General features: G+C 42.4%; 2 protein-coding genes across 10 annotated transcripts; both read left to right on the plus strand.

Annotated features, from left to right (window-relative positions):
- Positions 1 to 7,244: 7,244 nt before the first annotated feature.
- On the plus strand, positions 7,245 to 61,464 carry TFAP2D (transcription factor AP-2 delta). The gene is made up of 8 exons (XM_008157493.3): positions 7,245 to 7,283; positions 8,280 to 8,777; positions 12,259 to 12,319; positions 22,218 to 22,383; positions 22,552 to 22,670; positions 35,474 to 35,615; positions 40,270 to 40,383; positions 61,245 to 61,464. Exons 1-8 carry the CDS (start codon positions 7,245 to 7,247, stop codon positions 61,462 to 61,464), a joined length of 1,359 nt encoding a protein of 452 aa, XP_008155715.1.
- Positions 61,465 to 106,369: 44,905 nt separating this feature from the next.
- TFAP2B (transcription factor AP-2 beta) lies at positions 106,370 to 134,569 on the plus strand. Of its 9 annotated transcripts, none has more exons than XM_054722167.1 (11): positions 106,370 to 106,403; positions 106,614 to 106,750; positions 109,893 to 109,919; positions 111,166 to 111,624; positions 116,366 to 116,426; positions 123,919 to 124,138; positions 125,951 to 126,069; positions 128,253 to 128,394; positions 131,348 to 131,607; positions 132,666 to 132,728; positions 133,876 to 134,569. In XM_054722167.1, the coding sequence occupies exons 2-10, from the start codon at positions 106,670 to 106,672 to the stop codon at positions 132,725 to 132,727; spliced, it is 1,431 nt and encodes a 476-aa protein (XP_054578142.1). In that variant the 5' UTR covers positions 106,370 to 106,403; positions 106,614 to 106,669; the 3' UTR covers position 132,728; positions 133,876 to 134,569. The 9 variants fall into 9 exon arrangements, with proteins under 9 accessions (XP_054578142.1, XP_054578143.1, XP_054578144.1 ...); XM_054722168.1 differs by having other exon boundaries at positions 106,375 to 106,425; XM_054722169.1 differs by having other exon boundaries at positions 106,389 to 106,403; positions 106,628 to 106,750.
- The last annotated feature ends 9,610 nt before the right edge of the window (positions 134,570 to 144,179 follow it).

Genomic DNA, 144,179 nt, shown 5'->3' on the forward strand with positions numbered 1-144,179 from the left:
AGAAGCGCAGGACCTATGGTGCTAGATTCAGGGTTTCTATTACCTAACAATTAACAACCTCAGTTTCTATGGGGTCCCGGAGGCCAGCACTGAATATACAAAGCGACAGCCGCCCAAGCCAGAAAAAAAAAAAATTAATGGAATGTCTGGTGGCCCCTCTGGTCCCGCTGCAGCCTCCAATGATCCCTGCGATTGTGCGGGGCGGCTGAAGCACTGACTGCAGGGGTGGGGGTGGGGGATAGAGTCAGAGATGGACCAACCAGCCAGGGGAGTGGGGACAAGCTCGGAAGGCCCCCCTCCCTCCCCGCTCCCCGCACGCAGTATCAGTCACCAGAAAAGAGAGGGATAAGATCAGGGAAGCCGCGGGAGTCGGAAAAGTTCCGCTCAAGGCAAATCCCTTACTGCAAAAGAAACCTATTGGGCCTCCATGTGTGTGTTTCCTGTGAGGCTTCTGGACAGGAATGGAGACGTGGGATAAAAGGAGGACAAGTTACCAGTATATGTAGCAGCAGAGGCAAGGAGCTGTCTTAGGAAAAAAAAAAAAACTTTTTAATTTGAAGCCCAAATCACCTATTTCAAAGCCCTGCGTGACCTTGGCAATCACTCATATTTTTTGCACCTCACTTTCACAAGCATTTCTGTGACCCCGTTTGCACTAATACCTACCTCGTGCCAATATTAATACGCACTACACCTACCACATAATGCATCCCTCGTAGGCTTGTTGGAAGGGTGAATTGCTTTGTAAAGAGGCCGGAACAGGGCCTGATGCGTGTAAGTGCTCCATACATGTTAGCTGTTGCTGGCTTTGCTGTTACCAGTATTTTGGCCCCATAATTACACAGTCCTCCCTACTTGAGTCATGGGGAGGAGTGTTGTCCGGAGCAAATGAGCCAATACTTGAAAAAGTGCCTAGCAACCCAAGGCTCCATATACTTTCAAAAGCCTCTATTTGCTTCAAGGTCAAACAACTGAAGGACGGGAGAGAGGACAGAGCGCGGCCCTTCTGGATCGCACGCCTTTCTTAGCGAAAGGAAGCAAGTATCCCTTGGGAGAGCAAGACCTTAGCCAAAGGGATGGCTTCCTGCCACAGAAAGCACAGCCAGCCGAGAGAACACCCGGGCGCCCCGCCTTCCTGGTCTCCGGGGTGAGCCCCCTTCGAAGCCGGAGGCTGGCGAGGCTGCAGTGCTGGCGCCCCGGGCGGCGGGGAGAGGGTGGGCGAGCGCGCGCCCTGCCAGCGTCCAACTCCACAGCTGTTTCAGACGGGCGAGGAGTCTGTCCGCTCAGATGAGGGCCTCAGCTCCAAGTTCTACTGTTATCAAAGAGAAATCTCAAGACAAGAGAGTTCTTCCATTTAATTTTTGACTAATATGTTCTCAAGACTTCTTAATTGCTTGCAAATGCATTTTCTCTGTACCGTTATGGAATCCGTGTTGCCTGTCGGGCCCGCAAGGCTAAGAGGGAATATAGACCCTGTATTAGGCTTTGGACAAACAGCCCAGAGGGCGAGGTAGTCATGCAAGAGGTTTTTTTTAAAAAAAAAAAAAAAAAAAGGATTGGGGGGGGGCGGGGGGGGAGGTGGAGAAAGGAATTTTAAAAAATCAATGGCAACACTTAAACTGAAATGACTGGAGTGTCTGTCAGAAATGTTAATTTGCTCTAAATATCCCAAAGCTCTTTTAAAAAGTGGTCTTCCAGCCCTAAGCGGTTTGGCTCAGTGGATAGAGCCTCGACCTTCGGACTGAAGGGTCCCAGGTTTGATTCCAGTCAAGGGCATGTACCTTGGTTGGAGGCACATCCCCAGTAGGGGGTGTGCAAGAGGCAGCTGATCGATGTTTTTAACTCTCTATCCCTCTCCCTTCCTCTCTGTAAAAAATCAATAAAATATATATATATATATTTTTTTAAAGTTGTCTTCCATTTTTCCTTTTGCAATTTAGTAATGTTTTACCCCAAGTGGCCCTTCTGTTGCTGAAGGTGGAATGGGAGTTGGGAGTGGATTACCCAGAAGAAGGCAGATAGAAAAATGACCCAAATCATAACTGGAAAGGAGAGGGGATGGGCCTTCAGAAAGACAGAGTCAGCATCAGCTAGGGCCAATAGGAGTAAGAAAGGCAAACAATTCATTTGGGGCGGGAAGGGGATCTGACCCGAGTACTTGCGCATGAACACCTAGGCTGCCATGCCTTTTCTCTTCAACTATCACACTCCTTTAGCTGGGTCAAGTTTTAGATTCCTGACTCCAGCCCAGAATTTTCCTGGTATTTGAAGAGCTCTTCTCCCTCCACCTTGTCTAATGAGTAAAAAAAAATTGAAGGAAGCCCTAGCCAGTTTGGCTCAGTAAATAGAGCATTGGCCTGTGGACTGAAGGGTCCCCAGTTGGATTCTGGTCAGGGGCACATGCCCAGGTTGCAGGCTCTATCCCCAGTAGGGGGGGGGGGGCATGCAGGAGGCAGCGGATCAACTCTCATCATTAATGTTTCTATCTCTCCCTCTCCCTTCCTGTCTGAAATCAATTAAAAAAAAATATTTTTACAAAATGAATGAACCAGGGATTGGGATACTGTGTAATGGACCCAACTTATTTGCCTTTCCACTGCCTGAAGGATCGCCCCCACTCACCCACCCACAGCAGCAAGAGCAGGAAGAGATGAGGAGAAGCACACCAGAGTGGGTCCTTGGATAAGAAGACCTTTCCAGGTCATTAAAATCCTGAGTGACTGTGGGACTCTGGCCCCTTGGGAGAGGGCCCGCAGAGCTCCCTGTGTGGTTAGCTCTTGGAGACTCCAGGCTGAGCTTGTCTTAGAAACCCATCCAGGGCGGAGGCCTCAGAGGCCAGGAGAGTCACAGAGTGGGGTAAGGGTGCCTGTGGGCAATAGAACTAGGGCACCACTAAGAGAGGAAATAGCATCCATTGTCTTTCTTTGATTTCTCTACAGGTATCTCTGCTATCTCTGTGCATTCCAAATAAGCCGTGGGAAGACCGGCTTGGGAGCTTTCGGATAGGTACTGATGTTTATATCTACGCCCCCTGTTTTGCTTTGTGGAAAAAACATCTTCCGAATATAGTGGATCTCCAGTGCTCCGCTCTTCTCCCATACAAAGCCAGGGTCTTCGCAGTCATGCAAATTGTCTCCTATTGTGCAAACTCAGGTCTGGTTAGGGAACTGCATGCCCCACTGGAGCAGAGCACACTACAATTCACTCTTAGACAATATACACACGTGCTCTCTTGAGCCATAAGCTTAATGGATTCAGCCTCATCTCTAGCTTCCTCTAAAGAGGAAGGAAGATAGAAAGGAAGCAAGGGAGGGAGAGGGAGAGGGAAGAGAGGAAGGAAAGAAGGAAGGTAAAAAGGGAGAAAGGAAGACACTCTGGTTGATTAATGTATGTGAATATGTCTTAAGGAAATATATTTGTTTGAAAATGCCCAAGTAAGTACAATCCTTAACTACTCCACTTTACTTAGTATTAGGCAATTTTGTGGGAAACATCTATTCAGGCTACCTAAAAACAAATAAATCCATTTGGAGAAGAAAATGATATTCCAAGTAGGAATAAGGAGGAGGGGGAGAAATATATGTTTACCAAAACTAGGGACCAGCACTTGTTTGCTGGTAATTGTCCATCAGCCTCAAACATGGAATGGGCAACAGACCCTTTCAGTGCAGACGTTTAAGATTGGATAAAAACTTTAAGATCAGGTATCAGCCTAGAAGCTCAAGAAGGGACTAGAGCTTCCCACACCAGCGTCTGAACTGTAGGAAACAATTCAGAAACTCTCTTCTTTAGCTCCGGATCATAACCTAAGAATGAGAGATACAAAGATTTCTCTGCAGATTCCTAAGCCAAGCTGGTAGAACAATCCCTCCTGGAGCGTGGAGCCTGGAACCAAAAGGAGAAACAGACGCTCTGGGTGTTAAGGAAGACCCTCTCCCGGGTGCGGGGCGGGCAGGGTCACTCCCTTTTATGAGCTATCTCGAGTGGGCGGGAGCCTTTCTGGCCTGGGGCTTAGGCTGGGAAGCTCACTACGGGTTTCCCCGAGGGAGGGAGCCCCAGGCGATTGTCACCAGTCTCCAACCCGCCTAGGCCAGTTAATTCAATTACTCACCACCCCACCCCCACCCCCCGCTGGAGAATGTGTGGCCAATCGCTCTCCGAAAGGGGCAAAGCAGAGAAAGAGAAATTAGCCTTTGGGCCAAGCAGGATGGCTTATTAATTGCTCTGGACTATTAATTGGGTGGGAAGGGGAGACGGTGGGGGGGGGGGACTGTCTGTCAGAAACAAATCCCGCGCGAGCGCGCACCCAGACACCAAGCACACCACACACCTGCCTCCCTGAGATTCTTTAGAGAAGGGGCGCGCTGAGCAACCCTAGAGCAGATGGAAGGGAGTGCTGACCAGTATGTGCATATGGCGCGGATGCTTTCCCCAACTTTTCTTTCAGGGACAAACAGATTTTTTTGTTGCTGTTGTTGGGATGAGGCGAGAGGGAGCAGTTGGCCAAATGGAGTTTCCTTGCAGTTCAGCCTCTGGTGTGGGAAGCCGGGACACCAGGGTGGGAGCAGAAGAGCTTCCCAAAAGGAGACGTGGTGCCCTGGCAAAGTAGATCCCTACATTTAAAAAGACGCACTTGACCCTCCCTGCTTCGCCTCCTCCAAACACAAGTTTTTCTCGTTATGCATTATCTTTAGTTTCCAATTCCTGGGGGGAGGGGGGAGAAGCACAGTTAAAGGCAGCCCTGGACGCCTCTTATCTTGGTACCTAGAAGTGACTCGGGAAAACAGGGTTGGACTAGGGAGCGGAAGGGAGAGATACGGTTGCCAGTTCTTTGGTGATGTCCTGAAGTATTCGGAGGAGACAACCAGAGGTCATTCGGTGGCTGTACTCGGCGCCAGGCCTGAGCTCATTACCGAGAGTATCAGAAGCTCAGGGACTGCGTGTGCCTGTCCTCCTGGACACGGAGAAATACCGGGCCAAATGCGCGGGGACTGCAGACAGAGCAGGCGGTCACGACGTCCTGAGCCTCCCGGTTCTTCCCAGGGGAGAGGATTTTGCGTCTGCCTCCTGGACCTTAGCCGAGGAAAAAAAGGTCCCTTTGCCTTCAATGAAGATGTATCTGACAGCAGGGGAGTTGGGGGAGGGGTCATCATTTTCCATTTGAGTTGGACTAACTGGGAAACCAACATCATCCACCAAAAAAAAGCGCGTCTGGCAATTCCCAAGATAACCTGCGGGCCCCACACATTCTCCTGCGGGAGGTTTGTTTCTTCAAGGGGGGAGGGGGTTCTGGGTAAAGTCATTGGGGAAGTGGGGGAACCCCAGCTCCCACAGACGATATTTACTTGGTCTGTGGGTAGAATATAGAGGCCTCACCCAATCCTGGCAAACAAAAGATTTCGCTGCAAGCATTTTGGGATTCAGCCCCTCAGTGCCAACTGCACTCATCCTACCCCTCCCACTTAAAGATCAAGTTAGGCATTCTTCCTTTTCATCTTCATCGAACTCTCTGTCTCCTGACTTCATTAGACCAAAATATGGAATTTCAAGAAGTTGGGGGTGGGAGCGCGTGCGCACCTTGGAAAAAGAGAGCAAGTGTTGGCTGCTGACCCTTGTGCAGGGCAGAAGCATCGCGGATCTCCATTTCAGACAGTGCATTTCAATTCTTGTCGTGTGCCTTTGTCCATTTATATAAAGCAGAGAGTGCTGAGTGACAGCCCCACTTAGCCTGCATGAGCAGATCCTAATAAACCCTCCCAAACCCCCGACCTAAAAAAAAAAAAAAAGAAAGAAAGAAAGAAAACCACATGCCTGTTTGCCTGCGGCTTATGATTAAGACACCTTCTCAGCTTAAACACTTAAAAGCTAACCAAATGAAATGGCAATTAAGACTAAATTACCCCTTCTATCTCTGAGATGACTCTGCGGGGCCAGCCAGTTCTTATGAGGCAGATGAGTCTGGAGAGAGGACCTTTCACAGCCTCAGTATTGCCGGCATGTAGCCACCGATACCCCCTCCAGGCGCTAGACAACTTGGAGCAAGAAGCCACATTTTGAAAGCTCAAGTACTCCTTGAAAGTCGAGAAACCCACTCAAGAGCTAGAGGCGGTTGTGTGCTCCCTCCTTTCTGACCCCTCTTTGTAAAATATAACTTTCAAACACGTCAGGGTTATTTTGGGGTAATGGTGTTCAAATACCTGGTGCCCCTGCTGCATGGCCCAGCCCCACTCCTCATCCAGCACTGTTTCCGAAGGGGAAGGGACACACAACAGAGGGGGAAAGTGGGTAGAGTTGGGGTTTGAAAGACAACATTTTACCTAAATGTGGAATCTTGTCACAAGTCTGTATTCTCTTGTATTTTTTTCCTGAATATATTGCCAATTACAGTGTTTCTTTATGATGGGAATGTGGGATTGTCCATCACGGTTATTTATTTTAAAAGCCGCAGAAAGTGTAAGCCACCGCCGGGTGTTGCCTTCCAAAAGAGGGGAAAGAACCCAAATTCCATATAAATATGGGAAGAGCAGTATTGTTCCCACTTGTGTAAAAGCAGAAACCCCAACCTGGATGAAATTGATTTGGGTGCTTGTTGCAAAAACCAGCTTTTTCAGCATCCAGGGAGTGGAACCAATAGGAATGAACACTTACTCGTGTAAAAGGAAGCTTTAATTAATATATGTTTCTATCTCTAATATACACGTATGGGGGGGGGAGGCTAGATCTTTATCTTCACAATAAAATGTGTGCAAATTCTCTCTGCCGAGATGAGTCCCCACCTCAGTCGGTATAGAAAAGCATGATAAAGGTTGGAAAAAATGGATAAAAATGTTGAAAGAACCTCCAGTTCCTTATTAGGCGAAGATACAATATTTATTCCTTGTCTCCTGGGATAAATCTCTTCTGCCTATTGTCCTCCCAGTTCTCAGTGCTGATGCTTAATTTTCAAAACTTCTATATTACCAAGGGACCTACGACATCAGCCAAAGAAATACTCAGCAAGTACAAAATCTGTTCCAGGGAGCTGCTTTTGTGCAGAGGGAAAAATTTGTTCCTACAGGTTTTTAAGTGGGTACGAGGCAAGGAGCTATCTGATCCGGGCAAAGCCATTACAATTTAGATCTCTATCTATAGAACATTTTTTTTTCCTTTAAAAAAATTGGAAAATACAAGAAGTTTGGATTTTTTTTTCCCGATTCTTTTTTTGGAGGGGGAAATTGCATCGTAAGCTTTCGGAGAAACCCAACATGTCAACTACCTTTCCGGGACTAGTCCACGATGCCGAGGTATTATTACTTTTTTTTTTTTTTTTTTGAGCGCGCGCGTATGTGTGTGTGTGTGGCGGCAGTGGCGGCGCGGCGGTGGCAGCTTCCCCTGTCTCTAATCTATGTTGGACCGTTACGTTTAATTATAATCTGGCTTTCGGGAGAAGTTAAGGAAGGAAAGGGGAGAAAGTTCGTTATGACATCTGTCGCCAGGAAGGGCAACTGTGCCACGCTAAGAAATAGTTGCCGTAATGAGGGGGAAAACATAATCCTAATAATAAAGAAAGGGAGGAGGTGGTGAGGAGAAAGAGATAGATATGGAAAAATGATACTCGGGAAGGCAAAGTAAAGAGATTGATGGGGGGAAACGGTAGGTGGACAAGGGGAGGGGGACAGCGCGCCCCTTTTGGAATGGGCTTATTCTAAGAAAGTGAAGCAGAAAGGGGGTTCTGATGCCTTGCCCCAACTGGGTAAGGAAATGAGCAAGTGGAACGATGTGCACAGACTAGATGTTTTTAAATACGTGGACCATGATTTTGAACAGCTCTGGCCAAACATTCCGGCCTGGACCGCGGCGGGATCTCGGGGTTGGGGTCCGGCTGGAGGGGAGAGGCGCTCTGAGCCGGTGGACTCTCTCGTTCTGCTCCCCTGGCCCCCAAGCCAGTGGCAAACCTGGCTCCCGAAGCCCAGCTCCCCGCGCGAGTGGGGCAGGGGCTGTGTGTGTGTGTGTGTGTGTGTGTGTGGTGTCACCGCACCTATATAGGGTGGGGGATTTTTTTCCCCCTCTCTTGACTGTGAGGACGGGGCCGCCCACCCCCAGTCCGCCAGCTCGAGAAGGCTTCCTGGCAAAGGCGCTGAACCCGGGCTGCTGCGGCTGGGGCCGAGCCGTGCGCGCTCGCTCGCTCGCTCTCCTTGGAGAGCCCGAGAACACTCCTGGCTCCGGGAGAGCGGCGCCTCGGTTGCACAATGACAAACCTCAAGTTTTTCTGCTCTCCCTTTTCCCCCTCTTCCTTCCAGATACGTCACGACGGATCAAACAGCTACCGTTTGATGCAGCTTGGCTGTCTGGAGTCCGTAGCCAATTCCACTGTCGCCTATTCCTCCTCCTCTCCTTTAACTTACTCCACCACCGGCACCGAGTTCGCGTCCCCCTACTTCTCCACTAACCACCAGTACACCCCGCTCCACCACCAGTCCTTCCATTACGAATTTCAGCACAGCCACCCGGCCGTCACCCCCGACGCCTATTCTCTGAACTCGCTCCACCATTCGCAACAGTACTACCAGCAGATCCACCACGGGGAGCCCACCGACTTTATTAACCTGCACAATGCGCGGGCGCTCAAGTCGTCCTGCCTGGACGAGCAGAGGCGGGAGCTGGGCTGCCTCGATGCCTACCGCCGCCACGACCTGTCCCTCATGAGTCATGGCTCCCAGTATGGAATGCACCCAGATCAAAGACTCCTGCCAGGGCCCAGCCTCGGGCTGGCCGCCGCGGGAGCGGACGACTTGCAGGTAAATAAGCATGCAGTGAATTTGTCTGGCCCTCCCCTCTTCGCCCTCCCCCGCCCGCTCTGTCGATGCTCTGACTGTAAGCCGGCTCTCCGACTCTCCCTCTCTCTCTCTCTCTCTCTCTCTCTCTCTCTCTCTCTCTCTCTCACACACACACACACACACACACACACACACACACAGAGCACTTATGGAAAGTTATCAAAACAATTAGAGGAGGCGTGTGCCATTCGTTTCCTCTCTTTGGATCAAGGCATTTCACCTGCACGCTCCGGAGTCCGGGCTAGCGGCGGCCCCCACTTTCCGTAGGTCTGCATGGAAGTCTTTTGTGAATCCACATTTCTGCCCCTGAGGGGATCGGGCAGGGGAGATCTAGGAGGCTGGGGTTGAGACTCCCGGACTTAGAGTAAGACCCGATAAGTTGATGACCAATCCTAACCTCAGTCTGGCGCTTTTCTGGGTCTCAGGTGTTTGTCCCGGACTGAGCTGTGGGGAGCTTACTACGAACTGGGGGAGCTGGTTTGTTCTGGAGACATGGAGCTCTAGCAGAAGTTTCACCAAAGATACTAGTTTGATGTGGAGAGCAAAGAATCACAAATGAAAAACTCAAAAATGTACCCCAATGAAAGAATCTGCACAACGCAGTTCGCCAGGGTGGGGGGTTGAGCCTAATTTCTTTGCCTGAGGCCCACCCAATCCTGCCAACCCCATTCAATTGCAACTTTATTTTTCTTCTCCAACCCATTAACTTATGTAAGATGCAACTCCTTAAGAAGAAGGGAATGAGGAAATAAAGAGAGAGAGAAAGAGAGAAAAGACATAGGGAGAAAGAAGGGAGAAAAGGAAGGCAAAGAGGAAAAACAAAAAGGAGAAAGAGAGGGAGGGAGGGAGGGAGGGAGGTTAGGAGGGAGGAAGGAAAGAAATCAGATACTGTGGAGGCCATCACTCAACTAGATATCTCCTACTTTCTTAATGCATTTTTTGCATATTCTTTCCAACAATAGAATTTATAATTATATAAACATATTGTCACAGCCTCATTTCAAACAAATAAGCCCACAGATGTCCAAAAAAGAACCCAGAAAACATGAATTTGTAACTTCTTTTGCCTGAAAGTGCAGCTAGTTCTATCTGTGAGTCCCTACTTTTTCAGTCTGCACAAAGCTGGCCACCTTTTCCACAGTCGCCACAATGCAAGGCAAGATACTTGAAGAGCCCAAGTTGGAGACGTCAGGGAACCCTTGTTGCGCACAAAAAATCTTTCCCCCTCATTTACCTCCAAGCAAGGGATCATTTTTAAATTAAAGTGAAAGCCCTTACAATCCCAACAAAGAGCCATAGCCACAAGATCAGCACACAAGAAAAAAGATTTGGCTTCATAAACCTTGACTTTCTACATTTGTATTCACAAAATAATTTTATACGCTCAGGGCATTTTTACATTTTTCACAAGGATCCCCTTATGTCTCAAGGGGGAAAGAAATCTGCCATTCAATGCTTTGCTCAACTAAAACCTATTTACTCTTTTTAATAGCCACGTCTGCTGCTGATTTTTTTGTATCTGTACAAATTTTTTTTCTGTGCTAGGCACAAAGCCGGGCATTTTTCAAAAGAGAGGATTAGAACATTTGCAAGCACCAGACAAAGAGAGAGTCCCGTGCAAAAGAACACCGTAGTTTATCCAATTTTCGACTTAGTGCCATTCAACTGGTCATTTATGCAATGTCATCTGACCAAACAACGTTTTACTTATGAGGGGGGAAAGTTTGTTAAGTGAAGAGACCAAGATTCGTTTCTTCTAAGAAAATAAACATCTTAGCGGTATGCCAGAGAATGGGAGATAAGGCTTCACTCCCATGGAGAGCTTTGTGGCCTTTTACCTTCCTCACTTCAGATATTTTGAACCTTTTTTTCCCCCAGCCTGTATGCTTTTTGTAATCATTTTTAATCTTCTTTTTTTCCATTTGTTACTCACACTGAGGGAATATTCATACTGAGAGAAACGCTCCAAGATACTAGAAGAAATTGAGGAGCACGGTATACGATCTATTTATATATCTATGTCTATAGATATATAATTTTATATATGAGTACATATGAAGCAAGTTGTAAATCTGGCAAGCTATTTTTTTTCCCACTCCTCCTGGACTTAGCAGAATGAAAAAGAAAGAAAAAAGTCATAGCTACTTTTAAAACGAGAACTGGGGAGGAGACATGTGGGAGAAACCCGTCTCTCTCCTTTTATTTCTTTCTTTTTTAAAACATTCATCAGCATATGCCTCATTTCAAATGCAACAAATGTAAATATACTTTTCCCTGCACAGAATTTTAAGTGAAAGTCCAATGGTTTGGAGGGCAGTCTAAGTCTGCCTAACAGATGCAATCAGTCTTGTGGCTTCAGTTCCATCTTTGAGTCCCCTAAAAAGATTTGCTATGGCCAACAAAGGAAACTGTCACACCTTTTCCCATCACCGCTTTAATTTATGCCCAGTTTCCAAGGTTTTTTTTTTTTCATATTGATTTGATAATCACTTTAAGGCAGAACAGTTCAAATAAGAAAGAGCTCGTGAACTGGTTGAAAAGGGGGCTCTTACAGGCCTGCCTCAATATGGTGAAAATGGGGAAGCGAAAGGGAGCCAGGGCTGTAAAGGTTGTTTTGTAAAGTGGGTTTTTATTATGCACCGACTCTCTCCGCATGTACTTAACTCTTCACGGGCTGTTGGGTAGGTTAACACCCTTCAAGGCCTCTTTCATGTCCAATACCTCGTTTGTTTGTAAAGGAAAATGAGCCTTTAACACATTTGGACTCAGGGAGGGGGGGAAAGACACACAGAGAGAAATTTTTATTTTTCTTAATCAAAAATCAGCAAACCCTTACCTCCTTCCCAGTTCAAATGACCCCCAAATCCATTAGGCTCCTGAAGATCTACCGTGAGTGAACCTGAAGGTGTTTCCTCTATAAGACCCCATTTTGGGTAGCATTATAGGATGCTCCTCCAACTGGGGTAAAGCAGAACCTTCATTTAGATAACTTAAATCTCCCACTTGAAATGACTCCTCTGAGCTCCCAAGAAACCCACAGTGCCAAACTTGACACATTTGGTGTAATTTGCTTCATGCAGAAACTGCCATGGAGACTGTATATGCGCTATGTGCCTTGATGGGGACTCAAAGGGTTTCTCATTCTCTTATGCCAAGATGAAAGGCACTCAGGCCCTTTGAAGTGTAATATTTCATGGTGCTGTAAAATGCATACCTTAAGATTTATACAACTTTTAGATTGTGGTTTTCTGGCAAATTCCCCCCCCCCCCCCTTATTATGCATGCTGCCAAACTTGCTCTAGCTCAGTGGTTGCGTTAAATGTCTACCATGAGGTTATGTGGATATGAGGTTCAGGGACAGAACTGATTGAAAGACTTAACTCATAGGGTCATACTTATTAATACCTATTTGAGTGATTTTATGTATTTCCCTTTTATTAAGGGCTCCGTGGAAGCCCAGTGTGGGCTTGTTCTCAATGGCCAAGGTGGAGTGATAAGAAGAGGTAAGGACATGTTGAAACATTCTTTTCTTATCTATTATGTTGTTTTGAAGATCTGGTGGTGCTTTTAAACATCAGATCCCTTGTCTGGAGATTGAGAAAACAATTTCTCTTAGTCAGTTACTCTTGTCCCACACAGACATACCATATTAAAAAGCCTCCCTTCCTCCACTGAGGCCTGAACTTAGCCTGTGCCCCAAAGACCTCTGATAGAAGAGATTGACTGTTTCTCACAGAACAGTGACAGAATCAAAGTTCAAGACAAAAAATAAAAAAATCCTTCTCACACCTCCTTCCCCCATCACCACATCCTGGAGCAGAATTTCTGGTCTTTTTTAGTCCTAAATGTGCCAGCCACAGCCTGGGTATTTGAGGTGATGGTGTTAGCTTGAGGCTTTGAAGGATTCTGTGAAAGGCTGGATTCGTTGAAGCTGCAGGGAAGGCTAATGAAACACCAACATTGTAGCTGCCCTTATTTTTCTAAGTGTCCTGAACATTTCTTTCTTTAAGGGAGGGTGGGAGGAGGAGGTGGTGTTAACTGCATTGGATAAAGCTTTCTTGTTCCCATCTGTTGAAGAAAACATCTGAATCCAGAGTTACCCATGGAATTGGAAGGGGGGACAAGAGTAGAAAGCTGTTGATTTCGGCTCAGACACTGAAGGGGGCTGCATCTCAGATGTTCCATTTTGACAAAAGGTTTTGAACTATGACATTTTAAGGGCCTCGAGGCAGTGCAGATTTTGCTGGCTTCCCACTTAACTGTATCCAGTGCCTCTGAAGCTTATTTTCCTAGCAAGCTGAGTAACCCTAGGAGCATACAAGGCAAGGGGGACCAGCTGTTATCCCAACTTCATACGAATTAATAAGATGTGGCCTATTCACCAGGACTAATTCCAGCTCCAGGGCTGCAGTTTTCTTTAGTAGCTGAACCACTAAACACTGAGTCACTTCTGATGGCACCAAATAAATGTTCTTCAGTCACTCTCCCTCTCTTTCAAAGCTCATTTAAAGATTCCAGGGAGAGAGAGAAATGTATTGATAGACAGCAGTAGGTTCTTTCATGTTTAAACTGCAGGTTTTGCAACCCAATGTCCAGTGTGAAGCTCCATTTAAACTGAAGGGGTGGGGGGGGGGACGACAAAGAGTGCTTTCCTTTGGGAACTTGACTATTGTCATAGTGGAAGCTTGAAACTTCCATTAAATGTAAAATAGCTCTTTAATTATGTTGTTTCACCAGATGGGTATTTGAGAACTTTTGTTTTTTAATTACTAGTGATGCTCCATAAATATATTTTTTAAATGAGCAATATTAAACCTGTCAGCCAGGGCAATACTGTCATATTGACATGCCATGAAATAGGCCCAAGACTAGTGAAAATTGAGGAAAAATATACAGCCTGTTGGGAAGAAGGGTTAAAAATGCAGAGTGGAAGAGGGGCCAGGTGAAAGGAGCTTGTCCCAGTCTGTTGGGGCGGTCGCACCAAAGGTGAGGCCAAGCACTCCGGACGCACGAAGATGTCGGTGGTGCTGAAGGACAGCGCCACTAATTAGCGCCCGGAGCCGGCTCCTCCCAGAGCCCAGCTCGCGCTACTGCGGATTTTGAGTTCAGCTTGATCACCCTCTCAATTGATTGGAAATTGCGTCAGGTCGTACAATACCTGACAGAGGGTGGGAGTTATTCGAGTTCGAATGTGGGAGCTGGATAGGAGGTGGCTGTGTAATCAGTTGAATTTTCGGAGAGAGCCGTAGGGGACACCTCCACGCCAGCCTCCCCCAAAAGACCAACGCTCTTGGGTAACTACAAGGTCAGACGGAGCTGCGGTCCTGTCCTATCAGAGCCACAGAAATGGTCTTCCTTGGGTGATGTTTTCGTATTCTTCTAGGATCCGGTGCCAACTCACTTCACCTAACACATCAGCTCCGAATCTGCTATTTTAAGCCAAATATTGCTCTTTTAGGAGCACAGCCTGGCTCCAAAGAAAATGGGGAGGTAACTTGGGGGTTTTGTTTGTATTGTTTGACTAACTCCCTCTGTCTTCCCCGGCCCTGCAAAAGGAGTTCAGAATTTAACTGCTGAGTTTATTCATTTTCTATGTGTCTTAAAGATAAGCCAATTAACTTGGGATAGCCCTGGAGACCAGGGTGTGCTGTCTGTTTACTCTGAACAGATCAATGTGCATGACAATTTACAAACCGATAGCAAGGGTATCAAGGAAGTCTTGCATTAAAAGGTGGTATAGATCCTTCCAGAGCACACCCAGCACCTCATCTCAGTACCCCCAGTTTTTGAAGAAAAGCTAAGGAAGCCTCTTGTCTCTATTGTCACAGTAGTGCACAGGATTCCTAATATCAACAGCTCTAGTCACCTTTGTTCTTCATGAACGCAAGCTCTCTGCCATGTCGCCTTATTGTGTAATAGCTTAGATGGGAATATTTGTTTCTCTTCTAATCCATGCCTTACAGGTAACTCTCCACATGAAACATAATTTCTTGAAAAGCACAACTTTTCACCATTTTCCTTCTCCTGCTAAGCTCTCGGATAAACTTACATTTCTAATGATTTCTAGAATTTACTGTGGGAGAAAAAAAAATTGGATTTTACTTCCAAAGACCCCTGAAGAAAGGCAGATCCCTAAATGCCCTACATGAGTTCTCCAAGGAGAGGTTATCTGGTTTGCAGTGGTGTGTGTGTGTGTGTGTGTGTGTGTGTGTGTGTGTGTGTGTGTGTTGGTGGGGGGAGGGAGTTCCAGTTAAAATTTGGCCACGTCTATAGGTAAAGATCCAAATACCATTTTCCTGACTCACTTTGGTAAATGGCCGTTACGTTGTGTTTGCCTATAATGAAGGCCCCATCGCCAAAGAAAGTGCAGAAGAGGGGGCAGCAGCAAGGTAATTACCACCTAGATAAAATATTTGCCACCGCCTCGAAGGTGCAGCTCCCCGCGCGCTCACTCTCGGTTAATGGTGTGCGCGATTTTGCCCGCAGCTCCGCCACTCGAACCATCAGAACCAATAATCTTTACTTTACCCAGTCCTCGGGTATCGATAGCTTCTCTCGCCTCCGGGCGTCGGCTTTGATATGTTAATATTTCTGAGTAGCAAATTCTGCAGAGATCATATTAATGTTGTACGTACAGAGTGGAGCTTTGCCTTCGTTGAATATTCAGATACTGGATTTCAAAAGGCGTCTCTTGAAGAAATGAGGCTTCTATTTACAGGAGTCGTCTGTGTTTTTAATCATTAAAAAAAAAAGAAAGGAAAACCCACTCTTCCTTTCCCCAGGAATCTTCTGAGACTCCCTCATGGCCCCCTCCCCTTTGGCAGGCGCTGGCCCCTTTCATTTCTCTCCCTGAGAATTTAATAATAAGAGAACAATGTTGATGACAATGAGGACAACGACGATGATGATGATGAAGCTAATACTGAGGGGACCCAGATTGGAATCGCAGGGATAGGGGCTCAATTGGGCTGGGCGCTGTGGCCTTCAGAACAGGATGGAGGTGAAATGAGGAAACCCAGTTTTTCCATATTTGGGTGGGAAGTGACATTTTGGCCCTGGTCTCTTTTTGTGTGAAATCGGGATGGCAAACTCAAAAAAGGAAAAGGGGGGGGGGGGGAGGAAGAAAGGAAAAAAAATGAAAAAAGTGAAGAGGGGAAGCGCCCTTGTTTCGCTTTGTGATCACTCTGCCTTGCTGCCCCAGGCTAATTTCAGAAGCTTAAATACCGCCATAGCCTCTGGGCCACGCGGAGAGGGAGCGGCCGGGCCGTGGGCAGGCTGGAGCGCTTTCCGGATTGCCTGTGGCTACACAAAATACAAACTACTTTGAATCAAAACATTTTTGGGGAATTAATATGATCTGAACTCTGCACGTTTTAAGAGCGCCGGAGTTTGTCAGATCGCTTAGAGGTGACTGGCACGCCAGGCGGAGGCATTTAGGCTGCGGCACAAACATTGTCAGATCCGATTTAATTATATTTTTTAAAAAAATGCTTCGGTGAAACGGAGCTTAGCATCAATCGCCCAGTCTGCCAATAGCAGGGTGGATGGATCTGACCGCTTTCCCCCACGGCTGCCCACGGGCTGCTAGGCCGGGAGGACCCGCTTTCCCCGATTTCTCCAGGCCCCCCAACTCTGAGTCAGCCTTTGGGTCTTTCAGCATTTCCTGGAAGGAGTAAGGTTAGAGGAGGGTGGGGACACTTGTGCCTCTTCTTTTGTCAGACCTTATGGACTCTCTCTTTACCTCAAATCTCAAAACTCATTTCTATGGCTTATTTATTGTGACAATAAGGCCAGGAATACACCTGGAGCCTCGCCTGCCTCGTTAGTCCCCAGATACAGATTCCGAATCCAATCACCTTTCTATGAAGTCTAAAATCCATATACCAAAAGACCTGGACGCATGGTTTGTTGGAAATCTATTTTGCGGGAATGGGGGAGCAGCTTTTCCATAGCCTAATGCCTTCTTCCCAATTTCCTTATTGCTTTGAAAATCACCAAAAGCCAAAGCACTCTATCTTTGGGAAATGGGGATTAACACACACACACACACACACACACACACACACACGATTACACACCCACCGCCACATTAAACTAGTAGGTCTCCCCTTGCAGACCTCCCTTTCTTTTGTTCTGTCTGGAACCTGCACCGGGAGGAGAGCTTTTCAAACCTGGTAATCCAGTTATACCTGGCATACCCTCCCCCAAACAGCGCACTTTGCTGCCCAAATATCATCTGAGGCCTATTTGATTACAATTAAGCCCCTATCCCTTTGTTATTTGATTACAATTAGTATCTGCTTCCAAGGACTGTGTGTGTGTGGGGGGGGGGGGGGCGGGTATCTGGAGGGGCTGCGATTGAGAAGGTCAAGAGGCTAGAGGGGAAGACCCCGGGAATGATCCTGCCCCACCCAGTTTAAACGTGTACCTCGAAGAAATGCACCAGCAGAACAAACTGGGACAGGAAACTCTCGTAATCGCTTACACATTTTTAATGTGTCAGAAAAAAAAGAAAAAAAAACCACGAGCGATCACTGGAGATGAAGAAGGGGAGGAAAAAAAATCCCTGCCGTTTGTATTTCTTTCATTTGAATTGTAAACATCTGTTTGGCTGTAAGGCGAACAGAACATTTATTTTGCTCTCAAGATTTGGTCTAATTATGTCAACACCGAACGGCAGCGAGCGGGCGGCGCGGCGGCTTTGGAGAGGCTGCGCGCACAGCCGCGCCCGGAAGCCCGGCAGGAAGTATTGATCGCACCTGGAGAACGCGCGGGGCCTCTGGCCATCACCCGCTCTGTTCTTGAGGCGGGTGGGGGGCACTCAGAGGGCACCCGTGGCTTAGAGGCAGCTTTGGGGGCGCCAGGGGAGCCGCGGTTCCTTGGAGACGACCGTGGCTGTTTCCTCTGCCCTAATTGCCTGGGATGAGAAGAGTAAAAGCGCGTTGGCGCGTGGCTTTCTAATCCCGAAGCAGCGCAAAAGGTGGGTGGGATGTTTTCACGCTGCACAGCTCGCACCCAGTAACGTGGTAGTTGCTCAGCATCATGGTGGGATTGGGTGGCTTTTGCTCAGGGCGCTGAGCATGCGTGTATCCATTTCCCATTGCACCTCCTCACAATCTGGGAAAATGAGGAGAGCCGCTGTGAGCATGCCCATTTTTCAGATGGCCAGACTGAGTTCCGGAGTTACTCGCCTAAAATCGAACGGATCGCTAGTAGTAGGCCAGCCTGTTAATTGCAGCCCAGTCCTTTTCCCACTCCCCCACACCATGCCTGCGGACACAGGGCCAGACTTTTCCAGCCAGGCCACAGAGGGCGCAGCCCCAGCCCCCTGCTTCTACAGGCCTGGGATCTAACAAGGTCTGCTGGCTGAAGGATCTGCATCTATTCTTTTGTGCACGACTTTGTCATACACACTCTAAGCCCTTGGCTGACGTCTTCCTATAGTGATGGCAAAGTGAGTCCCTTTTACTATGGTAGCCAAGTCCCAGACAAGTGACCTTGAGTAGATAGTCCCTGATTTCTGAGGCTGTTACTATAGCTACACATTTAAGTTTACAGCAGCACTGGAAATAGGACACCCTGTCTCCAGGTTTCAATTTAAAAAGTAATGACCTTCGTGGGAGTATTGCTTCTGTGCACTGTGAATGGAAAAGAGATGTACTCTAAGAGTTATGCAAGAGGACCCTGGCTGTGGCACCAGAGACGCCCCTTACCGGAGTGCTGGATCTAGAATGAATATTACATAATTTCAATAAGAGCTGACAGACAACACAGGCACATGAGGAATTTCAACTAGTAACATTGGGGATGGATGCTGAAAATGGCTGGGCATGGTTGACTCTTGCAAGACTTTCCTTCTTTGAAATCTCACCATTGCCATCAGTTGTCTGGATCCCCTTAAAGAATCCCCACCTCCTTGGAACCTTCATTCCAAATGCAGAACTCTGGTTATGTTGACCTATTGCTTTTTAATTCCGCCCTACAAAATAAACTGGGAAGAATAATATGAGGTTCCCCATGCTGCTGTAAACTTTACAAGTTGCCAAATCTTTAGCCAGGACAAGAGAGTTCCCCAAGGCTGTAGCAATGCCAAGTATCAAAGCAACAGAAATTCCCTTTAAAGATGCTATGACACAAAAAATAAAAGACTCTAGAGTTGATGGCTAATCTGAATACAAAATAAATCCTCCAGGCAATTTGTGTGTGCATCAAGCATACTCTTAATATGCAGCCTGTATGACTTACCTAATAAATGCTTATCTGAGCATAAGCCAGAAATCCAACCTGGATGCAGGAGGGAAAGACCAAGGGTCCAGAGAGCTAGCACTTAGCGAGGTAGCTGACCAATGGCTTCCCTGGGAGCAGCTGGTTTTCAGCACATGGGGTTTTCCTTTCCCAAAGAGTGCTGCTTCCAATTGGAGAAAGCCTAATTTGGCTCCTTTTCCAAAAATTATAATATTTTGAATCTCTCTAAATAAGGCTTTAAACCGACTGTGCATTAGTGAAGATAGGAAAGGTCTAAAAGTGTGTCCTTTTCCTTAGCAACCAGGAAAATAACACGGACCCTTTTCTCTCACTCATAATAAACTTGAGACGCATTGGGTGAGCGGTCTTGTGCCCTCAATTGTGTACTGGCTAGTGAACAAGAGGGGGCTTTATGTAAGAATATGCATTTGCTTATGATTCATAGTGGCTGTGGGTGGAGGCCCATTTTCAGTAGAGGGCTGTGCGAATTTTGATTATAGACATCATTATGGCTTTTAAAAACATATTTTTGCTTCAGATGACCTCACAGTGACCTAAATTCTAAAGTTCTCAGGTTCTCAATTCTCATGATATGTCACTAAAACCCAGATTCACTGATACCTAGCTTACTTTCCTGTTCACCTCAATGTTTGAGAAGTCACATGTTTATTTTTAAAATGTGTTTTGCATCTATAGGTATAAAGTGAGAGCGTAACCAAAAGTATAGTCGTGTTTTTGAGCCCAGAAATCTAGGAAAACTGTATTATTATTATCATTATAGTAGTCTCCTCTTATCCTCGATTTTACTTTCCACAGTATCAGTTACCTGAGGTCTACTGCAGTCTGAAAATATTAAATAGAAAATTCCAGAAGTAAACAATTCATAAATTTTAAATTGCGCATCGTTCTGAGTAGTGTGATGAAATCCTGTGCCATCCACTTATTCCTGCCCTGGACATGAATCACCCTTGGTCCAGTATATCCATATTACATAGTCTGTCTGCCCGTTAGTCACTTGGTGGCCGTCTAGGTTATCAGACCAACGACTAATCACAGTGCTGGTTTTCAAGTATCCCTTATTTTACTTAATAATGACTCCAAAGTGCAATTCGGATATGCCAAAGAGAAGCAGCAAAGTGTAAGAAAAAATATAAGAAAAAATATAGTATATTTAGGGTTCAGTACTATCTGTGGTTTCAGACTTCTACTCAGGGTCTTGAAACATACCCCCTGTGCATAAGTGGGGACTACTGTACTATTATTTTAAAATTGTTTCTGAGAACGACAGGTGGAGAAGCACAGGTAAATCTGTGTTTCCAGCTCCTGCGGAAGGCATTTGCATGGTTTCCCATGGTGTTGGCCACAAGTTTAATAATAATAAAAAAAATTTTTCAGTTTGACAATTAAGATGATGGCCTCTCAGGTTTTAACTGAGGGCAGATATCCAGACACTAGCACAGGTAATTTAGCCTAGTGTATAGGATCCACCTTCTGGCCTGGAGAGGGCTAGCTCCTCTGATGTTCTCACTATCCCCTCTTCTGTCTTTGAGGGACATGCAGGGTGATCACCAGCCACAGAATGCTCAGGGAGAAAGATGTTAGTCCCAGCACTTTCGAGGGAAATTCAGATGACTATAAGATGGCTAGTAGGAATTCCAGAAAGTACAGGGGTAGAAACACTTTAAGAGCAGGACAAGGTTAGCCTGTTCTCTCCACCCAGGTCCAGGACCCCTTTGCCTTTTTAAACATCCTCCCAGGTTCCTTAGTAACTGTGCCCAGAATCTGAATACCAGAGACTCCACTGACATGCATTCCTTCTGAGCTGCTTAGTAGGAGGGCAGGAGTATGTGGGAGGCCAGTGGTGAGTCCTAGACCAGTGCTTCTCAAACTTTAATGCACACACGAAACACCTGGGGGTCTTTTAAAGTGCAGATTCTGACCCAGAAGGTCTGGGGTTGGGCCTGAGATTCTGCATTTCTAATGAGCTCCTAGGAGATGCCAGTTGAGGACCACCCATTGAGTAAAAGGATTTCGGATAACACTCTCCTGAGCATTTTTCTTCCTCTACCTACATTTTTTTTCTTTTTTGCCTTCTTTTTTGTCATAGGACTTTAGCCTTTTCTGGAGATGAATCTAAGATAGCCCATAACCGAAGAAATCAAATGTATGCTCACAGAAGCAAACTTTGAATTTGACTTTGCCAATGAAGATCTTCCCTCAGCTTGCTCAGTGAATTGGGGTGGGGTGGGGGGGTGGGAGGCTGAGAAGAGACTTGGATCCTGGGGCTTTGTAGCCACCTTGCTAGCAGTGTGGACATTGGCTCAGGAATTATGCAGTAAGGGAGGACTGAGCAGCAGGAAACTCTCCCCAACAAGGATCATCGTGGGTCCTCAGCTCTACTTCAGCTGCCTGAGGTTAGGAAATGTGCTCTTGTTCGTGGAGGAGAGCAGAGCTCCAGGGGCTTTCTGGAGATTATTGGCCACTAACATTTACTGTGTTACTGTTACTGTATGCTAGGTCATGTGCTGTGTTTGACTGTGTGTGCTGATCCCAAGGGTTGACCTATGGTAGAAGGATTTGACCTATTATCCATCCACATGTGTTGGAAGTTTCTGGAAGTGGACAAATGAATTTTAGTGGTGTCTGTAGTTGGTAGATGTATGCGGGAAAAGAGATGGCAGCTCTCAAACATTTTGGAAAAGAGCTTTCAAAAATTTTGTCTATATATTAAGTCATGGATTAAAAAATCCATCTATGTGCATACATATACACACAGGTATGGATAAATAATACCTACCTTTTGCATGGTTCATTGGTAGAGTTTGGGGTTTTTAATTAATTGAAGTGTTTCTTGGCATGGATGATATCAAAATTAACACTGATGGGTCAGCCTACACTCCACAGTAATGCTACTTTTTACTTAAGTTAAGACAATCTCTCATAAACACCTCCAGTAGATATTTGAAAGACAAAAGGTTGAGTGTCATTTGAAAGGACATCTTCAGAGCAGCTCTTGGAGATGATTCAGCTGCTGTGCGTGTAAGGAAGGTGTGCCATGCATCCCTGAATCCTGAGGAGAAACTTGGTGTTCACTGTCTTTCATGCCGTTATCATCCCTCACTGTCATTAACATACAATATGCTTTTTCCTCCAAAGGCGGTACCTGTGTGGTCAACCCCACAGACTTGTTCTGCTCTGTCCCTGGCCGTCTGTCCCTTCTCAGTTCTACTTCCAAATACAAGGTGACCATTGCAGAGGTGAAGAGGCGCCTCTCGCCCCCCGAATGCCTCAATGCTTCACTCCTGGGAGGCATCTTGAGAAGGTATGTTGAAGTTGTTTTCCAGCACTGTGGGTCTCCGATACCACACTCCCCAACCCTCAGCGCCTACATCTTCTGTCCCATGTTGAATTCCCCAGGTGGTCAAGAGTTCTCATATTTTCCCTCAGAATGTGAATTGTCAAAACCTCGTTTTTGCTTGTTTTTGGACAGAGCAAAGTCCAAGAATGGGGGCCGCTGCCTGAGAGAGAAGCTGGATAGGCTTGGCCTGAACTTACCCGCAGGAAGACGGAAAGCAGCCAATGTTACCCTCCTCACTTCCTTAGTTGAAGGTATGGCTTTTCAGCTCTGCAAAGTAACGATGGAAGGTTAGCAATTCTTTGAAGCTCAGGATTATTACATTATGCTGTCTAATTTTTGTCTATGCCAGTGATTTTCAACCTTTTTTATCTCATGGCACACAGAAATTAATTACTGAAATTCTGCAGCACACCAAAAAATATGTTTTTGCTGATCTGATAAAAAAAATTAGGCATAATTTTGGTTCATTCACAAACGGACGACTATTATTGTGTTGGCTGTTGTCATTTTATTAATTTGACAATCTAAGGGAAAAGAGGTCAGTGCCCTTGACTGAATAGTCAGGTATTGCGTGTTTTAAAAATTCTTGTGGCACACCGGTTGAAAATCGCTGGTCTACACTGTTAAGCAGAATAGTTAACAGTTACAAGTGAAGTTTCCAATTCATCTTAATAATTACTAAATTACACTTAATTTAAAGATCAGATAATTCATAACATTATTTAATTTACTGATCTCAGCAATAATAGGGAAGAATACAACAATCGAAGATTTAGGTACTTTAACAAGTATGCCCTAAATATCAGCATCAAAAATTGGCTGTACTATTGTCATTGTTTGTTTTGGAGTTCAGATCAATTTGACTTAAATCATTGTAACTCAGTGCAACATGACCTACAGGCTAAATAATAATTCTTTATAAAGAGTTCATGGGAGTCTGGCATGATACTGAGCCCGAGAAGACATCATTTGAATCCTAGCAGACATCTATCTCCTTAAGTACTGTGCAGTTCCATGGTTTATGGGTAGAGAAACTGAGTTACAGAAAAGTTAAGGTTAACCAGTGGGGTGGAGACAGAGGTGGAAATATGTTCCCAGAAGTTATTTTTCCCCGTTTTTCTTTTGTTTCTTCTATGAGGACTAAACTTTGCATATTCTCATTCCATCTTCTTCTAAGAAGAGGTATTATTGAAGATTCGTTTTAACTTTGTGGGGGAGCTTTTGAATGTTAAAGGAGAATTCTGTAACCCAGAATGCTATTGTTTTCAATATGAACGAAGAGGCTTTTTTCCAAGAGTCACTTGAATACTCCTGTGACACTTTTCTTGCATTGGTTGCTCACTTGTGTAGAAGGCGCTGTAGGAGGTGAAAAGTAAGTGACACACAAAAACAAGCATCTTGTATTTTTCTGGATTACCAATATATACCACTTATTGTACAACTTTGTGAAGTAGCGTGTTCTTGACATTTGTCTTGGCAAAATTGCTTTGGTGACTTTGCTGTTAACCGTTATATTTGCATTGTTCTCTAATTGTAATAATAACAACTACAACAATAATGTTATTGGCCACTAACATTCACTAAGTATTACTGTTACTATATTCTCTAGCTGTGCTGTGTTTGCTTGAGTGAGTTGATACTGAAAGATGACATATGGTACAAGGAGTTGACTAGTCATCCACTCATATGGGTTGGGGGGGGCTTGGGAGAAGGGCAAAGTAGAAAAAATGACTAATGTGTTGATTCTAAAAGGAGACATTTCTGCTCAATTTAAAAGTGACACCATCATTAAAATTACAGCCATTTAACACAACAATTGTTCGAGATGTAATAGGAATCAAATCAAATAGGATAGTGGGACTTGATTGGTTCTTACACCCAACTCTGCAGTAGAATGGGCTGAGAGGTTTATTTAAAATGCTTGGACCGAACCCCTTAATCAATTGAAATCATTCTCTGACTGCACGGCCCAGGCATCTATATTTTTAAAAAACACCCCCAGTGATTCTGATTTATAATGAGGTTTAAGGGTCATTGCTCTGTTTCCCGGGATCCTTTCCACCAAGTAGGATGGATTGGCTATGAATTCCCATGAAATTTGTAACTGATGTGAAAAGTAAAAGCCTTAAGAAAGACTTTTCTCCACGGTGTCTGTGAATATACTGGGCAGTACAAACTGAAGAGCCATAAAAGGGTATATTCGCAATTCTTCTTATTGATTTTTATAGTAGCCAAAAGCACTGGAGTATCCTGCGTGGGAATCGTCGATCAATGATAACAGAGAGGATGCAGGTTAAATATGTGAGATCCTAGGATGATCTCGAGGTCTTGCCATCTACTCTTTCAGCTGCCTCTCCTATCACAAAAGTGCCTAACATGTGTTCTACTCATTTGGTCTCTGCTTACAGAGGAGTCACATCAACCTTTGCTGATGAAACTTAAGATTTTATTCTCCCCAGATATAACTCAATTTATTTAGATACATTTGAAGTCCCCAAAATATTAATGGTGTAGAGAAATATATCTTTTTTGTTGTTGTTGAATTCCAGGCACTTTGATGGAACCGAGGAAAAGAGAGTTAGTGGCAAAGGGACCTTTTCCATTCCTCAACTACCCACATATTACATTATGATCCTCAAATGCACACTACACACACACACACACACACACACACACACACACACTAAGTGGTATATTTTATTTTTTTAATTTTTGTGAGCTTATTTGAGCCAAACTGTTGACAATTGCCGGGAAGCAGAATTTTTTTTGCATCTTTTTTTTCTTTATTAATTAAGGTATTACATGTGTGTCCTTATCGCCCCATTGCCCCCCTCCACCCCCCCAACTCATGCCATCACCCCCCTGGTGTCTGTGTCCATTGGTTAGGCATGCATACAAGTCCTTTGGTTGATCTCACCTCACCCCCTTACCTCCACCCTCCCTACCCTCCCTCTGAGGTTTAAGTTCTATATTTTCTGATATTTTTATTCTATTCCATATATTTGCTTTCTTTTTAAATGCTGATTGTAATCCCACTAAATTTATTTAAAGACTGTTGAATCTTGGGTCATGACCCACCGTTTTTTTAAAAAAAAACACACAAATTTTAGAACATGAAGAGAGCTTTACATTTGAAGAACAAGGACATTCCACCTAAATTAAAATAGGGTTAATTGGGCTAGTGGTGAAAATTGATGGCTCTTTTCCAGCCAGCAAGATGCCATGTGCTGTGTTAGGCTCAGAGTCCTTGGAATCCTCTGGGTGATGCCAGAATAATGGTGACCCAACTCCCATTTATCAATCTCTTGGGATATTGAAATAGTTGGTGCTTCTCTTCAGTACTTTTGTGGCCTTTATTCTTTCTGTGCTAGCATGGGTCTGATTCTATTATCTCAGGTTTGTTTTGCTTGTGCAGTGTTAGGTGGTAAATTAAAACCTCACCATGTTTACCAGTTGGTATGAATATAAAGCTTTGAATTAATCATGTCTCTGGGTAGTATTTTTCCTCTTCAAGCAAACATTTTTGTAAAAGCCAGCAACATTTTAGATTTTTTCCCCAAAAAAATTTAAAAATCTAGATTTCTATTCACCGAAAATGGTCCATCAGCTTTCTTATAAATCTACTAAAGGCCCGGTGCACAGATTCATGCACTGGTGGGGTCCCTTGGCCTGGTCTGTGTCCTCTCGAAATCTGGGACCCCTTGGGGGATGTCGGAGAGGCGGTTTCAGCCTGATCCCTGCAGGCCATCACTTGAACCCTCTGACACTACTTAGTCGCCCGAATTTAGGATGGCATTACATCTTGGTTTGTTCCTCTTTTCTGATTATCAACAGTGTCTCTTGTAGTTTCAATAGGGTGTCCATTTAGTCATTCATTCATTCAGTTATAAGATTACCCTACAAACCCTTTTTTTTTCTAGTCCAAACAAACCAACTAAGGGTAAGAGAAAGGAATGCTATCACTTGGTGCTATTTCCCTGTTTTCTTTAATACCGAGCCTATGCAATTGCATTGCCAGGAAACAAAGGAAAAGAACAACCAACTTGACAATGAATTCTTTCCCATAGAAGAGGTAATAGCAAGTGGAGGTACATCACATTTGCTTGATATGTGATTAGTTCATGGCTTTTTACTTCAAGAAGAGATATTGTTCACTGCTTGAGGCTTCTAGGTTTCAAACATTAACATTCTTTTGCCAAGAATTTTGATGGGCATGCTTACCATCAGTTACTCTTCTCATGGATTGAGAACAAAGCTGATAGTCTCATTGCCTTTATATAGGTACCACAATGGGTGTTTAATGGACTGTGGAGCTTAAGGCTAGTTTCCAGGGACTCACGGCAATTATAGGTATGAAAGGACTATCATCCCCAAACAACTCCTCCACTACCCATTCCAGAATCACATTCCCACATTGTCCTTCCTTTGGGATAAAAATTTTCAGCTTCCTTCTAAAACTGTACATGATATAAAAAGGATAATAAATTGACTCTTTGTCATAATAACTCTAATTGGTGCTTGTTTAGTCAGACAATCCCCTGGAACACCTCAATCATGAGGGTCACTAGTGTCCCATTAGCACACAAACGCTCTAGCATTGGGCTGTGCATTTCACGGCTGTCAATGGAATTGGGCTCAATAAAGTAATGCTAGTAAAGCCTGTGTTACACATTTATTTCAAGGTTTCAGAAAGTGCCCCCACCCCAGGCCAATAGGTATTGTTTCATCTGTAAATTTCTTTTTTCTTATTTTTAATATATTTTTGTTGATTTCAGAGAGGAAGGGAGAGGGAGGGAGAGATAGAAACATCAATGATAAGAGAGAATCATTAATCGGCTGCCTCCTGCATGGCCCCCACTGAGGATCGAGCTCACAACCTGGGCATGTGCCCTGACCAGGAATCGTACCGTGACCTCCTGGTTCATAGGTCAACACTCAACCACTTACCCACACCAGCCAGGCTGTAAATTTCTTATTCTAAGTTATAGAATAGTTTCTATCTGAGAGACTCTGCTTTGATAAATGGTATTAGTAAGAACTAGTATTTATCAGAATTTTCAATAATTGATCACAGTGAAACAGATTGTATCATACAATATTATGAACAAATAGACACCTTCTTAGATTATCTTAAATCATTTACTTACTTCCTAATATTACTCACATCTATGATTTCATTCATTTTTAGGGGGAAGAGGTTGAGGCAGAGGAAATAGGCTACTACACATATGACTTTGTGTTTGACTATGTGCTCAGAGTATCCTTACATTCCTGCTTCTACTCATGGTGACTGTGGCAGAAAAGGCAAATGTGTTGAAGCCCATTTGGCTCAGGCCTGCCCTTGCCCCCTTTGGTCCAGCTTATTACACATTATTGTAAACTGTAATGCTCACTAAAGGCATGTCTCTGCATTATTTTCCTTGTGATTTCATTTTCTTTTTTCTATTACTGTCTTTCAAACTTTATGCCTCAACTAATATGCTTTTCAAGCACTCCATTCTGCTTTTCTCCCAATATTCACATTTATCAATGTTCCTACATGTTCTAATAAAATTGCCATTATTATTATTGCTGTTTAACTCCTACTGAGCAGCAGTGGATGTATTGGAATTGCTCATGTTTTAATTTACAACAGATGTTTGAGTTTAGAATTAAATGTAAGAACAGGGCCAGAGAGTAAGTTTGCTTTGAATTCATATAATTTTAAATAGGTAAGTTATACAAATGGTAAAAAATACAAAAGTTGCAAAAGAATATATAGTGAGTTACCTCCTTTTTTCTTTGTTCCTCAATCATTCAGTTCCCCTCCTGGAAGAAAAGAAATGTCTTCGGTTTCTCTATTCCTTTCCAATGACATATGTATATATGCAAGGGTATTTTACGATATACACTTTCTGCTTGTTGAGTTTTTTTCTCATCTTATCTTAGTGTTCTTTTTTTTTTCCCAGTGATTACAAGTTGTCCATTCTTTAAAACACTCATGGTATCCCATTGTTCGAGTGCATTGTAATTTATTTAACCAGTGCCCTACTGAATTTCATATAGGTGTTTTTAGTCTTCAGCTATTACCAATAGTGCTGTACAATGAGTAACCTCAAACTTAAATGTAAATAATTCTGCAGGTGTGCAAGCATATCTATTCAATAAATTTTTAGGAATGTGTTACAGGGCTAAAAGATACTTACATTTGTAATTTCAGAAGCTTATGGAAGATTGTTCTCCATAGTGGTTTTAAATTTAGAATCCCATCTGCAATGGGGGTAAGAAGTATTGATATGATAGTACTTCCCTCTACTATAATCCAAGCAGGGTACTGTCAATTTTTTAATATTTGCTAATTTGATTGATTATATATAAAAAAGGCTACCTATACTATGAAGGAAGATGAGTTGAGTATATTCTTAGGAAAATTTTATGAGCTTTTCTATATGTTCATTTACTTTATCCTTATGGGCTGATTTTGTATATTTTCCTCATTGATGCATAAATACTCATTATATATCAGAAAAATTGGCTGTATGTCTCTGATATGAGTTGTAAAGTTTCTCCACTCCTGGCTTTAGTTTATCTGTTTGCTGTTTGTCTGTTTGGTTTGTTTGATTTGTTTATGTCTATGTACTGCAGAACTTTTTGATGTTAATATAATCATATTTCTCATCTATTTCATTCCATGGCTTTTAATTTTTATTATCATGCTTTAAAAGGCCTTTTTTGATCCCATGTTATCTTCTAATTACTTTGTGGTTCTTTTTTTACTTTTCATACTAGTGAGGAAAAAAATGGATTATCAACACCCAGTGTTGAGACAACTGGGTGGCCATATGGGGAAAAGTAAAATAAAATTGTATCTATACCATACATCCAACAACAAAACAAAGTCTAGATAGATCAAAGATTTAGTATGTCTCAACACTGGGTGCTGATAATCCATTTTTACTCACTTGTATGAAAAGCCAACTTCATCTTACATAAAATCTCCCTACACAAATACTTTTTCAATAGATTGATGGCTTTGTTTTCCTAGTATTGCTATCTCCACTTTTACCATCACATGTTCTTTTTTGTTTCTAGAGTTTATACTATATCAGCCAAATAATAAGACAGAACTTCTCATGCAAGAGACCAGATATAGGCATGGACAGTTTAATATTAGCTCTGTAATGACTGCCTTCCCATTGAATAAGCCACGGATTTCTTGTATTTGGGGGAGACGTATAGTCAATTCCTACATAATACTTGCCCTTAGGGCAGTGGTTCTCAACACTGGCTTTCGATTACTGCAGGAGCTTTCAAAAAATGCAGATGCCCTGACTCCAGAGATTAACAGATATGGGGTAGAACCCCCACTTAAAAAAAAAAAAAAAAGACACATAGCCCAGCTGGAGTGGCTCAGTGGCTCAATGGTTGGATGTTGACCTATGAACTACTAGGTCATGGTTCAATTCCTGCTCAGGGCATATGCCTGGGTTGTGGGCTCAATCCCCAGTGTGGGGCATGCAGGAGGCTGCCAATCAATGATTCTCTCTTATCATTGATGTTTCTATCTCTCTCTCCCTCTCCCTTCCTTAATAAAAATATATTTTTTCAAAGACACATAAACCATAAACTCTTAGGGTATGGAAGTAGCAAGGGTTGAAAAACACTGCCTTCAACTATAGTCTATTAAGTGGCTCTACTAATAAAACGATTTTACTCTATTTCCATGGATTTGCTATATATTTTGCTCTTTGTAGCAATTCTATTTTGCTCTACCGATTTTCACTATATGCTTTGGAAAGGAAGGGGCCTCACAAGACTATTATTTCAATTAACCAAAAAATATTTCAAAGCTTTTTCATTGAACAAATGTTTACTGAGTACTTATTATTAATTAGATGCTGTGCCAAGTATGGAATGGTGAACAAAATTATCTCTTTGAAAAATTAAGTGTTGGCATTTAAACAAAATCATCATTAAGCTAGGGAAACTACTACATAATAAGGCACCTGTCTATATTTTACACTGTATGATATATAGTGTTGTAGAGTACATTGCTTTCAGAATACTTTGGGGAAACCTATAACAGATATATTAACTTTGTCCTGCAGCTCTAGGGTTCACTGTAGCTGGATATCATAATTTATTTTTTTTTTTGCTTTTAATCCTCACCTGAGGATATTTCCTCCATTGATTTTTAGAGAGAGTGGAAGGGCAGGAGGAGGGGGAGAAAGAGAGAAACATTGATATGAGAGAAACACAGCAACTGGTTGCCTCCCACACACACCTTAGCTGGGGCTGGGGATTGAACCTGCAACTGAAGTATGTTCCCTTGACCTGGAATCAAACCTGTGACCCTTAGGTCCAAGGTCAATGCTCTAACCACTTAGCTAACCAGACAGGGCTTAAGATAATTTATTTAATGTAATATCCAGGTTTAAACATATTCTCAGATTTGCTTTCTAATAGATACTTTCTTGAATAATCCCAAAGGTAGACTTAATTGTGCTCTTTCCCAGTACATGTAAATAAGACTGAAATCATAAATATGTGACTGGGATTGAATACATATGAATTTTTTCCTTTTAGTTAATAACATTGGGTAGTGCAATACTAAGTTAAACCTAAATTGCTTTTAAGGCAATATTTATAGTGATGGTTGGTAAGAATTATCTAGTGAATAACAATGTAGAAATGTCCTTTAGTACAAATTAGTTTTAGATATTGATATTTAGTTGCCTTCAGTACACTTTCCCCTAAAATACAATAATTTTAAAAGAAGGAATAAGCCTGAAAGACCATATAAAAAGTTGAAAATCAGGTGTATTTCCTTTTTGTTAAAAATGCATTTAGACCTGCTTCTGGTAAAATACTGTGGGAACCAAGAATCTCAACAAAATGAGCAATCAGCTTTCCTTAGAAAACATTTTCTCATTAACTTTCTATTTCCAGGAGGTATCAATTATTTCCATTTAATTTTTTTCTTTCGTTTTTCACTTTTTGTTTGTGAGTGGGAAATATGAGTGCCCTGAAACCAGGGAGCAAACCCTCTTCTTATGTTCTTCCGTATTCTGTAATTTTACTTGTGCCGGCTTTTTGAGAGAGTTACTCAGTATGTGCCATCAAGTGGTACTATTATTACTGAAACGTTGAATACTCCTTCGTGGTTTCCACTTTTTTAGAAGTGGTGGTGTAGCCACATAGAGCCTAAAGCCTTGCACTTAGAATACTCCTGTCTAAGCATTAACACCAGTCCCCAAACCATCCTCCTAAAATGTATCCTCCTTCTCAAATGTTCTTGGAATGACATGAAATGCAATGGGTGTACTTGCTAAAGTTAGTGTAGTGTTCGGTTGTGTAAGTAAAGAGGGAGTGGGGGACTGGTTGTCAAGTGGCACAGTGCACTGAAATAAAGGAATAGCTTAAATCTGTTCTGGAAAAAAAAAATAGAAGAACCAGGGCATTCCTCCTTGTCTCACACAGAAATAAGGTGGGGGCATTTGTACTTGTGAATGCCTATGTGGGTAAACAGGAAAATGTTTTGGGCCCTTTATGGACCACACTTTTCACCATAAGTTACTGTACTTGCTTGTTGTCCATGTGGGTGTTTTTTGTTTTGTTTTCTTTTTAATTGATTTCAGAGAGAGAAAGGGAAAGGGAGAGAGTGATAGAAACATCAATGATGAGAGAGAATCATCTATCAGCTGCCTCCTGCACTCCCCCTACTGGGGATTGAGCCCACAACCCGGGCATGTGCCCTAACCGTGACCTCCTAGTTCATAGGTTGAGGCTCATCCACTGAGCCATGCCAACTGGGCCCATGTGGGCGTTTTGATCCACCACAGAGACAGAGATGCTTGTAGATCTTTATTTTCACAAGCCAGTCAAATAACCTAGCCATTTATTCATATGCTTTTGTGATCCTGACATTTCTATTTTTTTTAAACCTGTTGACTCTAATATATCTGCTGTATAGCATTTAACTATAGATTTGCCATCCTTACTGAATATCATGTGTATTTTAATTCACAGATCCACTTCCTCATTCATTCTTGGGTCCTCAACACACAAAGCTTTGGTGGCATGATGTACACATTTTAACTACATAGCAGAGTGTCTTCACTTGCCACCTCTTTTGATGTAGCATCACTGTACATCCAGTAACAATGTTACATCACAAGCAGGAGGAAGCAGTAAACAGAACTAAGGAAGGAAGGATCTGGCTGTCAGGGTAAATGTAAATAGCAGCTGTTCCAGTCAAACTGTTTTTAAAGCGACCACACGGTGAGAGCTTTGCATAAAATGGGCCAGAACTGCAAAAGTGACTATACTATATGCTATTATAACATCCTTTTAAGAAAATATATTTGTGCCATTTTTGCCAAATATGGACACATTTCCTCCCCTAATTGTTTAGGGTGATAAACTGCTGGTATTAAGCACTTTAAAAATATGGCTTGTACATTGCAGTGTTATTCAAAACTGCGGTCCTTCAATAACTAGCACTACCCAGACTAATCGGTATAGAGACCCTTCCCATTTAGTTATGTCACCTTTCTATTTAAAATGGAGGAAAGAGAATGATGTTTTCTAGCACATGAATATAAAAATCTTAACTAAGATTTATATGTTGCAGCTGCGTTGAAACAGAATACAGAAGGTAGGGAGGGATCATGATGGGATAGTTCACCAAACATTGTCTGATCTAACATGTTTACCTCATGGTAATATTTATACTATGTATTGAACTAGACTCTTGCAAGACCTAGAACAGGACTTCTCATATTGCAGAAATAATAATTTTTTAAAGTTGTTCAACACTCATTGAATGGATAAAAAGAATGAATGACATTAGTGTCTATTGGTAACATAAATAAAAATTAAACACACTTGCATACATATGAGTCTAATTTTAATGCTTCTTTAATATTTGTACACATTGAAACTTCATATCAAGATATTAACTAATCTGCATATAAATGTACTTTTCTGTCAAATAAACAGGACAGAACCCCCACCAGTTTCTCTTTACTCAATAGGTATAAATCATAGAAATAAACCAACATTCAATAGTTTTTAGCCTTGTTCCTCATTAATATACATCAGGGAAAACTTTTGAGATAAAAGCTTTTAGGAAAAGACTATAAACAAATATTGAACCGATTTAATTACATAATACTGAAGTCTTTAGGGAGATGTATACTGAGGTTTATAATTTACTCTGAAATGCATCAAAAATAATATGGATTGATGAATGAGTAGAGGTAAAGAAAGGTGAGTGGATATTGATAAAGCAAGTAAAATATTAAGGGTGGACATATGGCAATTCACTGTCAAAGTCTTTCAACTTTGCAGTATGTTTGAAATTTTTTATAATTAAAATGTTTGAAAAAAATTCTTATGAATTTATTTACCTTTTTCCCCTGTAGCATTTTTAGTTGTAATAAAGGCAAGGTGTCCAAAAATAATTTAAGATAAAATTACTCTTAGGATTATATTTTCTCAGTTCTATATTATCCTAAAATGTTTTCCTGTTTTCTATTATTGGTAATTTTCTTTGTCCTTAATTATAAATGAGTTTCCCAACCTAAAAAATTATTATTTCTCATTTCCAGAGAAAATGAATATATTTATTGAGCAAAATATATGAAGTTTCATTAATATTAACTAGCCTATTTTGTATATTTACTTTGTATAACTATACATTATTCCTACTTTATAATAATATTAACCATTTTTACTTCTTTCTGGTATTAAATTATCCACTACTGTGTTATTCTATGAATATAAAGCAGGATTAAATCTATTACATCTTAGACGGTTACTTTGGCTAATCACCATACAAACATCATATGATTTGGACATCAAGCCTGACTTTAAAATTTTTCATGGCAACATTTGATTGACCTGGTGGCTATTAGATCACCTTCACCTCCTTTGAACTTATGTGAAACATTTTATCTCTAACACTCATTTGATACTTGTAAGACAATAGCTTGTATTATATATAATGTCAACTATGTCAACAAACATGTACAGATTATAGATATTACTTCTATAGGTGCAATATAAATTATAAAGTGCTAATAAGGAGTTTTTGTGTTGTTATTGCTGCAACTAGTATTTGGTATGATTGTCACCTTCCTATAAACAGGGATGATCTTTGATATCTTTTTTTATCCCCCATTACTCTTATCTAGCACTGTACCTTGAACAAAGTAGGTAGTGAAAGCTTGCTTTTTAAATGTTTTTAATGGTTGAGTAAGAGTTGGCTTGATTGAGCTTTAAGAATACTGTTGTTTTCCAGACCGAAGTCCATCAGCAAATCTTTACCAATAAACCATTTTTGCCCCATTTCTTAAAAACATACTTGGGTTTAAGATTTTATGAAAGAACAAAGTTATTTATGATTTTATCATACTGATGAAGCATCAAATATTTTGTAATGTACTTAAGAAGCATTGTACATAGTGCTGTAAGGTATTGAAGCTAACCATAAAGCCTGATAATGCTACTACTATAATGATGCAGTATACTCTCGTTAGCAACATACTTATATAAAACCAATAGAATTCATTTATCTCACGTTCCAAAGTGTTCCAGCTTCTTTGAAAAATCATTTAGAACCTTTGCCAATATTTTGATAGGTCCGCTGGAAAAAATAGCTGAATATTTGGGATATACTGAGAATGGGCTGTAGGTTGAGCAGCAACAAGATGACATACCCACGAAGCTTGTTCCCAAGGGCATTAACTAATGCCCCTGAATCTCAGATGTCAGTCTGTCCGAATGGCCAGAAACTCAAGGGGAATCAAAACTCCTAGACTGCGGTTCTGGGTTTTTCCCTTGATTTTCCACATACCCCTACCTGGTAAGTAGCTTTTGTTCCTCAGTTTCTCCTCATCATACCCATCCTACCGCAGCCCTCCAAAGGTCCTTGCCCTTGGATTGTTTAGAATGAACAGGAAAAATGATCCGTCTGACCACAGCCAGGAATGAGGCTTGAGGAAAATATAAGGCATTTCTCTTCCTGAGTTTGGTCAATCCTGAGAAACTGACTTTTATTGTCTGCCAACAGGGGAGGCTTTACACTTGGCTCGGGATTTTGGCTACACTTGTGAGACAGAGTTTCCAGCCAAAGCTGTAGGAGAGCATCTTGCCAGACAACATATGGAACAGAAAGAACAGACAGCAAGAAAAAAGATGATCCTAGCGACCAAGTAAGCCAATGGGGAAGCCTCTATGTCGCTTTATCCTCGGTGTTTCCATTTTCAATGAAGGGGGGAGGCACTCAGAAAGAGAAAACACCTTCATATTTTCTTGTGGTTTCATTGTGCATATTCTAAAGCAGAGAAATCCTTCTCCCTGTCCTCCTTCCGCAGGAATGGTTTTATAACTGTTCACCACTACCACCACAGCCGCCATTAACATTCCAAACACAAGTCCATTTTCTTGGGAGCTTCCGTCACTCTGTTGAAGTGTCTGGGAGTCAGTGTATTCAAATTGATGCTGAGGTTTTGTTTTCACAGCAATAAATGTTAAAAGAACTCGAGAGAAGAGAAGTACTTGCATATTTGTCAAAGTTATGCTGAGACATCTGCTGTAGAGTAGTAGATTCAACTAGGGAGTTGTATTTTCTTTCCACCTGGGATCTAAATCATGTATATTATTTTAGGTGACATTTTGACCTTTGACTTCATAAAATATTGTGAAAACGTGTATTTTTCTTTGATTCTTCTGCCCATAGCTGAACATTTGCAGACCGTTAAATATCAAGCAAAAATTTAATCCTCTAGTTTCAATGATCTTATTTTACATGAAGTATACAGGCCATAAACGTCTAGAAATTAGAACAGAGCCTTTATAATTTTTTTTCCTTTTTTGGTTATTTATATCCATTTATCTTCTTATTAGGTAGATGTGAAATGAGAATTAAGAATCTGAGACAATCCGGTTGGTATGGCTCTGTGGTTGAGCATCGACCTCTGAACCAGGAGGTAACAGTTTGATTCCCAGTCAGGGCACCTGACATGCAGAAGGCAGGCAGCTGATCAATGATTCTTTCTCATCATTCATGTTTTTATCTCTCTCTCCCTCTCCCTGCCTCTCTGAAATCAATAAAAATATATTTAAAAAAAGAAGAATCAGAGACAATGCAGCTATAGCAAATATACAAAGTACTAGTAGTCATCAAATTAGGTAGATTAAGGATGTGTAGGAATAACACACTTTTTCTGCAACTTACCAATAGATCCAACATGTGTTCTGAGTTGTTTCTACTTCACTGATAGTAAAGCATTGGCTGTTTTTAATTAAAATACTTAGAGTTGAAATTAAGCAGCCTACATAGACATTCTCACAAACCCCTTAATTCCCAATAGTGTGACAATTGTGTCAAAAATATGTACAAAATTCAAAATTCTTTTTATGAGAGATTCAATTGCTGACCTGCATTGGCTTACATATTCATTTTTTATCTCTATGAATAACAGATTCACTTGTATTTTATTATATTACCAAATATATAATTGTATGAAGGCCCATTGATTAAGTGTCATTAGCCTCCTGATTCCTTTTTATTTCTAGTGCTTAGTTGATTAACCAAAATACTTTGGTGTAATTAGATAGTTATTTATGAGGAGAGATAGAAACAATTAGAAAATTTTTAAAATCTAAAAAGTAATAGAAAAAACATGTATTTGATTTAAGGAAACACATTTAAACATCTTCCTTAAATTTAGAACTAAATATGATTAACATTTGATCTACATAAAGGTAAAGCAAAATAGTTAACAAGTTTTAATTGAGCGTTACCATACCATTAATCATCAAGAAATATAGAACTTTCAATTTAGTCATCAGCTAAAAATTGTGTCCTTAAGGACAATGACGTAAGTGACAAAGTTAGAATTTATGATTCACCGAAGATCATCTTTTGTTACATAATTCATAATGTGACATTTTGTTTGAAGAAATAAGAATATTTCTTATTGTAGCTTCATAAATAAAATTTTAAATAAGAATGAAACTCGGCATAAAAATAATAACTTTGTGTCATAATGAGATGATGATGATAATTGCCTACAGGATATCTACAAAATTATCATCTTTTTTTAAGTCTAGAAGCTGTCCTAAGTCAGTGAACTAAGCAGCAGATTCAAATATCTAATGCTGAGAATTCTGAAACTCCTCCTGATATAGCTTAATGTGTGGTGTCATTGAATTGCTTAGCAAAAGTTAAATTTTTCCACATTTTGCCATTTCCTCATTTCTTTATGTACTTAAAAGTTAATCATAATTTGTTGTATTGTTAATATAGTTAGAAAATTAATTTGCTACCTTATAAATTAGTTTACTCAATTATCCAAATAATTCCCTTATCATAACACAAGAACTAAAGCAATGTTTCAATCTTCATTTTAATTTTTAATATATTTAAATCTAATAGAAAAAATTTAAAAACATATCTTTAAACAACTCCAATATGTTTTTATAATAATGGATCATCTTGATGGCCTGCCAGATAGCAATTCATTTTGCTAATCTGAAAAATGGTAGCATCAATCTGTATTTAAAACTTTAGTTAGAAATTTCCTTAAAACAAAGATAATATAGCTAACTATTAAGTAACACAAAGCACAACAGATAATGATGCCCACAGATATCATCATTTGATGCCATTAAACACTTACCTTGAGTGGCTATTTATTAAAAATAGTTTACATACCTGAATGTCAGCCAACTGAGTCTAACTCAGAACAGAAAAAGTGAGAAGTTCAGATCAACTAGTCTCAATGGAAGTACAAACTCGCCGTTGCAAAAACATGCATTTAGATGTTGTAGTTCAGAGACTCAGCGAAATATCCTGTTTTCTTTAGGGCAAATAAAGACTTACCTCTGTTCATTGGTTTTTCCTCTCCCCATGATCCTCTTTACTTTCCCCTGTGTTCAAAATGAACGAGGCAAATTCTGTGAAATGAAGCAATATTTGAATACTGGCTATAAACATGAAGCTCATTGTTTATTAAAAAAATCTTTGTAAGAATTCAGTACATTTCAGGCACCTAACAATAAATAAGGCTCCACTGGTTTTAACTCAGTGATAAATTATGTGTGCTTCAAGATATTTTGTCATTTTTCTCTCTAGCGGGTTTGGCTCAGTGGATAGAGAGTAGGCCTGTGGACCAAAGGGTCCTGGGTTCAATTCCATTGAAGGGCATGTACCTTGGTTGTAGGCTCCTTCCTGACCCAAACCCTGGTTGAGACTCATGCAAGAGGCAACCAATCAATGTGTTTCTCTCACATTGATGTTTCTCTCTGTCTTTCCCTCTCTCTTCCACTCTCACGAAAAATCAATGGAAAAATATTCTTGGGTGAGGATTAACAACAACAACAAAAAATACATTTTGTCATTTTCTAGTAGTTATTTGTTAATGATACAAATGCTTTTGGGCAGGAATTAGTGGCTGGGACCAGGAATAACCATCACTTCAATATATTGGCTCTTTCATACTTGTCTTTGGCTACATGGATAATTATTGTCAGGGCTACATGATTACATTTTATGACTCCCCACTGTTAATCCAGACAAGTAAATCTATTCACGATCATATTATCCCTTGAATGTGGAGTGGCTTCACTTTAGAAGACACATTCTTTTCAGCAACTTCTGGGGAGTCCTTTCCTTCACTTTTTAGCTACTGTGTTGATAGTGTTTTGTTGCCATTATTTTAAAAAATGTTTCGCTTCTTTAGACTATATTGTTTGGAATATGTATCACACAGCCTTTACTTTTATACACCATACATGGTAATGTGGCAATTAAAACTGAAACCAATGATCAGAAATCATAATCATTTAAAGTAAGAAAAACAGCAAGCAAATGCCCTTACATGGAGCATGACAATCATTTTTGTAAGGCTAGTGGATGACATTGTGCATAAATAACCACATCAAATATTAAACTATGAATTTAGTCTATAAGAGTCTGAATTATAATGAAACTAGAGGCCCAGTGCATGATTGAATCATGCACGTGTAGGGTCCCCTACACGCTTTCGTTTTTCGCGATAGAGCTGGGTGCCTGTCCGCTGGTTCACCAGGCCTTTCAGAAGCCTCCGGCCTCTCAATGGCCGCTGAGGGGGGCTGCCGCGGACACCTGGCTACCCTGCCGTTGAGAGGCGCAGCTGGGTGTCCGCGGCAGGCCCCTTCAACGGCCGTGGATCTGGCCGTTGAGAGGCACAGGGGGCGGGAGTCCTGCCCCCTGCGCCTCTCAACAGCAGGGTAGCCCCCCTCAGTGGCAGCGGATCCATGCCTCTCAATGGCCGGATAGGCCACCCCGAGTCCCGCCCCCCAGCCTCCCGCTGCCCAATCGTGGGCGTAGCGGAGTGATGGTAATTTACATGTTACTCTATTATTAGATAGGATATTGGGCAAGGGGGGATTTTCCAAAGTTTACTTGAATCATGGCTCTGGAATAAGCCTATAACTTGATTTAAACTTCTTTACAGATATGATATCCACCTCAACATCATATTTTAATTTAAAAAGTAATGATTGCTCATAATCCTTTCACATAGGTTTTCCCTTGTCCTTAGGTTAACCTATGAAGATTCACGGTAACATTAACCTTGGTTTTATCAATACCCCTGGACTGTTGCTCACTGGAAAAGTCTATGATCATACTATGTTGAAAGCAACACTGCCACTGTGAACCTCATCTGCATGTTGCGGATGGAACTTCGCAGTTTGCTTTATGAAATTGTATCTAGTCCTCTAGCAAAAGAGAAAACAAACCTTTAATAAAATACCATGGGATGAAGTTAAAGCCCCCATTTCAAGAGTTCAACTTCAACTTTGAACCTTTTATTTTAGACAAATTTGTAAAGAATTCCAAGACCTCTTGAGCCAAGATAGATCACCCCTGGGATCTTCCAGACCCACTCCAATTCTAGACCTGGACATCCAGAGGCACTTAACACATTTCAGGTAAGACTGGGTTTCTAATTTGCTCAGACTCTCTTTTTAAATTGTTCAAACTGTCTTTCCTAATTGTTCAAACTGTCTGTACTAGACATTTTGTGTTCCTATCACAATTCCATTTAGAGATATGACATATATGCATATGGTGACTGACTGAAGTTTTTGAAATTCCAAGCATCTAAGATAAAATTGTAAAAATAACTAATGCATGAAGCACTTTAGATAAGAAGATTTAATATATTTGGTGATTATTGTATCAAGAACTTACGGCTTTAAAAGTAGCCACTATTATTTTAAACAATCACACTTTGGATTAGGAGCCTGCAGTCCATTAAACAGTTCTTTCCCTTAATTAAGTAAATTGTTGAATGAACAGATGATATGACAAATTAATGGGATATTACAGACTGATTTTCCAGGAGTATAATTTCTACACAACTAGAAATGCAAATGGTTCTTAAGTTAGTCCACACCAACATATTTAAAGGGCCTAGAATGTATTATTAAAAGCATATTTTGAATTTCATATTTGAGAGGCTTTTGGAGAAGAATAGAATATTTTTCCTGGTTAACTATGCCCTGGATGCAATGTGGAAAAGAATATATAACTATTTAGGTGCCTTCCAATTTAAAATTTTAGGATTCTGTGTCTACATGAGAGTTCTCATCAATATAAAAATATTTATTCTCTTTTAATTAGTATCATTTAGCTTAAATACAATGCTAAGGAAAGAGTAATATACATTAAATTTTTAAAAGTTTTAAATACCTCTCAATGATTATAATGCTGTTGAGGAGAATAACCTGTTATAATAAAAAATGGGTACTTAAATAAGTTAGAATTTTATCTGCAGCATCAGAAACACTTAAATAGAATATTTTTTTCATAATATCACAAGGCTCCCCAAGATATAATAGACACATCTCTGAAGACTAAATTTAGGATTTATCTTCCAAAAATGCAGAAAATATAAGTCATAGTTCACAGGACTTTTCTCCTATGACTCAGCTGGATTAGTGAAGATGGGTGTTCTAAAACTGGAAGAAAATACAATGCCTAGACATGTAGAACAAAATACTTTGGAGTCAATAGATCCATCTTCAAATGTAGACCCTTACACATTGGAGCTGGGTCGTTTGGGGTAACTTTTACACTCTTTCCAAGCCTCTCTTTCTCTAGCTGCAAGTGAATTAAGAACCCCTCCATTGTATCGTGGTAGTGAGCTAAAATGAGAAAAATGAATATAAAGTAAGCATTCCTATAAATAATGTATTGTTTACTCTACCACTGACCCAAGTTTAAAAGGTACAGATTGCTCCACTATTGTATCTGTACAGATATTTTCCATATTTTTATTTGTGCACATACTAAAAATATCTATAGTTTTTACAGAAGTTTAAGTCAAAACTTAATACTTTTCATACTAATTCAATTATGGATTTAAGGATGTTTAAGGTACAAATTTACTCTAAGGAGGAACTTACTGTTCAAATACAGAGAACTGGATCTCTATGTCATGTCTACTAGGTTATTTCCCACTATAGATGCTGCAGCCTTCATCAGACAGTGAGCTCAAAATAAAATAGAGCATCAATGTGTAAATCTAATATCAGCTACAGTGTGAAATAAATAGCCAAGTCATTTGGTTTGCTCAGTATAGGCACAAACTGCTAATGTGTTGATACTTTAGTCATTTGACAACTTAATGCCACAGAACTCTTTAGAGAAAACTTTTGCTTCTAACTTAAGCTAAATGTTACCCAAATGGGTTTTAAATACTCTTATTTACACCCCCATGCAGAATATGGTAACAAGCTAGTCTGGTATCTCCCAGAGAAGAGCAAAAGATATGGTAAATTGCTTCCCCAATTCTCAGTTTTTTTTAAAAAAAGGGAAAGAGAGATTAAATTTGAGGTGTAAAACTCAAGATCATCTGTGGCTGCAGATTCTCAATCACAGCCATTTGAAACGCATAACCATACCTTAAAACGTTTAACACTAAATAATGTATCTACTTATAAAAGTGTGACCTATAAAATTTTGGTGTTACTTGTATGTTGAGAATTTTGTTACCAGAAAGTTATGAATTCCACTTAGTATACTCTTTTTAATGTTTGCTGGATATTTAATTTATTTTTCTTTAATTATACTCCAGATTAATTATGTAGATGAAATCTTTTGATTTTATAATGGGAAACAGTATGATGCTAGAAGTCTCTTAAAGCAAAGTTCACTTTATAGCAAATTTCCTAAATTATATCTTTTTAAAATTGTGGTGAAAAACACATGACATAAAATTTACCATCTTAACCATTTCTAAGTGAGCAGTTAAGTAGTGTTAAATATATTCACATTGTTCTGCAACCAATCTTCAGGACTTTTTCATCTTACCAATGAAACCATGACTATTAAATACCAATTCCCCATTTCCTGCTTCCCCCAGCCCCTGGCAATGACCATTTTACTTTCTGTCCCTATGAATTTGGCCACTTTAGATGCCTCATACAAATAGAATCAGGCAGTATTTGTTTTTCTGTCACTGGCTTATTTCACCTAGCATGATGTCCTCAAGGTTTGTCTATGTTGTAACATGTGTTAAATTTTCTTCCAAGACGGAATAACATTCCATTGTTTGTATATGTGACATTTCACTTCTAACTTGAACTAAATGTTACCTAAATATTCTTATTTACACCCCCATGCATCCATCAATGGGCACTTGGGTTGCTTCCACCTCTTGGCTATTGTGAATACTGCTGCTGTGAACATGGGTGTGCAAATGTTTCTACAAGGTTCTGCTTTCAATTCTTTTGTATCTATACCCAGAAGTAGAGCCACTATGTCATATTATAACTCTCTTTGAGAAACTGCCTTACTGTTTTCCATAGTGGCTACACTGTTTTATATTCCCACCAACAGTGCCCAGAATTTTATTTCATTTCTCCACATCCTGGCCATCACTTGCTATTTACTTTTTTTTTTTTTTGGTAGTATTTATCCTAATAAGTGGGAGGGGATATTTTATTATGGTTTTGATTTGCATTTCCCTTATGATTAGAGATTTTTTCATATGCTTGTTGGCCATTCTGTGTCTTCTTTGGAGAAATGTCTATTCATGTCCTTTGCCTGCTTTTTAATCTGCCAATTTGTTTTTTGGTTGTTGATTTTTATGAGTTCTTTATATATTCTGAACACTAACCCCATATTAGACATATGATTTGTAAATATTTCCTATTGGGTAGGTTGCCTTTTTATTCTGTTGATTGTGTCCTTTTTATATAGATGTACAGATGTTTTTGATGTAGTTAATTTTGCCTATTTTTACTTTTATTGCCTGTTCTTTCTGTGTCACAGCCAGGAAATCATTGCTAAATCCAATGTCACAAAGCTTTTGGCCTACTATGTTTTCCTGTAAGAGTGTTATAGTTTTAGGTCTTGTGTTTAGGTCTTTGCTCCATTTTGAGTTAATTTTTGCATATGGTATAAGATAAGTGTCTGACTTCATTCTTTTCCATGTCTTAAATTACACTAGGTCTCACTTAAAGTCCTCCATAGGTTCTGCAACTTTAAGCAAAATGATGGATAATGAAACCAATTTTACTCTAGGCTAATTGATACAAACAAGAGTTAAGTTCCTATGGCATCTCATCAACATTATATTGAAACTATGTTATTGCAGGACCTGCTGTATATCCTTTTAACAAAAGACTTAAACATAGTTTAAACATTTCCAGTTAAAACCCAGATTGAATTCTCCTAATGTAGACTGGATTTAAGTGGGTGTATTTGTTTTTACTGTGCATTTATTAAAAGTAGCCTGGATAGATTATCTTTTTTTTAAAATATATATTTTATTGATTTTTTACAGAGGGGAAGGTAGAGGGAGAGAGAGTCAGAAACATTGATGAGAGAGAAACATCAATCAGCTGCCTCTTGCACACCCCTACTGGGGATGTGCCCGCAACCAAGGTACATGCCCTTGACCGGAATCGAACCTGGGACCCTTGAGTCTGCAGGCCGACGCTCTATCCACTGAGCCAAACTGGCTAGGGCTGGATAGATGATCTTAATAGGACTGTAAAAGTCTGCGTGTTGTCTGACCTTGAAAGAGACTCCACACGTTACAAGTGCAGCCCTTAAACCTGGCTTCACAGCGGACTCTCTCTTGGAGCTTTTTAAAACTCTTAAGAACTGGAGTACCCCTTTAAAGGTCTGATTCAACAAGTCTAGGATTGCACTCAGGCATCTGTTATTTGCAGATCTGAAGTTGATTCTGATAGTTAGGCAGCATTAAGAACCACGGTCCTAGGATATTTCTGGACTATTAGAAAAACAATTCTTATTCATGTTTAAAGTGACGCTGAGAGTTCTGTCCTATACTAACATATTAAAGAGATTCTACATTTATTATTCTGCTAATAATCTGGGTAGCAATGTTAGCACAGAGTATATTTCTTTCATAATTTCCTACTGACGGTGGTAACTTTAATTTTGATGGAAGCATAAACTCAAGAGGAAAATGCATTAGACAGGAAGCAGAGCCCATCTAACGTTGAAAACAGTCCATTGGCAGAGTCTTATTTTCCGGTTTTTGCTGAGCGCTGGCTGGGAAAAAAGAAGAGAGCATGATTGAATGGGCATAGAGAATAGCTAGTAACATCACCTTGTACTACTATTTTATTTAGTCAAAATCTCCTTCCCAGTGAAGACCACTTGAATTACACCTGATAGGGTGCTTGATTTGGTTCCTTAGGAACTGTGGCTTACTTTCAGCAGGTTGAATATTTCCCAGGAAAGCGAGGATGTGATCAGAGCCCTGTAAAGCACGGGTAACTACCTCCCATTTTCTGTGGTAATTGACATATCAGGGTGCTCTGGAACCCCGTGCGTGCAGGGACCCTCCTCGCTTTTCACGACTGTTTCCATCAAAATAACAGGAGGCATATTTATTCATTATTTATAATTTACTGAGTATGAAAAAAAAAAGTGTCTTGCTCTAGAGAACACAGCAGACACCATAGCTCCTACTGGAAGTGGGAAGAAAATGAAATGAAATCTGTAGGAGACCCTGTAGACAATTCCCAGGAATGGCAATTGCTGTGAGATCAGGTGACATCGGGTTCCACGGACAGAACAGGTTCTGCTAAGATAGAAACCCAGAGCCCTAATTTTTCAAAATGTTAGGAATTCTCCTCTGAGATCTCAGGAGATGTTAACAACTTTTCCCTTCTTTTGCCTCTTACATTCTCATAATCGCATTGAATCTGTAATCAAGCGTCTGGCAACATTAATAGGGATGGAGGTTAAACTATCTTTAACACTCAGTTTAGAAAGAACAGTCTATCAGAAAAAGGAAATTTTCTTTCTCAGCACTCAGTTAGCAGCCTGAAATGTTATTGTTTCTAATATTTTACTGTGCTAATGGCAGGCAGTACAAGATAACTAAAGGACTGTCCCATTGTTTAGGGACTTTTAATGTGGAAGACAACTATAGTCAAAGACTTATATGAGAGGGATTTTATAATAGAGAATTAAGCAGCATGCAGGCTATCATTTTTCCATCCACAGTACTTAGCACATAGTATGTGCCCAGAAAATATACATTAATAAATGAAGATAATGATGCTATGTTAGGTCTTAAATGAATCCTCCATTGATTCATTCCCCGGGGCCATGGGCTGAAGAAGTGGAATGATCAACATGCTTAAGTCTCCTATTTGAGTCAGAAAGTGTGCTGACATCACACCTTAGAATTAGATGCTCCTACTACTCCCATAATGCTTTGAAAGTAAGAAATGTACAGCATTCCCAGATACCTGTGTGCCTGCTGGTGATTAAATTTTTCCATTGATTCTCACTGTTGAAAGCTCCCTTATATTCCCCACTCTTCTTCAATATTTGGATCTTCTGTTCAGCATCCCTGTCAAGTTGTCACCCGTTCCAGGCTTGAAAACTTGCAATGATAGACTGCTCTTTGCTCGAGTAAGCATCCTCCTATCTCTGACAGCTCTATTAGAAATGCCTTTTTTTCCCCAATCAGGCAACATCTGTCTCCCTAAAGTCCTACAGAGTCAGTTACCCTCCCAGTCTCTAAAGACAGCTCTCATGCCTCTCTGAGTTTTTTGTTCCTGGGCTATTCATCCCCATTTTCGTTAGTGTTCCACATATGTCATGCATCCCAGTCAACTCAACTAGCATCTTCTGAGTGCTATGTGCTTGGCAACATGCTGAAGAGAGGATGTTTCTCTTTACTTAAGCGTGAGCATGTTTGGTCTTCTCCGAGGAGCCTACAATGTGTATAGTCCCCCTCCCTTGGGATGGGAAAGTGGCAGGGAAGGTAATCTGCCGTGGGTGAATTTCTTAATCTTGCACAAGTATTTTTAGTGCCAGAAGAGAAATGAAGAAATTTAAATTAAGTCTCTAATCCCAAAAGAAAGCATCATGAAATAAATTATACAACTAAGCTTAGCATTTAAGAAATAAAAATAGTAAGCTTGCCTTTACTGTTCTAGGATGTTCTGCCTAGTCCAAGGGGACATCTAAGCCCATTTTATTTAAGAATATTGGAAATAGCCCTGCCTGGTTTGGCTCAGTGGATAGAGCGTCGGCCTGCGGACTGAAGGGTCCCAGGTTCGTTTCTGGTCAAGGGCATGTACCTTGGTTGCGGGCACATCCCCAGTAGGGGGTGTGTAGGAGGCAGCTGATCGATGTTTCTCTCTCATCGATGTTTCTAACTCTCTATCCCTCTCCCTTCCTCTCTGCAAAAATCAATAAAATATATATATATTTTTAAAAAGAATATTGGAAATAGTGAGCCTGAATTGTGAAGGAAAAAAAAATCCTGTTTCCCAAACTTAAGCTCCTTTATATAAGGTTGAAATTAAACTTTAAAACGTAAACTCCGAAAGTGAGTGCCCTTCCCAGGTGCAAAAAAATATATACTCATCGGGTCTTATTCACCAGTTAAGTGGGCAAGGGTAATCTGTATTTATACAAAAGAAAAAAAGACTCCCTTGAGGTAAACCTTGCACTAACAGCAATGTCGACTAGACTAAAACAGTTTTCACTTCATCAGCAGACAAATGGAATCACGATGTACTTCTCACATGAATCAACATTAAATCATTTACATTAATTTACTACTAAATGGGAAATTAAAGAATTCAATCAGTTGCCAATATTTATTGTACTTCACACGTTGTGTGGCATTTGTTTTAAATGCTACAAAAGATACCTATGTAAAAGCGGGTCATTTGATGACATTCTCATGGATTTTTAGGTTCAGCAGGTAGGAGGTTAGTAATTAAAATAATAGAAACCAGAGGCAATTGTTTCTAATAATAAGTGGCAAAAATGGCCCACAATAGTTATGTGTGAATAATTGATTTGTGGGAATGCATACATTGGGGAAGAAATTTGGTGAATTTTTATTTAAATAATTTCTGGTTTTTTGAGCTATGGACTGGGGAGCAGACATAGGGAGACAGCACGGGATCATGGGAGACACTCAGGGGGATGTCTGGGGGCCTAGCTCAGTCTTGTCTTGATTACCAGCTAGGCGTGTGGATTGAAGGCAGGCACTTCACCAGTCCAGCCTCTGGGTGTTTCTCTGTAAATCGATGCAGTTAAGCTGGATGATCTCTAAAGCTCCTTCTAGACCAATGGTGTTTTACTCCATTGCTGGTTTACTGCTCTATTTTAAATCATTGTTTATGCTATATTTCCATATGATCGCATTTCTTCTCTTTATGCTTTAGCCACTCGTTTATTTTTAAGTCAACAATTGAATAGGGTTTAGCTAAAAAAGCACAACAGTCCTAAGATTAGTGTCTTCATTCCTTTATACTATAGAAAATATCAATGGTCTAATAGGGAGAAATATAAGGAAATGGTTATGGTTCACTTATCCACAAAAGCTCTATTACCATATGTAAAAAAATAAATAAAAAATAGGATAAAGGTAAAAAATAAAAAAGTCTTTATCTTCAAAAAGTTGACTTGTCTGTGATTGACTTTGGTCTCTCCTAATGGGTATGCAATGATTGTACCCTTAGTCTTCTTTTCTATTGAGCTGGACTGAAATAAAATGGAATCCCAAGGACCCATCCATTCTCCTTTGGGACCTCAGAATAAGTGGCTGAGAAGAGCAGGAGGAATGTGGCCTTAGCTGGGGACGGGGTGAGGAGGCAGCATTTCTCCCAATCTGACAGAGATTCAGGGCAGTCATAAACACATTTCTCCAAAGTGAGTTTCATAGAGCATTAGTCCCATGAGATGCGCCTTGAAATTGTCTCATGATCAAGTGTTTCTCGGATCAAGAAACCCTGACTGACTACTATACCTCTCTTGAAGTGTGCCAGTGCACATTAGCATGTCAAAGGCTCCCAGAACCTTTTGAATGGAACCATTTTTGAATGAAAGGAAAACTTAGTCCCCTGTTTTCAAAACTTGATCACAGAAACTATGTGTGTGTGTGTGTGTGTGTGTGTGTGTGTGTGTGTGTGTGTGTTTTCTCAAAATACTTACTGACTTTCCATAGAACTCAGGTTCTGCCTAAGTTCTTGGGGGAAATGCTGAAGAAATTCATCATCTTCATTTTCCCAGAAAGGATAGCAGTCATGGTAGTTAGGTATTATTTCTTGGCCCTAAGAATACACATCCAACTTCCTAGCTGCATTTAAACTGTTTTAAAAATACTAATGTTTTGGACCCCTCTCAAACCAATAAAATCAGGATCTTTGGGGTGGGACCAACGCATTGGTATTTAAAAAAAAAAAAAAAAAGCTCCCTGGGTGATTCTCATATGTTTAGGTTTGAGAACCACACCAGCTGAAGGAACCACAGACCATTGTGAGTGCTGTGAAGGCCTTGCTAATGAGTACATTTCAATGATGTCTAGCCACCAAAGCAAAATGTACCAGAAATATGCACCTTGATTAAACTCAATTTTAAATCACTTGGGGCCATGGAATAATATAATCTATGTAGAAAATAAATACAATCAGACAGTTTCCATTTCCTCTATTTCTTCAACCTGTTAGGCTAGATGCCATCAAATTCTGGAAGAATAGGACACAGCTACTTTCCTCAAGGTGAAGTCTCTCTCCCTGGCCTATATTCAAGGTTGTGCTGCTTCAGAGAGATGAAGGGCCTTACCCTCACAGCTCTGAACAGAAGGAGGGTTTTTCAGAGAAGGCCCACAATCCTTTGCTGACGTTTTCCGGGGTCTGTTTCCCAGCCCCCTGCCCTCACAGCTGTTCTCATGAGTGCAAGAAGGCACTTTTCTGGCCGCCACCAAAAACTAGACTGGGAGTACAGGCTGAGCCTGGGGCTGTATTTGCAACTCACCCTGCAGTAGCTGAATAATCCAGGAAGGAAGGAAAAGGAGATTTGTCTTCCCTTTAAATCTTGCTACCTGCATGCTTCCCAGAGGCTAAAAAATAGAACTGAAGTTGATGACAGTGGCATCCGCATGCAATTCAGAAAAGCAAAAATACACATTAGCAAACATCCATTGGAATAATGCAACATAACAAAATAGTAGGAATAATAGCCCAAACTATTTCAACCTTTACAAATACCAAAAGAAATGGAGGAAGAGAAGTCGGCTTGTCAAACATTGTCCAAGTAGAAAATTGAAATTTGACAAAATGAAATGAGAAAATGGCAGTTGGCTATTTTCTCTCGACTTTCAGTCTTCTAGTTTGTAGCATAATAGTATCTATTACTTCCAGCTTTTGGTATATCAAAAGAAAGCTAGAAAAATCCATCCATGGTTGGCAGACACAACTGAGTGACCCAGTCTTCAGTGGCAAATACTAATGAGGCTTTTGTTTTCTTTTCAGTACATATTAACCTTTTGCACTCGGATGTCGAGTGTGACTCGACACGGTTAGCATTAGAATAAAGGAATAGAGAAAAAAAGCAAGCGAGTGCAAAGGGTTAAATCAGTGTTTGCTTAGTAGGTGGAAAGAATGTGCTGGAATCCAGGCCCATCTCTTGCCAACAGAGGAAGAATCCAGGGGAAGATTCCACAAGAGTTTGCTTTAGGCTACGTTTTAGAAAATTGCTTTAGTGATTTAATTTAAATTAGTTTAGACAGATCAATTAAAGTAATGATAAAGCACTTCTGAAGGACAATTCGAGCAATATGGAAACAGTTTTGTCTGGAATACAACAAAGCTAGTGAAATGTAAACCATATTTACTCAGATTAAGGAAAGTAAAACAGCTCTTGTCCCTCTGGTAGATTGTCCATTCACAATCTTATATTAACTTGCATTTCAAATTAACACTGAAGTTTTGGAGATTTTAAAGATAAACACATAAGGCCTTGGCCCCAAGAAAAAAATGCCCTTAATCAAGGGTCACAACGTGTGAAGAGAAGTTTTTGAAATTTCTATTCTATGGAAGTTTCTTGATAGTCATCATCATTAATGTCAAGTACAGTCATGTGGCACCTTAATTATGGGGGTAATTTCTTTTGCTTGTTTGTTTCTTTGTTAATCCTCACCTGAGAATATTTTTTCCTTTGATTTTTAGAGAGAGTGAAAGGGATGGAGGGAAGAAGAGAGAGAGAGAGAGAGAGAGAGAGAGAGAGAGTCAGAGCAAAGGAGAAGGAGAGGGAGAGGGAGAAAGAGGGAGAGAGAAACATTGATGTTTCTCTGAGAAATACATCCTTAGGCTATTTCCTTTCTGTGCAAACATTATAGAGTACTAGAGGCCCAGTGCACGAAATTTGTGCATGGCGGGTGTGGGGGTCCCCTCAGCCCAGGCTGCACCCCCTCCAATCTGGGATCCCTCGGGGGATGTCCAACTCCCGGTTTAGGCCTGATCCCAGGCCTAAACTGGCAGTTGGACATCCCTCTCACAATCTTGGACCGCTGGCTCCTAATCACTCACCTGACTGCCTGTCTGATTGCCCCTAACTGTTCCCCCCCATGCCGGCCTAATCGCCCCTCACTGCCTCTGTGTGCCAGCCTGATCGCCCTTAACTGCCCCCCGCTCCTGCCCGCCGCGCTGGTCACCCCACACAGCCTGCTATTCAATCGTTTAGTCGCCCCTCACTAAACCCCCTGCCAGCCTGGTCACCCCACGCAGTCTGCTGTTCAGTCGTTTGGTCGTCCATCCCTAACCCCCTGCTGGCCTGGTCGCCCCATGCAGCCTGCTATTCAGTCATTTGGTCGTCCCCCACTAAACCCCTTGCAGGCCTGGTCATAGGCAGCCATCTTGTGAGGTCATGAGGGTTAATTTGCATGTTACCTCTTTATTATATAGGACTAGTGGCCCGGTGCATGAAATTCGTGCACGGAGGGGAGGTTCCCTCAGCCCAGCCTGCACCCTCTCCAATCGGGGACCCCTTGGGGAGGTGCCAGCAGTTGGACATCCCTCTCCCAATCTGGGACTGCTGGCTCTTAACTGCTCACCTGCCTGCCTGCCTGACTGTCCCTAACTGCCTCTGCCTGCCTGCCTGATTGCCCCTAACCCCTCTGCCTGTCTGTCTGCCTGCCTGATTGCCCCTAACCCCTCTGCCTGTCTGCCTGCCTGATTGCCCTTAACTGCCCTCCCCTGCCGGCCTGATCTCATCCCCAACTGCCCTCCCCTGCTGGCCTGATCTTGCTCCCAACTGCCCACCCCTGCCAGCCTGGTTGCCCCCAACTGCCCTCCCCTGCTGGCCTGATCTCACCCTCAACTGCTCTCCCCTGTGGGCTGATCATTCCTAACTGCCTCTGCCTGCCTGATCACCCCCAACTGCCCTCCCCTGCAGGTCTGATCTTGCCCCCAACTGCCCTCCCCTGCAGGCCTTATCTTGCCCCCAGCTGCCCTCCCCTGCTGGCCAATTTGGTTCTGATTGGTCAGTTTCTATGCCAGTGAGCGTCAAAAGCTCTGCCTCCTAGGCAGCCATTGGTTCCTCACAGTTCACCCAGATTTGGTTCTGATTGGTCGGTTTCTATGCCAGTCAGCATCTCTGGGCCTATCTCCAGGCCTGATCAGAGAGGTGGGCTGATCAGTAGCCCCCGTGGAGGCCTGGAGAGAAACAGAGGCACAGCTGCTGGAGAAGCCCAGAGAGAAAGAGAGAGGCAACAGCTGATCAACGGCTGCCACAGAGGCTGCGGATCAGACTTCGCCCCTCTCTTCAGGCCTCTCTCCAGGCCTGACCCGTAGCCCCCTGGGCAGTCAGTGCTGGGTTGCCATGGGAACACTGCAGGACTGACTTCCGGTGTTCGGTGGAGCCTTCGGTCTGTCGTTATGGACCCTGGGTTTTTATATATTAGGATACTTACACAGCCTAGATGGTGTAGCACCATCGTATATGCCATCAGTCACTGACTAAAACATTGGTATGTGGCACATGACTGTAGTTTATATGTATAAACACTGTTTGTAACTCATCTGATTAGCAAAACTGCAGAAGGTAAAAGAAAAATGATTGTAATTTATTTCCTTTCAATTAGAAATCTCTTTCATCCTCTATTACCTTTTTTATTTCTGACTCACAATTACTTCATTTAAAAAATATTTTTTCATTGACTTCAGAGAAGAAGGGAGAAGGAATAGAAATACCAATGATGAGAATCATTGATCAACTGCTTCCTGCACACCTCCTACTGGGGATTGAGCCAGCAACCCGGCATATACCCTGACTGGGAATCAAACCATGACCTCCTGGTTCATAGATAGACTGGTTCATGGCTCAAGCACTAAGCCACACCAGTTGAGCTCAATTTCTTTGTAATGCCACCGTTAGAGAATAAAGTTAAAACTTTTGCTATATATTTTCCTTTAAAAAGTTAAAGTATGCATCAGAACTTATTCAGGTCAAGTCATTGGTCAAGAAGAGATTAGGAAGTCACCTTATAAGAAGGCAAAAGCTGTAAGTCCACAGGTGTGCACATGTGTGTGTGCACACGCACGCACACACACACACACACACTCACTCACACACACACACACACACACACACACACACACACACACACACACAATTTCTCCAGAAAAGGTTGCTGTACCTAGTGGTGTCCCTTCAATTGCTGAAATGTGAATATGCCCTAACACTTAGGGGAAAAGTCAAAAAGTAGAGTTTCACCACTGGATCTGTTATCAGTGGGGAGTCCTCCATGCCCCCACCTGTTGCTGGTGGAAGTGGGCTTCCTGGGGTGCTGTTGGAATAATGTCTGGAGGTCCCCACAGGAGGATAAGGCATTGTGGAAAGTTTTATTTCTGTGGAATTAAACCCCTGAGTTTCCAAGGTCCCATCTACCTCCATTCCACCAAGGAAAAAGTCCCATTTTGTCTCCAGCAGAGCTAGGATTGAAGCCACTCCCCTGAGCCTCTGTTCTGTATTTGCACAGTTTAATCCAGGATCTGGCTAGCTTACCTTGTGTTCCCAACTGCTGTCCATTGCATGTGGGGTCCACATGGCTATGGGCCATGTGGCTTCTAGGGCCACATGTCTATTGTGGAGGGCAAGTGCAAGGAAGTAGGAGGGAAGCAAAAGGAATAAGAGAGAGAGAATTCCTTTGTTTTGGGATTATGTATTGCCAAATTTTCACAGGCTTGCAGTGGCTCCACGCCTCTGGCCAATTATCTTCTTTTCCAGGTTAGACTGGCATACAAGTACCTTCCCTATGTCACGCAGACTTTATTGTGCATGCATCTATCTTCCCCTTTGTTGGACCTTTTCCCCCAGTGACCTGTAAAGTTGCAGCTTTCTGGTGAAGCTGCCCAGATGACCATGCTTATAGTGTCTGGCCTCCCCTTTGCCTTCTTCCTATTATTAATATTAACAACTAGCTAATTACAGTGGTAACAGATCCAGCAAACAGTTACTCCCTTCCTGCACTCAGCCAATTTAAAGAGATGGTTTATGTTGCAGAAAGATGCTCTAGAGAATGTTAATTGGGAGGTCTAGCAAAATAGGAGTTTTTTAAACCATGAATAAAATTAAGAAGATGACTGTTAAATATAAGTTACATTTTCTCTAACATCAGGTGCTATAAACTGTCAGTCTAGATTTTCTCAGCAGGTGATTATATTGCTCCCAGTCAGTTGTCAGAACCTTCCTGCTCCTCAGTGTGAAATTAGTAATAGGAAAATGAAATCAATGGGCTGGAATCTAGTTAGAGACAGAAAGAATAGTTCAAGATAAATATAGCTACTAAGCCTGACAAGCTATGATTCAAACCTCAAATTTTGACCCTTGCTTTTTTTAGTTTAGACTTACTGATTTGGTAAGACATTTTCCTAACAATTACTCTTGAGTCAGATCTCTCAGTGTACTGCAAGTGGATATGTTTTCCTTAATCTCCCCTAAATTTCACATCATTGATTTTGGCCACCAACTAAGCTTTTTACCACATTAAGGTATTTCTGCACGTTGGTTTTTGCTATCCAATGCAGGAATTTTCCTCTCTATTTTAATTCCAGCCATTAAGTTACAAATCCATGATGCCTTCAACCACATTGTCAATTGACATGTCGAGCAGCGTGGAATTAATGAGAGAGCCTTGTGGAGCTCCACCAGAGATGTCCTTCAAGGTTGACAACTGCCCTTAAGTCCACACTTTGGGTTTCATTGTCCAACAGGCTGTGACTCTTCCTCACTCTGCTGTCATCTAGCTCACTTCCCTCTACCCCACCCCCGCCCGCCACTTATCACCTGGTATTTTGGGAGAATTTGGCAGATACATTGCTAAAATCCTACAGTAAATTGCGTTGCTACTGCTCTGTAAGACTTTTATAGAGGGAAATAGTAGTTACTTTATTGGGTTCAGAAACCCAGACAGCACTTCAGTGATCACCTCTATGTTTTTTAAGTGTTAACATTTCAGATTTGTAATAATCCATTACATGAACAAAGTGTGATAAATCCCTTCACTGGAACACTTACAGCAATAAAAAGAATCTATTGATAAACACAACAAAGTGGATGAATCTCAAAATTATTATGTTAAGTGAAAAGAGGCAGTCACAAGGAGTCTATAGACTTTATGATTCAGTTTAGATGGTATTTAAATAAGGTGACCAGATTTTAACATTGGTAAAGCAGGACACCATTGACCGGAAGGGGGGGGGGTGTTCTTGATTAAAAATTTGGTCCATATGGAGCAACAAAAATTTTCATAGAACACAAAAATAGTATTGTAATATATTTTTTTAAATTTCAACATAAGTACAATTTACAAATATAATAAATAAAAAATTATGTATAGTATTATTTTATTCTTTGGCATATTTCTCATTTGAGTGAATTTTTTTTAGTAGATTGCTGTCGTTGTTTAAAAGGTCATGAATTTGCCATAACGTAAGTCGTAAGTGTCACTTTCAAGGCCTGCGCTAGACTTTTTGCCACCACTATAAAATATAAATAATACGAGTACTGTCTGCTAAAATCAAGAAAATTTATATATTTATGAAATAAATAAATAAATTACTTACCTAAATTATCTGAATAGCTGATTTGTAATGACATCACTTGTTTAACTAGCTTACTAGCACGCAGTACGATGTGTATCGTCTGAGAGACAGTTACAAAATGTTTTCGTCGTTGCCAATCCCAAAAAATGCCATTGTTCATTAAGTCCAAACAATGGTGGTCGAATTCTAACAACTGATCAACAATGCGAACTTTGTTAAGCAGTTCTCGATAATCAGTTCTCAACAATTATTTGTTATTATTAAAGTTTAACATTATAAAATTAACAAAAATAATATAAAACTCATATCCTGGCTAAATAGCCACATGGCCGCCGAAAACCGTATATTCCCTTCCCGTTCTCCTGCCGTTCCCTAGCTTGTCGTGCATTCTTTCCAAAAATCTGGACTTTTTTAAAACGCTGCAGGACGCGGGACAAATTGTTAAAAATCGGGACTGTCCCGCCAAAAGCGGGACGTCTGGTCACCTTATATTTAAAGGAAAAAGCAAAAACTCTGGGGATAAAAATTGGAGCACTGATTCTCAGTAGCTGGGGGTGAGGAGAGTGAATGTATTAAGAAGAAACACAACCACACTTTTGGATAATGGTTGTGATTATATGACCCTATGAGTTTGTCAAAATTCAATAAACTTTATACCTAAAAAGACTGTTACCCTATGTAAATTCAAACTCAATAAATCTGATTTTAAAAATATCTAATTATAAAAAATTTGTTAAGGGACTAATTAAATGTAATTTAAAAACCTAGAGTTTCTCAAATATGTCCCCTTTCTCCCGCTTTGATTATAAAGGCATGTTTCTCTGTTCCATCTCACTGCATCCTTTCTCATCTCCCATAATTTTTCAAAGATTACCTAACAAGCTAGTGTCTCAGAAACACATTCCTGTGTTTTCTTTATCCTGAAATAGGAGTTTGCTATATTTAAAAAGTCTCAACTCTATTTGACAGTTTGAAAAGAGCAAAGCATCTTAATTACCATTCAGTCTTTTATATGCAAACATAGCACTATCTCCCACCAGCCTCAGGCCTATCCCTGCATTATTTCTCTTGCTCATTCTTGAACTTCAAGGTCTACCAGCATCAGAGACTACCAAATGGAACCAAGGAAATTTTAGCCTTTGTTAACTCAATGATTCCATACATTGAAGTCCCCACTCATTCTCCCCGAGGCTGCTGCCCCCTGGAGGTGACTATTACCCAAATGCTAGCAGCAGAGTATAGGCTAATGACAGTGGTACCCCACCTCAGCCTTGTTTGTTTTATTATTTTTGCTTTTGGTTGTGGGGTTTTTTCACTTTGTTTTAGCACTCTATATTTTTTAATATTAGAATATGATTATGATAACAAATTTATAGTAAGAGCCCAAACCACACATTTTTAGAGATACATAGCATCCTTTTTGCCACTTATATTAAACTTTTGTAGACTTTGATGATCACTTTTGCTCTAAGTGATCATCATTCTTCCTCACTTTGATGACTGAGATCTTACTCTTATGGGTCTATTTTCTTACCATTGTCTTCTCTCTGCTATATTTTACATTTTTGGATGGAATGTTACTCCTTTCTCCTCAGGATTCTATTAAAGTCTTCTCATCACTTTGGCAGGAACACCTCTTTTTCAATATCTTAATCAAGGGAATCAGGAAACCAATTCCCTTTTTTCAGTAACATCCAAAGATTTTGAAGGGTGAGTAGACTTTGATTGGCTAAAAAGAAGAAAGGGCAAACAAAGGTACACAACAGAATAACCATCATAGGTTTGGGGATGGAGAGGACATATGCCTGAGATAAGCCTTTTTAAAATAAAATAATAGAACACACTATTACAAAGGATAAGGGAAGGAGACCTAGGAAATGCAAATGTGTTAAGAAATCCATATAACATTTGTATCCTCTGCCATTCTTCAGCAAAATTTTTTTAAATGTGACATGAAGATGATACATTGCTAGTTGTCTCTTTCACTTGTCTCATGAGGATCAACTTTTAGATTAATTTGAATTTAGAACTTCTAGATTTTGACTACCTACTTCAAACCATCATGGCTACTATTTACCCAGGTAATATTTGCTATCTACTTAGGAAATGTTCTCTGATGTTAATCTTATGAAAATACATGCAAATTCCAAGTATAACCTAATATTAAGTCTGTGTTTAAAAACTAATATTTTCAAAAGAAAAAAAAACAATCTCTAGTATCAAGGATTTTTAAGATTAGACTGTAGTGTATTACATTACAGATGACCTTAGTTTATTTTCTATCTAGGACTGAAAGTCAGCATTACCAGTTCTGTTTTTCTTCTATTTTTCTATATGTTCTACATTATTTATTTTCTCCTTTTTGTATGTCACTAAGAGTGAGATATACACTTGTTTTTCTGGAGTGGTTGGGGCCAAGAGACTTTCATGATATTCCCAGAAGTTTTTTGTTGTTGTTGTTTTTAACCATCCTGTGATTTTACACTTTTTTCTGTGCTATTCTAAAACAGTGTTAGATTAATTATTTAGATTCATAAACCTCACTGAAAGCTGTTAGAATAGAGGTTATGCTTTGCATTTAGTATCACCTAGGGAGGGGGTGGGCAGGTACATGCTTTTTCAATGTGAAGGTATTGTTAAATTAAGGAAACCAACAAAATTTACATGATGTTTTTCATGTGGAAAGATAACAGTTCAAGTAATTACTTTTCTTATGTTGAATATTCCACAATCAATTTTTGACTTCTCTGTTGAGCTCAGTGTTCTTTCAACTTCCATAACCTTCTGTTCATGCCCTGCATTTAAAGAAGAGCACCATAAGCATTCATAATAATGAATTGAAGCTTAGAGTTGGAAAGAACCATGCAGATGTTCTAGTTAGACCATTGTCATCTTACAAGGCTAAGTAACTTCCCCCAAATCACAAATTGCCTAAGGTCAGAGCAATGTGAAGACTTGGACACCTGGTTCTCAGTGCAGGGCAGAGATGACAATGCAACCTGCTAATGAGCAGGTACATATTTCAGAAGCAGGAAAGGCCATCAGCCAAGAAGGATACCAGCTTAAGAGTCTTTCATTATGGTGACAACTCTTCTGGACATGGAGAATTAAAGCATTTTATATACACCTATCCATTTTGTACTGGATTTTTAAAAACCCTGTCTTATACAGGAAAGTGAGCTCAAAGAATTAACATCTTCTGGGCCTACAAGTCTGCCCACAGAACCAAGTTAGAGAAACTAAGCTAAAACTGCCAACATAATGTGATTTGGCAAAGAAAAGGACTAAAACACACCCTTAACCCGAAAAGAACATAAACAGAGGCAATACAGAATATTAGATTTCTCAGGCAAATTATTACTTCTCTGGCATTAATTTCTTCATCTATAAAACAGAGATAATAATACCTACTTAGGGTTGATGCCAGGATTATGTGAGATGATACAGGATAAAGTACTCAGAATAGGGCCTGCCATATGATCAGAACTCAAATATTGGCTAGTAACGTTAATGTTTAACCTAGTAAAATTAATTCTGCCTATTCATTTATAGATGAAGAAGGTAGTCATAACCAAAGAGGACATGGCAGTATAGAGGAAATAACACTCATCTAATGATGTAAGGATCCTTGAAACAGGATTAAAGCATGAGAAAATAGGTAGTTTGTTCCAGGGCCAAGAATCTAGATATCAATGGAGGCTTCCCTCAGTTCTTTGTATGGGTGCCACCATGCTTAATTCCTCCACCGCTCCCATCAATTCCACTTTTTGTCCAGACTCCCTGATAGTTCCTAAAGCATATGGATTCTTCTCATTGTAGAAATGGAGCAGAAGTCAGTTTTTCTCCTCAGTAGTGCAAGACACTGCAGCAAAGATATGCATATGCTTGAACTATGATGATGTCTTATATTACAAATTTGGTGCACATGGTTGGCCAAGCACTGACCATTCTTGTTTCTTATTAATTGGAGACTGAGGTTGTTTTCCTTTATTGAGTGTGTTAATTATGTCCTAGACATAAGGCAAGCTTTGCAAAATATTCAGATGAAGGATGCTAGCAACTTGTGCAGTGTAATGAGGGACATGCAGAAAATCTTACCCTCACCATTAAAACCCCAAAGCCACTATTCTGCGTCCTTTAAATGGATTAATATAAACACAATTCCATGTGATAGATCTTATTATTGTCACCACTGAGGTGATATGGGTGGGCTGCATTAGACCCTAAGTCCCTCATTTTCATTGTTTTATATTTTTGTTCCTAAAGATTACATACCCTAAGAGAGGTAACTAGCTAACATGTTATGAAGGATAGTTAAAAACTTCTTAAGTTATAACAGTTAAAAACTTCTAAAGTTTTAACAACCTAGGGCTTGTAATAAGTTGATAGTTTGGTTTTTTAATACACAATATATATCATGTTGTATACATAGTATAACATGCATAATATATGTCAAGCATATTTTTCAATATTATTTCAAGTATGAATAATGGAGAGCAACCTGGCAGTATTACTTCAGAGACAGTTGACCAAGTGGACAATCTGGATGGCTTCTATTCACAAGAAGAGTGAACTGCACTTACTTGTTCAACTAGAAATATCTGTTATGGTTGTAAGGGCTACCTATACTGAGGTTGCAATGGCACCCTACATTTGCTTATTAGTTATGATTATTATTTAATTAGTTAGCTGCTAAAACCCAAATACAGAGTGGTGTACATAAGGTGGAATTTTGCTTTTCTCTCACTAAAGAGACTAGAGGTGAGGGGGTCCTTTCTATGCTGTTCCATCTTCATCACCAAGGTGACTATCCTCATCTGCTTAGCTGCATAACTATTTTGAGAGGACACAAAGGGCACTCAGTTTCCTTTTAAGCAGGTGGGAGTCTCATACAGCCCCTCATAATTTATTGTGGGAGGACTAGTCCCTTGTTCAAATCTAGCTGCAAGGGAAGCTTGGAAATATAGTCCCCAGCTGGATGGCCACCTGCCCAGATATAACTCTATTACTATGAAGAAGAAAAGAATGAAGTCAAAGAAACAGCCATCAAGCATACTCCACCAATTTTGATTTCTTCTTATATGATCTATGCCCAATCAAGCATGGATATCATTCTTTAAAATGAGATGATTCCCACACATAGAAAGTTGTATTTTCTGACTTTCTTGATGAGATAGTCAGAGTCAAGTCATGTGTTAAATACTCAGACTTGCTAATAATTCATGCATGTCAACTCTATTAATGACAAACCTTCTTCCAAATACATTCCAAATTTCTAATGGTCAGAAGGAATACACTGACTTGTGTTCTATCTTCCACAATGCTTGGCACCACTTAGGAATATAAAAAATGCCTGTTGAATGGAATGTTCTGGATCAAATGGGGGATTTATTGTCCTATTTCATACTGTATCTTGCTCATCTCTTTCTCCTATCACTTCTCATTTCCAGTTTGATCACTCATGGCTTTGGGACTCCAGCAATATGTGCAGCCCTAAGCACTTTCCAAACAGTCCTCAGTGAAATGCTGAACTACTTGGAAAAACACACTACCCACAAAAACGGCGGAGCGGCGGATTCTGGCCCAGGACATGCCAACTCGGAGAAAACCCCCCTGCGGAAAACCTCAGAGGCCGCCGTGAAAGAGGGCAAAACAGAAAAGACAGACTAGCTACATCAAACAACCTACTTCCAGAGTCTTGCTGCTGATATTTTTTCTAATATATAATATATCATGGAGGGTGATTACACTTCCATGGATCAAATCTGGACTCTCCCCTGAACCTCCATAAAAAACAAAAATGGAAATGAAAAATGAAACAAAAAAGGACAAAACCACAAAAAAAGTGAAAAAAAGGAAAACAGCAGTGTAACCGTGTGATGAAATTGTCACTTTTAAAATTTCATGTTATGATAAACTCCTTTCGTGCACGTAATTTCTTGTTCTGAATGATAGACATCACAGTGTTAAGCACTCCTGGACTTTGGAGAGGCAGCACATGCTTTTCACATCTGACTGATGCACTTTCTTACCCTGCTCTGTAGGGAGGGATCAGAAAGTGTGACCAAACTGGACTCCACCACCAGTGCTGACATAACTCCCTGTAACAAGAGTGCCTCTTTCCAATAAGTAGACCAATCTGGCAATTAATCCATCAATAAATACTTTGGGAACTGAAAAGGGCAGTCACGAATCTTTGTCCTGTGAATTGACAGAAATTCTAAAATTTTGGTCACCCCCAGCCCACTTAACTACCAGTGCCTTGGTGGTATTTAAAAATTCCAGAAAACGCTGTCCCCCCCTAGTATGACTATTCCCTCCTCACCCTAGGTCCTTCTGTATTTTTGCCCAATAGCTAAGAAGAGAGTCAACATAATATTGAAGAAATAAGAAATGTGAACTCCTCTATCCATTCTCCTCACACGCCCAACCTAACCGTTCAAGGAAAACAGACTGCACTTAATGGGTCAGGGCAAGATGGATACAGTAGCTTTGCCATTCTTGGGCTCCCGATGGAAAGCAGTAGAATTGTGATGCCTAGAAAAGCTTTGGAATAGGAGCAGCGATCTCTCCAGGAAACCCTGCCCCTCAGAGATAGTAGAGGACCCCAGGGGGCCCCTGGAGGTCCATTGAAGTACTGGTGGCCAGTGATTGTATGATTAGAATGAGGGCCCTCCTTTTTCTACCTTTGTGCTTCTTCTACCTGCTCGATAGCTGTGTCCTAACCCTTTAGAAGCACAGAAGCATTCAGGTCTGTGTTCAATAAAAACAAAAACAGAATGATTAGAGGTGACTTTTGCTTTTAAGATGCTTCCTTTTCTTAGAGCTGGTTGCTACAGTTCATGTCCTTTAGTTAAGACATTGAAGATAAGAGGTTCCAGCTGCAAAGGCCAGAAACTAACTGAATGAAAGTTAGGACCATTTAAACCTGAAAGTGTCAAGAAACCTGACTGGTACCACATTGTTCTAAGCTTTCTACTGTTAACGTTTTCCAACTTCTAAGCAAATAAATATATAGGTCATCATCTATGAGAAAAAATAGTTTAATAATGTATGGACACACCTGACACCAAGTGTAGCATGAAGATATTAGCCTCTTGTTAACATATTTCAATTACTTTCACTAAGTGTCTGCCATAATATGACCCCATGGGAAATATTAGTATTATTTTTAATTGGAAAGAAATTAATTGCTCAAGATTTTTTATGTAGAGATCAAAAAATATTTTTACCTAATAATTCTTAAAATTATTTGACCTTTATCTTCAGTCATGGACAGAAAAGGAGTACCATAACCAATAAAAATCTAAATTATTCAGACTAAATTCAATTAACAGGAGACACTACTAAGGAATTCTATAATAAAGGGGTTTTATAGTTATGTAGAAAAGCTTAAAATAAAATGAATTGTGGGTTCATGTTTATCTAGATCCATTTTTAAAATTTTACCATTATTCAAGGCTTTAAAATTTTTTAAATAAAGCTAAGATTCTGCTGCGGTTCCAAATTTCATCAAAAAAATAAATTATTCCATTTTACATGAAGTTTTCCATATTGTAATATATACACAAAAATGATGAATATTTCAGTTTCATAAGTAGTAGGAGGCTATATACAGGTAATGTGGACCACTAATATTTCCTTAATAAAATTTCCACATTAATTTTCTTTTATTCCTTTTATTATTAACAATACATATGTATTTAATATGGCATTTTGATATGCTTATCTGCTAGGTACTTAATGTAGTTATATACCATGTAAAATGTTCACCAATAATCAGATGAAAAGTTAGATCTGGCTTATAGTACCAGCTTATTTCTCCACCCATAGTTGTTACTAGTTGGGGTTCTTAACACCTCAATGGGGTGTTTTTTATTAACCTTGGAAACAAAAGTATAACTATAAATAATTACAGTGCATATTATTTACCAGGATTTTGGGTGTCTTCAGAGCCTTAAATGGACAGCACCCATCATTTAACTTAACCAGCCATTGGGACATAAATGAATTGGTGGACTGGTCATATTTAGAGTCATTATTTATTATCATATCCTAATAGACATTGTTAACATACCAACTTTTGCCTTGTATATAATAGGTACTTAACACTTTTTAAATAAATGAATAAATGAATGTGTGTGTGTTCTTTGTCCAAAATGGGCCAAAGGACATTTTACTTTTGATTCTTTTTAATACTCAGTGCTTCAATCTGGCTTGCTTCTTCCATGGTAATTTATAGATAATTCTTTTTTTATTTGAATAAGGAAATATTTCCATTATCTCATATTAGTGGCAAGTAGATATAGTTAATATAGAACAATGAAGAAAATTAGATACATATCAGAATTTCAGCAAAAGTAAAGTTATAATCATTATTAGTATCATAGTTTATAGTAATGGTAAGTAGTTCATAGAAATCTACCTTATTTTTAGTGTTATAATAGGTAATAAAACAATGAAAAAGCTTTTCAGATTAACTATTACTTGCCCAGAAAACTGTGCAAACATCTCATAATTACACAAAATTAATGTATAATTTTCATATTTAAACTTGTGAACGATTAGGTCAAATTCCTATGAAAAGAAATTTTTGTGTTAAAGCTGTTTCAATAATCAATTTCAGGGCCACCTCTAAGGCTATTTTATCAGCATTACCATTTGACTTAAGGTTGGTGGTTCTAGAAAAATCAATGAAAACTCTGTGCCACTCTGCTCTTCTCTAGAAAGACAAGAGCACTGGAAAGATGCCTCATCTATTCTCCTGCTCACTTTTTTTGAGATGGTATGAAAATAGAAATAATTCTTTTCTGGCTTTAAGTTCTTTTATTCCTTTCTTCCACCCCCCACTCCACCCCACTCCACCCCCCCCCCCTTTTTTTTTTTTTTGAGGGTATGTTCTCTTCAATGTCCAGGTCATAACATGACCCTTTAGCACTTATGAGCATCCTGACCCTAGTGTGACAATGATAAGAATTTGACCTTTTGTTACCTGGTGCTTTTAAGGTAAATGTGTCAATAAATTATTCTTGTTAATAATGAGTAAAACAATATAATTTCATTTCCCTGTATTTTTTTTGCCTTTTCTGCTTCTTTGGAGGCATTTTAGACCAGTACAATTTTTAACATGTATCAGAATGCTCTACACAATGGGCATGCCATCTCCTTACAAAAGCCAAGTCAACATAGGACGGGTGCCATGGTCTAGTGACTAAGAACATAGACTCTGAAACCAAATTGCCTGGGTTCAAATCATGGCTCTTTCACTTCCTACTGTGTGACTGTGGGCAAGTTGTTGAAACTCTCTGTGCTTCCATTTCTCCTTCTGTAAAATGAGAGTAATAATAGGTACCTGCTCACAAAATTACTGTCAGAATCAAAGCATTAATGTATCTAAACTGCTAAGAGCAGAACTAGTGCCATGTGTTAGTTATTATCTTTAATACTTGGACAAAATACACTTTTTATCTAGATATCGATTTCTCCTCAGTTTATTGAACCCTTTCTGTATGGCAGGCTCTGTCCTAGAGACTGAAGATACAGAGTGGAATAGAACATTTTTCTTGCAAGTTTCTCACAGTCTCCCAGGAAGATCCCAGACATTAGCATCCGGTAAGTGCCGCAATAAAAATGTGCACAAGCTGCCCCAACACAAACCAGACCAGGTCCAGGGAATTGCGGGGGAGCGGGGAGGGCATGAAGGGTAGAGGGGAGGATAGAAAATCAAGGAAGTGGGTTGTGATCAGGGAATGGGAAGGTGAACATCAGGAAAAAAGGGATTTTATAGTTCCGGGTGAATAAAAACATTTGGAGCAGGATGCTATTTTGAAAACTAACAGATGTACCTTGCATTTCTGGTCATTCCTACCTTCCTCCCTCATGTTTTGGGCAGCTAACATTTCATCGTGCCTGCCTCAGGGCAGGAATGGGGCCCAGTGGAATGCAGACAACAAGAGTTGAACTTTTGTACAAGTTTTCAGTTTCAGAACCCCAGGCCTTAAGGAGGATTTGAGGTTTAAAAGTTTTTCTGTCAGGACCTTTTTCTTTCACACACACACACACACACACACACACACACACACACACACAGTGACCATAGTTCCCAGATAGGGAAAAGAAGGAGAAAATGAAAGATTGATTAAAGAAAGCTTAGCTATTATGTCATCTCTCTGAGAAGGGGCCATGTCCTGGAAGTGAGGTTGGAGACAGAGGAAACTATGTTTCCATCTCAGGTAAAAAGCCCAGGGAGGAAGAACAACCAGCATAGTGATGGAGCAGAAGCGATGTCTATGGGGTGTGTCCATCAGATGGTTCTCAGACAGCCTCAGGGGGTTTCTCCCAAGAATCCACATGGCATGGAGAGGCCAGGATGAGGTGAGTTCAAGCACAAAACAAAGAAGCAGCACCATAGCCGGTTTGGCTCACTTGCTAGAGTGCCGGCCTGCAGACTGAAAGGTCCCGGGTTCGAGTCTGGTCAAGGGCACATGCCCTAGTTGTGGGCTTGAACCCCAGTAAGGGGCATGCAGGATGCAGGTGATCAATGATTCTCTCTCACCATTGATGTCTCTCTCTCTCTCTCTTCCTCTCTTAAATAAAATACAGATATTTAAAACACAAAGAAGCAGCAATTCCTGCAACCCAGAGGAATGCAGCAGCAAAAGCTTATTTCAGGCCCACCCAGGAGCAGCCCAGGTAGCTGACAAACATGCAGAGTGCTCGCAGGTTGGACACAAGTACATATAGGAGAAACCTGAGACATGCCAATCAAACACCAGATGGGAATTCGGGTGTATCAGGCTCCAGTCAGAAGAACAGAAGCCTCTCTAGGGATTTCCAAGAGAAAGGATTTAATAAAAAGAACCGGTTAAACAGGTGTTAGAGACTGAAAGAGGAGACACTGAATCACCCAAATACTCGTAATTTGAAAAAATAGTGACCATCCCTAGAAATGGAAAAACAAAAGGAAGGAGGTGAGGGTACTGCATCTGGAAGCTGGGAGGAGAGCTCCTTCTTCCATTGTTGTTGCTCCAACTTTTGAGACTGGAGCTAGTGGTACCTCTGAGAGGGTAGAGCATGGCTAATGCTAGGAACGTAAAAGGAGCTAGAGGCTGGAAGCATGACCTTCCTCTTTTGCTTGAGGAATACTCACAAGAACTGGAAATATGTGGAGCATCCTTTGCCTTTCCTTCTTCCTTGGAATTCCCACCAGTGTCTTCCGTTGTGAGAACCCGATTAGAAGCCAGGGGACGAAGGGTTATGAGAAAGGTAGTTTGCAGACTTCCAGCCCCAGCATCTCTGCAAATGCCAGCATTAGTAGATGAAGATTCAGGCCACATGTTCTTCCCCTCCTCCCCCCAATTTGGTGCTAAATAAATCCTTCCCCACCCAACTCTGGGACATAGATGCAACTCAAGAAGACCCTAAATGGACTGAGATAAAATATCTGCCACATCCTATATAATAAAACCCTAATATGCAAATTGACTGAACGGCAGACCGATTGTCTCTATGATGCGCACTGACCACCAGGGGGCAGATGCTTAACGCAGGAGCTGCCCCCTGGTGGTCAGTGTGCTCACACAGGGGGAGTGCTGCTGAGCCAGAAGCTGGGCTCATGGCTGGTGAGCACAGCAGCGGTGACGGGAGCCTCTCCTGCCTCCACGGCAGCGCTAAGGACCTCTCAGGAGATGTCTGACTGCCAGCTTAGGCCCGCTCCCCAAGGACATCCCTTGAGGGGACATCCCCTGAGGGGTCCCAGACTATGAGAGGGTGCAGGCCAGGCTGAGGGATCCCACCCCCCTCCCAGTGCACGAAATTTTGTGCACCGGGCCTCTAGTTTAAAATAAGGTTCAAATATAGAAATAATATCAGGTTATAAAAGATACAGTTGACCTTAACATAAAGTCAAACTCTTCTAGAAGATTTTTAATATCCTTATGACCTGGCCTTTGTTCTCTCCTCCAGCCTCCCCCAGCATTATCTTGAATCCCTGCTTCCCCCATCACATTCTATCCCCCGCCCCCACAACTACCTACACACTCTAATAATCTTCTTTGAATTTCTGAAACTCTCCATAATCTAAGACTTTGCCTATATAGTTCTTTTAGCTAGGAACGTTATGTTCTATCTAACCTCCTTCACCAAGCCAGCTCCTACTCATCTTAAAAGTCACTGATGAGCAACTGTATGAATTTTCTATTACTGCATCACATATTACCACAAACTTAGTGGCTTAAATAAACATCCATTTATTAGTGCATATTTCTATAGGCCACAAGTCCAGCCAGGCTCAACTGGGTTTCTGCTTAGACTCTCATGAGACTGAGCTCAATATAAGAACCAGGCTGAGTGCTTATCGGAACCCTAGGGAAGAATCCCCTTCCAAGCTCATTCAGGCCTTGGCAAGGTTAATTTCCTTGTGATTGAAAAGGTTCCCATTTCCTTGCTGGCAGTCAGCCAGGGGTCACTCAGAGCTCTCAGGTCATTATCACTTGGCCCCCTTCATGTTCAAAATCAGCAACCGTGGTAAAGCCAGTAAGCATCTCTCTGACTTTTCCTCTGCTACCAAGTGGAGAAAAAGCTCTGCTTTCAAAGGGTTCATATGACTAGATTGTGTCCACCAAGATGATCTCCCTTTTGATTAACTAACTCAAAGTCAACAGATTAGTAGCAGTAATTACATCTGCAAATTTTATTTGTTACCTAAGGTAACATCATTATAAATGTGATACCACATTATATTCAGAATCCCAGGGATTAAGGTCAGAAATCTTAGGAGTTCATCTTCAGAATTCTACCTACCACAGAGGCCTTCTCTAATTCTCTAGACTGGGGTGCTTTTTTCTCCTTTATGCTCCCCTACCATCATTTATTCCAGTTGTGTCGCTTGTTACAGACTTTTGAATAATCATTTGCTTAATACCCAGTTTCCACAACAGTAAAATGAGGATAATTATGGCATTTACATCAATAAGATATTATAAGGATTAAATTAATTTTTCCATGTAAAACAATAATAACATGGCCTGAGACATACTTGGGGCTCAAATGATGTTAGCTGCTAATATTATTGTAATATTGAAATTGCTAGTATTAAAAATTATTAGGTTTTAAAGAGGGAATCCATGTATCTTGCCTATCATTGCATTCCCAACAGCTAGCCCAGTGCCTACCTGGCATAGCCTATCTGGCAGGAATGGGCAAATGAATATGGAATTCAAGGGCTAACCAAAAGTCTATAGAGTAATATTCTCTGAAGGAAATGGAGACAGTCATAAATTACTAGAAGCCCAAGAAGTGTTTTTAGATGCACAATGCCAAGTGAAAAGTGATAGGCACAAAATATCTCATGCATTAACACAGAAAGTCATTATCACACAGTTTCCAATGCATAAATCTTATAAGTACATTGTTAAAACAAGATTTTAAATAAAGGAGTAATGGAAAATAAAACTGACAACTTATTGTCTCATCTATAGCAACATGTTCTTTGTACAAATTATTATATCCTCAAACAGCACTGAAATGGGTATAAATGCTTATTGTTCCAAATTATCCTAATTATCTATTTGAAGCCTATTTACTAACACAGTCGAGATGTTTTTTCTTTTTTTTTTTTTTTTTCTGAGGGCGGTTGAGGGGATGTGGAAAGCTGTATTTCCTTTCTGGCTTCATAAATGTTTTCTCTAATTAGTTAACTTCCATTTTATAGTAGATAAGTTTTTGTTTTCATAATGAATGACAGAATTCCACGGGAAATTATAGCCTTTTATCCTAGAGGTTATAAAGCTATTATAATGACTTTGAGACAGAAGGCTGTTATAATGGTTTCCTTGAAAGGGTTTTGGAGAAGATTGCCTATGACTTCCTTAGATCAGGGAGCAAAAAGCAATACTATGTGCAGAGAAAACATTTAAGTTTTCCCCTATTGCCTGGCTTCACTTACCCTATAAGAAAGCATGTATTTAATTGTTGTATGAACATATAGCTCCTAGAACATGAATCAGTAACTTTGGAAATTCCAGATTTCTTTGCAAATTGGTCAAGCTAAAATTTTTTACCATCAGCAACAAATAGTATTTAATCAAAAGAGACTTTCTTGAACCCAGACATTTTAAAAATAAAAATCCTCTCACGGACTTTATCTGAATGAAGACTAATTAAATCAGTTCACTCATTCTTTCATTCACTTTTCAAAAAATACAGGGTGTTCCCCCCAAAATGTATATACACTTTAACAGCTGGTAACTCACTTAATTTTCACTCCTTTTTAGGTTTAACTGATTTGAAATAATGGGTGAAGCCAGAGTAAGATTTGAACAAAGAAAATTTATCCACTAGACTTTTTTTATGGGGATACATAAAAAATAAAGTTTATGGTAGAAAACCTGCAACAGTTGATGAATTGAGGGTGCACAAATACTGAACAAAATGATTCTTGATTTTTGCGATTCCATTGCTTCTCGTTATCAGCAGTGCCTGGACCAGAACAGTAATCAGTTTGAAAACAGACATTGACAAAAAAAAAAAAAAAAAAAAGTCTTCATTTCTGTAGATTCTTTTAAATTTTGAAAATGAATTATATGTTAATAAACATTGACTTTATATAATGTAACTCAAAGTATATACATATATATTTTGGGCCACCTTATATTTATTTAGAATTTAGTATATGCCAGTCACAAGGCCAAATATATAATAGAAGATGCTGAATAAGTTCAGCACTAGAACATTAAATTTTATTTAATCCTTTGTTTTCATTGGTCTTGTTTCTTTAAAATTCACAGGACAAACGTACATGGATTCGCTCATCGGGCCTTAGCATTGTGCTGGATATAGAGTGGTAAACCAGCCTTGTACATGGCCTCAGACAGGAGAGCAGCACTGGGGCCATGTACAAGGCTGGTTTAAAGCAAAGACTGGGATCAAGTTGCTTGGTGGTGGTCTTGACTTGGTCACTTTCCAATGTGGTCCCTTAGTTGTGCAAATATGTACTTTCAAATTGGGTATAACCTTAGGCAAAATGCTCTCCATGTCTTCTTTTTTATATCTGTGAAATGAGGACAGTTATCCTAAAAGCACTACCTTCCAGGTTTGTTGTAAGGTTTACCTAAATGAGTTCATGTAAATTGCTTACCAGATCACCTAGCACGGAGCAAGTCATTTTGGAGAGTTTTGGAAAGAGTCAGGATCCAAGAGGATGCTGGAGTCAGGCTGCTTCAGTTGGAATTTGGGCTTAAGTGCTTTCCTAGCTGTGTGCCCTGGAAAAGGTCTATAACTTCTCTAAAACTTGTGGAAAGTAGAATAAATTAAATAAGGAATTAAAGAAGATAAAACCATGTAAAGTACTTAGCATATGCCTACTCACAGTAAATACCCATTCATTTATCTATAATTTTATTTACATTAATTAACAAATACACAAATTATAAGTGCTATTATGAAGACAAAATGACAGATATTTAATTTAGACAAGGCAAGGTAGGGCAAACCTCTCTAATAAAAGGAAGAATGACCTGAAAGATGGGAAGTATTTAACCAGTCCTAGGAGAAAGGGAAGAGTATTCCTGGTGAAGGAATAGCATGTGCTGAGCCCTTGAGGAAGGAGAGAGCTTGGAGTTTGTAAGGAATTGTCAGAGGTCAGTGAGGTTGCCATACAATGAGTCAGGAGCAGATGAGCCAAGGATGATGGTAGAGATGAAGCTGCAGAAATAATTCAGATCATGTAGTCCTACTGAAAATCCTATATTTTATTGTAAATGTAAGAGGGAGCCGGTGAGGGTTTTAATTCAGAGAGTGATGAAATATTAGGGATTTTCAGTCCTTAATACTTTTATTAAGTCTTCTTTAGACTTCTTGTTCCACTCTTCTTCTTTTTTTTTTTTTTTTTCCTTCAGGCTCTGTTGTAGTTGAGGAACAAGAGGGTGATTTGGGAAGCTTGGAAATAAATGTTTTAAAATCTTATTAGGAAGTTGCTCAACTTCACTAGCTATAAGGGAAATGCAAAATATCTTATTAGGAACCAGGTGTGTGCCAAGGTGACCAGGTAGACAAGGAATGATGGCAAGATCCTGAGGGGAGGCTCTAGACCTTATTTTGCTCCCAGCACCCACCCTGACCTTCAGCCACAGAGGTGAGCATGACAACCCTCGTCTTCAAAAGCAAGGGTTGCTGAAGCCCTCAGTGAAGACATCCAAGCAAAGATCACCATGGAGCCCTCCTTCGGTGCCCAAGGTTTCTAATTGCCTGGAAAGAGGATTGTTGATAGTGGATCTCACAACCAATTGATTCTCATGCATTACCTGTGTCATGTTTTATCTTCAGTGTGGATTCTTTTTAAAGTGAACTTGACATTTTGGATGTATGCCAAGCATTTGGGAAAACAACAGTCATGTGCTGTTGATTTTTTATTGAGATATAATTGACATGCAACATTCTATTAGTTTCAGGTATGCAATGTAATGATTAGATATTTGTATATGTTGAGAAATAATCACAATAAGTCTAGTTAAGTGTTTTGAACTGAACTGTGAACTGAACTTCATTTTTCATACAGGCAAGATCACCAGTTTTCTTGCAACATGGTGAAAAGAACAGTAAGTTAACATACTGTTAACGTCCTACATAATAAAAGCCTAATATGCTAAGTGTCCAGTCGTCCATTCAACCAATCAAAGCTTAATATGCTAATGATATGCTAAGGCCACTCAACAGCTCATTGTGATGTGCACTGACCACCAGGGGGCAGACGCTCTAACTGGTAGGTTAGCTTGCTGCTTGGATCCAGCCTATCAGGATTGAGTGAGATGGGTCGGACATGCCCTGGAGCCCTCCCGCAGTCCCTCCCAGGCTGGCTAACCTCCTGTGTCCCTCCCTGGCCCAGATCGTACACCAGTGGGGACTCTTGGCCTGCCCTGTGCCCTCTTCCAATCTGGGACCCCTTGGGGGATGTCGGAGAGCCAATTTCAGCCCAATCCTGCAGGCCAGGCCAAGGGACCCCACTGGTGCATGAATTCGTGCACCGGGCCCCTAGTATGTTAAATAAAAACTAACCTGGGCTTAATTATGGGGAAACTCCACTCAAAAGGGTCATTGCAAGAAGGGGAGGGACCCTATTGCAATAGGGAGAACAATCCACATGTAAAACCTGCAGGGTCTCAAAGGTCAAGCAGGAAAGGACTTTTCAATATGTTGACGGGGAAGGAGAACAGCTTAAGTACAGTTTGGCCAAGTCAACTATTTGGTTCAGATTAGTCAGTAAGTACAAACAAGTCAACTAATCATTTAAGAGACAAGGAATGGGGTTTTGGAGGGTGTGCATCTGTCATTGTCATAGGTCAGAAAGAGGGCATCTGGGTCTTATCTAAGTCCTATGGAGAAGGTGTTTCTTTGCAGTTAGCCAATCACAGAAGAGTGAAAGAATTTCTTAACTGTTGCTATTTTTTAAGAACACAGGGCTCAAGTAAAGTTTTCACATGAATGAGGTCGTTACTACAATTGGTGCACAAAATAAACAGGAAAACTCTGAGACTGCCCTAAGGAACTCCATCCCATGATATGTTAGTTTTTAGAACTATGAACATTCCGATGATATCAAGAAACATAAGCATTGATAACATCTGTATAAAAATGCCAACCCTATCATCTTTTAGAGGAAAATGGAAAAAGTTACTTCCATTTAAATCCTTGAGGTAAGAGTGATGTAATTACCAGGTAATTTTTTTTTCTCAAAAAAAAGAGAACACAAGGGATTTTAAGGAAAATCAGTATGTGAAGTTGAATGTTGTTTTGGATTGATCAATAGTTTAAACAAAGTAAATCTTTCAAGTGTGATTTATTTTCTAAAAAATCCTATGCCTACCTAAGTGTTGTCATTGGTCATATTTCCACTGCTATTTTGAAAATCCTTTTATCCATGCAACCCAAAATTGAATGTTTTTGAATGTTTGACAAGCATTTCTCATTTTAAAAATTCATAGTCATTATTACATAAGGAACTAAATATATTTTCTGTGAAAATATTTTAGTATTAAATTTCAAATTAACTAGGGTTCAAAGTAATAAGTAATAATTAAAATATTATTTATGTGATTGAAAATCCCTTAAAGGCACTGGCAAGTAGTTACCAAAAAGGATCCTCAATTTTGGCCAAAAAATTCTGTGACAATTTCTTAAGAGCTACACCTTGATAGTTTTACAAATTAAATTATTTTTTTAATCCTTATCTAAGTATATGTTTTATTGATTTTAGTAAGAGAGGAAGAGAGAAAGAGAGAAACATCAATCAGTTGCTTCCCTTACTCAAACCCACAACCTGAGTATGTGCCCTGACCAGGAATTGAATCCACAACCTTTTGGTGTATGGGATGATGCTCTAATCGGTTGAACCACCTGGCTAGGGCTACAAATTAATTTTTGAGGATAAATTGATTTCTGACTATATTTTATCAAACCTAGTCTTACCTTTTTATATATACTTACATACTGTATTTTTCCGTGTATAAGACGCCCCCATATGTAAGATGCCCCCCAATTTTCCAACCCAAAATTAAGAAATCAATATTTTAAACATTTTGCTGGTTTCACTCTTAAGGCCTTCTTTTTTTGGCATCTTAAGGAGTTGTTCTTCCTGTTTTCTCCACTGTCTGATAATATACTCAAAGGGAGGAGGTCCAAATTGTCTCTATGCCACTCTATTTCCAATGCTCTTTTGCATAGCTGATTACATTAATTTGAATTTTGCAGAGTAAGACAATTGCTTACCAGTATTTATCTTTTTATTTTCTGACATCTTTATGGGCTCAGAACACTCCGGTCCCTTTGCATCTGCACACTTTCCACCTCCACCTCCAATTACGGCATCAGCTTATGTCAGTAACAATAAGGTTCATGATTGGAGGAAGCCTGTTTGACAAGGTATGGGCAGCTATGCACCCGGTTGGCTCCCTCCTCGGCTGACTTCTTTGTATAAGGTGCCCCTCACTTTTCAGTCTAATGATTTTAGAAAATAATAGCATCTTATACACAGAAAAATAGGGTAAGTTTTCATATGCTTATCCTATATAATAAAAGGCTAATATGCAAATTGTCCCCTCAACCAGGAGTTTGACTGGGAGTTCAACCAGGGGGCGGGGCCAGCTGGCCAACTGCCTGCAGCCCCTCCCCCTGGCTGGCCCCACCCCTGATCGGTCCCCCCACTCCAACCAGGGGGAGGGTTGGCCCACCAGCCACCCATGGCCACTCCCCGAGGCTGACCTGGCCTGATCAACCCCAATTGGGGCAGGCCGGCCAGACGCCACCCATGCATGAATTTGTGCACTAGGCCTCTAGTGTTTATATAAGTTCAACATAAACAAAAATGGCAGCCCTGAAGTGTCCTAAAAGGTGTAACAAACTTCAAGCAGTCATAAAAGGTCGTACATAATATCCTCAAGCCTCCCAGCCACTGTGAGTACATACTTGTAGACAGAACAAAACTTACAGATCGAATGCACTGAGGCCAACTATTTACAAAAGTTCACCTTGCAGACCCACTAAGCATATATCCAGATATATTGTTTCTAATAAAAGAAGTTTCCGTCTCATTTTGGCCATGCAATGATTTTACGGCCGATGCTTTGAGTAAAACAAAGATCAACCTGTCAGGAGATAATTTCCCACGGGCCTCTATTGTGTCTACATGTCTTTTGCACTAACTACTTTGGTCTGAATGATCTCCTCAAGGATGTTTATGTGGTAAACCACCATGGAAGGTAGGGATGATCTCTCCCTCTGGAGCAGGGAACAGTCACGCTTTTGTTTACTGCCCTTTATTAAAGATTTGTGTTTCATAATCTCAGGTTTCCTCTCTTCTAACACAGCCTGCTGTATGTATAGGTATCATCTGGCTCTCTTCACATTGTCCTGTGGGAACTGGGCAGATGTTTAAACTCTGGCTATTGCTATTACCACAAGTAATAAACTCCTTTGTCCCGACCTAGGAGTCTTGTATCTTCCAACAGCTTCCGCAGGATAACTTGTTAGCTTGCAAGTAAGGTAAAATCTCAGACCCTTCAGAGTTCTTGACAAAACCACCCCCTAAGGAATTCTCTTCTAATTTATGCCTTTAAATGAACCTCCAATAGTGGGGAAATGTAATCTGTTTTTCACAGATATATCCCCATCACTCAAAACAGTGCCTGACATAAAGTGTTCACTTAAATACCCTATATAATAAAAGCCTAATATGCAAATTGTCCCCTTTGGCAGTCATTCGACTGGGAGTTTGACCACTTGCTATGACATGCACTGACCACCAGGGGGTGGTGCGGAACATGGCGGGCGTCGGCAATGTGGTGCTGGCAGCGGGCAGCAGTGGAGGTGCTGCCGGCCCCTATGGGCCCCAACAAGAGTGGACCATGGCGGGATGGTGGAGCAGGTGAGTGGGTGGCGCCAGGTCAAGGAGGGTGCGAGTGGGGGCCTGATCGCCCCGCCAATCACCCTGCAGATGGCGACCAGTGGCAGTGGTGTGGGGTGGGGCCACCGCTGGGCTCCTAGTCACTGAGGGAGCTGGGAGCAGGGCCTGCCCCCGATCGATCGCCCCACAGGTGGGATGGTGGAGCAGGTGAGGGGACGGTGCCAGGCCAAGGTGGGGTGCCAGGAGGGGCTGTGGGGCTTCGAGGCCAGGGGCATGAGCTGGGGCCCGATCTCTGCAGGCCATCCCTAAGGACCCCACCCGTGCATGAATTTGTGCACCGGGCCTCTAGTTGATAAATAAATGAATGAAGTTAAAAGCATTCTTTGGACAACACATGTTTAATACAGAGTCCTTACCAAAAAAAAAAAAAAAAGAATTCTGTCATCCCAAATGTAAGAGATTACACAGTAGAAAAATGTCACCCTGTACCAAAGCATATTCAGAAAATGTTTCTTAAAACTTTAAACAATTCCACTTAAATGAATATTAGTTTCCCACTACTTTTGTGACAAAGTCCAAATACCTTAACAAGGCATAGGGCCCCTTTAATTTCATTTATTTATTTATTTATTTATTTATTTATTTATTTATGCATGCCCCATTAGCCTCTCTCCAGCCCCACCATATTCACTCAGAGCTCCTGGGAAGATTCTGAACTATTTCAACAACCTGAGAGGGCAAGTCATACTATCTAGATCTGGCACATACTGGAATGCTCTCCACCCACTACCTTCTCCTTTACCTCTCACATCTATGAATCCATTTGGTCTTAGTTTACATATCACACCTTTTGGTAAGCATTCTGTGGTGTCCCTCACAATGACCAAAACTGTCATCTGAACCTAGGTTAGATTCAATCAGAGCACAGTCTTCTCCCATTCACTCCATATTGTATTACTCTGCTTACTTCTTCCCTGGTATTTATCACTCTCAGAAATTATTTTATTCATTTGTTTAGTGATTTATTTCCTGTCTTCGTGGAAGTAGGGTACGGGACACAGAGTAGGTCATCAATAAGTACTACTCAAATAAATAAACAAAGGCTAAATGAAGGGACATTATAATTCTTTATTACATTTCTCCTTTCATCTATGAGCTCTACCAGACTATAAAGTCCACAAGAGAAGAGACCTCATCTATGTTATTCGTACAATGTCTGGGACAGCAGAAAAAGTTGTTGATAAAGATTGCTAAGCCCTAGCCAGCTTGTCTCAGTGGATAGAGCTTTGGCCTGTGGACTGAAGGGTCGCAGGTTCAATTCCGGTCAAGGGCATATTGCCTGGGTTGCAGGCTCAATCCCCAGTAGGGGGCGTGCAGGAGGCAGCCAATAGATGCTCTGCTCTCACATTGATGTTACTCTCTCTCTCTCCCTCTCCCTTCTTAGCTTTCTTAAAAAATCAATCAAACAATCTTTAAAAAAAAAACACCAAAAACCATGTATGTGAATTTGCTCAGCAAACTCTTCCTATTGCTTCTGTTGTGACCCATTTTTACTCCCCTACCTGTTGTTTCCCCAAATTCCAGTTTCCACTTTATCATGCCTACTAAGCAGCTGAGAATTTCCAACACCAGGACACCGGGAGGAGTTGTGATCTGGAGGAACATTGATTTTCGCACTCCCTTTACTTTCTATCTTCTTAATTGAAAATTGGCACAGACAGTGATAACCACAATGGAAGGAGGGACAGGGCAGTGTGGATGTCTGTGGCTAACAGAGATGCGTTCATGGGAGTGGCAGGGGATGAAAAAAATGATCAAACAGCTAGTAAGATCAAAGGGCAAGGATTGGGAGAACTTTCTGCATATCCTAACATGTTGATAGATGTGCCAGGAACAAACAAGTTTTGAAAAAAAAAAAACAAAAAACTGTCTGTGGAGGTGGGGCTCTGGAAAAGGATCTCTGCCCTAAAATTGTTTTAAAGTTACAATAAAATGTTTCTTGAATGACTAATAAATAAACTAATAGTTATAGAGCACAGATATCTTACTACTAAATATTTTTAGTAGCCATAGGCACAGACTTACCTTTCTAAATAAACAAGTAACCATAGGGGAAGATTTATTGGCCCTTTAACCCATTTCATGAGAAAATAGAATATGGATAGAATATTATTTAAATATAAAAGATAATTAACAAAGATACTTAAAAAGTACAAGATTATATGGGGATGAATGCTTTTGAGTCACACACCAATTGCCACTTTGCTGAAGAAGAAAAAAGTTACAATGAGAAATAATTTTTTATTCTGATTCATAACAGGGATCAATGTAACCCCCACTTTTTTTTTCCACCAAAAACTCTCATATTAGGCTTTCTTCTGAATACAGTACTTCCTTTCAAAATATCAACAGTGACTCCAAAGGCCTTGGTAAATTAGAGAGTGTATTCTACTGCCCTCTGCTGGACGATGGAGAGAGTTATCACCCATCAACTAGATTGCTAGAGCAAGAGGAGGAAATGGCTGCTCTCTCCATAATTCATTCAAATAGTTACATATCACCTGACAGCCAATGTACCATCTATTATAAATGATAGATATATGATAATTGTTATGACAATGGTTGATAGATAGATGATATATAGATATAGATGATAGATAATAGAATATTATTCAGAGACAAGACTGCAATTTATATTAGATTATTCACAGAACTAAGTTAAACTTCAACAAAATTGAAAAATAAAACTAGTATACTCCTTTAAAATTCATAAGCATTTGACAAGTAGGGAATGTGGGAGGAGTTGATTTTAACCAATGTGCAGATAATTGACAAACTGAAGCTGCTCAGTAGAGGGAAAAGATCTATGTTAAAACAGGAAATTGATGTCAAATAAATAAAGAATAAATGGATGGGTAAAGGAGACCTTATAATAACAATATAATTCTTTTTAAAAATACATTTTTATTTATTTAAGAGAAGGAGAGAGAGATAGAAACATCAATGACAAAAGAGAGTCATTGATCATCTGCCTCCTACACACCTCACATTGGGGATCGAGCCTGAAACCTGGGCAATCGGGAAATGAACCATGACCTCCTGGTTCATAGGTCGAAGCTCAACCACTGAGGCACTCTGGCGGGGCAGCAGTATAATTCTTTATTATGTTTCTCTACTCACTATCAGCCCTATTAGACTATGAAGTCCATAGAGCATTTAATAACAACATTCAGTAACTAATTGCATTGCTCTGTACCTTCGTTCATCCACCTTTAAAGTAAAAGTTCATTCCAACATTACAAGCTTACTGAGGGTGACAAACAGGTGTGTGTGTGTGTGTGTGAATTTTCTTAAAATACATGTTATATTTAATTCATAATTTTATTTGAACCATAGGTTTAATTCAAAGTTTGCAGAAGATGTATGTGAAATATAATGGCTTAGAATTTAATGGCTCCTAGTTTGAGAACATGTTGTAACCTCCCTTTCCAGGTCCTGTTGACATTCTCTTTCATGTCTGAATGAGGAATCTTGACTCACTGGGGTTGTGTTTGGGCTTGAACACTGGCTCAGCAATGTTATTCCAATTGTTGAGCAAGAAACTAGCATGGGTTTCAGATTCAAACAAACTTGGGTTTGAATTTCTGCTCTAAAAAAACAAGTAATGACTGTTGGAGCAAACACTTGCATAATATGTACCATGTAGAAGAGCCCATGAGGGAGATACCACTCGTAATCCTCATTTACCAATAAGGAAAGTAAGGCACAAGGAGTGTTCAGTAACTTTCACACCTGAAACTCACAGGGCTAGAAAGTGGTGCAGTCAGGATTCAAGCCCATGGCTCAAGGGTCTGGAATCCTTGCTCTTAAGCCCTAATATTATGCCGCCTCTTTTCTCTGAATCTTATTTTCTTCATTTGTAAAATGATAGTAAAGAAATTCAGCTTGCTGGATTTAGGGGAAGACTGAGAAAAATACATATAAAGTATGAAGCACCAATCCTGGTTTCCAGGAGGAACTGAATAACATTGTTGCTAGTATTTTGTCCCTTGACGACTTGGTGCTTATAGACTACCTGACATTTACCCAGTTTTTAATGGCGATGGTTCACTCAATAAAACTATTACCAGGTCTTCCTGCAGAATGCAGCCCTGGAAAAGAACCGCAGACCATCTTTCCCAGAGCCTTCATTTTAGAGGAAAGAATAAGGATGCCCAGAGAACATAAAAGGTTTGTCCCAAGAAGCACGGAAACTGGACCCTGGAACTCCTCTTTGTCAGGTTGGTGTGTCATTTCTATCACTCTGTGTTTTCTCCCGATATAGATTGCTGTCTGAATAGCCCCACCTCTGAAAGTTTTGTGAGGATGTCTAGACCGCCTTTTTTGGGTCAGGTCTTAAAGCTAATCAAATCACACGTGTCAGTTGAAAAAGCACAACAGAAAAATAATGACAGTACATCTCCCCTATTAGGTTTTATACCTCATGGCATCTCATAGATAAAGGTTTCCCCATTTCCTTCCTTGATTCAAACATCCTTACTTTCTCCTTTATCAAAATAACTCAACCCTGAATTTCCAGTATGATCACATTTATTCAAAGAAAGTTTTATTTCACATACACATTCTCTCTCTCTCAGAAGTTTTATATGACCACCTGAAGCGAAATTTTCTGAAGCCTTTTTTTAAAGGAAAATTCTTAGGCCTTACTCCTAATTTGCTGAATCAATATTTTAAGAGTGGAGCCTGAGAATTTGTACTAACTGTGCACTCCCCTCTAAAGCACCTAAAAGTCTGAAAATTACCACCTTAGAGCAGATAACTAAAGTCAAACATATGGGGCAGTACAGTACACCTCTGAAGCTTGCATTCCCAGGACTAAGAAACTGGCTTCCCTGACTTTCTTCTCTGCTCCTACCTCTTCTCCACCTCCTCCCACCATAGTGTCTCTCTCTCTCTCTCCTATTTGCCTTTCCCCTTCTTGGCAAAAATAGGATCTATGTAGGTTAGATGTCTATGAATTTCAGAGCAGTATTTATGGATGTGTATAAGTGTGTGCTAGGATTGTTGCTTTTAATCACATTTCTTAATTTATGACAACATATTTAGATTCAAAATCATAATTTCTTTCTAAAACTGGCCAAATCTCCATGGAAATCACTAGGCAGTTCAGGGTGAATTAATCACCCAGAATAAGGTCATCTCAGGACTTTGTAGGGTCAGCGAGTTTCAAGGATTCCTCTCTGGCCAGTGTGTTGAGAAAATGAATCAGAGAAGAAGCACAGAAAAGCACAGATGTCTTCCTAAGTATCTCAAGCACTGCCAAAGAGTCCACGCTAAAAGAAAGATGGGGCTGGGACCTGGAAATGCTAATTGAGAAGGTGGTGGAGACCCATGAGGTGTGGCCAGCTGGGAGAAAATGCAGTGCGCATGGAGCACTGGGAAGGGAGAGGAAAACACCCTTCTTTCACATGCACTATGGCTTCCCCCACTTTCCTTTCTCCTTACCTATCCATGACCAGGTTGGTTAGACGCAGCACTTCCCCCACCTGACATTTTGTACACAATCAGGGTGGCTATAAAGGTGACATTCTTCTACCTCCAGCACCCACAGCTTAAACACGATTTACTTAAATGATGGATGCAATCCCATAATTTACCGAGATCTGGACCAGCCCACTCTATTTGAACTAATCCTACCTAATAATAGACAAATATGCAAATTGACCATACCTCCGACACACCCACAAGCCATGCCCACCATCCAATCAGAGCGAGCATGCAAATTAACCCAAACCAAGATGGCTACAGCCACAGAGAGCAAGGTTTCCTAGGTAACAGAGGAAGCCAAGCTTTTTGCCTGCCCTGGCCAGGCCTAAGCCTCCACTCAAGCTACAAAGTTTCAATTATAGAAGGTAAATAAATTCAAACAAATGGCGGCAGAATGGAGCTTGAGAGAGCAGGCCAGGGTTGCCGCCGGCAACAGGGGAAGCAAAGCTTTCCGCACACCCTGGCCGGGCCCACCCGCTTAAGGCAACAAAGTTTCAATTATAACCCCAACAGAAATGGCTGCCAGCCTCGGAGGGAGCCCCAGGCTTGGCTCCGCTCCAGGCTACAAAGTTTCAATTGTAGAAGGAAAATAAATTCCAGATACCAGGGCCTCTGCTTGGGTTGCAAGGGGGCATGGCCGGCCTGCAAACCACCACAGGCCCCTTGCTCAGGCCGCCCCATGCCCCAAGGGAACCCCCACCTGATCCGGGACACCCTTCAGGGCAAACCAGCTGGCCCCCACCCCTGTACCAGGCCTCTATCCTATCTAATAAAAGAGTAATATACAGATTGATCATCACTGCAATACACAATATAGCTGCCCCCATGTGGTCAAAGATCCTGCCCCCATGTAGACACAAGATGGCCACCACAAGATTGCCATCAGGAGAGGGCAGTTGGGAGGCACCCGGCCTGCAAGGGAGGGCAGTTGAGAAGGACCAGGCCTGCAAGGGAGGGCAGTTGGAGGTGATCAACCCTGCAGGAGAGGGCAGTTAGGGGTGACCAGGCCGGCAGAGGAGGGAAGTTGGGGGCAAACCGGCTGGCAGCAGAGTGGTTAGGGGGTGATCAGGCTGGCAGGCAGAAGTGGTTAGGGGCAATCAGGAAGGCAGGCAGGCAAGCAGTTGGGAGCCAGCAGTCCTGGATTGTGAGAGGGATGTCCGACTGCCCTCCAGGGGTCCCAGATTGGAGAGGGTACAGGCTGGGCTGAGGGACAACCCCCCCTCCGTGCACGAATTTCATGCACCGGGCCTCTAGTTAGTTACTATAAGCACCTACAAGTCCAAGATGCACAGAATAGGTGAAAATCAATTTATTCTCATCAGTCATTATTTAGAAGTAATGTACAACCCAGAGACCACAGGAGAGATATCGTGGAGTTGATGTTTCTGACTCCTGGAGCATCATTAGGCAACACAGGTGTCCTCCCACCGTCTCCGGGTTTCAGGAGAGATGTCTTTTGTTTCCTTGCAGCATGTCTTCAGCCCCGATTACTCCATTAACTATTCCATAATGTCTCCTCCTGTATAGAGTGTTTACACTCCCTGGTTTGCCTGGACCATTGATGTGGTTTCTCCAAAAGATCGCAATGTTATTCTTCAGATCTTTCCTCATGTGCCTGCTGCTCTAACCTGTATAAGTAAATAACAAATGGAAAGGTGTCATTACTACACCTTATTTGCTAGCCGCAAAATTATATGGTTTGCTCATAAACCCTCTGGTAAAAGAGGCTTTTATGATTCTAAGTTGAAAATTTTGAGGGGATTTCCGTGTAACTTCAGGTAAGATTCCATGGTACTAATTAGAACATTTCAGCTGCATGTGATATCTCTCATTTTTAAAAAACACATACATTTTTACTCCTGTAAACATTTCCACCTAGGAATCCCACCATCTGTCAGTAATGAGGAATGATTAGTACAGGTGTAATATTTGTAGAAGGTTGATAGGTAAAAAAATCTGGTCCTCACTCCCCCATTATCAGTTTGCCAGACTTCAAGCAAACCTGTCATGTGTATGCACAAATTTATATAGTAATAAAGAACCAATCTATAGAGAATTCTCCACTTCTCAAAATACATTATCAATTTTCTTTTTTATAAATGATCTCTTTTAGTATTTTTAAAATATAAGCTTTATTTCACAAACACAAAAAATAGCAATTTTAATAACCTATTTATTGAAGGCTCATTTTATTAGCTAATTAAGAACATAAAAGAAATAAGTGCTTTGTATATATCTATTTTATGCATATTTTTCTTTGTCATAAATATGCCTTACATATTTTTTTCTTCCTACAGTCAAATAGACTTAACTTCTCAGTTATATTTCTATGCTCCTTTTTGAAAAAGAACCAAATTATTGTCTAGTTTCAAAAATCACCATTCAGTTAATCAATAAATGTTTATTGAAGACCTACTATGTTCCAGACATTCTTCTAGACACTGGGGATATACCAGCAAAAATTTTTTTAAAGCCTGATGATTCTACCCTCATGGATACATTCTACCCTCATGGCTTACATTCTAACTTGTGTTATGTAATGGAAGAAAAAGATCTAGGAAATAAGAGATTTGGGTTCTAATCCTTATTTTCCAATTTAAACATTTCACTTTTCCTAGCCTCACAGCTGTTCTTCTTATTAGATTATTGTTTTTAAAATATTTTTTAAAATATGTTTTATTGATTTCAGAAAGGAAGGGAGAGGGAGAGAGATAGAAACATCAATGATGAGAGAGAATCATGGATCGGCTGCCTCCTGCACGATCCCTAGTGGGGACCGAGCCTGTGACCCAGGCATGTGCCTTTGACCGGAGTCAAACCCGGGAACCTTCAGTCCGCAGGTCTACGCTCCATCCACTGAGCCAAACCGGCCAGGGCTAAAATATCTTTTTTAAAAATATACTTTTTTATTGATTTCAGAAAGAGGAAGGGAGAGAGGAAGAGAGAGAGAGAGAGAGAGAGAGAGAGGCATTAATGATGAAAGAGAATCATCAATCGGCTGCCTCCTGCACACCCCCGAATGGGGATCAAGCCCAAAACTTGGGCATGTGCTGTGACCAGAAATTGATCCACAATCTCCTGGTTCATGGGTTGATGCTCAACCACTGAGCCACATCCACCTGGCTTAACATATCTTTTAAGCGCCTCATTTAACTGTTTTGAAATTTAATAAAACAGCATGGATATAAGAAGTTATGTAGACAAAAGAATGGAAGAGGCACCTATGGGACATACTGAGGGATATGCCAAGTTGTCTAGCCTCAAAAAAGTGTCCATCTTGCCCAAGGAGATGCAATGTCCAGAAAGATATAATGATGACTAATTACTAAACTGTGTGCTGATGACTCTAACTGCAATTGGGGAATCAGTAAGACTCAACTAACGGGAGGATGATTCCAGGAGAAGTTGGAACTTGGATTGGGTCCGAGGTAATTTTACAATTAGAAAGTTAGAAAAGTCTAGATAGAGATGGACATTGAAATGATGAGACTGATGCACAATGGTGAGAATGGCTTGATGAGATTGAGAAAAATAATCAACCGAATAAAAGGAATGAAAAACATTTTGGAGGTCTTAAAGTCCAGAAGAGGGTTTGATGCAATAGAGAGCCAGTCAAATACTCATAAAGGAGAGATGCTATCTTAGGAAGGTCTGTGCTGGATGCTGATCCTACTGTAATTTTCTCTTAAGAATAAGCATGTCCTCACATTTTCAGCCTCTCCCAATGATCAGAATCCTTCACTTTCCAGACCTCGTAAAAACTCTGAAATCTTGGAAGAAGGGAAGAAACATATGTACCCCTGTATCCCAGAAGACAACTATCATCAATATACCTCTGGTCCTCCACCTATACCTATTTTTGAAGATCCAAATGGTGAAGCAAAAGTTTTGACTCAACCTTCCTCTATCAAGCTAAAGAAGAGTTCTGTAGCCTTCAGTATACTCAAAAGGTGTGGCAAACTTGAAAGACTGGCGAAAATCTAATTAATATAGGTTTGATTCCTTAATATAGTAAATGCCTGGAGAAACTGCTGTTGAGAATCTCAAAGTAATTTGGTGAATCAGATAGGAAAAGGTTCAACAGAAAATTCAAAGTATAAATGGCTTAAGTAAGATGAAAGTTTACTTTTCTCTTATATATAAAAAAAGTCCAGAGGTAGGCAGCCTGGCATTGCTGTAGTGACTCTAGTTGTCAATGGTTCAGGCTCTTTCTATCCTTTAGCTCCACCATCCAAACCCTGGCTTACCTCTTTAAGATTCAAATCATGGTCCATGGTGACTGCCATGATACCCACAATGCAGGCAAGAGGAAGAGGGAAGAGACTTGGGAAAGTCTAACGGTGCCTTTCCCAGTTGCATATGCTCTCTTTGAGCACCCTTCCTGAAGTCTCCCACTACACTGCCCTGAGGGCTCCCTGGCCATACGACTCTATGACCATCAGAGGCTGGGAAATACAGCCTTTTAGCAAGGTATATAAAACGAGCCCACTAAGGCTACAAAGTAACTGCGTTTCAAAGTCTGAATATAAAGTCTTTACAAATGAAAACAGAACAAAGTGAAAAATATTGAGAGTGATAGCTGAGGTAGGTAAAGACCAAGATTGTCTAAGTATGTTGCTCAGGATTAGACAGGAAATCAAAAGAAGGACCAGCTGCCAACACTGAGCCTAGTATTCTGCCTTAGAGATTGCTGAAATGTGTTAATTTACACTCACTCAGATTCTCCAAATATTAACATTCTACCTCTTGCCTCATATACATCCGAAATACTTCAATGTGTGTTTCCTAAATGCCAAGACATTCTCTTATATAGCCACACATGATTTTCAAAATCAAGAACTTAGTATTGAGAGAATACTACTTATAATCCATCATTTTATATAGGTTTTGGCAATCATACCAATGACATCTTTTATAGCAAAAGAAAATACCAGGTCATGCATTGCGTTCAGTTGGCATATCTCTTTAATCTCCTTTAACATAGGACAGTTTCTCAGTCTTTCTTTTATGATACGAACAATTATTTTGTATCTAGTACCCAAATTGCATTTCTCCAGTGTTTCCTCCTCATAAGGGGAAAAGAGTGGCTTTAGAGAGGAGACACCTGGCAGACACTATTTGAGCCAAGCCATCGATCAGTATCACCATGACACCGGTTGCCATCATTTGCCTTCCGACATGATACAATGAAAATGTACCATTTCTATGCTATTCATGCCAAGTCTAATTTAATTATTTTATTTCTTATAATATGAAAAAACATTCAAAAAATGACTTCCATGCTTCCCTCATCTATCTGTTTTAATTACATGATGAACCATGTGTGTTTATAATCACAAGTACTGAGGTCAACCACCTTATTTGTTCAAGATCTAAATAGTTTGCAAAAGCGGATGAGTGCTCTAGAGTACCAAGTACATTTTTTTCACTCATGATCACATCTGGATTTCCATAACTTCCTTCATCCTTTGTATCAAACCAATTATGTTAGATACATAATACTTCACTATTCCTTTGTGTATAAATATGTAGACTCAGAATCTGGAAAGTTAAAAGGAAAATTTAGTTCCCATCCCATGTTGCAGAATGTGAAAGAGAATAATATTGTTCACTGTGTTATTTTTTGAACCAATTCCTAAATTTAGTTTAGGTTTCTTCACTCAGATCAAAATATCATAAAAATATTTTAAAGTACTTGTTAAGATACATTTTCTGTCTCTTGTCCCATCAATGTCCAAAGTATAATATTGCAATTATTTGCATAGAGAATGAAAGCTATATTTTTCCCCATTGTCTAGTAGCAACTAATGCCAAAATTAAAATTTTCAGAGCCAGAAGAGGATTCATTCCTTATGAAACCCAAGCTACATGGTAATGAAAAGAAACATGTTTTCTTTATCAGCATTTGTTATTTCTCTTCTGTTACATATCTCATTCATTTTATTTGTTTCATTTTGTATCAGGAATTAATCTGGAATGTCTGATTTTAATTACAGATCCCCTTTATGCAAAAATTTTAAAACATGATTTTTAATATAATTTATTCCTAATGTCAACTCCTGTGGACAAGGAGTATCAACAGTTTCTAATAACCTCCGTTTAAAGATTACATGAGTAATGATCCAAGGAACAGGGCAAATGAAAACCACTGGGGGGAAAAATCAAAGAGGTAAAAGCAAACATAAAATCAGTAAGTGAAAATAGGGCAGGACTTGCTTTCAAAACAGAATAATCTACTCCCGAATGACTCAAGAGATGTCTCTCACTCACTGCACGGACTCAGGATGGTCTCTTAACATAGAACTATCTTTTGACCCTATTTCCCTATATATCAAAGGTAATAACCAGGCTTCCCTGTATTGTCCAACTAGAGGTAGCCTCCCACCAAAATTATTATGGTAAATTAGCATATGTTCTTAACATATTTTTAATGTACCACGTAATGAAATTTTGTACCTAGGCTTTAGTATTTTGTTACAATTACTCTAAAATATTGTTTTAAAGTAATCAAGTACTGTTAGTAAAACAAAGGTGGTGTTATTGCTGCTTTTTTTTTTTTTTAGTTAATTCACTCTATATAATATTTAAATGAATTACACATCTGAACAAAAACATTTGACTACATCAGTGAACCAATTTATCCACCATCCTTTGCACATCTCTGTCACCAGGAAATTGATCTTCTTTTCTTTTTTCCTCCCCTGAGTGAGATTGTTGGCTGGATGAAGAAACAAACTACTAGATGCATTTGGAGGTGTGGACTGACTCTTTAGCACCAAGGAAAATTTCGTTCATTCCCAGAAGAGATCCTCTGCTCAGAGCCCTGCCTAGCTCTGGCTGGCTTCTCTCTGGCTTGCACGCAAAATCTTCATGTATCAAGTTCAGGAGGGTCAAGTTGCATCCAATTCCTCTTGAGTCATTTCATTGGCTTTAGAACTCCACCTTCAACTATAACCATGGGCAAATATCTATCAGTCAAATGCACCTTCCAATATCATTAACATGATTTTCCAGTTGCAGTTGGGAGGAGGTTTCTTTCTATTTTCACAATGCCTGGCACCCATTTCTCCTGCGTCTCTCTCTGTGTGTTTTTCCTTCTCTGCTTTCCTTAAGTTTTAGCTGTACACCCACCTTCTCCTATTAGAAACCCTCTCTGATTCAAGTCATGTTCCAACTAGTACTGCCTTTCCCTTCTATCCATTTCCCTGTTAGACTAGGTCAGGCTCCTATCTAATCTAATAATAGACAAATATGCAAATTGACCATACCTCCTACACACCCACAAGCCACGCCCACAAGCCATGCCCATCATCCAATCAGAGCGAGCATGCAAATTAACCCAAACCAAGATGGCTACAGCCACAGACAGCAAGGTTTCCTAGGTAACAGAGGAAGCCAAGCTTTCTGCCAGCCGTTGCAGGCCTAAGCCTCCACTCAAGCTACAAAGTTTCAATTATAGAAGGTAAACAAATTCAAACAAATGGCGGCAGAATGGAGCTTGAGAGAGCAGGCCAGGGTTGCCGCCAGCAACAGGGGAAGCAAAGCTTTCCACACACCCTGGCTGGGCCCACCCGCTTAAGGCAACAAAGTTTCAATTATAACCCCAACTCAAATGGCTTCGGGCCTCAGAGGGAGCCCCAGGCTTGGCTCTGCTCCAGGCTACAAGGTTTCAATTGTAGAAGGAAAATAAATTCCAGATACCAGGGCCTCCGCTTGCATTGCCAGGGGGCGTGGCCCGCCTGCAAACCACCACAGGCCCCTCACTCAGGCTGCCCCACGCCCCAAGGGAACCCCACCCTGATCAGGGACACCCTTCAGGGCAAACCAGCTGGCCCCCACCCCTGTACCAGGCCTCTATCCTATCTAATAAAAGAGTACTATGCAGATTGATCATCACTGCAACACACAATATAGCTGCCCCCATGTGGTCAAAGATCCTGCCCCCATGTGGACACAAGATGGCCACCACAAGATGGCCAGCAGGAGAGGGCAGTTGGGAGGCACCCGGCCTGCAAGAGAGGGCAGTTGAGAAGGACCAGGCCTGCAAGGGAGGGAAGTTGAGAGGGACCAAGCCTGCAAGGAAGGGCAGTTGGAGGTGATCAACCCTTCAGGAGAGGGCAGTTAGGGGTGACCAGGCCGGCAGAGGAGGGAAGTTGGGGGCAAACAGCCTGGCAGCAGAGTGGTTAGGGGGTGATCAGGCTGGCAGGCAGAAGCGGTTAGGGGCAATCAGGAAGGCAGGCAGGCAAGCAGTTGGGAGCCAGCAGTCCTGGATTGTGAGAGGGATGTCCGACTGCCCGTTTAGGCCCGATCCCTCATCGGGCCTAAACGGGCAGTCGGACATCCCTTGAGGGGTCCCAGATTGGAGAGGGTACAGGCTGGGCTGAGGGACAACCCCCCTCCGTGCACGAATTTCGTGCACCGGGCCTCTAGTCCTATATAATAAAAGGCTAATATGCAAATCGACCAAACAGTGGAACGATCAGTCGTTATGACATGCATTGACCACCAGGGGGCAGACGCTCAGTGCAGGAGCTGCCCCCTGGTGGTCTGTGCGCTCCCATAGGGGAAACACTGCTCAAACAGAAGCCCTGAGCTGCGCTTATAGCTGGCGAGCACAGTGGCGGTGGTGGGAGCCTCTCTTGCCTCCATGGCAGGCAGCGCTAAGGCTATCCAACTGCTGGACATTCCCAAAGGTTCCCAGACTGCAAGAGGGCACAGGCCGGGCTGAGGGACCTCCCCTGAGTGCACAAATTTCATGCACTGGGCCTCTAGTTTCCATATATAAGTGGGTTTTAGCCTTATATACATTGTTTCCCTGATTAAATACAGAATCAAAGGAATCTTATTTCAGTTTCTTCTCATCTCCAGATGGTACAGTGGGCTAGTACATGAGATAACACACACAACAAATGCACTTAGAACTTTGCCTGATACCTGTTAAGTGTTAGCATCACTATTATCACCTAAGGTGCTAAAGACAAGATACAGGCATCTAACAAATGTTTGTATATTAGTGCATGGTTTATTTATGTGTTTGGTTTTCGTTGTTGTGCTCCATTCTTCCATGGTTAAGTTATGCTGATAAGAAAGTTAGACACATTTGAAAATTGCATTAAAGGAAGAGAAATGGTGGATTAGTAGTGTTTTCCTTGGTTATTGATGTTATAAAAGTTTACTAACTACCATCATAGCAAAACTATAATCTGGTTCTATCAAATACAGTGCTTCATTATTCTTTCATTTCTATTCTCAGAAGAAAGAGCAAATATTTTATCACCCATCACAAAACTTTTAAGAGGATCTGTAAATGTTAATATGTGTGTGTTAGGGTATGTGCTTGTAACCAATAGACCTGAGGAATTAAAGAGAAACATGCTTGAGTTGTTTCCACAGTGAGAGGTAGTAGTGAATTGCAGGAGCAAACTTGGTGGAGGGGGGAAAAAACAACCCTGAAAATTAGAAGGTAGAAGAGATGGGGTTTTATTCTGACCCATGTATGACCTTAGACAAATCATTTCACCTTTCTGAGCCTTACCTTCCTCCTCTGTAAAAGGATGGCCTGGCATTAATACCTCCCAGTTCTAACACTGGTCTTCTAAAGTCCTCACACAGAACAAGTAGAACTGACTATTTAATCCAGTTCTGTTTTTATAGAGTTGACTGAATTTAGTTGAATTGAACTATATATTGAATAATGTACTTTTCTATTTACATTAAAAATATAAGATGTATCATTCTAAAACATTATACAGTCTTTTTCTCTCAAATCTTGCAGGGGGAAAAATATGTATCTGGAGGCAGATTATCCAATGATTCTCTCTCATCATTGATATTTCTATCTCCCTCTCCCTTCCTCTTTGAAACCAATAAAAATATTTTTAAAAAATTAAGTGAGCTAATACATTTAATGTGCTTAGCATAGGGCATGGGACATGGTAAGTTTCAATAGGTAAGTCTTCTCTGTTTTGTGTACCATAGACTTGTTTGAGGATTATGACTTAAATTCCCTTAGAAAATTACAAGGTTATTCCAAATGTCCCATCTTAATCATTGAACCAGCAAACCCTAGACTGGGGTTTCTCAACCTCAGCACCATTGTTATGTTGATAATTACTTGTTGAAGTGCTGTCCTATGCATTGATTAATGTCTAGCAGCATTACTGGTCTCTAGCTACTAGATGCCAGTATCATTCCCCACAACCCAAATTGTAACAATGAAAAAATGTCTCCAGACATTTACAAATGCCTTCTGGGGATCAAGACCATCCCCACGTTGAGGACCACTGCCTAGACAGAAAGTCAACAGCTCACCACATGCTGCATCTGTTTTCTTTCCTTTCTGCCCATTTTCTCTCTCTATTCATCTTTCTTTCCTGTGTTTGATTTCTTTTTTCTCTTCCTGATATTCTTCTTCATTTCTTTTTTCTGACTCTACTACATGTGATTTTGCTTTGTTATTGTCCAAACCACTGGCCTGTATAAGTTAAAAAATAGCTGAATCTGACGAACACCCATAAGGCTAAGGGAACAACTTGGAAGTCAAAGTCAGGTTCAGATCCTATTTCTGTCATTTATCAGTCCTTACAGTTTGGAAAAGTTGCTTAATCTCTTTGGGCCTTGTTTTTCTCATTAAAAAACTAGAGGAATAATACCTTTTTCATAGACCCTTTGAAGATTAAATTAAGTGAACTAATGCCCGGCCAGCATGGCTCAGTGGTTGAGCGTCAACCTATGAACCAGGCTTGATCCCCAGTGTGGGGCATGCAAGAGGCAGTTGATCAATGATTCTCTCTCATCATTGATGTTTCTATCTCCCTCTCCCTTTCTCTTTGAAATCAATAAAATATTTTTAAAAAATTAAGTGAGCTAATAAATTTAAGGTGCTTAGCATAGGGCATGGGAATGGTAAGTTTCAATGGGTGAAAAGTATTATTTAATAATACTAGGTTACTAAAAAAAAAGGAAGCTATACTATTCACAGTGAAGAGATTTTAAGAAGAGCTCATAATAGAAATGAAAGCATTATTATTGTTAGTTGTCAAAACAGGTAGAATCTAATCAGTCTAAAGAAAATAAATGTAACATAAAGGGCAAAGTGAATGATGGTTGTCTATTGAGTCTTTCTGTCATGTTAAATAAAAAATTTGCTAATTTAATCAAAGTGTCTGTAATATGACTTTTACTATAGGAACATCTGCATTCATTCTTAAGTATAAGTCAATGGTACTAGAATATATTAATACAGGGTAAGGCAAAAGTAGGTTTACAGTTGTTCATATGAAAATAGTACAATAATTAATAACAAGTAATATAAGAATACACTCTGTGTTTTGTGTACTCAACTGAAAACCTACTGTTGCCCCACCCTGTATAATATTCATTCCAAAATAATGGCTCCCTTCTTTTATTGAAGACAAAAATTGTTAGCTGGAAACAATAGTTTAACTCACCAAATAATGTTTAGAGAAAAAATTTAAAACATCCTGATTTATTAGACCTCTGGTCTCTCTGTGTAGCCAACATCATTTGTTTCTCTGAAGTCACTCAAAAGGTCACATTGCAGCCAACATCATCACATGGTCTAAAATTGTGTGCCTCATTTTTTAATACTGTCCCCATCACTAGAACTGAAATGAAACGTATTTGCAAAAATAACATTAATAAAAAAGAGTAATTGCTCCTAGATACCAGGTTAAGAATAAATCATGGTCAGACTTGCACTATAGATTTGTGAGAATCAGGGAAGTTTCTGCCTCATAAGCGCTGGAACAGATCCTTTTCAGCAACTATAAGTAATTGGCTACTTGCTGCTAAGTCCAGTTTTCCCCATGTGCTGTCATTCAACACATGGCACACCCAGTCACACAGTCCTGATCCTGGATTCTGAGACCTAGGGAGGTAAAAGACCAGCCAAGGCCAGAAAGTACATTGGGGTCCAGGCCAAGTCATCAGTTCACCATTGAATGATCTTTGTTTTCCTTGGGCCAAGGGGCAAGAGCTACTAAACTGGTAAGAGATGTAGCCCTGAAGATAGGCTTTCATTGCTAATGGCGTAAATCCAGTCCTGGGAATGCTTAGAGTGAGACTTGATTGCACAAAGTCACCACTGGCAGAATATGGAAGAAATGAAAAGTCTGAAGAAATCACAAATGTTGAAGAGGATGTAGAGAATAAAACATATTCACTGCTGGTGGGAATGTAAACTAGTACAGCCACTATGGAAAACAGTATGGAGGTTCCTCAAAAAATTCAAAATATGACCCAGCAATCCCTTTTCTGGGTATCTACCCCAAAAATGTGAAAATACTTACTCCTAAATATCTATGTACCCTTAAGTTTTTTGTAGCATTATTCATGGTGGCCAGGACATGAAAAAAACCTTTGATGAATGATTGGATAAAGAAGATGTGGCCCTGGCCAGTGTGGCTCAGCTGGTTAAGCATAGTCCCATGCACCAAGAGATCACAGGTTTGATTCCTGGTCAGGACACATGCCCAGTCTGTGGGCTCAATCCCCACTGGGGAGTATGCAGGAGGCAGACAATCAATGTTATTCTGTCTCTCCCTCTCCCTTTCTCTCTCTCTCTCTCTCTCTCAAATTTATAAAAACCATTTAAAAAAAAAAGATGTGGTACATATATACAATGGAATACTACTAAGCCATAAGAAAGAAATACTGCCATTTACTACAACATGGATAGATTTTGAGAGTATCATACTAAATGAAATAAATCAAACCAGAAAGGACAAGAACCATATGACTTCACTCATGTGTAGGTTATAAAACAGAGAGCAAGAAATTAACAAACAAAACAAAGTCTGACACAGACAACAATATCATGATTATCAGAGTGAATATATGGTGACAAAAGGAGACTAGACTTGGGGTGAGGAACACACAATGCAATATACAGTTAATGTATTATAGAATTGTACACTTGAAACTTATATAATGTTATTAACAAATGTCACCCCAATAAATATAATTTTTTAAAGTCTGGGATCTTACAGCCTGATCGGAAACATATAGACCCTCCACACACACATACACATACCTGTGCATTTCATATACCAATCACTAATCATGTTTTTTACTTAAAATAAAACAAAACTCCTAACCTAAAAAGTAAAATTTGTTAGTAGTAGGATATCTAAACACTAGATAGAATGTGATGTTACTTAACACTTTACTTAGAAACTAAAATTCTAAATAGTTTCATACTCAAGATCACAAACTCTTTTCATCCTATATTTCATTTCCATTACTAAGACAGTAGAATCTTTCTAAGAAATGTTCTTCTCTGACTTATCCTTATATTTGCATAATACATTGCAAAATATGAGCTCTTACTAAATATTTATTTTTTAAAATATATTTTATTGATTTTTTACAGAGAGGAAGAGAGAGGGATAGAGAGTTAGAAACATCGATGATAGAGAAACATCGAACAGCTGCCTCTTGCACAACCCCTACTGGGGATGTGCCAGCAACCAAGGTACATGCCCTTGACCGGAATCGAACCTGGGACCCTTGAGTCCGCAGGCCGACGTTCTATCCACTGAGCCAAACCGGTTTCGGCTTACTAAATATTTATTGAAAGAATGAGCCCCACAAAAGCATCAAATGGCTTCAGAAGCTGTAAATATGTCCTAAGTCAAGTTCTCATTTCAACTCCTTAGAAGCTTTCATATAGTCTCATGCTGGAAACTCCACGTTTCATATATTAACCAAAATTCTGAAGGAAACTGGTGAAATGCTGACTGTTGTCCTGGATGGTTTGGCTCAGTGAAAGAGCGTCAGCCTGAGGACTGAAGGGTCTTGAGTTTGATTCTGGTCAAAGGCCCATGCCCAGGTTGCAGGCTCATTCCCCAGTAGGGGGCATGCAGGATGAAGCAGATCAATGATTCTCTCTTACCATTGGTGTTTCTACCTCTCTCTCCCTTTCCCTTTCTCTCTGAAATCAATAAAAATGTATTTTTTAAAAATCTGACTGTTGCCCAGCTGGTGTTGCTCAGTTGGTTGAGCATTGTCCCATTTACCAAGAGGTCACTGGTTTGATTCCAAGTCAGGGCACATGCCTGGGTTATTGGCTTGATCCCCAGTAAGGGCCGTGTAGGAGACAGCCAATAGATGTTTCTCTCTCATCTATGTTTCTCTCTCTCTCTCTCTCTCTCTCTCTCTCTCTCTCTCTCTCTCTCTCAAAAAAAAAAAAAAATCAATGAAAACATTTTAAAAAACTCAAACTGACTGCCCATGCTTAGTTAGGTCTTAAAATATTTTTTTTCACTCTATGTTTAGGTTGTGATGGTAGAGTTAAAAAAATATTTTACAATACAGAAAAAGAACATACTTCACAATTTCTTTATAAATAATAGTGAAAGTTTCTTAAAGAATCTTTACCTTTCTTTGCAGTTATGAAAAGATTTAGAGCCCTAGCTGGTTTGGCTCAGTGGATAGAGCGTTGGCCTGCGGACTGAAGGGTCCCAGGTTCAATTCTAGTCAAGGGCACATTCCCAGGTTGCAGGCTCAATCCCCAGTGGGGGGCATGCAGGAGGCAGCCAATCAATGATTCTCTCTCATCACTGATGTTTCTATATTTTTCTTCCTCTCTGAAATCAATAAAATATATTTTAAAAAAGAAAAGAAAATATTTAGAAAGAATTGCTTTTCTGTTAATTGTGCACTTATTCAATTGCCTAAAATTTTTTGTTGTTGTTTTAAAATTATTTATTTAACATACCTTTCTGTGAGTTGCAGTGACACAGTATTACAGTAGTATATGGAACAAAAATATTTGTTTATACAAAAGAACCCAGAAATAAAAGTTATTGTTCATTGTTTACAGTGACAAAGCTCTAGCTAATAGTTTAAAGATTTTTGAAACTTGCTCAAAGGAAGTCTGGCTTGGAGTGTGATCATTGGATATATTTTCTGCAAAGGATTTATTTCTTTTAGAAATCAAACAAATGCCCCTCAAAAATGATTGCAAATGAAAGCCTAAAAGGCCCTTCATCCATACGCTAAATAAATAAATGTCCTTTTTATTCATTCTATAAAGCCACCCACAGAAATCCTATTAAATATGGGAAAAAAGTGATAATGACAGAAGCAAAACAATCAGAAACTGACAGACCAATAAGGCTATTGAGTATAATTACTGTGTGATGTTATTTCTACTAATAGAAATCAGATAGTATATGTAGTACATGAAGATATGGGCTCAGTAATTGCACAATTCCCCAAACAGATAATACTTACACAGATGCAGAAATAATGGGATCTCACATCTCAATGCCAGTCCTTTACAATTACTAACCTGCTAACCTCAAAATGGTGTTGTAAAGGACCTCCTGCCCAGCGTTACCCCACTCCAGACAGAGGCCTCCCAGGCTCTGCTAGCATCCTGGAAGACCTCGATCAAAGCTGCCCTGTCCAGTCCTTCAAATTTTTAGAAAATTATTTTCTCACACTGAGTTAAATCAGCCTTCTAATAACTTCTCTCTAATGATCTTTATCCTCTATCTTTAAAGCAGGGGTGTGGGACCTTTTTTCTGCCAAGCACCATTTGGATATTTACATATAACATCATTGGTGGGTCGTACAAAATTATCAACTTAAACATTAGCCTGCTATATTTGGTCAAACATTTAATGAACTCAACCCTAATGCCTTGGCAGGACTAGACCAAATGATTTCTCAGGCCTTACATGGCCCTTGGGCAGAAGTCCCCACCCCGGCTTTAGAGGGAAAGAGAATGTTTTTAGCTAAAATGATTTGATTGAATTTGGGCTCGCTGCTTTGCTCTATGCAGGCAATATAGCAGTGAATAAGACATATGCTAATTTTTTTCCTCTACTCTGTCTTCCCCAAGATTAACCCCAAATAGTAGAAGACAGAGTTCACATCCTCAAGTTTTCTCTGTTCTAGGATAACTATCCCAGTTTTCTTAACCCTTTCTCCCTTGACATGGCTTCTAGGACTTGATTTAATCCTGTCACTGTCTTTTAGAGACCTTTTGGTTTATCAGGGACAGTCTAAAGCAGGCCACCCAATTGAACACAATGCCAGAAATCCAGTCTGACTGTGGGATTGCAACTTATCTGGACCTGAACATACAATTCTTACTAATGCAACCTGGGATTTCACTCACTATCTGTGTTTATCAGTCTCAACAAGTTGCTGTGTATGATGCTGCTGTGACTATTGTGTTCCAGAAACAATAAGAACCCTGAGCAGTGGAAAACTGTAGGTATTTTCATGTCTTTCTCTGCCAGTCTGGAATCCTCCCTTTTACAGTTATGTTTTTGTTGCTTTTATCTTTGTTAAATTAGATTTGGGGATTTGTTCCAGAGTATTAGCCTGTCAAAATATTTTTGAATCTTCATTCTGTAATCCACTGTACTGACTATTCCCCGACAATGTCTAGCACCTGAAAAATAATGAACACATCTTTTAATTCTTCTTTTGAGTCACCAATTTCTTTTTAACATTAGAAAGAAGAATAAGACTAAGAACAAAGTTTCATGGTAAACTATGAAAGCAATTGCCTCAAATTTGTTTTTGTTAATCAATCAACTTATTGGGGGGTGGGGAGAATTATTCAAGTAGCTGCAAATCTGTGATGGTAACAGTAGATTCAATATGCTGAGTATTTCCTTATGCTAGAGGCAGTAGGTTATTATGATATGTATTATCTCCTCATTATGACCACACCCATGCAATGGTTATTGCTGTGTACATATTTCATATAATAAATATGTCTCATATATGAAAATGTTTCAAACTAGAGGCCTGGTGCATAAAATTCGTGCACTGGGAGGGGTGTGTTCCTCAGCCCAGCCTGCACCCTCTCCAATCTGGGACCCCTCGGAGGATGTCCAACTGCTGGTTTAGGTCCGATCCCACAGGCCTAAACTGGCAGTCAGACATCCCTCTCACAATCCAGGACTGCTGGCTTCAACTGCTCACCTGCCTGCCTGCCTGATTGTCCCTAACTGCTTCTGCCTGCCAGCCTGATCACCCCCTAACCATTCCTCTGCCAGCCTGATCAACACCTTACTGCTCCCCTGCCAGCCTGATTGCCCCCAACTGTCCTCCTCTGCCAGCCATCTTTGTGGTGGCCATCTTGTGAACACATGGGGGTGGCCATCTTGTGCAAGGGCATGATGGTCAATTTTGCATATTACCTCTTTATTATATAGGATACTTCATATAAGGAAATTGAGGTTCAGGGAGGTTTAGTAATTTCCCAAATGTCCAGGAGAGTAAGTGGCAGATCTGGAATTCACACCCATCTGTCCACTCCAAAGCTCTTGTCCTTAGTCAAAAGGCAGACTGCCCCCCAATGTTATCACTCAACTAGGAGCCGGAGAGACATTTTTGAAGTGTCTTCATGATCTGCAGGGACTTTGTGTCCCCTGCCTAGTAAATCCATAACAAAAGGAAAGGAGAACATGGATGGTCTGTTCTTCCTGAGTCCAGGATGGTGTCTAGCATTTCCTCCTTCCCTCCCAGAGTGCAGGACTAACCCCTTTGACAACCTACACTATCATTTGAGGGGTGGGGGCCGTCGGGTAGGGGAGGAGAACAACAGCATGATTCCTGATCTGTTGTTTCCAGTTCCCATCTTTTCCCCTCTTTCTGAAAATGAAGTGTTTTCCAGCCTCTGCTAGTAGACATTTCTTCCTTTCACATACTTGATCAAAGGTTACTGACCATAATGTCAAGATCAAAACTGCAACCCCTTTTACTGCAATAGGATGTCATTCTTCTAGACTTAGATGCTTGACTTCTTTAAAGTGCCTATGAGGTACTAACTGTTAAAATGATATCCTAAGAAATGTTGGCCCAGAAAGAAACTCACTACAGACCGATTCATTTGCCTGTCACCATAACCATTATTGCTTGTCTCATTTTCGGTTCTTATAAGTGTATTACTAATAGCACATGATCTCACTCATCTAGGGGAAATAATGAACAACATAGACTGATGAACAAGAACAGACCCAGAAACAAGGAGGCATGGATCAGACTGTCGGGCCTCGGGGGAGGGTAGGGAAGGGTGGGGGTAAAGGGGGAGATCAACCAAAGGACTTGTGTGCAGACATATGAGCCTAACCGGCGGTTAAGGACAACAGGGGTGTGGGGGCATGTGTGGGGAGGGGGGTGGGATGGGAATGGGGGGATGAGGACAAATATGTGATACCTTAATCAATAAAGAAATTAAAAATAAAAAAATTAAAAATAAATAAAATGATATCCTCTTTTCTCAAGTTGTATTCTTTTCTTTCTTTTGTTTGCTTTCTTCTAAGATGATATTCCTAAAAACTTTTTGTGTGTGATTAGCATTTACCAAAAGATCAGAGTCAGTTATCTTAAACTGCCTTCTCCCTCCCCACCCCCGAGGGTCCCAGAGAGCTGAGATTTTGTGACAACATTTTCAGAAAGGAACACTTTGCCCTGGCCGGTGTGGCTGGGTTGGTTGGAGCCTCATCCCTTATACCAAAAGGTAGCAGGTTCATTTCCTGGTCAGGGCACACACCCAGACTGCGGCTTCACGGGGGAGAGGCAGCTGATGCAGCTGATAGGTGTTTCTCTCCTCTCTCTCTCTCTCTCTCTCTCTCTCTCTCTCTCTCTCTCTCTCTCTCATCAATAAAAAATTAATTAATTAAAAAAGCAACACCTCAGTTTTAAACTTTTCATTACTTTCTATTTGATGCTTTCATAAATCTCATCAAGTCCATTTCTAAGGAAAAATCTTGGATATCAACTAGTAAATCAACCTCATTTTATAGATGAAAAAGTGAGTCCTGGAAAGGCCAAAGGACTTGCCCAACATAACATAGCTGGTAAGAGAAAGAATCATCTTATGTTAAAGAAATAAAAAGGGTCATAAAGTGAGCATCATTCTCTACTTTTATCAAAATTCATAGATGTGAGTTTTAGGAAGTAGTTCCCATATAATGCTAATTTCTCCTGAATGTCCCTTGTACTTGAGATGCTTCAGCTCTGATGCTGTGCATTGTATGTGTTTATTCATGCTTTAAAGGTTATATTTCTGCTCTACATCTTTCTACGTCTTTATTTGCAAATTTTTCCTCACAGATGTGTACTGGTCTATTGGTTGCATTTTGAAACCAGATTGTTTAGTGTTCTCACCCTTTGAGATTGCTTCTTCTTAAAGCAATAACATGGAAATGTCCACAATGATGGAAACACCTGTCCTCCTGCATTAGTCACGCCAGGAGAGAAGCGCACCTCTCACGTTTTGTTCGTCAAATAGCCACTGGTGTTGGAAACAACTGTTCTGTGGCTGTTTGCATCACTTAACCAACACCCCTCCACCAACCCCCCCGCCAATCTTCCATTCCTTAACCTTTTTAGCTCTAGGAAACAGAGATTTGAAAAATGTCCGCTTGGCAATTGTATACCCCACGATTAAACAGAAAAACCTAAGGACATCAGAACACCCCAAATGTATGATAAAATTACTCCTGCTCCCCCAAAATCCAAGAGAAAGTAGGAGTTTCCATAGTCACAATGATTTTCATTCTCACGGGTGATTTCAGCTTTTACAAATTCATTGATTGAATCCTATGGTTAAAGAAAGAAATGTGATTTCCTTTGCAGTGTTGGCCTCCATCAGTATGATAATGAAGAATCAATCTAGAGATGTCCACCCTGGTTTAATTTTGTAAACACTGATAAGGCAAACAGTTGCTCCCATTTTGTTTCCTCAAACCCAGATCACTAAAACCTCTGTGGTAGCAAAGCCCTATAAATCCAAGCGCAGGTGCTTGAATTATAGTTTCACACATTCAACAGTAATTTTTCCAAATTGATGATAAAAATACATAATCAAGATTCCCCCAAAATATGATGAAAAACCTTGATCTTAGAAAGATGGGAGGAAAATAGAGTCAGGTCATCACAATAAAAAGTGCAACTGTCATGTCTTATTAATCAACTCAGGAGACAATCATGTTTCTGATGGGTAAGAGGTGGGGGTAGTGTCTGGGTATGTTGAAGAAATCAGTGCTCCCTTTTCTCTCTTCCTTTGCCTGTTTATAAATCCGGGGGAGGGGGATAACTTTGGAAAAACTTAGTAGTCCCTAAATGCTGCCTTTTTAAAAAAAAAATGTTTTTATTGATATAGAAACATCTGGCCTACCTCCTGCATCCCCCCTACTGAATGGAGCCCACAACCCAGGCATGTGCCCTAATCAGGAATCGAAGTGGTGATGTGATCTCAGTGCATGGGACAACACTTAACCAAAATGAGCCACACCAGCAGGGTCAAAGATTGTCCTCCTAATTTAGAATGAAGGAAGGCAGACAGCATCCTGATGCTGTGGGGGAATTGCTGAGTGCACAGTGGGAAGACCTCAAATGGGATTCCCACCTCCACTTTCTAACCAGGATAATTTAGCAAGTTCCCTGACTGATGGAAGTCTTCACTTTGCTGACACCCAGCTCCAGTGTCTTGTGTCAATGCTGAGAAGTTAAATTGTTGTGTAAAGTGACAGTATCAAATAGTCCTTCACAAGCATTATTTTATTGAATTCTCACAATCATTCCCAGTTCATAGCTCAATACACTGAAGTTCATGCTATTAAGTGGCTTGCCCCATCCCTCCTGAGAATGAGAAGGATCAGAGTCCTGACTTGACACAATAACCCTAATTCTAAGTCTTGGTGTGTTTTTTTTTTTTTTTTGGCCATTCTATTATTTTTATATTTTGGGAAGATAAAAAAGGGAAATCCTGGTAAAGCATGTAATGTGTAAAAGAAAAGGCAGTCCATCAGGCAGCCTCAAATGGAGATAGTTTATGAAGCCTTACCTCATAGGAATGGGGGAAGGAAGTCTGAGAAATTTAGTTAATTCATAATTACATTTTTATGTTTTATATTTTTTAATTTTTATTTATTTTTTGAATCTTTAAAAATATATGTTTTTATTGATTTTAGAGAGAGAGGAAGGAAGAGGGATAGAGAGATATAAACATTGATGAAAGAGTAACATCAATCTCCTACCTCCTGCATGCCCCCTACTGAGGATCGAGCCTGCAACCCAACCTGGGCATGTGCCCTGATCAGGAATCGAACCCATCACCTCTTGGTTCATTGGTGGAATGCTCAACCACTGAGGCACAATGGCTGGGCTTGAATTTTTTTTTTTTAAGTCCCCACAACTTAGGCATGTGTCCTGACCTGGAATCAAACTGGCAACCGTTTGGTGAATGGGATGACGTTCCGATCAAGTGACCTACCCTGGCCAGGGATCTTCCAAATCTCTTTGCATTACAGTTTGCATCTCAATCTCAATAGTCAGGTATCAGCATCAATGTGGCTTCCTCAACAAACTCCATCTAAATTGGCCCTTCCCTTCCAGTTATTCTTTTTCCAGAATTATATTTTTTTAAGAAGAAATAAGAAATAAGACATGGCAGTGCTAATAGTTGACCTTGATTGAATGGAAGATACTTTTCTGTAACTTTTTGTTGTTATTTAAAACCTACAACCAAGAACCGCCAGCAGAGGGCTCTATGCTAGTGCATTCGCTTTCCATCGGTGTCTCTGACATTCATCGTAAAATATTCCCTCCGATATCCGAGGCTGAGAAAAGGAAGGTATTATTAACTCTTCCGTCTGCTGTTATAAACGGACATAAATATAAGTGAAAGTGAAAATACGAATATAACTGCCTAGGATTCTCCAGCACGCTTGGACCTAGGCGAGCCTGTGCGTGCCCTAAAAAAATAAAAAAATAAAATAAAATACGGGCACAAAACAAGAAGACAAGAAAAAACGAAATGATGATGAAAATGCATATTAGTCTCTAAATTTCACTTCTAACCCAGAGTTTGTTTTGTCTATGCGTTTGCATTAATTGCGTTATTGTGGGAATCTTTTCTTACATTACGTGATTGAAGGTTGAAATACAACAGAAATACAACAGAAAGTTAAGGGCAAGAAAAGTCGGCTCAAATTAGGAAATTTTTCTCGGTAGAGATTGAGCTTTTATTTGTACATTTTTAAAGGCGTTTAAGCTTTTTAGATGCTGAAACAATCGTTTCTAAAAGTAGTAGATATAATACGAATTCAATTTAAACGCTCTTAGCAATAACAGGTTTTCAAGAACCGAAAGAAATTGCAGTAGAAGAAATCTAGCAACCTGGCATGGTGTGCTTGTACAAAATCCCGACAGAGGGCGCTGTTGCCCGCTCAATGACAGAGGCGGCTCCCTAGGAAAGATTTCCCTTGCAATTTTTAAGATTTTTTTGAATAATGCCCACGTTGAAAAATTGACTCGGTTTTAATTATTGTTATGTATTTCTTTGGCTATCTCTTTATATGTGTTTATATATTTTTAAATTTGTGCTTCATTCTTAATAAAACTAGATAGGTTATTTTTCCGTTTTCTTAAAGAATTTATACACATTTTAACGAAATATTTCAAGACGTTTCTAATTTTAAAAACACCCACTATTGGCATGTGCAAAATTTGAAATGATACACAAATAAGGCTATAAAGCAGTTATGCCAATGTATTTTTAAAATAGTCTTATATATGAAGTATCTCTCTCAGGTTTTGTTTTTTTGTTTTTGTTTTTTTGGTTTAACCCTTAGAGTCTATTTATTTTAGGCTAATCAATGATATACAAAAAAAAAAAAAGGAGAATCTGTTTAAAGCATTTGAAAGAAAATTAAGATCTTTCCAAATGCTTTTCATTTTGGGTAAGAATGATCTTTAGATTTAAAAAAAGATAATGGAGGTATTGATTTGAAAGTGAGAAGACAATTATTCCCATTAATAAAACTGTGTCTAGAGAATCTGAATTTCCAAATCTATAATCTTTATCTTGCAAAATATTGATCTGGGACTGGTTGTAGGACTGGAAAGGGTGGGAAGGGAGGGTAAAACCCGTCTCCAGTCCCACCACACAATAAAATTAGGAAGAATGTCCAAACCAGCTCTGGGGGCCAAGAAAATAAATCTTTGCTTATGTTTCTAGTGGAAAATCTGAATAGATTTTGTATAACTTAAGGTGTTAGTATTAAAGCAGAGGAAAGGAGGAAGGAAGGAAGGAAGGAAGGAAGGAAGGAAGGAAGGAAGGAAGGAAGGAAGGAAGGAAGGAAGGAAGGAAGGGAAGGAAGAAGGGAGGGAAAGAGGGAGGACAGAAAGGCAAAGCATAAAAATTAAAACTGTAAATTAAGGTAGGGTTTCTTTCTAAAGTTCCTTTGGAAGCACCTTCTTTGTGTTCCTTTCATTTCACCTAGCATTGAAAATTTTCAATTTAAAATCTGCTGAATTGTTCATTCTGCACTATATGAAGCATCCCCTTGGCTTTTACGGAGCCGGTGTCCGGAGCGGGTGTCCGGAGCCCTCTCCTCAGTGGCGTCCCTGCTCCAGCGCGCGGCGGCAGCAGTCCTGAGATTTACAGACAATCGCCCTTTGCAGATTCATTCTTATCAGGTTTAATAACTTCCACCCCAAATTGCCCTGGTCCCTCCTCATTCCCTCCTGTCATTTATTTTCTGCCCCAGGGGCGGAGATCCTCCGCTGGACTCCCCTTCTGGCTGTGGGGATCCTTCCGCACCCTGAAAGGGAATAGGGGGAAAAATAGAGGGGGTGGGAAAGAGGGGGATGAGGTGAAGAGTCACCTTGTGATGAAATTCAGAAACCCTGTGCCTTAAAGGGCTCCCATGCTCCAGGTTTGGGTAACTTCGTTGTTATCGTTGTTGTTTACGTTGTCCTTATTAAGAGAAAAACAAACACTACACAAATCACCTCACTGGGAAAAAATATATCAAAACAAACAAAAACCCACAAACCCCAAAGTATTTTTCAGGTTGCCTTTAAAGAACATTCTGCTCAAACCTTCCAAAGGTTTTAGGTGACTGTTTTTGATCCTCCGTGATTAAAACCACTTAAAAGTTAGTTATAGACAAACAGCTGTGAATCTAAAATGTACTATGTCTCCTTTCGGCAAAGAAGGCTCCAGGGCCACTCATTGTGTAGATGGGTGCATTCTCCTATGTTGCTCCCAATATCTGAAAAAAAGAAAAAAATAACTTCATAAAATGGAGACTCCAGCCAAGGAAAAGATGGCACATGGGATCTGTTGAAAATACATACAAACAAGCGGTAAAATGGCAAACAGTGCAGACTGAGGTGTCCATATAGCATTTAAGTTACCCACTGTGTTCATCAAAATGACCAAAAAACGTTAGCAATGGTCACTCGGGTGAGCTGGCTTTTTGTTCTACAGTGACAGAGGCACAGTTAAAAAAAAAAAAAAAAAGAAGAAGAAGAAGTTATATAGCCATCCACACAGAGAGATCACCCTTAAAAATCCCAAAATCCAGCTTTAAAAATACCCTCCTGCGGAACACATACGAATAGGAGCTTTTGTGTTTAAAAATCTCACTCATGGTCTCCCTTTTAAAATCTAGATAGAAAAGTGTGTGTGTGGGGGGGGGCTGTTGGCCCCCCTGGTTTCTCATTATGAATTTTAAAGTCTTTTTCGTTAGTGGCTACAATGATTCATCATTTTCCATAGAGAGAGGCTTTTTAAATGTGTATATTCCTATTAATCACACGAATCAACCCTCTTTTTCTCCTCTCAATGCACGGGGTAGAGTCTGTAGACGGCGTGACCCAAGGGGTGCTTACATAACTAAATGCGGGTATCTGGGTGTAAATCCGTGTTTATGATTTTTATAATATATATGTCTGCGGGTTGCATCTAACTCCTGGGTGTGTAATCATGGTTCCCCTCTCTGCCGGGGCTGGCCTATTGTTTGAGACAGCAGATATAAGTTGCGATGGGAGAGGAGCGTCGGATTTGGTGTGTATCCCCCATTTCCAATTATAGATGGATCATTACAGACAGCGGAGTCCTGAGAAGCCAGACATCTGCTCCTCACATGAATGCACTCACCTCCTAGAGACCAGGCTGCCATCATGCTCTGGAAGCTCGTGGAGAATGTCAAGTACGAAGATATCTATGAGGTGAGCGGACACCCCGGGTGCATCTTAGAGTTTTGCAGATAGAGAATTTGAGCTTCTTGACACCCCAACTGATACATTTGTGTGGTTTTGTGTGTTTGTTTTTTTTTTTTAAGCTCTTTTCCTCGCAGATTTCCGGTCGGTTTTCTCAGCTTTCTCTAACTTTTAGAAAAGCTGGCTTGGGGAAGAGACTTCGCTAATTCTGAGAAAGGACTTGAAAGGTTGAAATCTGACTAACTTAGAAGATTTCTCTTTTTTTTTTTTCTTTTCTTTTCTTTTGCTTTCTCTCGTCCTCGCCACCCCATCACCCCCCTTCGACTCGGATGGGGACGGTGGGCAGAGAAGACAGAGGCTGCTCCGGGCAGAGGCTCCCCCGGTTTGGAGTGTGGGCGAGGATTAGCTTTTCAAGTCCTCGTTGGACTCAGGCTTTAATTTTTTTTTTAATTTTTCAATAAAATGTCTGTAATCGACCACAAACGGATCCAAACAGAGGACGGGGAATAGAAAGAGGGAGGTAGATAGATGGGTGTCGATGGAGCACACGCCAAGGAGTCGTCACAGTTATTTTTTTTTTTTTCTCTTTCCTTGGGTTTTGCTTCTCTGAGGGTCAGAGCGGCCAAACCGCCCCGCGTTTGGGCATTTTTTAGCGAATTTGCTGCCCCTGTTCAGTGCGCGCGGCTCTCTGGCGGACCCTGCCTCGGCCCGGAGCGCTTGTCCGCGGCCGGGGCGCCCGCGGTTGGAGGGGCCGCGCCCGCGACGCCCTTTCGGTCTCCGGGGCCGAGCGACGCGGCGGCGGCGGGGCGGCTCCCAGGCCGGGCGGGCGGACGGCCGGGCGGGGCGCGGGGCGCGCGGCTGGAGGGGAAGGGAAGGCCGGCGGCAGCCCGCTGAGCCGGGTTCCCGAGCGGGATGGCCTCGGAGACCCCGAACTGGGTGCTAGAGGAAGGGGGGCTGGGGGCGGGGGAGGAGAGACTTCCAGGAGACGTCGGGGGAGGAAAGAAAGAAAAGCCCGGAGAAAGGCGCCGGGCAAAGCGGACTCAGGGAGCGGGAGGTCGGCGCGGCGGGCCCGGCGGCGGGAGTGCGAAGGGGAGACGGGCGAGAGGAGGGAGGAAGGTCGGGCCCGGGCGAGGAGCGCGGGCGGTGCCGGGTCGGGAGAAGCGGTCGCGGTAGGACACCAGCCCCCGCCCCGCACCACCACCGCCACCACCACCACCACCCCCACCAGCTGGGGGAAGCGCCACTCCGCGGCTCCGGGGAGACGGGAAAGCCCGGCCCCAGCCGCCCTGCGGTGCCGGCCACCGGCGCGCACCGAGCGGCCGCGAGCTCCGACGGACGCCGCCGGCCCCGGCCGCCGCGGGACAGATGGGCTCGCCTGCCCGCCCGCAGGCAGAGCTCGCGCCCAGTGCCCCCCAGCTCTGCCCAGCCCTGAATCCTAATTTTGGGGAGAGAGAGAGAGAGAGAGAGAGAGAGAGAGAGAGAGAGAGAGAGAGAGAGAGTCCTCTTCCTGCAAATGCTACAGGATGCTGGGGGCTTTCCTTTCCTCTTTGTGGTTTTGCACTGACTGTAACGAGGAGCCCGGCCTCCGCCGTGCGGTGCCTGTTTCGGCTCGGCCTCCCCTTCTTTGCCGCGCGGGATGAGGGCCCAGTCGAAGGCGGCAGAACCCGCGTTAAAAAGAAAAGGTGAGCGGCCCCAGTGGGCGCGCCGCGGGCGGCGGAGGGGCCCTGGTGGACCGAGCTCGTGGGCTAGCTAGACGGGCTTCCGTGGGCACGAAAAAGGAAGCGGGGCGTAAGGCGTTCTTTGGTTGTGAAAAGGAAACGGGCTGAACGCTAAAGGAGGGGGGGAGAGAAGAAAGAAGGGAGGGCGAGAGGAAAAGGAAGGGGTGGCGTGGAAGAGAATAAAGGGGGAGGGCGAGAGGAGAGAGAGAGAGAGAGAGAGAGAGAGAGAGAGAGAGAGAGAGAGAGAGAATGAATATTGCAGGTATTCTCAGCTGCTGAATTCTGTGCTGAAAATATATAGGAGAACCCACAGGCCTGGTGCAAGGAGCCCATTTAAGTTGGGAGGAAGGTTGAACTTTAACAGAAATGGCAGTCAAGCCAGTCGAACGGGTTCCTGAAACATCCGAAAAGGTTTTCTGTTGCCCCTGGCTTTGCCTGGAAAGGATAGGTTTAGTGTACCCGAAGATTGATGGCATGTATTTTAAACGGAGGTAAAAATCACAGACTTAATGTGTGAGCATTAGAGAGGGGACGGCGGCACGAGCCCCCCTGTCGCCTCTGTCCTCTGACACCTAAGCATCCTCGCCCGCGTTCGCTGGACGTCCGCACACATCCCTGCAAACAGCGGGGCCCACCGGCTTCCCGTTCTCTCCCCTCCAAACGACGAGCCAGCGCCTTCTTATTTTGTTTTTTGTTTTTTAATCCGCACACAAAGCACCTCGGGCCACCAATTCTTCCCGTCAGGAAGGTCCCTCTCCGGGAACCGGGACACCTCCGTGCTGCACCAGCCCCCCGCGAGGCGCTCCCTCCCGGCCCCGGCCCGGGAACCAGAGGCTGCGGTGCGGGCGGCTGTGCCCCGCTCAGTTCATTGAAGTTCTGCCTCTTTCCTGCCCAACTTTTTCCCCCGGCCGCCTCTGCCAGCCCCCTCGTCTGATTACATCTAGTAATTCTCCACTGAATGAACGTCATTTACAATAGCAGGGGAGCTCTGCGCTGGCTGCTGCTTCACGCTCCATTTGTCCTCCATTCTCCCTTTAAAGTACTCGTGTAATATTAATAGTCATGAATATCAATTATTATGAGGCGGTGTAGGCAAGCGGAGGGAGCAAGGGGCGCCGGAGCAGTCTGAGCCCAGCTGCGGGTGGAAGAGGACTGCTGCTGGAGCCCAGGAAAAAAAAAAAAAAGGCAGAAGGAAAAAAAAAGGCCAAAAAGACAGCAAGAGACCCATGAACAGCTCTGTGTGTGACAGGCAGCGCCAATCTTGTTTGGGGGTGGGGGGGGGGGGATTTTTTTTTTTTTTTTTTTTGGATGGCTTGCCCTGGAAACACTTCAAGCTCAGCTTCTGTGTCCAGCTCGTTTCTTTGCTGGACTCCTTGATTTTTTTTTTTAAATCATTGTTTGATTTTGAGCAGTAACCAGGCTTTTTTTTCCAGATGTTAGTCCACACCTATTCATCCATGGTGAGTTTGGATTCACGTTGTACCAGAACTGCATGCTCCCTCTCGCTGTCTCTCTCCGTCTCCCGGTCTCTGTGTGCGTGTCCCACTCTCTCTGTCTCTGTCTTCCTGGGAGCGCCTTTGGCTTGGTAATTTAGCACCATAATTGGACGAGGCTGCAGCTGCTTCTCTCTGCATTGTGTGTTCTCCGTCTGAGCTCTTGGAGTCAGCTGGGGAGGTGGGGGGGGGGGGGACCTAAGAGAAAACTTTTCATTTGCCATTGCAGTTTGGAAATGTAGGTGACTGTTTCTCCAAAAAGATACACAGGGACTTTACCATGGCATTTCCACGGAGGAGAGGGAGAGACTTCAACACCCTTCTCTCACACACAGACCTCCTCTTTTTTTTTTTTTTCTTTTTTCTTTTTCTTCTCACTTAGTTTACCACCCCAGATAGGACCAACAGGGAGTTGTCTTGGGCTTTTTTAGGTCCCCTCCTTCCAACCTCAAGTCCTTCATTTTCACACCCTGGAGTCTGTAATAGCATTAGATAGAGAAAAGCAACCTTCGAAATAACTCCTTCAAACCACAGCTCAACTTCACAGGGGCTTAGGATATGATTCCTAATGAGATCCATTTCAATCAAACACTATTTAAATTCATTCCTCTTGGGGCGGGAGGTCGGGGGGGTGGGGGGGACTGGGAACCCAGATCACACAGATTCCTCGCAGCTCCTGGAATTGTCAGGCGGTGTGGGGGGCTCCCGGGCAGCCCCCGGGGGTTGCCAGTGAAGGAAGAAGTTGGTTCTGAACTGGGGGAGCAGCACAGCTGACAGTGCGGAAGTTTCATCTGTTCTGCTTTGGAACCCCGGCAGAGTTAGAAACCGTTGCCCCAAACACCCAGAAGAGCACAGACCCTGTGTCAGACGGCTCTGTTTTTAAGGAAGGGATCTAGAACCTCACTCCATGCACAGTGATCTCCCCCTCGCCCTTTTGGCTGGCTTTGCACTCCCCACCGAAGGCTCCGATGTCGGCTGTGTGGGTGATTCTCCCCATTCCCTCCCCGCCAAAGCCTTGCGTTGGGAATTGCTGAAAATCACTTGCCCTCTGAGTCAACTTGGCAGTGTAAGTTTCAGACTCCTGCTCCCCCTGCCCCGGGAAGAACGCGCTGAAGCCGGTTCTCCATTTGTCGCTTGTATTTTTTTTTTTCTTTCTTTCTTTCTTTCTTCTTCCCCTTGTCTTTCCTCTCTCTCCCTTTCTCTCGGCTCCCAGGACCGGCACGATGGCGTCCCGAGCCACAGCTCCCGGCTCTCCCAGCTGGGCTCGGTGTCCCAAGGACCTTACTCGAGCGCCCCGCCGCTGTCCCACACCCCGTCGTCCGACTTCCAGCCGCCCTACTTCCCGCCCCCCTACCAGCCGCTCCCCTACCACCAGAGCCAGGACCCCTACTCCCACGTCAACGACCCCTACTCCCTGAACCCCCTGCACCAGCCCCAGCAGCACCCCTGGGGCCAACGGCAGCGGCAAGAAGTGGGCTCCGAAGCCGGCTCTCTCCTGCCCCAGCCCCGGGCCGCCTTGCCCCAGCTCTCGGGCCTCGACCCCCGGAGGGACTACCACTCGGTCCGCCGGCCCGACGTGCTGCTGCACTCGGCGCACCACGGCCTGGACGCGGGCATGGGGGACAGCCTCTCGCTGCACGGCCTCGGCCACCCCGGGATGGAAGACGTCCAGGTAACCACCACCGAACTAACGAAAACGACAGTAAATCAGTCGCGAAGGCTCCGGGGAGAGGGGAGCGGCGGGGGTGGGGCGGCTGTCTCCTCGGGGGAGGTCGTTTGCATCTTTAGAACAGGGACCCGCTGGACGCAGCGTAGGTGACTGTTCATGCCTGTAGGGACGTGTGTGGCTCTCTAGTGGCGATGTCGGGAGGTCCGGTTAGGAAAGTAGAACCGCTAGGAATGAAATCGTGAAGGAGGGAAGTACTATGTGTCTGTCGTTTGATCGTCTAGCATCATCAGCATCAAGGCTAGATGTTTTTGTCTTGCCTTAGCTACCGGCCCTTTCTGGTTCTCTTGGGTGTTGGGTGAGCAACCTGGGGACCCTCCCGCCTCACCCAGCACGTCCTGTAGTGGGCCTGGCCCCATGGCTTGGCAGGTGAAGACCCAGCTGCCTAGGGGCTGGGGCGACTGCATTGGAGGCACAGGGTCCTCTGTAGGCTCAGAGGTTCTGCTGGATTTGCCAAGACTCTGTTAAGCAGGACAGTGCACATTGGAAGAAAAACATGGGCTGTATTGATCCAAGCCAGGTATTCCTTCGAATGTCCCATAACCTGCAGGTCCCTTTGCCAAGATGTTTGAATTCCAGAATCATCACCCAAGAAATGGAATCTTTGTGGGGAGAGACCCAGAAAGCCACAATTCTGTTTGAGAGCCCACGAGGACAATTACTATTTGAGAGATTCTGCTCACCTTTCGGTCCATTAAATGACTGTGGAGCAATATTCTCCACGTCCCTCTTCAACCCTCCCCCTCCATTAATACTCTTTCCTCCTCAATGTTACCATCCCAAAGGAAAGGCATCACGTGTTTATTTCTTAAAACAAAAGGCTCAAAACACTCCCCCTACCCACACACTATCCCATCTGCAACCTACACAATGGAGCCTGATTTGGTTGAGAATACTTGATTAAACTAAACAAAGAAACATCAAAGAAATGCTTTTTAAAGCCTGTCTGGGTGATTCTAAGCAGGTCCCCTTTGGCTCTTGAGTTTAAATAGTCTCCAGAAAAGATAAATATGGTTGAAAGGTATGTCATTGACACTTTGGTCTCATTGGCATAGTTGTATACTTTATGCGTTATTGTAGGCATACCTCTGAGGCAAGGGAAAACGAAATGGGGAAGGGACAGGGGTGCACAAGTCCTTCCTCTCTATTTTGATGAAAAGAAAAAAAAATGTATGCTGGATGGTTAAAATGCGGTGGCAGCATCAAATGCGGTCTGTGGGTAGCCTGTGATGGTTTACTGTTTTAAAGGAAATTCAGTTATTTACTGTTTCCAAAAAAACGACGGTCTCACCTGATTTGTGGCTGAATTTACCCACTGTAATAAGAATGATAGTTTTGTTGACTTAATCGAGCTTGACTGTCCCTGTCTGGAGATCATGCTCATTTCAGAATATCAGATGAGAAAAGAAATATTTAATAGTTGTGGGTGTTTTTTTTTTTAATGCATTGGGGTGATATGTGTCTGGGAGGGAGTTTTTAAATTAACCTTTCTGAGTACGGTTCAAAGTGCTAGATAATGAAAGTGGATCAGCTCATCACCATTGCTGTTGGCAGTGCTGACACTGGCTGTCACCTCCGCCCCCCCCCACCACCACCCTGCTGGCCGAGTGGCTCAGGTGACCCAACAGAGGAATTCCCCCCAAAGAGGGAACGGATTTATTTGGTTTCAGATTTTAAAGAAAGAGATCATTGCGAGGCGTTTTGAGTGTTTGGCCAAATGCGAAGGGCGAGAGAAAAACGGGGCCAGGTCTGTGCATTTGGGAGAACACCCCTGTCCAAGTGTGGCCGGTGGGCCCAGCTGCTGTGGGTGGGAACACAGACCACAGAGGTGAAGGTAGCTCAGAGGGGAGAAGGTGCAGGCCCAGCCTCACAGGTTCCCTGCCCCACCCCACCTCTGCCCAGTTCCTTCCCCAGAAGCACCCCAGCCAGGAGTCTGGGGAAGTGGGGAGGCTCTTGGGACTCTGTGTGGATGACCCCCGGTGCTAAGGATACACCCCGCACCTTTCCCAGACGGAGCCCATCTCGTGAGGTGTGCTTGTCTTGACACAGGGTAGATGACAAAGACGGGGGAGAGGAGATGTACCCAGGACCAGACCCCCGAATCCAGAGGTTCCATTTCCAGCTTCAGGATCTGGAGCTTGGGGGGCCCAAAGTTACAGGAACCTGTCCGGGTTTCAAAGTTCCCTGCAGCCAGAATGGGCTTGCTGTGCGGGGTTCCTCAGGCCTGGGCTGTAGTCACTGGTTCAGTCTCAAGGGCCTAGTGCGTGTTCTGAACCCCCTGTACCCCCACCCCACCCGCCGACCAGACAGATCCCGAGAGGGCTGCCTGACGGTGGACTTCACAACCAGGGCTCCTCATCTGGCCAAGGGCTGAGGGGCTGTTGTGTGACACACACACACACACACACACACACACACACACACACTCATGGCCACCACCCCAACCATGAGAGAAGGAGGAGAGCTAATTAACCAAATGCTTCTAATATTTTTTAAATGAAACTATAAAACCCTGTCAATTTCTATTTCAATTTACTCACAGGGGCTATTAAACTAGCAAATCGCTGCTTGGGTTCTGGGTATGCTACATTTCACCCACTGTGTGTGTGTGTGTGTGTGTGTGTGTGTGTGTGTGTGTTGGTGGTGGTGGTGGGGGCAGTGTTTAAAAAAACTTAGAACAAACAGCATCAGAAAGAAAGAGGGACCGAGATGACACCTCGTTTGGAGTTTGTTTAGTTACCAGGAAAACCTCTTTTCTCCTTCCAATCAGTTGCTCTCTCACCTCTCATCACCTCTACCACCCATGAGTGTAAACACAGGAGGATGTTCAGGCAAACCTCCCAGCGCGCGCGCACGCGCACCCCCACACACAGGCACACACACACTCCAGCACACCCCCGTGTCTTAAAGCAACCCCTGGTATCACTTTTAACTAAAGAAGTCTAGTAATTACGAGTCTGAGTTGTTTTTCTGCGCTTCCGCATGCAGTCCTAATTAAATCTTTACGATCCTCCCTGTGACGATTAAGCGCCAGCATGCTGCGTGAATATCCTGTACAAAAACCCAGCAGGCGGCCGTAATTAGATAGAAAATCAGACAAGAGCCTTCTCATTAACTACCACAACTACCCCACGTCGCTGATGAGGCGTATATACATATTTACGTACCGACGTGAGTGAGGTGTGGGGGCGCGTGAGATCGCGGGGCTGCCCGCCCGCGGACACAGGCGAATGCCCTTGTCCCGCGTGGACACGTCGCCACTGTAGACACGTGGGCACGGAGAGCCGTGAATCGTGTGTGTGTGTGTGTGTGTGTGTGCGCGCGCGTGTGCGTGGTGGGGTCTCCTGAGGAGTTTCCAACAAGTTCCACGAAGTCGTGTTTTTTTTTTAAAGGCTTTTTGCTATTTCTTAAAATGTGCACGGCATGTTGCAACTTGGAAAACGGTTCTTACTGAGAATAACAATTTTCCTCACCTTGCTGAGAACGGAGGAGTGACTGACTATTAAATACCCAAAGAGACAAAGTAATCTGCCCCTTCCATGATTAGATCATCTCATCTCTAGCCTCTGACACGCTGCTGGTTTGGGGGAGGCAGTCTCTCCCCTGGGAGGAACACACACCTTGTCTGGGGATGCAGCACGAGGGGGTGGGAGGTGCAGTAAAAACACCACCTCCCTCCCGGGCCCTTTGCTTTGGACTTCTCTGTACAGTGGGTGGCGAATTGGTCCAAACTTGGATTTCTGTGGATCAAGGAAAGCAGGTGTCCATTTCAGAAGGACCTAGCATTTATTTTCATTGCGTGGGCAGGGAAGGGAACCCACTGCTTTCGGAGGCCCAGGGATGCACAGCCAGACAGTAAGAAACCCATTCCAACAGCGATTTCCCTTCAGAAGTGCTGCCAACACCCAGGGTGGAAACTTGCCTTCTGAGGGATGAAACTGTGGCACAGGAGATGAAGGCTCTTGCCAATCCCCAGGTGCTGACTGGGAGCATCCGGGCCTCTGTGTGTGTCTGTGTATCTGTAGTGGCTGCCTTCCTAACAGGTGTGCTTCTTGCTGGGAAGCTGGGTTGAGAGGGGAGCAAATTGTGCAGGTTCCTCCCAGGGTCTGTTGTACAGCAGGAAGTTCACAGCGCTCGGGGATGTGTATGGACTGCAGTGGGTGTGCGGTCCTGGTGGCTTGCAAACATGTTCCTATGTGTTGCTGTTTGCATTCCATTCCAAATTGCTCAGACTTTAATTAAAATCCCATAATGTAAACTATTATGTATTTGTGAAATGATTCTGGAGTTAAGATGTGCAGGGATAGAACAGAAAACTGAAATTGCTCTTACTAATATGGGTGGAAATCTTTCAGCTGTTGCCAAATTTTCACAATTCATAAGAGCAAATAATATAAAAGTTTATATGTCTATGTAATATCTGTGTTGAATATAATAACTGAGCCAATACCACATCCCAGATGACTCTCACAGTTTCCTTTTTCCTCCTCTTTCATTGGAAGAATGTATAATTTGGGTGAATTTCATCTCTATGCCGATTTAGAGATAATAATGATAATAATAAAACCTCCCTTTGTGAATTAATATAAATGGAAATAACAGACACTCCAGTTTGGAATGACATGATTTATGTGTGCGATTCTTTAATATCCAGTCAATTTGAATAGTGATGTTTTTATATTCACAGTCAGTTGAAGATGCCAATAACAGCGGCATGAATCTATTGGACCAGTCTGTCATAAAAAAAGGTATGGATTATTTCCCCCCAAAAGTAAACAAAGTTCTCCTGTGCATTCATGTCTTCATGATGAGTTTTCACTTTGGGGCAATTCATTATTTTATAAGACACAAATGTTTGTTCACAATTATAGAACAGCGGCTGTCTGGGTGAAAGGGCATGTCGGGAAGAAGGAAATGGGGAGGGAGGAGGGAAAAACAAAACCGCAGGCAGAAACCCGGATGAGAGAGACAGAGGGACAGAGACTATTGCCATTTTTCTCCTGGTACATTTGGTAGCAATTCTAGGTACTATCTCAAGTAATTGAACTACCATCATGTATGGAACTAGCTGGGAAACACTGCTTTCAAAAATGCACTATAATTCTTTCATTGATAACTGGAGTTTGCTGGACTCAACCCTAGGTCATTGAGACAGTTCCCTCTCTCCTTGTTTTTGTATTTGATTTTTCGGTGGTACTTTTGTTCCCAGTACTCTGTGTTTTATGAGTTGTTCCTTATTTTGTTTAATTGTGCCAAATGTGTCGCTAAACATGCGCATCCTGAGAAGCTGAGCCAGCCTATGCACATTTCTAAGTCTTCCTACATATGCGTTCATGATTTAGTGTGACTGTGGAATCACCCCATACTGTTAAAGGGCATGCGATATTAACAAATGTTTGCAGTCTCTTGTACAGCTGTAAGCAAAATAATTAACTAATTAAACTAATTAAATGTAATTACAATAACTCATTTCGGGCGTATTGCAGCTGCTTAATTTTCCCCCCTTCTTCTCTGTCACTGAGAGAATGCGTGGCTATTAGTGTGGCTGTCACAGGGCCCGAATGTCACTCACATGCCACAAATTTAGGAGCTTGAATGTGTAAACAGAACGATCTTTAATTATCACACGAACTGGTGTTTGGAGATACAATGTTAACTACAGTAACCCTTTCTCATCGGTGCTGGAGAAGACCTGTCCTTGTTTGCTGTCAACAAGCCCCAGCCTCAGTCATTTATGATTCATGGGAGACACAATGACTTGCAAAAAAAACAATGAAAGATGTTTTGGAAAATAATCCAGCGTCAAGCTGATACAGTAGGAGGGTTGTGAAGTGAGGATTCCGAGAAGGGTGAGGCATTCTACATTTTCTTCTTTTACAAAAGGCAGAGAAAGTAGCTCTGAGAGGTGGGAGCTGGGAGGTGGAAGCTGTACTTAAAATGATGCCATTTGGCTTTGGAATGACCGGTGAATAATAAGGTTTGGGGCAAAAGTACTTAAGTGTTGCTTTAAATATCTCTCCCTTTCTTCTTTAGATAGTATCATTTCTTCAGTTTTTAATGCCAGCTTTTGGGTTTGCTCCAGTGTCTGGTTGCTTAGATTTGCAACTGTGCTGACAGCTCACTTTCACCATTTCCTCTTGGGTCTTCTCTTTTGGTTAATTGCTGGTTAATGGGGGAATGGGGGGGGCATAATTCTTCATTGGCTGCTTTTGTTTCTTTTTTGTTTTAGTTCCCGTTCATTTTCATGGAAAGCCAGAACTCCTTAGCTCAGAGTTCCAGATCCTAGAAGCAGCATTTGGGCTGGCAGTGGGGCATGCCAACCGATGACCAATCAGAAATGTTATTAATAGCCAGGCCAATAAACATAACTGGAATTGAGCTTGCCTAACCAAAGGGAGCTGAACATACTCTCAGATGTGTGAGGCTTCCTTTCAGGGCTTGAATGTGTTTGTCATCAGAATGTGAATATTTATGTGTGAAGGTATCTTCAGGAATAAGAAAAGGAGGATATTGACTAAAGTTACTGGTTTTGTTTTGGAAACATGCAGTACTTGTTATGGCCCTAAAAGGTTGTTTTTTGTTTTGTTTTGTTTTTAAATAATATGCAGCTTAAAACATCTAAGTGGCACCCTTGTCACTTTATTGATTTAGGGGGTGTGGTATGAATATGAAGTGTTAGGTTTACTCCATTATTTAATATTTTAGGTATTTGCTTTATTATTACATGAAGAAAAGATCCCAAGATCATAATTTTAGTTTTAGAGAGTTATGGGTAAAATAGGAGTAAGTGGTTGATTGGCTTTTGTAAATTACTGTGTGCCACTTAAAATAAGGTTATGAGTTCATTAGCTCCTTCTCTGCTCTTTGGTCTCCAACTTTGTCCCTCCCCCCACCTTTTGAGGGATGTCTCCAAAAGAGGAGGTAAGAAAGTGTTCTGAACAAAATATTCTAAATTTCAATAATTTAGAATACTGGCAGGGGACTCCGTTGCTTAATTTATTTTCTAATGGGCTTTTAAAGAGATTTTTAAAAATTCTACCTTGTTAGTAAAATTGCCCCAACTGGCCCAGGTTTGGGGTCTCTGCCTGTGTTTATGAAGCCAGGAAATTTAGGTATAAAGGATCTCTCTCTCTCTCTCTCTCTCTCTCTCTCTCTCTCTCTCTCTTTCTCTCTCTCTCTCTCTCTTTCTCTCTCTCCCCCCTCCCTTTCTCTGTCTCTCTCTGTCTCTGTCTCTCTCTCTCTCATTATGGAATGACACCCCACTTCTAAAATTTGACCACTCCAATTTTTCAGCCGTGTTGATATCACCCTATAGATTATAGGCTAGCTCTCTCGTTATGTTTGCTATCTGGGCTTAGCTGACATTTCTGAAGTAATTTAGTTAAGAGGAAATGAGTTGTTCCCAGTAGAGAGAGCAAACGAGTGGAGTGAAGGTAGCCAGCGTGATAAATGGCTCTTTCATTTGAGGATCTCCAGAGCTCGTTTACGGCTAATTTTCTGTATTGGCCCCCTTTGAGCTATTAATGCAATCGGCAGGGACCGTGGCCCCTCTCCTCTTAGCTGCCCCATTAGAGCTCCCATTAAGCTGCCAAGTCTCAGAGTCTCAACTCCATGGCAGGAGTGGGGGGTGGGAGGTGGGAATAATGAAAGGTGCTTTTTAAACTCTCCTAATCTAAACCGGCAGAGGGTGGTTAATACGATTTGAAGGGGGCTGGTCAATGAGCAATCAATAAAGTAATAATGAGAAGGATTCGGTACATTAACAGTCTAAAAATCCAACGAGACATTAAAAAATCATTCTTAACTCTCAGTTCCATTAAGATTGGGAATCTGGGCTGGTTGGGAGTGAGGGTGCCCAGCTAATACCACGATCACTGCCAACATCCTACAGACTAATTTAAAAAAAAAAAAAGTCTCACCTAGATTTTAAGAAAAAGTTTTTGGTGCAATCAGAGGCCAATATGCAATTGGTTTCACACCTTAGGCATCAGAGGAAAAAAAAATGCTGGGATTTCTTGGAAAGGCTAGTGTGGCTGGAGTCCAAGGTCCAAATGTGACTGTGGGGCATTTTCATTGGTCTTAGGGATATCCTGTTTGGTTAGTTTCAGTGTAACCTCCATTCTCTCCCTTTCCCCGTTAGTTCTGGCCCCTTCCCCACATAAACACTTTGATTGGTGTGGATTTTCTTTTGGGTGGGGGAGAATAAAGAATTTGCCAATTTCAATTACAGTAGGTTCTGCTGGGATTCTTCCTTCTGACTAAAAAGGTAAAGAGTACTGAGAGTCTGAAAAGGTATGAGTTTCCTCTCCAGCGAAGAGGTGTGCCTTTCCAGAGCTGACTTGGATCCTTATTGATTCAAGTAGGAACTCTGAGATACATTCCAGCCACCCAGGGAGTAAGCAGAGTGCAGAGAATTTCAAAGCTGGGAAGGTTAGACACTCTTCTTCCACACGCCACACCACCTCCAGTGTGGGAACTCAGTAGGTAAATGACTTCCTCAAGGTCCCATGTGTCAAGTAAGCGATGGGACCCAACTCAGTTTCCAGCCTCTTTAGACTTTGCCCCTAAAGGGTGTCTGCAGCTTTTCTTATGTTCCACCTTTCTTTGTGAGAATCCTTTTATTTGTCTTTCCAGGATTTCAGTGCTCATTTTGTACAATTGTTATATATGCATTTGGAATAAAATTTAGCCCTCTGGTAGATGAGAAACAATGCAAGTGTAAGGAAAGGGATGCTCTGCTGGTGAGAAGTAATTATTTTCAAGCAATGCTCAACCTCTTGGAGGCTTCCTGGTATGGTGTACATATCTAAGCCCATGTACCTTTCAGAAGGATTTAGCCCTTGAGTCTATTTCCTCCCTCCTTCCTCACCAGCAGGTCAGATTAAGAGGGTCTGTTTCCAGTCAAACACAAAGATCTCAAAGCTACAATTTCACACTTAAATTTAAAGAATACAGATTAAGAGCTAGCCTATTAACACTTTGGCTCTATATAGTCCACTAATAAATAATAGTCCCTCTAATAATTTTTTTCCTCTTTCTTAAATAAAACTCCAGTCACAGTAATGAAATATTATTCAGTTTTTAAACCTTTTCCTTCCCCCCCCAAAATAATGCAAGGGAAAAGGGAGGAGGGGAGCAAGTTTTGAGGGTGTTACATGCAGAAGTTGGCCATGCTATCCAACTGAGAACTGAAGAGAGAAAAAACACACACCACAGAACAGTTTTAATGTATGCACAGAAAATTGTAAACATGTAAAGAACTGAGAGCTTCGTGCTGAGTTTTGCTATGCTCCATTTCCTTACCATTTCCTGCTGTCGCTTTAAACCTATCTTAGTCATCTCTGGGTTCCGTGAGCAGGAACAGTGTACTCATAATTACTAACAAATCAACCGGGCCCTGTTGCTCTCTGGGTTTATTGATAAACTGAAGGAAAGCAGAAGGAAAAAGACCAAGAATAAAATATGGGGGTAATCAGCTGAGCTGAGCAGGTGTGAGAGTATAGAGGGGAAGGTAGATGGTAATAGTGCTATGGACTTAAAGGAAAGTTGGGACTAGAAGTGTGTAGGCTCTAGTCTAGGTGACCAATGCTAAGGTCCAGGTGGAAAAGAGCTTTTAACCTGAGGTTGAGAAAATACAGGATAGGAATATGATGGACACTTACATTTAAAAACAGAAATATCTGATGCCTGTCTGTTCAAATAATTGTTTATGGATAAAAACAAACAAAAAACTCCTTCCCCTTCTCCCCCAGACAGTAATGTGCTGACAGAAGCTGACCGGATTGGTGATATTTAGGTGATAATGTATATGTGGAAAGGAAGGTACAGCCCATGGGAGGGAGCAATACACATTCCCCAAAGGAAAGAGCTCTTGTCAGGTAAATCAGGCAATTAACAATAGTGAAATTAGAGGGCAAGTTATAAAGTGTCTCTAAAGGCCTGGCTCTTTTAAGAGATCTGACATCTGGGACTGTGAGAAGCAGGTACAATTCCAATCCTCAGGAGATATTCAGTTATCCAGGAACTAGGAACTGAACTTACTATTTTTAGATTCGTGGGTTTTCTTCTGTTAAAATATTCTAAGTAGTATTTAAATATGAAAATGTTGCTGAGTATCAAGCGTGAGATTTTTATACAGTTTATGTCTACAGTTCATACCATGTCAGAATACAAAGGGCAATCTATATTTTGGGGGAAAGTTTTCCAAGGTTATCTAATGTCAGTTCCCATGATCATACCTTATTTGTTTATAATGCTTGAATATGAATCTGACATATGGAAATCAGAACTGCTGTGAGGAATAAGATTGATTAAAACAGATGTGGATGCTGTATAAGAGAATTAAATGATAGATGTTCCCATCCCAATCACTGTCTATTAAATGAATTTAACTCAAACTTAATTAATACTCACACTTCAACTTTTTACTGGTTCACTCTTAAGTGGGAAGCAACATCACTGATGAGAATATGATGAGGGGGATGAGAAAGAAGCAAGCCCCTCTGTAACTCACCACCTCCACCAGGTCAGTGCACAAGATCCACTCTGCTAGCTGCCATCATCCATCTGCCCTGGGATAAGGTCTGGGACTCTGTGGACAGAGCCAGGAATCCAAAAATATCTGCTAAGCAGTCGCAGAAGGGAAGGCTTCAGTCCCTACACCCACTGCCCTAGGAAAGCCCCCTTCCACGAAGTCTTTATAAAGGGCTGAATACAATGCATAGTAAATAAAAGATTTGGGACCTAACTGGCTTTTAGGAGGCTCTAAACAATCATGAAGGTCTGAATGCTGGAACCTGTGGTACAGAGAATAAGCTGTTACAATATTGTGTTGGTTAGTCTGTTCTATACAAGGGAAATTATACAACTTGCTTGACATATAGAGTTCTAGGCTCCAGATGGCAGAAAGAGCATATTTTTCTACTACCAGGATTATAGGGAGAGACAGTCTTTATTAAAGAGGGGGAAGGGAAGCTTCCCTTTTCAACAAATTCCCTGGACTCTGGTGATCAACAAATACTGCTTGAATATTTGGAGCCTCCTTACCCAATGGAAGAAGCTAAGGTGTAGGGCAAGTCGGGAGAAGTCGCCTGCACGGTGGCTTCTAGAGCTTGCCGAAAGCAAATGGGTTTCGGCAGTGTAGAAGTCCAAGGGAGCAAGAGTGCCAGGGAACTGGGTGGCTGACCGTTCACTGTTCCTCATTCCCAGCCTTCTGGTTCTACTGAGCCCCGCCTCTGCCCGGGGTGCAGATGACACTGAGACAATTAAACAGAAATACAGGCTGGAGACACTGAGTGCGCCTGGGTAGCAGTGGCAACCAGCTGTCAGCTCTTATTAACTTCTGCATAAAACATACCTTGAGTGCGGTTTGTTATCAATTACTTGCCGAAATGAAACAACTGGGGCAAGGCAAGACCGCAGCTCACATGAATTAGAGTGATTGGTTGATTGATCAGGGCACCTGTTGTAAATCATAACTGCTCCAAACAATCACAGCCGGTGCTTTGTGTTAATTTGTAAACAAAATTCATGTCACTGCGGAATTGCTTTCACGGGAGAGGAGCATTTGGGTTCATTTCTAAATGAATCTGGTGTTATGAGGTAGGAAAGAATGGGATTCATTGTAGAGAAATGAGCAACTCTTTGGGGCCCAGCTCCCCAGCTTAATGGTATTACTTGGCGGGTCTTGGTCACAGCACCTGATGGGGCCCACCCTCCTGATCCTCTGCAGTGATGAGACCAGGATTTGGGTCGAGCGGGAGAGGAGGGAGGGGCTCCCATGAAGACCATTACCATTTTATGTCATGCATAGTGACAATCACCTTCAGGAGACAGAGGAAGAAACCAGGCAAGATCCAGAGAGATTCAGTGAAATGTCTTCAGGTCACAAAGCCAGTATGTGATGGAATAGCATTTGCCCGGTTCCCTAGCACAATCCAAACTCTGGGTTGCGTCTTTATTTCTGTATGCAACGAAGGGGGCCGTGGCCAGCGACACTCCTATGTCTCCTCCACACATGGGGTAAATTTCCAGAGGATGGACGGCTTTTCCACTTGCTGGCACACAGTGCTCTGAACGCACCGCAGCGCCACAAACACTTCCTCCTGCAGCTTTCCACTTAGCGCGCGTCCTGTGGCCGGGGCCCTGCGCACGCACCGACACATTCTATCAGCCGGTCACCAGGATCGAAACCCGGTCACCTTTATGGCATTTTTTTTTTCTCTCTCTCTCTCTCTCTAGTTCCGGTTCCTCCCAAATCTGTGACTTCTCTGATGATGAATAAAGATGGCTTCCTGGGAGGCATGTCCGTCAACACGGGCGAGGTGTTTTGCTCGGTTCCCGGCCGTTTGTCTCTGCTCAGTTCCACTTCAAAGTACAAAGTAACCGTGGGGGAAGTTCAGAGACGGCTCTCGCCCCCCGAATGCCTCAATGCGTCTCTCCTCGGCGGCGTCCTCAGAAGGTAAAACGCCCCCACGCTAGCTTTTATGGGGCGAGGGGGAGCGGGCTCGCGCCAAAACCGCTGTGAAGCTGGACGCGGTTGCCTAGCAACCGGGCGTCCCGAGCGCCGAGCGAGCGGGGAGCTGCTGCAGCCGGCACGTGCTGGGGCCCGGGGCGCAGTCGCCTCCTTCGGACCCACGCTCTGCAGGTCCGCGCTGCCTGGCGCGGCCGCGGGTGCTCGCCCCGGGGAACCTTCCCCTTGCCCAGCCCTGGCCCGCGTCCCGCTCCCTCCTAGCCCCAGGACACTTCCAGGGCCTTCTAGCCTGAGAGAGACCTAAAAGCTACACACACTTATCTAACACAGAAGTTGCACCGAGCAAGGTACTCTGATCAATCTCTCTATTTTGATTATAATGCAGTTGGCGTCTAAGTTGGTCACAACCCACGATTGCACTGTGCCCCACAGTTTGAAAAACTTTGTTCTAGACCTGTGACCTTCTTTCCTCAGTAATATTACCACCAATAATCACAGTGATACCGCTTTAGAAGTATCAATAGTTATTCCTTGGGGCCATTAAGATACTCCCTAAGATTGGAGGAAGACAATCCATAGGCTCCTTGTGGAAAATTGAGGTGGCTTTTATCTTAAGATCTAAAGCCTCCCCCAAAGTCCCTGCCAACGCCGAACCCTTTGGTAATGGCACTGACATGAAGGTGACATCGTATGAGGTGAACTGTTCGCGTTAGCCCATTTCAGGGGTTGGTGGTCCCTTTCTTTCCTAAAAGTGGCTGTGTGAATAGCAAGAGAGGTCAGAGTAACTGGTTCTTTCCTTGTATTTTTGCGCTTACCTTAGCACACACAGGGAGAGCCTTGGGGGGAAGTAAGGGGGTGACCTGCGGGCTTTTCTCACTTTGAGTCCTCTAGCTGTGCTCTACTTCGGTTCAGTTTTCAAGTGAGTCCTTTGAGCCCCAGAGTGTGGAAGTTTCTTCCAATCACCTCCAGGCCTTAAGTGTGTGTGTGTATAAAACTTGCTATGAGATTAAGTGAGATAATATAAAGTGTTTATCACATAACGAAACTCCCTACAGTGTTAGTTTTACTGTTGTTATGATTAGCATCACCATTAGTTTCATGTTTCAATCTTCCTTCCCCTTTTAACCCAACTCCATTTTATAGCAACTCTTTTTTTGAAATATATTTTTTTATTGATTTCAGAGAGGAAGAGAGAGGGAGAGAGAGATAGAAATGTCAGTGATGAGAGAGAATCATTGATTGGCTGTCTCCTGCATCCCCCACACTGGGGATGGAGTCCTGACTGGGAATCGAACCCCGTGACCTCTTGGTTCCTGGGTTGATGCTCAACCACTGAGCCACACCTGGATGGGCTTATAGCGACTCTTGACCCCTTCCTCGAAAAGCCCACCTCAGCTAGTGCCTTCTCCTCTCTGAACCACCCAGTTCTTTCCTCTTTTCTGCCTGGTTGTGCTCACCCCATTTCTGCTCACCTAACTGGCTTGGTGACAAGGAAAGAGCTTGTGTGTATGCAACATCTACCTTCTCTAGACCCACAACCTACACCCTAATTATTCCCATCTGCTATCATTTTTAACTCATGAGATAAAAAAAGAAAATGCTCAATTTTTTTATGCCCTGTACTGCAGAAATTAAGCAAACCTCAGCAAACTATCAGCAAATAACCAAAAGGAAGGGGGGAAATGTGCTAACCTCAAGTTAAAACCTCTTCAAGCTCCACTGGGCTTTAGATTGCTAAGTCTAAACTTTGTTTCAGGAACACTCCGAGGTTAATCAGAATGTTAATTCTTGCAATTTCAGAGCCAAATCGAAAAATGGGGGGAGATCTTTGCGGGAAAGGCTAGAAAAAATCGGTTTGAATTTACCCGCGGGCAGGCGCAAAGCAGCAAATGTCACGTTACTCACCTCCCTGGTGGAAGGTAAGCAAGACGTGTGGCCATTTCACGAAGTGGCTGAGCTTAACTGTCGACTGAAGGCTGACATTTTACACATTTCATGATTAACTGGAAATCATTGCAATTGTTGTGCCCTTATGAGTAGATGTCAAGCGACTGGTGGAGAGAGAAGTTCAAAGGTCTTTTTACTTAGAGGGAGCCAGCAATTGTAGAGAGGCCACTGGAGGTGGATAAGGGTCCCTGTGCTGTGAAGAGTACTCAGGTTCAGCCTCCAAGCCAGTGCAGGGGTCACCCTCTGCTGCCAGGTGCAGGACAGAGCGTCTGAAATACCCTCTGAACTCTGGCAAGAGTCACTGTAAATAGCAATCCATTCTATACCCCTTCTCCTTCCCAGATTTTTCATCTGAATCAGTAAGTAGTAGCAAATACATTGTCTAGTTATGAAGCTATTATTACATTCATAATTCTTAATGGTTATTTTAAACTCATGTCACTCCCAGGGCCCTATACTCCTGCTGATTGATTACATGGGACTTATTGTGATTGAAATACAGCTTAGTAAGGCCTAGGAGAAAATTGGGTGGGGCGTGGGGAGACATGGAAGGGAGTCATGTGTGAGCTTCAATATAGATTCATCAGTTATGAATTAAAGGAACGTAATTATAACAAACACATTATAATTTGCTCATCATTTTGGGGTTGGGGATGGTACTTATGGTATATAATAAAAAGGATCTTCTGAAGTCTAGAGCAAGAGGACCTGCTGTTGAATTTGTGGGATGATGAGGAAAGGACAGGAAATACATCCAGATGGTCCTAATGGGGGAAGTTGTAGAATTTTGTCTAGAGGCTAACATGTATGTTTTTTCTTCTATTTTCATGGGTGTTATAGTAGGACATTCATGTGGGGAACTGGTTTTTGGAGGACAGGGTCTTAGACTATTTAAGCAGCAACCATAAAGTCATCACATTTATAGGCACTGCACTTTGCCAGCTTTAGGGCAAAGTTGCCTGGCCCAAACTTACCCTCCAGTGGCAACAGTCACCAAATACCCAGACCACATTTATTTGTGGTTGACTCGCAGCCTGGGGGTTTTACTTTTTGCCCTTCAGGGCATTGGTAATATCACAACCCTCATTTTGAAAAGCAGTCACGGTAATCTCAACCCAAGACAGGGATTTGGATGGAAAAGGGGAGGAACTGAAATTCCAATATTTGGTTGGCAGTTTTCAGTTTTATGAGTTGTTGCAAGCACCACTTCTGGTCTTTTGTTGTTACGGCCATGATGATGATTAAAGTAAGACATGGTCCTTAAAAATAATGTGGCTATGGGATAATTCAACGTATTTCTTTTTCATGTTTGGGATCTTCCCTCGAACCCCTAAGGCTGTGCTTTAAAGGGTGATAATGCCTTGTTTGAGAGGGGCTTCCACAGAAGCTGGAACCTCTCAGATACCCAAGTTTTCTATAGCTGCCCTGCCACCCCTGTGCAGTAGAAAGTCCTTAAGTAGGAGGATGATAACGGGGACCTCTGAAGAGGAGACACCTGAAACCCAACTAGCTGGAAACAGACACAGACACGGAGAATAAATATTTCATTGCTGGATAGAAATACTCATATGTGTAACATGTTTATGGAACATATCTTTAATGTTCCATATGGGACATCTTTAATGTAAGTGGATATCTGCACACATGCTTTGTGTTTGTATATATTGGTTATTATTAAGAGACTTTTCCTAATACAAGTATAGGAAGATACAAAAGATAACACCAAAGATAGGAAGACTTTCATATTTATCTAAAGTGGTATAATCCTACTAAGAAGAGTGGTATCTATCTTGAATATCCAACCTAGTGTCTATGGGCAATTGTAAAGTGGCTTCTGAATCTGTTGGCCCTGCTTTTCCTTAAGACAGAGCATGGGGTGTGGGAGGCCTGAAGCTATTCAGGGAATATCTAACTAGGATTTGGCTGGAAGGATAATCAGGAAGAGACTGGAAAAAGAGGCAGGAGCAAAGTTCGTTCCATCAAGTCAGTTACAGCCTGAGACTCATTTTTACTTCAGGCATCTGTCACACCTTTGCTTTTGCCTCCCAACAGCTGGCCTCTTCTGTAAGTAATCAGAATTGACCAGGGCGCCCCTCCTGCCCTGGCAGGATGAGAGGCTGGGTGCTGATGATCACCTCTGCTGCTGCTTTTCCAGGAGAAGCTGTTCATTTAGCTCGGGATTTTGGCTACATCTGCGAAACAGAGTTTCCCGCCAAAGCTGTTTCTGAGTATTTGAACCGGCAGCACACGGACCCCAGCGACCTGCACTCCCGAAAGAATATGCTGCTGGCCACCAAGTGAGTGTCGCAAATCCCTGGCTTCACCTGGTTTGGGAGGAGGGGAGGGGAGGACAGTGCAGACCTCCTTTTGAGGGGTCGGGGTGGGGGGGCAGAGAAAGTGCTCAGCCATAGAAGTAGGATTGATTGGCAGCCTGTGTATTGCAGGGTTGGAAGCCCTCCCCGCTCTGCCCTCAGCCCCCCCTCCCCCCTCCGCTCCCCCTCCCCCTGTTGATTATGGGCTGTGGGTTTGGGGTAGTCTCTGTCTGGTCTATTTCCAAGTTTCTGGTGAGGATGGCTTTAGGCTTCTGAATCCAGGCTTTTCAGAGTTCTCTTCTCCAACCCTGGAGTTATCGGGCAGATCTCTTCTCCGTGGGTCCTTGTTCCACTTCTTCCCTGGATCCCGACGTGCACATTTCTGCCTGGGTTTCACCTCTCCCTGTCACATCCACAGAGCCACGTGTGCTCACTCAGGGGCGTCTGTAGGTCCCCCACGTGTGCCCATCTCTACCCGCAGCTCTAATGACTCTCTTTCCAACGTTGCTGTTTGGCATCTTCCACAGACGTTAAATTTACTACAACTCCAGAGGGGAAAATAGTAAATCTCTGGCTAAATTTAGGTCTAGAGCTCATTTGAACTTTTACAGTGGGTTTTCTATTTATTTGATTTACTCCCGTCTTTGGCTTCCGTGTCATATTGTTGGTGTTTTATGGCCGGCTCTGGCCTGCGGTGGGCGGCGCTGCGTGCGCCCGCACGTTCCTCTCGCTGGGCAGGCGCGGCCCGAGCAGCGGCGCTCATTTATTTAGCGCTGGAGGACGCGGTTTGCTCCGTTGACAGCGTAATTTAAAGAAATATATGGAAGGCTGAAAAATCATTTGCTCAAATTTGTCCAGATGTTTTTGAGACGTGATTGGAATTTGATTGCCCCTTTCCGCAGGGTCAAAAAATATTAATGTCCCAGAACTTTAATTGCTTACAGACCCTGGTTTGGGCTTTGAAGATTGAAAATGTTTGACTTTTAAGCATTTGTTCTCCCCAGTTCAGAATTTCCTTATTGGCACTTCGGTAATGAGTACAAACTTAAGGAAAGACTTTAACCATCTCTCCCGACGACCCAAACCTGGCACCCACCCTGTTTTTAGAAGGTTTTCCTCTGATATCACAGTAGCAATAGAATAGATCTTTGTCAGTAAATGGCCCTCCTACCCATTGCCTTATGTCTGGTGGCGGGGGAGGGGGGACCAGTGGTGTTTTATAAAGGAGTAAAGGTACTTTGGGGGGGAAATAAAACCAAATGTATAATTCGATGACAGGATTCCACAAACCACTCTGTCAGTTCCCTAAGGAATGCTTGTAACTTCCCCCCTTGTGGCTTCTCTTAGGCCGGCACTTCTTAACCTGGGGTGAGTCTCAGAGCCATCTGGGAGCTTTATCAATATATTTTCTTCTTTTTTTCCCTTTATTGTATCAAGATATTTTTGTGTGTGGACCTAGCCCAAAGCCCCCTGAATTGGAATCAGTGGGTGTTCATTTGAACCCCACGATGCTTCTGGGGTACCTCTGGTTTAAGAACTGCCCTATTTAGGTCAGAACTGTTCCATGTTTCTTCTTTGGTGTGAGGATGTCTGTGTGCATTTTGAATGGAGAAACCAGAAGAAAGGGGGTGAGAGAGGATGTCTGTTAGTGTTTTCTAGCCACCAGCCTTAAAACAAAAAACCTTTCATGTGGGGATGGGAAGGAGGTGTTCTCCATCCAGGTGAGCCATTACTCCTCCTGGGGGTACTCTGGGAAAGGACGCCCAAGGGTCACTCCCACTAGCCTCCAGGTACCTGCCTGCATTACCTGTTGGCCAGGCCAGGTGTCACCAGGTGTCAGATTATCCCAAGGGGGCCTGGGGCTGGAATTCTGTCGTTTTTCATTTCTCACCACCCCCGCTCAATATGGTGGAGGCAGGCTGACGGAATGAGCCTGCCAGTGGGTGAAAGGCTGTGGCCTTTGGGTGCCATGCCTCTGACTGCCAGCAGAGCCAAGCCATTGGACCTGCCAGGCTCAAATCCTCCTGCCCACCTCCTATATGAAACTCTTTTCAAATAAGCTCAATCTATAGTTAGGCCCACAGGGTTTTTAAGGCTGGGAGATTCCTCTAAATTGTAGGTGCCTTGAGGAAATAAAAAAAACCTTCAACAAACAAAAATCTTCCCCTCCCAGTGTCTTAACCATCTACCTTTAGGTTTTATTTAAACAACGTCGAATTCCTTTTATATTGACGACAATTGTGTTGTACAAAGGTTTTCAGTCACCCACACTTGAAAGAAAAAAGTGTGTGTGTGGGGGGACTGGAAAAATACCTCCCTTCCCAAATACTGCAGGTAAACAGATTTTTGCTTTGAATGGAATCAGCATTCTCTCCTGCAATAAACAGTTGCTTGCCCTGGGCCATGCAAGGCTCCAGCAATCTGCTTCTGTGCCAGGGACAGGCTTGTGGCCCAGGGGCTTAAATCTTTCAGGGCTTTTTGAGCCTGATAACCAAGAGGTTGGAGAGGCAGGGGAAAGGAGGGGGGGAAGGGTTTTTAAAAGAACAGCCAGGTGAGAGCTAAAAATTCCTGAATATTCAAAACCAATCGCTAAAGCCTAGCAGATTTCTCAAAGCAGTTATGCAGTCCTGGAATGAAGGGGAAAAAAAAAAAAAAAAAAAGACTGGAGGGGCTGGGGGGAGGGAGGATAGGCTGTGGGATGCAAGGGGTGTATAATCTCTCCACCCCCGCTTTCCTTCCAGTCCCAGCTGCTCTAGAAGGGCGAGCGCTGGGAAAGGAAACAGAGCGGAATCGCTCACATTAGCCTCGCTCCCCGGCTGGCTCTGCGGTGACCGGGCGCCTCTGGGCTTGTGTGAGCATCTCCTTTCTAATGTCAATGACAACGACGCTAAGGGTGATTTTTTTTTTTCCCCCTGCTCCTCTCCCCACCCCTTTGCAGGCAACTTTGTAAAGAATTTACAGATCTGCTGGCGCAGGACCGGACGCCGATTGGGAACAGCCGGCCCAGCCCCATCCTGGAGCCGGGGATCCAGAGCTGCCTCACGCACTTCAGCCTCATCACGCACGGCTTCGGCGCCCCGGCCATTTGCGCGGCGCTCACGGCCCTGCAGAACTATCTCACCGAGGCGCTCAAAGGCATGGACAAGATGTTCTTGAACAACACCGCCACTAACAGGCACACGTCTGGGGAAGGCCCAGGTAGTAAAACTGGCGACAAGGAGGAGAAACACAGGAAATGAAAAATTAAAAAAAAAAAAGGAAAAAAAATGTTTTAAATACAAAAGGAAAACAGGAAAAAATTAATTTTAGCTTTAAAATACTGGATTGGCTTTGGAAGAATTATATTAGGTAGAATACATATGCAATCAAAATTAAACCAGAAAAGCTAAGTAACTTAAAAACTGAGGCGTACCACGGAGCAACAGTCTCGGTTCTCAGTGTCTATTTCAAGATACACTTGGGAGACAACCGTCCGGATTTTCCACTTCGGTTCTTTCGAGCTTAGTAATACTGATAATAAAAAGAAAACCATGTTTCCCCCCACCCCCTTTGGAAAAATAAACATAAGACTAAACATGAGAAAACGCTAACTTATTGGAAGAAAATCGGAGAAACTGTTGGTGTCAGTGCTTTGACAGCTGGTTGACTGAATCGCACGAACTTTTTAATTTTTACTATTTTTTTAGGAAAACTGTCTCGAAGTCCCCGCCCTCCCTCCCGCCCCCTCACCTCGCCCCTCTCCCAACTACCCTTTTCTACTCTGCCCTCCCTCCCTTCCTCGAGCTGTCGCGGGAATCTTCTGGGATGAACAAGAGTGTGGTTAGGCCTTTTGCATTGTGTTTCAGGCCCCTCGGCCCCCCTGCCCCACCCCGCCCCGCATTTCAAACTCACCGGTGCGGGCTCCCAGGCCAGCCGCTTGCCTACTTAGGGAGGGCGAGGAAGGGCGGGGTGGGAGGCGAGCGGAGATGCAGGCGGCGGTGGCTGCAGCTTTGGGTACCCGCCCTGGGCAAAATCCGGACCAATAGGTTGATTCAGACTCACCATCCGTTCTTTTCAGAAATGTTACTAGTTCCCAGCCTTGCCGGCATCGGTATACAGAGAATCTTGCATTTGTTATAATATTTGTGTCATCTACCAATTTTTAAGAATAATAGTAAAAAAAACCAAAAAACCCACACCACGATATGAATACGTTGATTAGTATGTAATTCCTTCGGAGGGGTATGTACCATTTCATTCTCTTCTGTTTTCCAAAGCTTTGCCCGCATGGTTTATGAGCTTCTTCAAAGAGGACTGGGGCTTCCTACACAATCTATAAGGTACAGAGAAAAAAAAAAATCCGATCCCTCTTTAATCAAAGCCTGTGTGTCAGAATTCTGCAGGTGCACTTCTTTAAAGAAGCTCAAAGGGAATAATTTAGAAAGTGGCCAATGAGAGATTGAAGCAGCTCTGAGTCTAGTTGCTAGCAGATACCTCATCGCGGAATTCTGTGGAACGGCTGAACTGCAAAACGAATGTTAGGGGAGAGGCGTAAGGGTTCTTGGAGCCCAATATTTTAACAGGATTGCCCTGCCTTTAAAGTGGGTTCTATTTCCTTGGGCTCTTTGGCGACGGCTCTGTTAGCGGGCAGAGAAGCAGCTTTGGGAATGTCGTGGGGACGAGAGTGGGGCAAGCTCCCATGTTTCAGCAACAATTGCTTTCTTACAAGATGCTTTATGAATGAGGCATCCTCCCTCTCCCAGACGTGCGCTTGTTGTTGGTATATGATGGTAAAATAATGCAAAGTGAAAGGAGATGTATTTCAGCTTTGAATTTCACCGTCTGGATATACTGGGGCTATTCCCAGTGGATAAAGTTTCATGCATTTTAAGATCTCTCACTCCTGGCAGCCCCTCTCTGTTTTTATCTGTGCATTATTTTGAAATAAGATCTGGAACCCATTGTCCCCCACCCTCCCCAAATCGGTGGGAAATCCCCTGGGGAGGGGCGGGGGAGGTAGTTCTCTAAATTTAGTATCCATACAGGCACCTCTTTATACAAAGTAGACTTTAGGACCTTTGCAACATTCCTTGAAGATAAGAGGGCTTTCCAGTTAGGACCCTCTGGGACGCTCAGTTCTGCCGCCAGGGTGGGTCTTGGCCTTGGGAGGTTGACGGGCTGGGTGTAGGAAGCTGCTGAGAGCTTTGCGCAGACATTTTTATGGGGGAGGTGACGAGGTAGGGAGCTGGTTTCAGGTCACCAGGAGGGCCCAAGCAAGGGTTAATGTGACACTGCCAGCTCCTTCGGGGGGGCTCAGCCCTAGGAGAGGGGAACTAGACCTCACGGAGAGCTGTAGGCACTCCATCTCTCCCCAGCTCAGAAGCCTGCGCCACGGGTCCGAGGGCCTGGCCGCTAGGATTAGGTGTATTCTGATTGCCAAAGGCCAGGAGAAAGCACACTGAAAACCATCGTCTCCTTTCCTTGCAGGGCAACGCGCCCCACGCGTGTGACGTGCGAGAGACGCGATGGACGCGCCTTGCTCTTACTGTGCAGGTCCTGAGAGCGCGTGGGCCACTCGCGCCCAGTCGTGTTGAGGACATAGAATCAGCCGCTGGAGGGGCCGCGGGCCGCCTGGGCCCTTCCCGCTCTCGGTCTCATCTTAAGGGCTAAGGCGACCGAGATAGCCCCACTCTCCAGTAGGTAATGGGGAGGCGTCCTGGGGGCTGCAGGCGGGAGGGGTCTCAGCACCGCCTAGGCGCTTTGCTCCCAGCGGCCACCCCGGGCGCCTGCTCCTGGAGGGCGAGGGGCCTAGAACTGTCCAGGGAACCGGAAGTTCCCCCCACCACCACCTTTGCTAGGACGAAAACTCTCTCCATCCTCAGGCTCCAGAAACGGGTGATGGGATAGGCATGGTCTTACTTGGCTACTCAGGCTTCCGTGGTCCTTCGCCCTCGTTCCCAAGTTCCTCCCACGCCCCACCAAGTAGGGCTGGATGCGCGTCTCCTCCGCCCCCAAACCCGGCTGGAGACAGCCCTGGCCCCCTCGCCCTTTTTCACTTCTTTCCTGTACGACCCCGCCCCCTTGCTGTCCTTAGCCAGGCCCGCTATGTTTATCTGATAATTGAGTTATTCAAAGATTGGGTTTCCTTGGGCCCATAAATCAATAAACAGGATTAACGCAAGAGTTGGCCTTTTTTAAAGCGAGCTTTTTTGAGTTTTGTTTTCAAACCAAACAGGTGAGTTGCAGCTCTCCCCCCACCCTACTGTCTCTGGACAATTTTATCAGGGCCCGGCCCCCTCCCTACTGCTCGGTCCCAAACCAAAAGCACTAAAGACAGAAAGGACCATTCAGGACGCAGCCGCGCTTGGTCCCTCACACCTTCCACTTTGCAAGTTCCTTTGGAGGTTCTAAAGATTTCCCGACCCTTTTCTGTCCACCTGCCTCTTCCTATAGGAATTGTGAGTCTCAGGGGAGCTTCCCCCCTGCCCCCCCCCCCAAATAGTGGTTCTGGTTCTGGGTGAGCATCCCATCTCAAAGTGATCTTGAGTTCCCCCCCACCCCAACTCGGAAGGTACCCCCCACCCCTGCGCTGCCCCAATTACCTTGAACTTTCTTTCCCCCTCTCTGGCTCCACATCCTTAGCTTTCTCCACCCGCCACATAAAGCGCCGAAGAGGCTTTTCAAAGACTGGGGGGCTGTTTTATTTTCTTTGGCCACCGAAACTACTTTCTCTCAAGCGATTATTTCATATCCTAAGAAAACGTTGGTCGAATGGAAAACCTGAAACCCCAAACTTATCTACACACTGTCTCTCCGGTACAAAGCCTTACTTAAAATGGCAACTTGTTCCTACTTGGAGTGTTTATAGAGAATTTGTCATCACATCTGATATCCTGGAAGGGTAATACATTACATGGAAAGGAAATAACCTTAAACCATCTGATGTTGCCTCAAGAGCCCACACAGTTGTTTTCCCTCCTGTGCTGAAGTATGTTAAATTATCGGGGGAGGGGGGGAGAAAGAAGAAAAAAACAAAACAAAATTAGTTTTGTTTTCTTTTTAAAAGCGGAACAAGAACTATTCTTTAAAGGCCAAAATTGACTCCTCTGCTGAGTTGGTCTCTAATTCACTAACATAGTTTTTGCCACATAACTTCAATCTGTTGACTCTTCAGGAGAAGAGTGCTGGAGGGTATCCATGTTAAGTTTGTATATATTTATTTATGCTTAATTTAATGGGAATGTGTAAATATGGCGAGCAAGTAGTTTGGGATTATTTATCTGTGAATCTATACCTCTGTGAATGGGTGGTAAAAAAAAAAAAAAACCCGCTTGACCCTAGATAGAATCCTATCTGAATTTTTCTGTTCTTTATAGACAAGCTGTTATGGTAATGGGTAGAAATTGGTTTATTGTCCAGTGTTGATCTGATTTACATAAATAAAAAGATCGTTGTGTTTTTGTTGTGTTTTCATCCTCAGTTTCTTGAATATGGAAATTGTTTAATCCAGAAATTAACAGACAGAAAACTCCAACCATAGCCAAGAGGTTTGTTTTTTTTTGTCCCCCCCTCACCAAAACACAGGCAATGTCTTTGTTACATCATAAATACAATAAATTTTGCTTCTCAGAAAAACTGACACTTTTTGTTTTCAGTAGAGGTGTTTTAAAATTCCAAATTGACACTCTTCTCTCCTATTTCTAACCAAGTTGCAATAAAAGCTCATGTTAATGGTATCTCTTGCTTTATTTTGCCCTTTTAAAGAATGAGGCGTCAAACTTACTCCCCAATACGTAAATTTAGTCACATGTGTCAGCAACTACAGGGGCTCTGGGTGCAAATCACAGATGATGCTCCTCTCCTCACAGCTGGCAGTACAGCGTTCTGGCACAGTGTTCCTTGAAGGAGAGGGTTCATGAGAGATGCCCATAGGGCCAGGTCTGGGCTGCTGCACCCCAAACCTTGGGAACCTGGGATCTGGAGGAGCCAACTGGCTCACTTCGGGATTGAAGACAACCCTGACCTCATCAGCAGTGCAAGGCCCTCCAAAAACAAACGAGGAAAAAGACCCTTGACCCAGAGGAGGAAAGGCGGAGCTGTCTTAGGAGGTTGGTTCCTACCTTCGGCTCAGAGGCTTAGAGAAGCCAGAGCTTTTCTCAGTTGGGTTAATGGGCTGCAGCCCAGTCCTAATGGGCTGCAGTGACCAAACATCTCAATCTGTATTTCATCCCAAGGCTTGGGCGTCTTCCCCGAGGCTAGGAAAATAAAGTCGTCCAAGATGTTACACAGTTTGGACGAGTCACTGTTTCTTTTTGTAACCCAAGGTCTTTATCTATAAAATGTGGGCCTCCTAAGGTCCTTTCCAACATCAACATTGCCTAATCATTAAAAGCAGAAAAAGCAATATGTATATACATTTGAGGAAAATAGACAAAGTTAAATCTTGATAAACTCAGGTTATGAGAGTACTTAACATATAGTTGGTGCTCAGTTATTTACTAAAATGCCTCCTATATCAATTTTGTGTTTTTCAGGTAATCATTCCCAGTTGGACTTCCTTATAAGGAAAGTCAGAAGGGACAATGTAATCTGATTTATGTGAGATTTCCCACTCCATGTCTTCTTTATTAATTAAAAGGGGGTGCATCTTGGCTAAAACTATAAATGATTGAATCAAAGGAAAGATCCTCTCTAAAGGAAGGGAAGTAGAGGAAGGAAAGAAAACCAAGGGAAGTGTGATTAAGAAGGCATGCAATCCATTCATCTAGAAAGAATACAGGCATAAATCTATGTCTCTGGCTCAACTGTATTATATTGAGCTTCCTTTTCATTTGCTTTTTGAAGAGTGAGTGTTTGGTTAGGACTGGGATTATACAAAGAGGGTGGTGAGTAATTTCCCTATCCTATGGCAAATTTTTCTACTTAAAGTTTAGCTCTAGCTCTGGAGAAACAGACCTGCCATCAATTATCCCACAGGTAAATTATAGACCTCCCTCACCCCTACCCATCACCATTGGACAAGGAGAGGATCTGAGACAATCACCTTTACTGGTAAAACCCAATATCCTGAGGGCCCTGAATGTGAGGAGAAAAAACAAGCAGCAACAACAAAAATCTAGAGGAAAGAGCTGGAAGGAAAAATTGGGAAGGGAAGGACAGGGTAGGGAAGCCGAGACCGACAGCCTTGGCTAACAGAACGGCCCTGGGCTGCCTGTGTGAGAGCCTCAGCCCCTTTGTTACTGTCTTACCCGGCTGCGGAGCGGGTGCGTGAAGAGCTGCAGCAGTGGACCCTGACCACAGGCCCAGCGCGGGGACCCTAGGTGACCTTGGAGAAGTGTCGCTGCTGCCCCTGCCTGCCTGGAGGCAGCCCACGCGGGCGAGCTGTTTACAGTTCTCCCAAAGCCTGCCTGCCGGTATTAGCGGCTTAAGGGCCCTGGTTAAAAATAATGCTAGGAGGAAGATCCCATTATTTTTTTTTATGAGGCCACATTCTTTTTCTTCATGTGCAAATAACAGCCCCGTGGGATCTCTTCCTAGGGACCCAGGGCAGCCTGAGCTTAGAGCTACCGGAGAAATGCTGGCCCAATGGGATCTGCCCCTTCTTGAGGGCGCACTGGACTCCCCAACGCAAGCTGCCTCCCGCGCTAGGTCTTCGAGGGCGCTTGTCTGTCAGGCTGAAGCCTCAGAAATTAAACGCGCAGCTCCCAAGTCCATTAATTTTAGCTTCCCATTAATCTATTTATAAGTGAGCCAGCGCTGGCTCTATAAATACAGTCCCTATAAAATTGAACTCCTTCCCATAAATCTTCCAAGTTGTTTATTTACATGTATTCCCTCGCCCTCTAACGAGCCTCATTTAACTTAGGGAAGACCCTGGTGGGGACGGGTGCGCTCACCCTTCGCCAGCCTCCCCGCTGGCATCGCGGGCGCCCGGGGAAGGGAGGGATTGCGGGAGCGGGCAGGGCGGAGGAGGAAAACTCATTTTTCCTTCTTGACTCTGTTTCCTTGTTTCTACCCCAAACTCACTCTCTCCATATTTCCCATCACAAGCTCCACGTTGATTTATATCGTCATAAACAGCATTCTTGCAACCATACTTCCCTCATAGCTTGGGGTGAGCTCCTTTTTCACTTCCCTGGCAGCCACTATTTTTAAATCAGACCTCATAAATAACCTGCAGGCTGCCTGAGGATGAGGTCAGCGCCGCGTCTCCCCGGGTCCACTTTCTCAGCTCGCGTCCCTCCTTGCCCCTCCCCCAGGTCACAGCCGGGCGCACGCCCTCGTTTCCAAAAGGGACAGCAATGCGGAGCCTGGGGCCGGAGCGCCTTGACCCGCACACCCTGCCAGGGTCTGCGAGCGCACGTACCACGCGTGCGCCGCCCCCGCCTGCGCCCAGCACACGCACACAGCGCCGCTGCCCGCGTGCAGGCACGTTCCCGGGGTTGCAGGCAGGGTTCAAGCAGCGCGCAGGCGCGGACACTCACACGCACGCACGCGCGCGCGCGCGCACACACACACACACGCACGCCCCGGGGCTCCCCGGGGCATAATTCCAGCCCCCGCATGGCCCCAGGGCTGGCCCGCCCTCCCCGCCGGGCTTCTGGTGCGCGCTCTGGGGTCAAGGCGCAGTTTGCAAAGGACTGCTGCGTGGGCAAGCTGTTTACACTCAGAACGAGGGAGCAGGTTTGTCACACAAGTTCAGCACGTTCCACGCTGGTCAGAGGCGAGCAAGGTCAGGCCGCAACTTTTTGCCCAGTTGTTCGAAACCTATTGGTCCCTGCACACTCTGCCTTTTCTCTTCTCTTCCGAGGGCTGCAGCCTTCTGGAGCTGTAACTCAGGCGAGAGGCGACCAAACTCAAATAGGGGTCACACCTGCTGCCAGGAGAGGCCTCTGCATAAAAATGTTCTTTAAAAATTTTTTGTTTAAGCAGTGGAATAGCCAATGGACTTAGCAAAGCGTGACTTGCCCAGGCCGCACGGAGGGCAGCTCTGGCAGTCATCTGTGACTCGACCACCAGGTAACGTCCTGGACGTGCCGGCTCACGGGGATATTAACAAACATTGCAAGGGTGTGGCTGCCAGATGTCATTAGCCAAGGCACTTAACTGGGAGGAGGGCATGGCCAGGGCATATGGGCGTAGGGTATTTTGGGGAGGTCAGAGTCTGCCCTGTGTTATAGCCAAGTGTTCTGAGTTGCACATTTATCAAGTGGCTGGAGTAAAGGATGAGGTCTCTCCGGGCGCTGGCACATGAGCGGTGGGATACAGAAATGTGGGAAGGGGAGCTTGACTGGCACTGGGCATACAAGTCTTTCCGGGGTGGAAACTAGGACCCACATCAGACTGGGTGTACTACGTAGACTGAGGTGGAGGACCAGGTCAACCCAATGAGTTCTAGCGCTCACCATGTGAACCACGGAGTCCTTAGCTCCAGAACTCTGTGCAGGGTTCAAGCAGATGTGCAATTAGAGGTGGGCAGCTGGGAAACACCCGATTACAGCAAGGGCCTGAGCTGTTCAAGTGGGCAAAATGTGTGCCAGCGTAATCAGAGTTTCCAAGGAAATAGGATTTTAGATAGTTTATACACAGCGGTGGATTTTACTGCTAAACTGTTCTAGGTTTGGAAAGGGGCAGAGCGGGGTTGTACCACATGGTTGGGAAAATCCTAGTCAGTACAAAGAAAACAGCCATAAAACCAAACCAAACCTCAGTGCTCCATTAGTCAGCCTCTCCATCCCCTCCCCCCCTCCTTCCAGCAACCCCTTCCCCCAAAAAGTGCCAGCACTAACTTGGAGATCAAGGTATCGATCTTGGACCAGGATGAATTTTGTGTATATTAGTATGTTATCCTCCCAGACAAATGATTTTACCAGCAAACTAGGTGAGACCCTTTTTGGTTGGGGTTGTTTACACACACACACACACACACACACACACACACACACACAAAACAAACACACAATATCACAATATGGGAACTCCCCAATACCTGCACTAATACAACAACCACATCAAAACATTTACTCATGTGAATTTACTTTGTCATGAGAGTTCCATGTGTTAAGGGACCAAGAAAAGATTATTTTTTCCCCCCCATTTCTTGGGGATTAGGGCTTTTGCTTTCAAGATAGAATTATTTTGGCCAGAGATTCCTAAAGACAGGAAATGTTCACGATTTGAGGCAGAAGCACAGTTCACTCTTTTTATGTGTGGTTTCACACACTTCCCTTTTTGCTATTTTTAGGAGGGGGAGGTGTAGGAGTCAGGAGCCCTACCAACAAAATGGGCCCCCTGAGTGATTCATTTACTTTTATGTTCAATCTAAATATTCTTCTCTTCTTCAAAGATAAGGGCCATTCAAGACAATGGGGCCAAATAATCCAAAGAAGGAGCAAGCTGATCTGGGTCCCTGTGACCTTTCCCCCTTCCTTTAATTCTCAATAGTGAACATCTGTGTTCCGTGGCCAGTGTCTGAAAGTAATAAAGACAATTAGAGCTTTTTTATTTTTTCTTGGGCTAGAGGGGTCTGGGTGCCAGTGTGGAGAGGTGAAAACTTTGTCTATGGTACTGTTCTTGCACGATGAAATGGAGGGAACAGCCACTAGACCTGGGTACTTTGCAGGCTCTGGGGAATCTAGGGTGGCAATTATGGGTACTGAGGCTACAGGTAAGTCATATTGCTCCTTTCCTTATTAGATTGTGGACATTTCCCCTCAATCCTGTCATTTGCCCCCTCTGAACCAGGAAAAGAAGATAATGTCTACCTCACTCCAGCCTTTGCATTTCCTTCCAGCTGTGAGGCCTGTTAAATGAGGTGTCTGAAGAATACATTCTCCCTCTTTTTAAAGGCTTTTCTCTCTCTCCCACCTAAGAACAAACTAAAATCAAACTAAACCCCAACAATTTGCCAACACATAAACACCCACTGCATGTTAATCAATTGAAGCGTTTCACTTTCAAGTGTGTAAAATTGCAAAACCCTCCAATTTTGATGCCATTTGAAAGGGTTAACGTTCTGAAAGAAGATATTACAGATATAACCAATTAGAGACATATATCTCCAAAACAAATGTTGAGTTGCAATAACACGTTTCTTAGTACAAGTTACCCTTATGGCACTTCGCTGTGGATAATTTATGATCCAAGGCTTGTTTCTTGTAGAGGACATACATCTGATCGTATATTAGCCACATATGGGTGCATGAAACTGCATAACAGTTTAAAACGCCTGGGTGATGTTAACATTGAAAACATGAAACTATCTTTGTCTGTGTCTATAACTGTATATGTATCTCTTGGAATCTCAGTTGCAGTGATGATTTGGAAAACCCATCCTCTGTCTAGTGTTCTCAAGTTTGTAGAAGGGGTATGTCTAAGAGCCAGAGAATGAAACTTTAAAGTGAGGGTAGAGTTTTCCTGTCAACTGGACACTGGATGTCCTTCCTGCATGTCATCATTCTAAGGTCTATACAGAAACATAAGTTTGCAGTTGAATTTTTCTACATATAATCCCATATGTGTATAGGCACAGACAGAAGACTGTTTTCATTCATCGTTTCTCCTTGATGCTAAACATGTGTTGGGAATTTTGGAATTCTAACTGCGCTAGATCGTATTTGTGACTTTGTTCTTACACATGCAGTTTAGAAACCTACAAGGTGATAACTAGGTTATTCTTTCTCTCCTTTTCCCCCCTGTTAATAACTCTGTCCTTCTTCTTTGCCTCTCCCCCACTGATTCCCCCCACCCCGGCATTCTGTCAAGCAATAGGCTGTAAAATAGTTATCCAGACCAGCAGCCAGGCAAGTGCCGTTTGAGAGTAATTTCTGCCCCAAGCGTTTAGCCCAGGGCAAAGCAAGCGTGCTCTCTAACTGATCAACCTGGATATTTCATTATTCATTAATTTACTGTTTAACCAAATCCCACTCATTATCAGAGGCAACGCTTGGCAGAGCCCAGCGAACAGTAGCAGTTGGTGTCAGGCGTGGAGAATTGGCCCATTTGATCCTGGGCTGTTTTATTATTCAACACCACTGACTGAGAAAAAGGTCCATGAATAATAAAGAGCCAAAGCGTGTTTGAACTGAGAAGCATGACACAGCCTTACAAAACAGCAGTTAGAAAATTAAAGGCAAGGTGGCCCAGACTTTGCATTTTTTATCTTGGCTGTGGGCACAGACATTTATATCTTACATTGTTTTCAGTGATTTTTTTTTTTAAGTCCTAAGACAGAGGCATGTGTTTCAGTCTCACCCTTTCAAAACGGACCATTGAAGAACTGAGGAGCAAACTTACACAGCAAGAAACAAACATGCCTCCAGATGGGAACTTGAAAATGTAATTTCTAACCTTACAATCAGGTCCTTTGTGGCCCTTCTCAGCTATGAGGATGATTTCGGTGATTTTAATTCTCCTATGGATCTGCCATCATTCATACCCTGGGTTGGTTTAATGATATAATTCATGATGCTGATTAAATGCATGTTAATTTCCTTTTCTATGCAACTGGTTTTTGGACAAGTTTTGGGTCCCTAAGCACATGTCCACAAAGGGCAGATAGTAAAGGCTTTAGGGGTCCTGTAGGTAATATACACAATCTTGCTAATAAGAGAAAAGGGTCTGTGAAAATCATAGGGATAGAGAGAGGAGGTTATGCGCCCTCAGAAGCACCTTTTCTGGGTTTACACAGGCAATAGTGGTCATGAATTCTTTTAGGCTCTGTTGGGTCTGTAAGTGCACAGATGAATTAGACACACTTGTTGGATCCATTGACGGTTGGCCTGAAGGTATAACTGTCTTTAGGACTAACCTGTCCTGTCATTCTGTTCACATGTACTTTTTATTCATTGATTTATAGTCCTTGAATAAGTATGATGAGACCTGTAACAGTAATAATAACCACCTTTTGTATGTTGCCTTCTACCTAGCAGCACTTTTGTTTTATCCACACACAGCCTTATTTACTCAGAGACCTAGAGCATATGAGCTACGGCTCTTTCATTTAGATGGGTGATAGCTGTGTAGGAAAAAGTTTCTAGGGACCAATAAAGTCCACATGGGCTGCCCATCCCCATAATATATATATTATATATTATCCAGCACCCACAGCGACTGTTTCCAGGCTGGGCTGTGGGCTGCATTTTGCGCCATGGGGTCTTGGCAGTGTTGGCTGCAATTTGGTGGGGTGTCGCTTCGGGGTTGTGGTGGGGCCTGTGTCCCACTTGGGAGAAGCCGAGTGTTGGTTTGTTGGTGCCAGGCCTATGGTGACATTTCTTTTTAAATGTCCAGTATGCATCATGGCAGCTCCTGCATCGATTGTCTGCCCCTTGGTGGTCAGTGAGCATCATAGCTACTGGTTGGACGGATGGACACTTAGCCTTTTATATATATACTAGAGGCCCAGGGGGGTCCCTCAGCCCGGCTTGCACCCTCTCCAATCTGGGACATACCTCTCGCAATCCGGGACCACTGGCTCCTAACCTCTTGCCTGCCTGCCTGCCTGCCAGCCTGATCACCCCCTAACTGCTCCCCTACTGGCCCGATCACCCCCAACTGCCCTCCCCTGCCAGCCTGATGGCCCCTAACCACCTCTGTCTCAGCCCCCACCACCGTGGCTTTGTCCGGAAGGACATCTGGAAGATGTCTGGTCTAATTAGCATATTACCCTTTTATTAGTATTGACTAGAGGCCTGATGCATGAAAATTCGTGCAAGAATAGGCCTTCCTTCCCCTGGATGCTGGCACCAGCTTCCCTCTGGCACCCAGGAACTGGGCTTCTAGCTGCCAGCAGG

The sequence above is a fragment of the Eptesicus fuscus genome, chromosome 10, assembly GCF_027574615.1.
Source record: "Eptesicus fuscus isolate TK198812 chromosome 10, DD_ASM_mEF_20220401, whole genome shotgun sequence".
Classification (NCBI taxonomy): Eukaryota; Metazoa; Chordata; class Mammalia; order Chiroptera; family Vespertilionidae; genus Eptesicus; species Eptesicus fuscus.

What these genes read in the sequence shown, in the direction of transcription:
- TFAP2D (XM_008157493.3), top strand. Translation starts at nt 7,245, where the DNA reads ATGTCAACTACCTTTCCGGGACTAGTCCACGATGCCGAG. An exon ending in CGGGAGCGGACGACTTGCAG is followed by an intron (nt 8,778 to 12,258) that starts GTAAATAAGCAT and finishes CCTTTTATTAAG; the next exon opens with GGCTCCGTGGAAGCCCAGTG. An exon ending in AGGTGGAGTGATAAGAAGAG is followed by an intron (nt 12,320 to 22,217) that starts GTAAGGACATGT and finishes TTTCCTCCAAAG; the next exon opens with GCGGTACCTGTGTGGTCAAC.
- TFAP2B (XM_028133926.2), top strand. Translation starts at nt 110,860, where the DNA reads ATGCACAGTGATCTCCCCCTCGCCCTTTTGGCTGGCTTTGCACTCCCC. An exon ending in CTCTGAGTCAACTTGGCAGT is followed by an intron (nt 111,019 to 111,165) that starts GTAAGTTTCAGA and finishes CTCGGCTCCCAG; the next exon opens with GACCGGCACGATGGCGTCCC. An exon ending in CCGGGATGGAAGACGTCCAG is followed by an intron (nt 111,625 to 116,365) that starts GTAACCACCACC and finishes TTATATTCACAG; the next exon opens with TCAGTTGAAGATGCCAATAA.